The sequence below is a fragment of the Trachypithecus francoisi genome, unplaced genomic scaffold, assembly GCF_009764315.1.
Source record: "Trachypithecus francoisi isolate TF-2019V2 unplaced genomic scaffold, Tfra_2.0 Lachesis_group14, whole genome shotgun sequence".
In the NCBI taxonomy this organism is placed as follows: Eukaryota; Metazoa; Chordata; class Mammalia; order Primates; family Cercopithecidae; genus Trachypithecus; species Trachypithecus francoisi.
In genome coordinates, this window is record NW_022681459.1 from 39324292 (window position 1) to 39434369 (window position 110078).

The 110078-nt window shown below is 53.1% G+C and overlaps 5 protein-coding genes across 13 annotated transcripts; 2 read left to right on the plus strand and 3 right to left on the minus strand.

Moving 5' to 3' along the window:
* The first annotated feature begins 1561 nt into the window (after nt 1-1561).
* Nucleotides 1562-35270, plus strand: YPEL1 (yippee like 1). Of its 4 annotated transcripts, XM_033234097.1 has the most exons (6): nt 4201-4219; nt 19976-20256; nt 29003-29046; nt 29396-29504; nt 31304-31463; nt 31602-31958. In XM_033234097.1, the coding sequence occupies exons 2-5, from the start codon at nt 20140-20142 to the stop codon at nt 31412-31414; spliced, it is 381 nt and encodes a 126-aa protein (XP_033089988.1). In that variant the 5' UTR covers nt 4201-4219; nt 19976-20139; the 3' UTR covers nt 31415-31463; nt 31602-31958. The 4 variants fall into 4 exon arrangements, with proteins under 4 accessions (XP_033089991.1, XP_033089988.1, XP_033089990.1 ...); XM_033234100.1 differs by lacking the exons at nt 4201-4219; nt 31304-31463 and adding an exon at nt 1562-1776 and having other exon boundaries at nt 31602-35270; XM_033234099.1 differs by lacking the exons at nt 31304-31463; nt 31602-31958 and adding an exon at nt 30849-30905.
* On the minus strand, nt 34911-66218 carry PPIL2 (peptidylprolyl isomerase like 2). The gene is made up of 21 exons (XM_033234108.1): nt 66071-66218; nt 62549-62598; nt 61585-61630; nt 61135-61197; nt 59619-59670; nt 56546-56597; nt 52038-52129; nt 50904-50993; nt 49844-49919; nt 48455-48615; nt 46819-46894; nt 46385-46495; nt 45651-45739; nt 45277-45310; nt 44535-44652; nt 39459-39515; nt 38674-38746; nt 38522-38584; nt 38270-38403; nt 37846-37948; nt 34911-36027 (listed from the first exon to the last, which is right to left on the minus strand). The coding sequence occupies exons 1-20, from the start codon at nt 66100-66102 to the stop codon at nt 37852-37854; spliced, it is 1566 nt and encodes a 521-aa protein (XP_033089999.1). The 5' UTR covers nt 66103-66218; the 3' UTR covers nt 34911-36027; nt 37846-37851.
* Nucleotides 66219-90901: 24683 nt separating this feature from the next.
* SDF2L1 (stromal cell derived factor 2 like 1) lies at nt 90902-92931 on the minus strand. The gene is made up of 3 exons (XM_033234095.1): nt 92666-92931; nt 92122-92318; nt 90902-91306 (listed from the first exon to the last, which is right to left on the minus strand). Exons 1-3 carry the CDS (start codon nt 92850-92852, stop codon nt 91025-91027), a joined length of 666 nt encoding a protein of 221 aa, XP_033089986.1. The 5' UTR covers nt 92853-92931; the 3' UTR covers nt 90902-91024.
* Nucleotides 92932-98343: 5412 nt separating this feature from the next.
* CCDC116 (coiled-coil domain containing 116) lies at nt 98344-104678 on the minus strand. Its single transcript, XM_033234050.1, has 5 exons — nt 103190-104678; nt 102764-102906; nt 101125-101679; nt 100426-101010; nt 98344-99260 (listed from the first exon to the last, which is right to left on the minus strand). The coding sequence occupies exons 2-5, from the start codon at nt 102833-102835 to the stop codon at nt 98526-98528; spliced, it is 1947 nt and encodes a 648-aa protein (XP_033089941.1). The 5' UTR covers nt 102836-102906; nt 103190-104678; the 3' UTR covers nt 98344-98525.
* A 964-nt stretch (nt 104679-105642) lies between these two features.
* Nucleotides 105643-107637, plus strand: YDJC (YdjC chitooligosaccharide deacetylase homolog). 6 transcript variants are annotated; one of them, XM_033234083.1, is made up of 5 exons: nt 105643-105865; nt 105955-106114; nt 106309-106408; nt 106530-106707; nt 106939-107637. In XM_033234083.1, exons 1-5 carry the CDS (start codon nt 105702-105704, stop codon nt 107306-107308), a joined length of 972 nt encoding a protein of 323 aa, XP_033089974.1. In that variant the 5' UTR covers nt 105643-105701; the 3' UTR covers nt 107309-107637. The 6 variants fall into 6 exon arrangements, with proteins under 6 accessions (XP_033089974.1, XP_033089973.1, XP_033089975.1 ...); XM_033234082.1 differs by having other exon boundaries at nt 106008-106173; XM_033234084.1 differs by having other exon boundaries at nt 106008-106114; nt 106513-106707.
* The last annotated feature ends 2441 nt before the right edge of the window (nt 107638-110078 follow it).

Sequence of the window (110078 nt, forward strand, 5' to 3'; positions counted from 1 at the left end):
GTGGCTCAAGCCTTTAATCCTAGCACTTTGGGAGGCCGAGAGGGGCGGATCACTAGGTCAGGAAATCGAGACCATCCTGGCTAACACGGTGAAACCCTGTCTCTACTAAAAAATACAAAAAAAAAAAAAAAATAACTGGGCGAGGTGGCGGGCGCCTGTAGTCCCGGCTACTCGGGAGGCTGAGGCAGGAGAATGGCGTAAACCCGGGAGGCGGAGCTTGCAGTGAGCTGAGATCCGGCCACTGCACTCCAGCCTGGGTGACAGAGCGAGACTGTGTCTCAAAAAAAAAAAAAAAAAGGAAGAGTCTCGCTCTGTCGCCCAGTCTGGAGTGCAGCAGCGCGATCACGGCTCACTGAAGCCTCGACCTCCTGGGCTCAAGTGATCCTCCGGCCTCAGCCTCCCAGGTATCTGGGACTACAAGCATGCACCACCATGCCTAATTTCTTGATTTTTTTTTTTCTTTTTTTTGTACAGACAGGGTCTCACTATGTTGCCCAGGCTGGTCTTGAACTCCTGGGCTCAAATGATCCTCCTGCCTCGGCCTCCCAAAGTGCTGGGATTACAGGCGTGAGCCACTGCATCCAGCCTTCAAGTATATATATAGATATATATATTTTTCAAATAATATACAGATATATATATTTTTTCAAATAATATACAGATACATATATTTTTTTTTTTAAAGAGGGGATACGGAACCAAGAAAACAGTGATATTAGAGGCATGGGGGTGGCGCGGGCTGCCAGGTCGACGGGAGCACTACCCAGAGTTAGGGGCTTTCTGTCGGGTCTGACGCGGCAGTCCGAGAGCAGAGCGAGGGGCCAGACGCAGACCCGTGGGGTCCTCCGTGGCGAGGGGGTCCTGGGGGGTTCGGTCCTTGGGTTCAGAGAGGGTGGTGGGGACGGGAAGCACGGACGACTGCACTCCTGGGACCCGGCCGCGGAGGGGTACGGCCAAGGCGGGCCCAGGACCGACGCACACGAGCTCGCCTCGGCCTCCACGTCCGCCCCGCACACCGCCTTCCGCCGCCAACCCCCGAACGCGGCCGACCGCGCGGACGGGCGGGACGTGCACGGCGCTGGCCGAGGAGGCTGCGCGCAAGCTCGCCTCAGCACCCGGAGGTGCGGGCCCCGCACGCCCTTGGCCCATCCCCGCGAGCCGGAGGATCGGGTGACCGGTGTTACTCCCAGTGCGCGCGTGCACAACAGCCGGCCCCGCAGCCCGAGCGTCCCTGCCCGGCCAGCCTGCGCCCGCGCGCGGCGCTCCTCGCGGAATCCGTGCACGCTTTCGGCCCGCCCCCGCGGCCCCGCCCCCCGCGGCCCGCGGCCCTTACAGGCTGGCCCCGAGGCCGCGCCTGGCGGGCCAGCCAATGGAAGTGCGGCGCGCCCCGCGGCACGTGCGCTCCTGCCGCTCCCGGCCGGGTGCGAGCTGGCGGAGCTCCTTGGCCTGGAGCGCGCGGGGCGGGGACGCGCGGGGCAGGCGGGACGCGGGGCGGAACGGAGGCAGGATGGGGGCGGAGCGCTGGCGACAAGGCGCGCTGATTGGCCGATGCCGCGCTCCAAGGCCGTTAACGGCGTCTGGGCCGGGCCACGGCTCCAAAACAAAGGGCAGGCGGCCCGCGGGGCGGCGGCGGGAGGATGCCTCGCGCCCTGCCTAGGCGCTAACGGCCTCAGCGCGTCCCGGGCCGCGCCGGGAACGCCTGAGAGCCGAGCCCGCGCTGACCGGGGCCCGGGCCGGATGGGCGCTGCGGGCCGGGGCGCGGACCGCGGAGCGGCCGTGAGTACGGGCGGGCCTGGCTGCAGCTGCACGGGCGGTTACTTTGTGGCCACCCAAGGATACTGTGGCTTCGGGCGGGCCCGGGAAGCACCTGTTGGGCGTCCGGGCGGGCGGGGGTGCGAGCAAGGCGGGCTTGTGACTTTTTTGTTACATTTTGGATTTTGATTTGTTGATATTGGGCTCACTCCGTTTTGGCACAGACAACAACGCCTAATCTTTGATTCCCCCGCCGTTTCTTCTCTCCACCTTCCCCGCTGCCCCTCTTCTCCCGCCCCACCGTGAAAAGATATAGGGAAAATGGACAAGATCCCAGATTATTGGTTTTTCCTTCCTTAAAAAATACAGCCTCAACGGGGCAAGGAAATGAGGGCAAAAGAGGTCTCCTAGGAATGTTTATCAGAAAGGCGGAAAAGGTTTTCAAGTTGCCACATAAAGATCATGACTAAAATGGAGCGTCCTCGGTGTTTACCACTTGTGGCATAGGTTTCATTAACAGAGATTGCAAAAGCCTGAGCTTCAGAGAGCTAAACAGGGTCTGCCTCCCCCATGCTTGCCTCTGATTGACATCTTTGATGTCCAAATTATGTACTGAGTTATAAGGATGGGAAAAAGACTGAGATTCTATTTTTGGCAGATAATGAACATGGAAGACATCAATTTCCCCGCCCCACGCTTTTTCTGTTCTGTTGCATTTCTTCTTCCTCTAAAACATACCCACCTTAACCTGATGTTTCCTTTGCTAAGAATGTTATTCTTCCCACCCACCAGCCCTTGACACTCGTGAATCCCTAGCCAGCTCCCAAGGCTAGGTTTGCCACCCCTGGGGAGCCTTTCCAGACACCTCACTTGAGCAAGGTATAGATGTGACATGTTTGCTGAGCATCTCCCAGGTGCCAGGAGCTGTGCTTCATCCTGGTGTCATTGAGTCTTATAATCATGCACTGATCCCCCTCAGTTGTGGGCTCTTGGGAGGCAGTGGTAGTGGCATGTTTGAGGAATAAGGATCTCCAAGACCTTCATGGTCCCTCCTCTTGGGCCCTACAGGGTAGAATGTCATCCTACTTGTGGGAACCCCTAAGGGCTGGGCCCGTATTGAGCACTTATATAATAACTGAGCACTCTTAATTACCAATCCGAGCAATAGTCTTCTTCTTTTTTTTTTTTTTGAGACGGAGTCTCGCTCTGTCTCCCGGGCTGGAGTGCAGTGGCCTGATCTCAGCTCACTGCAAGCTCCGCCTCCCGAGTTTACGCCATTCTCCTGCCTCAGCCTCCCGAGTAGCTGGGACTACCGGCGCCTGCCACCTCGCCCGGCTAGTTTTTTGTATTTTTTTAGTAGAGACGGGGTTTCACCATGTTAGCCAGGATGGTCTCGATCTTCTGACCTCGTGATCCGCCCGTCTCGGCCTCCCAAAGTGCTGGGATTACAGGCTTGAGCCACCGCGCCCGGCCTAGTCTTCTTTTAAAATAACTTCTTATTTTGGAAAAACTGTAAATTTACATAAAGGTTGCAGAGCTAGTACAGACAATCCCAATGTACCCTACACCCAGGGCTCCCCATCATTACCATCCTGCACTGCTGTGCTGAAAAACTGACCTGGGTGTATTCTTCTCACTAAACTCTGGGTATTAAGCCTTTTCACTTTTGAATCACTAATTTATAAAGCCATTTCTCTTTTTGTGTGTTTGTTTGTTTAAGACAGGGTCTCTTGCTCAGGATGGAGTACAGTGGCACAAACACGGCTCACTGCAACCTCCACATCCTGAGCCCAAGTGATCCTCTTGCCTGAGCCTCCCATGTAGCTAGGACTACAGGTGCACACCATCATGACTAGTTAACTTTAAAATTGTTTATAGAGATCGGGATCTCACTTAATGTTTCCCAGGCTGGTCTTGAACTCCTGGGCTCAAGTGATCCACTTGCCTCAGCCTCCTAAAGTGTTGGGATTACAGGCTTGAGCTGCTATACCTCACCATAAAGCTATTTTCTTTAGATTGAGAGTAGTATTCCTCTAACATCTGTTCTTGATTCTTGCCTGTCTTCACTAAGTACCACCAGCACCTGTGTCAAGGGGCAGGGATGCAGGAAAAGGGAAAGAAGCTACCCTATAGGTTTTTTCTTTTTTCTTTTCTTTTTTTTTTTTTTTTGGTTTGTTTATTTCAACAAACAAATTGGTTTTTTTGAGACAAGGTCTCATTCTGTCCCCCAGGCTGGAGTATAATGGCACAGTCTCCACTCACTGCTCACTGCAGCCTCAACCTCCTAGGTTCAAGCCATCCACCCGCCTTCTGAGTAGCTGTAACCACAGGCATACACCACCATACCCAGCTAATTTTTAAATTTTTTTGTAGAGACAAGATCTCACTCTGTTGCCCAGGCTGGTCTCAAACTCCTGGCCTCAAGTGATCCTCCCGTCTCAGCCTCCCAATGTGCTGGGATTTATAGGTGTGAGCCCAGCCTACCCTGTAGTTTTTTTGTTGTTGTTGTTCGTGTGGTTGTTTGTTTTTGTTTTGTTTTGTTTTCAGACAGAGTCTCACTCTGTCGCCAGGCTGGAGTGCAGTGGCGTGATCTTGTCTCAGTGCAGCCTCCGTGTCCCGGGTTCAAGCGATTCTCCTGTCTCAGCCTCCTGAGTAGATGGTACTACAGGCATGGGCCACCACGCCCAGCTAATTTTTGTATTTTTAAAAGAGACAGGGTTTCACCAGGTTGGCCAGATGATCTCAATCTCTCAACCTCAAGTGATTGGCCCACCTCGGCCTCCCAAAGTGCTGGAATTACAGGTGTGAGCCACCACGCCTGACCAACCCTGTAGTTTTAATGTATTTGTCTCCATGGAAGACTAATAAAATTGTTTTGAATATGAAGAAGCAATAGAAGCCCCCCTGCTTTCAAACTGTTCTCTGATGCTCTTCATTAGAGTTAAATGAAGTTGCGTAAAAGGTTTTAAGTAGTTAGATCTAATAATCAGTGAAACCTCTAGGGAGTGGGAATTTTGACAAGGGATTTGAGCGGAGGTTGAAGAAAGTTCTCAACAGCCAAGACATAGAGGGCTAAGGGTTTTTGGAGCAAGTAGTGCGAGATAGATTCAGGAAAGAAGTCAAGAGGATGAAATTGATTCCGCCAGCAAATGCCAGGACATTACACCTGCTATACAGGTGCTGAGTACTAAAAACCTGTTGGCGGGTGAGAGTAAAATGGAAATCCTGGAGCCAGCCGCTGTTGCCCACACCCTAGGAAGGGGTTAGGAGCCGTTATTCATCCCATTGCTCAGCAGGCCCTCTGGCACCTGCAGGGCCTTGGGCCAGGGCCAGGATTCCTGGTGGGGCTTGTGAGGGGCTTGCTGAGCCCCTGCCGTACTGTAACAGTGACACATGCTCCTGCCCTGAGACCCTGGTCAGACACCTAAACTGTACCCAAGGATCATACCCCTTAACATCTCATGTAGTCTGACTGCCCTGTAAATTGCATATGACCCCACTTTACAAAGAAGGTAGCAGAATTTGGCTTCAGGTCCCAGAGCCAACAAACACGTGGCACATTTTCCATCAAACCCTGGGAAGCCTCTCAAAGCAAGTCAAACCCTCTTTCATCTTTGTCCTGGGGGTGATGATATCCCTGTTGCCAAACCTCACCTACTCCCTCCCTCCTGGTGCCACCTGCCTTCTCAGCAGCATTGGCATACACCCCCGCCACCCAAACGCTTCCCCCTCACCTGGTTCCTCTTTGTGTATCTGGTTTTTTTTTTCTTCTTCTTCTGCCCCAAGACGGGAGGCTTGAATGATGAGACTTTATTTAGCATGAGGGTAAAGAAAATAGTTTTTAAGATTCTCAACCTCTTTTTGTCTGTCTCAATCCAGTCTTCTGGGTCTGGTGTCCACTCTTTCAACCTAACAACGCTAGTGTTGCACATAGTTCCTACACCTCCCTTTTCTCCTTTTTTTTTTTTTTTTTTTTGAGACGGAGTCTCGTTCTGTCGCCAGGCTGGAGTGCAGTGGCGCAATCTCTACCTCCCAAAGTGCTGGGATTACAGGCGTGAGCTACCGCGCCCGGCCCCCTTTTCTTGTCTTGTCTTTTTTCTTTCTTTCCCTCCCTCCCCCCCATGCCCCCCATCCCCCCACCTCTTTCTTTCTCTTTCTTTTGACACAGGGTCTGTCTCTGTCATCCAGGCTGGAGTGCAGTGGCGATCACCTCAGCCTCCCGAGTTGCTGGGACTACAGGCACGTGCCACCACACCTGGTTAATTTTTAAATTTTTTTGTAGAGACGGGTTTTCGCCATGTTGCCCAGGCTGGTCTCGAACTCCTGACCTCAGGTGATCCTCCCACCTTGGCCTCTTAAAGTGCTGGGATTACAGGCATGAGTCACCACTCACAGCCCCGTCTTCTTGTTGTTAGCAAGAAAGCACCTCTACTAGGATGTGTCCGAGGACCTTGGTTATAGGCAACTTTGTTACTAATGGTAGAAAAAAAAAAAAAAGGAATGTAGTACAGGTTCTTTGAAAAGAAACGCTCAGTACAAACACATTATCAGTAGTCTCAGGAGAGGTGGTAGAGATAGTACTTGAGCACAGGTGGGAGGAGACAGCCTGGAGGGCTGAGGCACCCGGGGCCACTGGGCAATGGAGGAGCTAGGCCCTTGAGTTCCCCAGAGAGCAGGGGCTGGTGGGGAGTCTAGAGCGCCATGGAGCTTTATCTCAGGGCAGCCATACAGGTGGTTTGATGCTGTCTGTGGGCCCCATTGTGCACCTAGGCTGCAGTTCCTGAAATGTGGAGGGGAGCTTTTCCTCCTGTAATTCAAGTAGGGAGGAAGTGGACGTGTGTAGAGGGAAGCTAGAATTGCCACAGGCAAATTGTACCCACACTGTTGCCCTTTGTTGTAAATTTTTCCAGACCAGACCCTTCCACACCTGTGACTTCATGTACTATGTGTAAGTTTGAATAGTCAGAGTGGGCCGGACGCCGTGGCTCACACCTGTAATCCCAACACTTTGGGAGGCCAAGGAGGGTGGATCACTTGCAGTCAGGAGTTCAAGGCCAGCCTGGCCAACATGGTGAAACCCCATCTCTACTAAAAATACAAAACTTAGCCAGGCATGGTGGCAGGTGCCTGTAGTCCCAGCTATTTGGGAGGCTGAGGCACAAGAATTGCTTGAATCCAGGAGGCAGAGGCTGCAGTGAGCCAAGATCATGCAACTGCACTCCAGCCTGGGAGACAGAGCGAGACTCCAGAAACCCCATGATGGAAATGTCTCTGATGCATGTTTATCAGTGCATTTGGCCAGTCTCTTTTGGTTAAACTTTGTTGTTGTTGTTTTTGTTGAGAAGGAGTCTCGCTGTGTTGCCCAGGCTGGAATGCAGTGGCAGCAATCTCGGCTCACTGCAACCTCTGCCTCCCGGGTTCAAGCAATTCTCCTGCCTCAGTCTCCCTGGTAGCTGGGATTACCGGCGCCCACCACCACACCCAGCTAATTTTTGTATTTTTAGTAGAGACAAAGTTTCACCATGTTGGTTGGCCAGTCTGGTCTCAAACACCAGACCTCAGGTGATCTGCCCATCTCGGCCTCCCAAAGTGCTGGGATTACAGGTGTGAGCCACCGTGCCTGGCCCCTACTGGTTAAACTTGAGGTGGCTTGTAAGCTTTTGTTATTACAGGCAGTATTACAGGATGACATTTTGCTATTTCAGGTAATAGCTACTTTTATCCAGTTATTTTGCACATGTGCACCAGTCAAAGGTGAGCTCCCCAGATGAACCCCCAGTCCAGGGCTGTGCTCCTAGAAATGTTGTGGGTGTTGCCAAATGGCTGGATCACAGAGCACCTTCACCAGTGGTGTTATCAACTTATAACATTTTTAAATTTAATTTATTATTTGTAGAGACTGTCTCGCTCTGTCTCCCACCCTAGAGTGCAGTGGCGTGATCATGGCTAACAACAACCTTGACCTCCTGGCCTCAAGTGATCCTCCCATCCCAGCCTCCCAAGTAGCTAGGACTACAGGTGCACACCTAGCTCATTCTTTTTTTTTTTTTTTTTTTTTTTTTTTAGAGATGGGGATCTTGCTCTGTTGGCCAGGCTGATCTTGAACTCCTGGCCTCAAATAATCTTCCCATCTTGGCCTCCCAAAACACTGGGATTACAGGCATGGGCCACCCCTGACCTTATCAACTTTTTTTTTTTTTTGAGATAAGGTTGTACTCTATCACCAGTGCTGGAGTGTGGTGGTGTGATCTTGGCTCACTGCAACCTCTGCCTCCTGGGCCTAAGTGATTCTCCTGCCTTAGCCTTCCAAGTAGCTGGCACCACAGTCATGCCCGGCTAATTTTTTTTTTTTTCTTCAGGACAGAGTTTTGCTCTTGTTGCCCAGGCTGGACTGCAATGGTGCAATCTCAGCTTACTGCAATCTCTGCCTCCCAGGTTCAAGTGATTCTCCTGCCTCAGCCTCCCAAGTAGGTGGGATTATAGGCGTGCACCACCATGCCCGGCTAATTTTTGTATTTTTAGTAGAGATGGGGTTTCACCATGCTGGCCAGGCTGGTCTAGAACTCCTTACCTCAGGTGATCCACCCACCTCGCCCTCCCAAAGTGCTGGGATTACAGGTGTGAGCCACTGTGCTTGGGCTTTTGTATTTTTTGTAGAGACGGGGTTTTACCATGTTGCCCAAGCTGGTCTCAAACTCCTGAACTCAAGCGATGCACCCACCTCGGGTTCCCAAAGTGCTGGGATCGCAGGCATGAGCCACCACGCCTGGCCTAACTTTAAAAAAAAATCATTGCCAGGCCGGGCGCGGTGGCTCAAGCCTGTAATCCTAGCACTTTGGGAGGCCGAGATGGGCGGATCACGAGGTCAGGAGATCGAGACCATCCTCGCTAACACGGTGAAACCCCGTCTCTACTAAAAAATACAAAAAAACTAGCCGGGCGAGGTGGTGGGCGCCTGTAGTCCCAGCTACTCGGGAGGCGGAGGCAGGAGAATGGCGTGAACCCGGGAGGCAGAGCTTGCAGTGAGCTGAGATCCGGCCACTGCACTCCAGCCTGGGCGACAGAGCAAGTCTCCATCACAAAAAAAAAAAAAAAAAAATCATTGCCAACCTGCTAAGTGTTAGACAGTATGAGTGTGCTTTCAGAGTTGAACATCTACTTTCATGTTCCACCTTGGACAACATGGTCCATGGTGGGGAGACTGGCTTTGAATTGAGCTTCACAGGTCATTGGCTGTGCAACATTGGGCCACTCGGGTAACCTTTTTGGACTTCGGTTTCTCCATGTGCATGGTGGGGCTAATAAGAACATGCATCTCTTAGGACTGCTGTTGATCGCACGATTCTTATACAGTGAGCAGCTTAGGACAGGGCTGGTGTTGGCTTGCCAGCCTCTGGGAGCCGCTCCATGTCCTTTTCCGGGAGCTGGTGGTTTTATCTGTCGTCCATTCCTTCTGTGATGACCGGTGGCCTTTTCATCTTTCTAATCCCAAGGATAGTGCCTTGCCAGTGAGGGGTGGGAGAGGCACAGCCAAAAACAGGGAAGCCTCCTCCATGAAGAGGAGGGGAAGGAAGGGGCGGCCGAGTGGGAACGGAGGTGGAGAAGCTGTGGGGACGGCTGCCCGGGCAAGTGACACCACTGCCTGTCACCCCTCATCCCTCTCCTCCCTAGGGAGGTGGACCATGATGTCCTGATTCCTCTTTCTTTATGAACCCTGGCTGAACATGGCAGGGCCACATGAGCTGAGCACTGTTCCTTCCCCACTCTCCCTGGCACTCTGTCCACCTGGCATGCCAGCCCCTTCATCGCTACGCCCAGCAGACACCCCAGTTCTTCTCCAGCTTTGCAGCCTCTGACCCGGACGCGCTGGCTTCCATATCTCCCTGGGACCCCCTTTCCATCTCACCACACCCTGGAGATCTCCCCGGGGAGGTAGTGGGGATGGGACCCGTGCTCACCTGCCAGGTGGTGGCAGTGCCGGGGGTAGGTGGATCAGCCTGGGGATAGAGGGGAACAGGCTGTCCTCTACACAGGTGCCCCGGAGGTGGAGTGAGGACCTGGTGGGGTGGTTGGAAAAGAGAAAGGGGCACCCCAGTCCGCACTCCATCCCATTGAGTGTCAGAAGCTGCTTGGTTTTGTTTGCTTCCTCAGTGTGTTTGTCTTGAGAAGTGTGCTGTCGGCACCATATGGACATGGGCCTGATTCACGTTCTCTTAAAATAACTTTACAGGCTTATTTTAGGAGAGAAATTTCTGGATTCCAGAAAATTGTTTTTGCTCTAAAAACATACCCCACATTAATGTCTATTTGGGGGGATGGAGGGCAGCTGCCCTCCAAACTTGGGAACACACAGTGTCCGAGAGTGGAGATGATTTGCCTGGTGAATTGCCCAGCATTTTCCTTTCAGTTACTTACTTCAGGGCGGTTCCTAATTTGCCGATAGATCTTGTAAAAGCCCATTTACGTTGGTTGTTTCCAAACTTGGTCATGGTTTTCCCAGTGCAACAGTGGATCTGTCATGTAAAGCCAAGTTAAAACTTAACATGACATGCCTCTCAGTGACCACAAATCCAGCTCTGGCCACTACTGCCAGGACCCCTTTGAGGGCTAGTGACAAGGGTCGCCATCAGGACTGAGACCACATGAAGTGCATGGGAGGCATCTGTGCAGTGACCAGACTCAAGGCAGGAGACAGGACGGGGACCTGGGAGAGGGCTGGGGCCCAGGGCAGCAGGCTCTTCAGGTGAGGATGCCTTGGGGGCGGGGCTGTATCATGAAGGTCTCCAAATAAGGCCCATGCGAAGTGTGCTTGGGAAACAGCAAGCCTGTTTTGGTTGGAAACAAGGCTTTTTGTAATTAGTGGGGGCCTTCAGTGTTTACTCTGCAGAGCCCTAGGCACTCTGGTCCAGGAAGAGTTAGTAGTGTGCTCTGCATCCCACTGGGGATGTGTGACACTCAGAGAAACCACCGGGCAGAGGCGAGAGCTGAGATCTGAGCTTGTCGCTGCATCTATCTGCCTCACAGCTGAGAGGCTTAGCCAGTGGCACTTGCTGTAGGGACAGCTCAGGTGCAGGAAGAGGCCAGCAAGGGAGGGTAGCAGGCTGGGCTACGGCTACCAGGGTTGGTGTCTCCACTGAGAGCTACAGGCCTTGAGCAAATAGAGAACACTGACAGCATGGAGGACCCTGGGGCAACACAGGACCCTGATGGGGACACACCGCTTCCTCCTGCTTGGAACACTGGTGGTCAGAGGGTCCCCTCCCTCCTGAGGACTGGCCTGTCCTCCCCTGATGCTCCTCCCTCTCAAGCCAGGCGGGACCAAGTAGAGGAGAGCACCTGTGCTGTGGAGTGAGCACCCACCTGTGGGACCACGGTGGCCACTAGTGGGCAGGGATGCCTGTTTCTCAGGATGTTGTGAGAATTCAATGGCCTGAGAATTTGCAGACCCTAAGGTGCAAGTGCATGATGTAAAGGGCAAGCGCCTATCTTTGGCAAGATTCTTGTCACTCTGGGGACCTCAGACTCAAGGACCTTGTGCCTGAATAGATGAGACTCCTTCTTGGAACCTTCTGGGACCAGCTTGGGGCCACAGCAGGCTGCGGCTGGTCTTTCCTGGACAGCACTGGCAGGGCCCTGGCTTGTGCACTGCTCTTTTTTTCTTTTTTTTTTTTTTGAGACGGAGTCTCGCTCTCTCGCCCAGGCTGGAGTGCAGTGGCGGCGTGATCTCAGCTCACTGCAAGCTCCGCCTCCCGGGTTTACGCCATTCTCCTGCCTCAGCCTCCCGAGTAGCTGGGACTACAGGCGCCCGCCACCTCGCCCGGCTAATTTTTTTGTATTTTTTAGTAGAGACGGGGTTTCACTGTGTTAGCCAGGATGGTCTCGATCTCCTGACCTCGTGATCCGCCCGTCTCAGCCTCCCAAAGTGCTGGGATTACAGGCTTGAGCCACCGCGCCCGGCCGTGCACTGCTCTTTGGGGACCCTGGTCCTAGACCCTGGGGACATGTGGGTCTGAGTGGGGTGAATCTGCAGCTGCCCCCCACATGGCCCCTGCCCGCAGAGGCTCCTTGGTGCCCATGGGTCCATGGTTTTTGTTTTGTTTTGCTTTGGTTTTTTTGAGACAGAGTCTCACTCCGTCGCCCTGGCTGGAGTGCAATGACGCGATCTGGGCTCACTGCAAGCTCTGCCTCCCGGGGTCATGCCATTCTCCTGCCTCAGCCTCCCGAGTAGCTGGGACTACAGGCGCCCACCACCACACCCGGCTAAGTTTTTGTATTTTTAGTAGAGACGGGGTTTCACCGTGTTAGCCAGGATGGTCTCGATCTCCTGACCTTGTGATCCGCCCCCCTTGGCCTCCCAAATGCTGGGATTACAGGCGTGAGCCACCGCGCCCGGCTGGGTCCATGTTTTTAACAAGCTTACCAATGTTTAGTGGCCACTTCTCATATAAAGTACTGATGTTTATTTTTTGGATAGGGTCTTGCTCTGTTGCCCAGGCTGGAGTGCAGGGGCACCATCACAGCTCACTGAAGCCTCGACCTCCCCGGCTTAAGCAATCCTCCGTTTTCAGCCTCTGGAAGAGCTGGGACCACAGGCATGTGCCACCATGTCTGGCTTTTTTTTTTTTTTTTTTTTCGTTTTTTTTAAGTTTTTTTGGTAGAGACAGGGTCTCGCTGTCTTGCCTGGGCTGGTCTCGAACTCTGGGCTCAAGTGATCCTCCTGCCCTGGCCTCCAAAAGTGTTGGGATGACAGGCGTGAGCTGCTGCCCCCAGTTGCAGTAGTGATGTTTCAACCCCCATTTACTTTTGCTGTCTCCATATGAGGATACACCTGATAAGTGTTCATTCCCCAGAAATGTAAGTGCCTTTCATGGGCCAGGACACTAGTCAGTGATTTTTTTTCTACCATCTAGGTTTAATAAAACCACCTAAGTGACTTTAAAATTTTATCATTTTCGGCTGGGCGTGGTGGCTCATGCCTGTAATCCCAGCACTTTGGGAGGCCGAGGCGGGCAGATCATGAGGTCAGGAGATCAAGACCATCCTGGCTAACACATGGTGAAACCCCGTGTCTACTAAAAATACAAAAAATTAGCTGGATGTGGTGGCGAGTGCCTGTAGACCCAGCTACTCAGGAGCTTAGGCAGGAGAATCACTTGAACCCGGGAGGCGGAGTTTGCAGTGAGCCAAAATCCCGCCACTGCACTCCAGCCTTGGGGGGACAGAATGAGACTCTGCCTCAAAAAAAATTAAAATTAATTAAATTAAATTCCAGCCAGGCACAGTGGCTCGCACCTGTAATCCTAGCACTTTGGGAGGTTGAGGCGGGCAAATCACCTGAGGTCAGGAGTTTGAGACCAGCCTGGCTAACATGGCAAAACCCTGTCTCTCCTAAAAATGCAAAAATTAGCTGAATGTGGTGGCCTGCACCTGTAATCCCAGCTATTCAGGAAGCTGAGGTGGAAGAATGGCTTGAACCCAGCAGGCGGAGGCTGAGGCTGCAGTGAACCGAGATCATGCGGCTGCACTCCAGCCTGGACGACAGAGTGAGACTCTGTCTCAAAAAAAAAAATTAAATAAAATCCCCTGCCAAGTGCAGCACGCACTGCTGTAGTCCCAGCAACTTGGGAGGCTGAGATAGGGGGATCGCTTGAACCCAGGAGTTCTGGGCTGTAGTGCACTATGCCCATCTGTTGTCCACACTAAGTTAGGCATCAATATGGTGACCTCCCAGGAGCAGGGGACCACCAGGTTGCCTAAAGAGAGGTGAGCAGGCCTAGGCTGAAAATGCCTGTAAATAGCCACTGCACTCCAGCCTGGGCAGCATATCTAAAACAAAACTAATTTTAAAAAACCCCCCTAGATGTCATTGCCACCCCCTTCTGCCCAGGGTCCTCACTTCCTCTGCCCTGTTACTCCCAACACAGGTGTCCCTTGTGGAAGGACAAGCGATGTGCACTAGTGCTGGCCCCAGGGGTTACTGACTGTGGGGTGAGGGCTGTGGCTTTTCAAAAAGATGATCTGCAGTTAGGCATTCATGGCATTTAGAAATTCAAAACAAAACCCTTGGCAAATGACCCCCACCCCCCTTTTTTTGGGACGGAGTCTCACTCTGTTGCCCAGGCTGGAGTGCAGTGGTGTGATGTTGGTTCACTGCAACCTCCGTCTTCCAGGTTCGAGCGATTCTCCTGGCTCTGCCCCCTCAAGTAGCTGGGATTACAGGCACCCACCACCAGGTCTGGCTGATTCTTGTATTTGCAATAGAGACAGGGTTTCACCATGTTGCTGGTCTCGAGCTCCTGACCTCAAGTGATCCTCCCACCTCAGCCTCCCAAAGTGTTGGGATTACAGGCGTGAGTCACCACACTCGGCCGATATTACTTATTTTTAAATGATGAACAAAATGAAGGGCCATTTCTGTAGCTCTCTACTCAAGTCACTTGGAGCAGGGATTCTGAACGCTGGAGACCTGAATATGCAGTTTGGGAATAAGTTTCCTGTCTCTCTCAGCTGCTTCACTTCGTATTCTTAGTATCTTTGTTAAACGGAAGTCCAAGGAAAGGAGAAGAGACAAAAGTTTATTAATTTAAGTCTCATTTTAGTAAAAAGATAGAAACTTAAGTGAAAATGTCACAAAGATTCAACATGAGTTAAATAAGAAGTGAAGTCAGAACACTTCTTCCATTAATTGGTGGAACGTGTAGATTTGAATAAGGTACTGACAAGTTGTCACATGACGTCCTCGTGCACCATGTGGGACATGTGGACAGGAGAGCAGAGGTGGAGATGGTGCTGGGCTCCTGGAGGGTGGTGACCAAACTGATACCTGTCCCCATGACCTCCCCAGGGCATGTCAGCAAGTTTCATGGAAGAGATGCCAGATGGAAGAGATGGCAGGGTTCAGATTCATGAAGGGCCCAGTAGTTCAGGGCAACAGATAAGATCTAATAAAATGTACTGTGTTAACGTTAAATGTGAGGTCTTCTCCTTGATTCTAAGAAACCCAAGGGAAGATTTCAGGATTAGCACAAGATGACTTAATAACAGCTAGTAAGAAAGAGTTTTGGCCGGGCGCGGTGGCTCAAGCCTGTAATCCCAGCACTTTGGGAGGCCGAGACAGGCGGATCACGAGGTCAGGAGATTGAGACCATCCTGGCTAACACGGTGAAAACCCGTCTCTACTAAAAAAATACAAAAAATTAGCCGGGCGAGATGGCAGGCGCCTGTAGTCCCAGCTACTCGGGAGGCTGAGGCGAGAGAATGGTGTAAACCCGGGAGGCGGAGCTTGCAGTGAACTGAGATCCGGCCACTGCACTCCAGCCTGGGCGACAGAGCGAGACTCCGTCTCAAAAAAAAAAAAAAAAAAATTTAAGGTTTGGGAAATCACCCATCAGGAGTGTCCAATGTAGGCAGACTTTTAGACTTTTTCAGAAATTCTTTAACATAATATTGGAGAAAGAAATGGAGTTCATTTAGAAGATGGTGTGTGTGTGTGTGTTTACATGTGTATACCTTTGTACAGACATTTCCTCCACAAAATTCCTGCTCGATGGTCATCTCTGTTGAGAAATGTGATGAACTGGTGATTTTGTTTATGGGATGGGATCCAGCTTGGTTTCTCTTCTCCTGCAGATGCACAGTGGCCCAGCAGTATTCCCCTGGAAAACTGTTCTCCGGGCGCTGCAGTTCCCCTCTGTGCTGTCTGTGGCCACCTGTGGTCTGTTTCCGGGCTCACTTTCATGTCGCATTGGCCTGTTTTTGTATCTTGTGCCAGTCCAACCCTCTTTTTTCTTTGATTGATTGATTGATTGACCGAGTCTCGCTCTGTTGCCCAGGCTGGAGTGCAGTGGCACGATCTCAGCTCACTGTAAGCTCCACCTCCCGGGTTCACGCCATTCTCCTGCCTCAGCCTCCCGAGTAGCTGGGACCACAGGCACCCACCGACATGCCCAGCTAATTTTTTGCATTTTTAGTAGAGACAGGGTTTAATCGTGTTAGCCAGGATAGTCTCCATCTCCTGACCTCATGATCTGCCTGCCTCAGCCTCCCAAAGTGCTGGGTTTACAGGCGTGAGCTACCATGCCTGGCCTCTCCTTTTCTTTTTTCTTTTCTTTTCTTTTCTTTTCTCTTTTCTTTTCTTTTCTTTTCTCTTTTCTTTTCTTTTCTTTTCTTCTTTGAGACAGGGTCTCACTCATTACCCAGGCTAAGTGCGGTGGCACAGTCTCTGCTCATTGCAGCCTCGACCCCCTGGACTCAAGCAATCCTCCCACCTCAGCCTCCCTAGTAGCTGGGATCACAGACATGTGACACCACACTTGGCTAATTGAAAAAAACTTTTTTTTAAAAATAGAGACAGGGTCTCACTGTTCCCCAGGCTGGTCTCAAACTCCTGGGCTCAAGCAATCCTTCTGCTTTGGCCTCCCGAAGTGCCGGGATGACAGGTATGAGCCACTGCTCTGGAGTGCAGTGGCCGGATCTCAGCTTACTGCAAGCTCCGCCTCCCGGGTTTACCCCATTCTCCTGCCTCAGCCTCCCGAGTAGCTGGGACTACAGACGCCCGCCTCGTCGCCCGGCTAGTTTTTTGTATTTTTTAGTAGAGACGGGGTTTCACCATATTAGCCAGGATGGTCTCAATCTCCTGACCTCGTCATCCACCCGTCTCGGCCTCCCAAAGTGCTGGGATTACAGGCTTGAGCCACCGCACCCGGCCTACACTTTTTATTTTAGAGAACTTGAAACCCATTAATGCACATGTACATACATAATCCACACATATGTGTGTGTGTGTGTATGTATGTATGGCATATCCATTTTATCTATCCGTAGACTATATGTATATCCATTATACTATAGTTTCCTGACGTTTCCATCACAGGCACAGTCATGGCCTGCTGGTCCTTTCCTTATTGATTTGTAGAAGTGATAGATTCTGAAAACCAAAGCATGCATTAAGCCATATGGGTCGTGGAATTATAAGCATTACTGGAATGTAGCCATGACGGAGTCTCGCTGTGTCTCCCAGGCTGGAGTGCAGTGGCCAGATCTCAGCTCACTGCAAGCTCCGCCTCCCGGGTTCATGCCATTCTCCTGCCTCAGCCTCCCAAGTAGCTGGGACTACAGGCGCCCGCCACCACGCCCGGCTAGATTTTTGTATTTTTAGTAGAGACGGGGTTTCACCGTGTTAGCCAGGATGGTCTCGATCTCCTGACCTCGTGATCCGCCTGTCTCGGCCTCCCAAAGTGCTGGGATTACAGGCTTGAGCCACCGTGCCCGGCCAGGAGTCCCTTCTTTTTAAAGGCTGGATACCAATTCCATTGTACGCAGACGCCGCGTGTTGATTTTGAGGATGCCCGTGTGTGGAGGGACACTGCTGCTCCCCCCGGTGGCTGTTGTAGATAGTGCTGCTGTGAGCGTGGGTGTGCAGATGGCGCTTTGAGACCCTGTTTTCAGTTGTTGTGGATTTATACCCAGCAGTGGAATTGCTGGAGCCCATGGTAATTCTGTGTTTCATTTTTTGAGGAATTACCATACTGTTTCCCATAGTGCCTCCAGCATTTTACATTTTTACCCGCAATGCAGGAGGTTCCGATTCCTCCACATCCTCACCAACGCTTATCTTCCGTGTGTGTTGATAGTAGCTGTCCTAGAGGGTGTGCGGTGATGTCTCAGCGTGTCCTCATCTGCCTCCCTCAGGATCAGTGACATGGAGCATCTTTTTTTTTTTTTTACTTTGAGACGGAGTCTCGCTCTGTCGCCCAGGCTGGAGTGCAGTGGCGCGATCTCCACTCACTGCAAGCTCCGCCTCCCGGGTTCACGCCATTCATGGAGCATCTTTTCACGTGCTTGTAGGCCATTTGTATATCTTCGGAGAAATGTTTACATAAGTCCTTTGTCCGTTTTTAATCAGATTGGGGTTGTTTTGTTGAGTTGTAGGAGTTTCTTAAATACATTCTAATAACTGTAGAATATAGATAATAGGTCCTTTGTCCATTTTTAAATCAGATTGTTTCTTTTTGCTGAGTTGTTTTTTAACATATTCTAATAACTAGAATATATAGAGAATATAGATACATACATCCTTTTTTTTTTTTTTTTTTTTTTTTTTTTTGAGATGGAGTCTCACTCTGTCGCCCAGGGTGAAGTGCAGTGATGTGATAGCTCACTGCAACCTCGGCCTCCTGGGTTCAGGCGATTCTCCTGCCTCAGCCTCCCAAGTAGCTGGGATTACAGGCTCCTGCCACCACTCCCAGTTAATTTTTGTATTTTTAGCAGAGATGGGGTTTTGCCATGTTGACCAGGGTGGTCTCCAACTCCTGACTTCAGGTGATCCACCTGCCTCAGCCTCCCAAAGTGCTGGGATTACAGGTATGAGCCACGATGCCCGGCCCTGTTTCTTTTTTTTTTTTTTTTTTGAGACAGAGTCTCGCTCTGTCGCCCGGGCTGGAGTGCAATAGTGCGATCTCGGCTCACTGCAAGCTCTACCTCCCTCAGGTTCACGCCATTCTCCTGCCTCAGCCTCCCGAGTAGCTGGGACTACAGGCATCTGCCACCATGCCTGGCTAATTTTTTGTATTTTTAGTAGAGACAGGGTTTCACCGTGTTAGCCAGGATGGTCTCGATCTCCTGACCTTGTGATCCACCCGCCTTGGCCTCCCAAAGTGCTGGGATTACAGGCGTGAGCCACCGTGCCCAGCCCACGCCTGGCCCTTTATCCATTTTTTTAACCAGTTTATTTGTTTTGCTGAGTTCTAGGAGTTTTTTTGTTTTTTGTTTTTTGACATATTCCAATAACTAGGATAGAGAATATGTATAGAGAAAAAATAGAATATATGTGTTCTAGATACTAATACCTTATCAGGTATATGATTTTAAAATATTTTCCCTCATTCTCTGGGTTGCCTCTGTTGATAGTATCCTTTGAAGCACAAAAGTTTATTTATTTGTTTAGAGACAGGGTTTCGCTCTGTCGCTCAGGCTGGAGTGCAGTTGGACGATCTCAACTCATTTCAGCCTCAACTTCCCAGGCTCAAGCCATCCTCCCACCTCAGCTGTCCCAAGTAGCTGGGACCACAGGCACAGGGACCACACCCAGCTAATTTTGTGTATTTTTAGTTGAGATGAGGTATTTATTTGTTACCCAGGCTGGTTTTGAGCTCCTGGGCTCAAGTGGTCCACCCACCTCAGCCTCCCAAAGTGCTGGGACCACAGGTGTGAGCACTGCATCGAGTCAAAAGTTGTACATTTTCACGAAGTCTAATGTGTCTATTTTTCTTTTGCTGCCCCTGCTTTTGGTATCGCATCCAAGAGATCATTGCCAAATCCAGTGTCATGAAGCTTTTCCCCTGTGTTTCCTTCTAAGAGTTTTATAGTCTTAGCTCTCACATTTAGGTGTTGTATTTTGAGTTAATTTGTATACGGTGTTAGGTAGGAGTCCAGCTTTATATTTTTGCAGGCGGACATCCAGTTGTTGTGACACCATTTGTTGAAAGACTGTCCTTTCCCCATTGAAGGGTCTTGACACCCTTGTTGAAGATCATTTGACCATACATGAGGGTTTATTTCAGGACTGGAATTTCTTAAAGATTAAATAATACTGGACCCATCCCTCACATTCCTCAGTGTCCTAGTGCCCTGCATGGTGAGTTCCCGGGTTCGGGGTGGGGTGCATCCAGCCCTGCCACTGGGCCCGCTCACTAGAAGTCTTGGTTCCGCCTCTTCTTTCATGTCTCCCAAAGCCAAACCTGGTGTAAGAAGAATTTGAATCAATGTTTTTCTCAAATTATTTGCATGTAAAAGGAGTTCACTTTTTCACTTCCAACTAAATGTAAAGTGGTTAAGCAGTGGCATGGACTCAGTGCTCATTTTGTCTACAATTGGTACTAAAGAGTTGGATCTTGGTAGACGCAGTGGCGCTTGTAATCCCAGCACTTTGGGAGGCCGGGCGTGGTGGCGTATTCCTGTAATCCCAGCTACTCAGAGGCTGAGGCGGGAGAATCGCTTGAACCCAGGAGGAGGAGGTTGCAGTGACCTGAGATTGCGCCACTGCACTCCAGCCTGCGCAGTAGAGCGAACCTCCATCTCAAAAAAAAAAAAAAAAGATCTTTAACTTCCAGTCCTGCCGCCCCCGCTCCCTGCGTGTTTGCTTCACAATATATGAATCCCATACATGCCTCCTTCACACGCGTGTTCTGTCTGTAACCCACCGCTTTGTCTGATTGGTTGACAGGTTACGTTTTTCTCTCGTCCCAGCTGTGTGGACAGTGCCACACGCCCTCCTGGACAACGACGGCTCTTGCGTGCATTTTCCAGTGTTTCTTTTGTCAGAGAGGCCAGCAGAGCCGCGGTTCTTTCAGAACCAGCCCTGAGCTGAGTGAGGAGTGCCCAGGAGAGATGGTGAAAATGACAAAGTCCAAAACTTTCCAAGCGTATCTGCCGAATTGTCACCGAACGTACAGCTGCATCCACTGCAGAGCACACCTGGCCAATCATGATGAGCTCATCTCCAAGGCAAGTGGCTTATGCCAAAAAATTGATAGCACAATGATTATTTGTCGTTGTGGTACCTACTTAGTGGAAGAATATTTAAGCATCACATGACTTCCTGAGTGTGCTGTGTCCTGAACGTCTAGAGCCTTCTAGGCAGTGTTGGTGAGCATTTTGTGCATGCTTAACTGTGGCTATGCCACGATCTCAGATGTGATCCTGGCACGGTGGGTGGGTTTCCAGGGCCAGGCAGCTGGGACTGCCAGAATCACGAGCGGCAAGGTGAATCACTTGTTTCTCAGAGCAGAAAACCAGAGAGGACTGAATGAGCAAAAGAAGTCTAGAAAAATCTGTGGAAATAGTTTAATAATGAGAATATTAAGAAATTTTTAAAACTCAGTATGGTTAAGAAGGAAAGGGGTTGCTCAGGAAAATGCCCCAGAGGATGTGGCTGCATTTGCAGGGTCTGTAGGAGCCCTGGGTGAAGCTCTGGCTGGTCTCTGTGCACAGGACCCGTGAGCAGCCTTGAAGATGTAAATAAGATCCCCCGGCCCCTCCTTACTGTGCTGAGCTCCTTATTAGCAGTGCGTGGCATTTATCATCAACCAGTTGTGAACGTTTAAACAGGCCACACATCACGGAAGAGCTGATGCTCACTCAGGGAATGACAGTGTTCTCCCCACATCCTCAGGTCATGACCTCCCCCCAGCCTCACAGGTCGTGACCTCCCCCCATCCTCAGGTCATGACATCTCCCCATCTTCACAGGTCATGACCACTTTGGAAACAAAGTTTGTCAGGAAGTTGTGCCTTTCAGGAATCTTTTCTTCTTTAATAGGTATTTTATTTATTTATTTATTTATTTATTTATTTTGTAGAGACAGGGTTTTACCATGTTGCCCAGGCTGGTCTTGTACTCCTGGCCCCAAGTGATCCTCCTGCCTTGGCCTCCCAAAGTGCTGGGATCATCGGTGTGAGCCACCACGCCCAGCCAGGAATCTCTTAGGTTTCCTGTTTAACTCAATGAGAAGAACATTTACGTGCTTGTATTTTCACTAGGTAATAGTGAGAGGCTCCTCATTTCATCATCTGAGATAGAAACTGTTGAATGAGGCAGAGTTTCTGCTCTCTCATTGCCTCTGGGGCTCCTGTGTGCACTGGGAAGTGTGAGGTGAGAAGTGGAAGGAACCAGGCACCCCATTTCCTCAGTGTTTTCCGAGGTAGGCTCAGTGTGTAAAATGACATGAGGTAACAAGAGGTGGAGCTGCTCTGGGCCCCCAGGTAAGGGGCAGTGAAGCTTGTGGCCTTGTGGAGCCCGGTGATGCCTGTGTGTTGGCCATGACCTAAGCAGGTGACCTGAGCACTGAGCAAGTGGTCAGTGTCCAGCCCCAAGCATGGTTTTGTTTTGGAAGCATGCCAGGTGTGTTCATTGCTACATGGTCAAAAGGAATTTGAGATACTTCTGCTGAAGAGCCTGGAGGTCATCACTGAGCTGTTTTAAAAATTGTATCAGCTGGGTACAGTGGCTCACGCCTGTAATCCCAGCACTTTGGGAGACCTAGGTGGGCGGATCACCTGAGGTCAGGAGTTGGAGACCAGACCAGCCTGACCAACATGGAGAAACCCCGTCTCTACTGGAAAATATATATATATATATATATATATGACCAGGCACAGTGGCTCACGCCTGTAATCCCAGCACTTTGGGAGGCCGAGGCAGGCAGATCACGAGGTCAGGAGATCCATACCATCCTGGCTAACACAGTGAAACCCCATCTCCACTAAAAATACAAAAAATTAGCCGGGCGTGGTAGTGGGTGCCTGTAGTCTCAGCTACTTGGGAGGCTGAGGCAGGAGAATGGCGTGAACCCGGGAGGCAGAGGTTGCAGCGAGCCAAGATTAGTGCCACTGCACTCCATCCAGCCTGAGCGACAGAGTGAGACTCCATCTCAAAAATAAAAAAAAAATACAAAATTAGCTGGGTATAGTGGCACATGCCTGTAATCCCAGCTACTTGGGAGGCTGAGGCAGGAGAATCATTTGAACCCGGGAGGCGGACTTTGTGGTGAGCCGAGATTGCACCAATGCACTCCAGCCTGGGCAACAAGAGTGAAACTCTGTCTAAAAAAGAAAAAAAAAAAAATTGTATCAAGAGCAGAAGGCTGGCTGGGCACGGTGGCTTACACCTGTAATCCCAGCACTTTGGAAGGCCAAGGTGGGTGGATCACTTGAGGTCAGGAGTTTAAGACCAGCATGGCTAACATGGTGAAACACCGTCTCTATTAAAAATACAAACAAATTAGCTGGGCATGGTGGCACACACCTGTAATCCCAGCTATTCAGGAGACTGAGACATGAGAATTGCTTGAACGCGGGAGGCAGAGGTTGCAGTGAGCTGAGATCACACCAGTACACTCCAGCCTGGGTGACTGAGAGTGAGACTCTGTCTCAAAAAAAAAAAAAAAAAAAAAAAAGCAGAAGCCTGCTCAGAAGTCATTCGGTGCCAAATGAGCATTTCAGGATGAAAAAAGTGCCAAGAACTAAGCTCCCTGAGCACACAGACTGCCAGAAAGGATCGGACCTCGTGCCTCCGTGGGTGATGGGCAGGGTGAGGTGGCAGATGGGCCGGGCGAGGTGGCAAGATGACGACAAGAGTGAGCTCTTCTCCCTTCCGTGGTGATTCTGATGAGGATTTACTGAGACCACAGAGAACACCTGCCCCACAGAACAGGCTCCAGCACCTGCGAGGCGAGAGGCACTGTCTCCACAGCCTCTAAGTTTGTGTTTGTCACTAACAAGGGATCCCCTGGCTCCAGGGAGCCTGTTGCTGCTGTAGGCAGCTCTAGTTACTAGAAAGCTCCATCTAGTTAGCAAACTCTGATCTGTGGTCCAAATCTGCCATACCACCTGCTTATGCAAGGTTTTCATAGATCACAGCTGTGCTCATCTGTTTACAGAGTAATTAGAACAAGGACCATATGTCCCCCAAAGCCTAAACTACTTCTCTCCTGGCTCTAATTTACAGAAGGAGTTTGCTGGCCCCAACTCTGATAAGACAGCTCTGAGTCTGAATCACAGAGCTGCTCTTGTCTCTGAGCCAAACCCTATTTAAAAGTAAGGACTTTCAGAGTAGGTGAGAATTAGGAAATTCAGTCCAGAAAATTGAAGACTGATGAGGATGTGGGAAGAGTCTATAAGATGATTATTAAACTGAACATAGGCCGGGCGCGGTGGCTCATGCCTGTAATCCCAGCACTTTGGGAGGCCGAGGTGCACGGATCGCGAGGTCAGGAGATCGAGACCATCCTGGCTAACACAGTGAAACCGCGTCTCTACTAAAAATACAAAAAATTAGCCGAGCGTGGTGTCGGGCGCCTGTAGTCCCAGCTACTCAGTAGGCTGAGGCAGGAGAATGGCGTGAACCAGGGAGGCAGAGCTTGCAGTGAACTGAGATTGCACCACTGCACTCCAGCCTGGGCGACAGAGCAAGACTCCGTCTCAAAAAAAAAAATGAAAAATAAACTGAACATAAAGCAATGTTCCTAATCCTAGAACGCCACTTAAGGGAATACTCATTTTTAAGCCTGAATGCTGAGGAAAAAGAGCCTCCCCAGATCTCAGCAGCTTAAAACACAGGTTTATTTCATGCTCAGGTAGGATGTCTACCAGGGACAGCTGGGGTCTCTGCTTTGTTGTTGTTGTTTGAGACGGAGCCTTGCTTTGTCGCCCAGGCTGGAGTGCAGTGGCGCCATCTCCACTCACTGCAACCTCTGTCTCCCAGGTTCAAGCGAGTCTCCTGCCTCAGCCTCCCAAGTAGCTCAGATTACAGGTGTCTGCCACCACACCCAGCTAATTTTTTGTATTTTTAGTAGAGATGGGGTTTCACCATGTTGTCCAGGCTGGTCTCGAACTCCTGGCCTCAAGTGATCCTCCCACCTCGGCCTCCCAAAGTGCTGGGATTACAGGCATGAGGCATCGTGCCAGGCCCTTTTCATTTTTTTTTTTTTTTTTTTTGAGACGGAGTCTGGCTCTGTCGCCCAGGCTGGAGTGCGGTGGCCGGATCTCAGCTCACTGCAAGCTCCGCCTCCCGGGTTCACGCCATTCTCCTGCCTCAGCCTCCCGAGTAGCTGGGACTACAGGCGCCCGCCACCTCGCCAGGCTAGTTTTTGTATTTTTAGTAGAGACAGGGTTTCACCATATTAGCCAGGATGGTCTCGATCTCCTGACCTTGTGATCCGCCCGTCTCGGCCTCCCAAAGTGCTGGGATTACAGGCTTGAGCCACCGCGCCCGGCCTTCATTTTTTTAAAATTATATAATATTGCTCATAATCACATTAAAATAATGTGTATGTGTAAACAAGGAGACTTGCTTCATCCTCCTGCCTTGTCCTGCTCCATTCCTTGGAGATGTCACTGTTAGTAGTTTGGCATCTGTTGTCTTTATTTTGTTTTAATGGAAACATATTTTTCACTTTATTATTATTATTAATTTTTTTTTTTTTTTTTTTTTTTTGAGATAGAGTCTTGCTGTGTCACCCAGGCTGGAATGGTGGCACAATCTTGGATCACTGCAAGCTCTGCCTCCCAGGTTCAGGCCATTCTCCTGCCTCAGCCTCCCGAGTAGCTGGGACTACAGGTGCCCGCCACCACGCCCGGCTAATTTTTTGTATTTTTAGTAGAGACGGGGTTTCACTGTGTTAGCCAGGATGGTCTCGATCTCCTGACCTCGTGATCCAATTTCACTTTAAATAAAGGGCTCGGCCAGGCACGGTGGCTCAAGCCTGTAATCCCAGCACTTTGGGAGGCCGAGATGGGCGGATCACGAGGTCAGGAGATCAAGACCATCCTGGCTAATACGGTGAAACCCCGTCTCTACTAAAAAAATACAAAAAACTAGCCAGGCGAGGTGGCGGGCGCCTGTAGTCCCAGCTACTTTGGAGACTGAGGCAGGAGAATGGTGTAAGCCCAGGGGGCGGAGCTTGCAGTGAGCTGAGATCCGGCCACTGCACTCCAGCCTGGGCGACACAGCGAGACTCCGTCTCAAAAAATAAATAAATAAATAAATAATAAATAAATAAAGGGCTCAAGTGACACTCACTTTACAGCTAAACTTTTCCTCACTTAATATTTTATGACTATTTTTTTCTTTCTTTCTTTTTTTTTTTTTTTGACAGGGCTTCTCCTGTCACCCACGCTGGAGTGCAGTGGCAAAATCTCAGCTCACTGCAACCTCCACATCCCATGCTCAAGTGATTTTCCTGCCTCAGCCTCCCAGGTAGCTGGGACTTCAGGCTCACAGACAGCATGCCCTGCTAATTTTTGTACTTTTTGTAGGGACAGGGTTTTGCCGTGTTGCCTGGGCTGGTCTTGAACTCCTGACCTCAGGTGATCTACCTGCCCTGGGCTCTCAAAGTGCTGGAATTACAGCCATAGTGCCTAGCCTATGACTGTTTTTCCATATCTGCTCCTACCTTCCCATCCCCTGCATGAGGCCCATATGTGGATGCAGTTGCTTACTCACTTATGGATGAGTACCTGACTTCCTGGTTAAGGCTTGTTTTGTTTTGTTTTGTTTTGTTTTTGTGAGACGGAGCCTCGCTCTGTAGCCCAGTCTGGAGTATAGTGGTGCGATCTCAGCTCACTGCAACATCCACCTCCTGGGTCCTGGTTCAAGCAATTCTCCTGCCTCAGCCTCCCGAGTAGCTGGGATTACACGCATGCACCACCATGCCCAGCTACTTTTTTTTTTTTTTTTTTTTTGAGACGGAGTCTTGCTCTATCACCCAGGCTGGAGTGCAGTGGCCGGATCTCAGCTCACTGCAAGCTCTGCCTCCCAGGTTTACACCATTCTCCTGCCTCAGCCTCCCGAGTAGCTGGGACTACAGGCGCCCGCCACCACGCCTAGCTAGTTTTTTGTATTTTTTAGTAGAGACGGGGTTTCACCGTGTTAGCTAGGATGGTCTCGATCTCCTGACCTCGTGATCTGCCCGTCTCGGCCTCCCAAAGTGCTAGGATTACAGACTTGAGCCACTGCGCCCGGCCCCAGCTAATTTTTGTATTTTTAGTAGAGACGGGGTTTCACCATGTTGGCCAGGCTGGTCTTGAACTCCTGAACTTGTGATTCGCCTGCCTCAGCCTTGCAAAGTGCTGGGATTACACAGGCATGAACCACCGTGCCCAGCCTTTTTTAAAAATTTTTTTGAGGCAGAGTTTCACTCTTGTCGCCTGGGCTGGAGCGCAATGGCACGATCTCAGCTCACTGCAACCTCCACCTCCCAGGTTCAAGTGATTCTCCTGCCTCAGCCTCCTGAGTGGCTGGGAATACAAGCACCCTCCACCATGCCCAGCTAATTTTTGTATTTTTATTAGAGACAGGGTTTCTCCATGTTGGCCAGGCTGGTCTTGAAATCCTGACCTCAGGTGATCCACCCACCTTGGCTTCCCAAAGTGCTGGAATTACAGGCATGCACCACCACGCCCGGCCCATTTATATATATATATATTTTTTTTTTTTTTTTGAGACGGAGTCTCGCTCTGTCACCCGGGCTGAAGTGCAGTGGCCGGATCTCAGCTCACTGCAAGCTCCGCCTCCCGGGTTCACGCCATTCTCCTGCCTCAGCCTCCCGAGTAGCTGGGACTACAGGCGCCGCCACCTCGCCCGGCTAGTTTTTTTTTGTATTTTTAGTAGAGACGGGGTTTCACCGTGTTAGCCAGGATGGTCTCGATCTCCTGACCTTGTGATCCGCCCGTCTCGGCCTCCCAAAGTCCTGGGATTACAGGCTTGAGCCACCGCGCCCGGCCCCATTTATATTTTTAGAGGCAGTTTCTTGCTCTGTCCCCCAGGCTGGAGTGCAGTGGTGAAATCATGGCTCTCTGAACTCCTGAGCTCAAGCAGCCCTCCTGCCTCAGCCCGTTTTTGTTGTTGTTATTTGTTTTCCTAATTATGAACACTATAACCTGTGACCATTCTTGTTGCATTTCCTTATATACTCAAGCTGGTTTGTTATTTACAGCAAATTCTTAGAAGTGGGACTGCTGGCTCCTGTACTATGTGCCTTTTCCAGTTCAGTATTGTCAAATCGTGTTTCAGTCACATTCCTCATAGCCTTTTGCCTTTGTTAGACCAAAAACCCCCAAAAAGGGCTGGGCACGGTGGTTCACGCCTGCCAATACAAAACCATCTTTGTTTTATACAGAAATGTTGCTTTCTTGTTTTCTTTCCAGTGAAATTTAGATATGAAAATCTGACAATGTACATCATGTATGACATATGCAGTTTCCCTGTGGGAGTGGTATTGAGTGAGCATCTCTTACCAGCTGACCTAAGACATTTCTAAATGACAGCCTCCATTATAAACTGTAATATAAGCCAGGCACGTTGGCTCACACCTGCAATCTCAACACTTTAGGAGGCCGAAGTGGGTGGATTACTTCAGGCCAGGAGTTCAAGACCAGCCTGGCCAACATGGCGAAACCCTCTCTCTAAAATATCCTATCTCTAAAAATACAAAAATTGGCTGGGCCTAGTGGTGTGTGCCTGTAGTCCTAGCTACTGGAGAGGCTCAGGCAGGAGAATTGCTTGAACCCTGGAGGCAGAGGCTACAGTGAGTCCAGGTGGTGTCACTGCACTCCAGCCTGAGTGACAAAGTGAGACTCCATCTCAAAAAAACCCCAACTTCCCCCAAAATTTTTGATGTGGTTTGCATTTCTTTGATTATGTTTGAGGTCGATCGAGACTTGAGGCTGGCACTGGAGCAGGCGTTCCCACTTGTCCCGTGAGGTCAAAGGTCGTGGAGAGTGACCGAGTGCATTGGGGGGTGCAGATGCCCTATTCTGACGTTTTCACGCTCGGCCATCTTAGAATACGTGAATGTACCGTGAGCGGTTTCTCAGCGCGTGGTGTTTTCCTGGTGAGATAGATGTCACTGGAAGAGCCTTTCTCCAAGTGAGAGGCCATCTTGTGCTGTGACTTTTTTTTTTTTTTGAGACAGAGTTTCACTCTTGTTGCCCAGGCTGGAGTGCAGTGGCGCAATCTTGGCTCACTGCAGCCTACACCTCCCAGGTCCAAGTGATTCTCCTGTCTTAGCCACCCAAGTAGCTGGGGTTACTGGCGCCCGCCACCACGCTCAGTTAACTTTTGTATTTTTAGTAGAGGTGGGATTTCACCATGTTGGCCAGGCTGGTCTCAAACTCCTGACCTCAGGTGATCCGCCCGCCTCAGCCTTCCAAAGTGCTGGCGTTACAGGCATGAGCCACCGTACTCAGTCATGCTGTGACTTTTAAAACGTTTCAGTGGGAAAGTATGGACACTTCCCCCTGTGCCTAATATCTGACAGCGCATCTGAACTACTGCAGAAGAGGCGGCAAGGAGAGCATTTTGAGGATCTGTGGGTTTTCAGGTAGAGAAAATCATTCGTGATCCCCTCTCAGAACTCTTCTAATCAGGTAGAGTTGTCCAGACATATGAAGCTCACCATTTAAAAACTGATTTTGCCATGATTTCCAATAATAGTCACTTACAGAATGTTGATGCAGCAGAATCAGCCACTTCCTGACCGTCTACACTGAAAAACAGCTTGCAGCTCCGTTAAGTGGCTGTTGTTAGTAGAAGTGGAGTTCTGGAGGGGGGACGCCAGTGTCTGCTCCCGGTGACCCGTCCGGGTGCAGCTAACAGAACTTGGGCCGCGGGGCTGGGCTCCCCTGGCTCTGGGCAGCACCGCTTTGTTCCAGAAAGTACTCACAGCCAATCTCACGGGACCTTCTTCTTTCAGTCCTTTCAGGGGAGCCAGGGACGCGCCTACCTCTTCAATTCCGTGTGAGTACCCTGGTTCAGCCTGGGGGCGGCGTGGGCCCCGGGATGGCCTGGATGGTACCTACACAGCGCCCTGTGTAGAATCACCTGGTTAGGGGTCCTGAAAGAACCCACCATCCCCCGCCTGGGAGTTTCTGAAACGCACTAAGGATCTTGGCCCTAGCCTGTCCCATCACTGATCTTCCCCACTGATGGTGGGGGCAGGCAGGGAGTGGGGAGAGGCAGGATGCTGCTCCTGGGAGGTTCCCTGTTTTGGGGGAACTCTTAGGGGAATGGGGCAGGGCCCGCGGAGGGGCAGGGCCTGGTCGGGGTGGGCCAGGCCTGCAGCACGGTGGCCCCTCTTTCCCCTCAGGGTGAACGTGGGCTGCGGCCCCGCAGAGGAGAGGGTCCTTCTCACCGGGCTGCATGCGGTCGCCGACATCTACTGCGAGAACTGCAAGACCACACTCGGGTGGAAATACGTGAGTGCCGCCGGTTTCTAAGGGATGCTCGTGCCACAAGGGGATGTGCCACTAAGTTGCCACTGACCCACACCTCCCCCTGCAGTGTGGCCCCTGGTACCGGTCACAGCGCTTTCAGAAACCCCAGCTCCTCAGCTGAGGCGGGCAGTCCAGGCTCCAGTGAGGCATGACCTCACCACTGCCCTCCAGCCTGGGTGACAGTGAGGCCCCGACCCAAAACAAAAAACAAAAACTCATGTTCAGGCCCATTTCTTCCTAAGCCAGGCTGTCTGCACCCAGCCTGCCCTCCGCCCCTGAGCAGAGCCTGGGTGTGGGAGGTGGCTGAGAGGGCTGCGGGGAACTTCGGGAGGCTGTGCCCACCGTCAGGGACAAGCCTGGAAAACCCCTCAGCGCCAGACCTGCTGGAGTGAGAGTCAGAGAGCTACCCAGATCCCTCTTGCCCGGAGACCTTGATTTGAAGGTCGCAGTCCCCACCTCCTCTCCAGCCTTCACTCTTCTCTCTCTACCACGTGGCTGATCTGGCCTCCAAAGCCAACAAACCTGGGGCCCTCAGGCCCTGCACCCTCTTGCCCCGCTTCCCTCCTCCACACTGCCCTGAGCTCTCTTCCAGGCTCCACTCTCTCTGGCCGACCTTTGTGGCCGAGTCCTCCTCTCCCCCAGGCCACCTCAGATTCCATGGTTTTGACTCCCTGGCCATCTGCCATCTGGTGGGTGCTCCCATGCCTTCCCTGGCTTGTTTTTGTTTTTGAGATGGTCTTAAACTCCTGACCTCAAGTGATCCATCCATCTCAGCCTCCCAAAGTGCTGGGATTACAGGCCTGAGCCACCGCACCCGGCCTGCCTGCCTTTTTTGAAGAAGGCTTTCCCATTCAGGCTCTGGTGTTCGCCGGGTCCAGGCCACCTGCTCTCCCTCTTTCCTGAATTCCTGATTATCTCTGGTCTCCCAGATTCCTTGTGAGCTTTGGAAGGCCACAGTTCACACGGTGGAAAAGGGCTCCACAAGACTGGCACACATCCCCAGCCCTTCCTCCTGGTCAGTCAGCCCCTTACTCATCTGTGGGCCCCACTTCCAGAAACCCCTGCCTTCCCTGCATGGCCACCACACTGCATTCCCCTCTACAGCTGCACTCGCTGCTTCCTGCTGGCACAGTCCTTCCTGTGTCTGCGACACCTGGGGCTGCCGCTTGGGTAGGCAGGATCCCACCTTGGTCTTCTGTGTCCCTAGCACCAGGCCACACACTCAGCAAAACAAAATGATGAGGATATGTCTGTGGGAGAGATGTTAACTCCTCCCCATGCAGGGCCTTCTCCAGATATCCTGTTTTTTTGTTGTTTTGTTTTTAGACAGGGTCTTGGTCGATCTCAGCTCACTGCAGCTTCGACCTTCTGGGTTGAAGCGGTCCTCCCACCTCAACCTCCCAAGTAGCTGGGACTATAGGCACACCACACCCAGCTAAGTTTTTGTTGCGTAGGCTTGTCTCGAACTCCTGGACTCAAGTCATCCTCCTGCCTTGGCCTCCCAAGTGCTGGGATTACAGATGTGCACCACTGTGCCAGCCTCCGCCACTCTCCCTGTATTTGCCTTCACTCTAGTTATGCACAGAATTCCTGGAGTGTAGTCTTTTGCATCTCTTCAAGCCTCTTAAATCGCCCCACACATAGTAAATTTTCAATAAACAGATCTGCATTCACACTGTCCCACAAGTAATCCCAGCACTTTGGGAGCCTGAGGTGGAAGGATCACTTGAGCCTTGGAGGTCAAGGCTGCAGGGAGCTATGACCACACCACTACATTCCAGCCTGGGCGACAGAGTGAGACCCTATCTCAAAACAAGCAAATGAAAAACCTTTTAGTGTATGTGCTGCTGAAGCGAGCACATGAAAAACTTTCAACAACAAATGTAAAGTAAACCTGCACTGCCTCAGTGGACTCACCTGGAACAGACCCCTCAGCGCTGGGTGAGTGCACAGCTCAGGGAACACCTGGGTATAGTTAATAGTATAGACTTGGTGGGGAGGGGGGTTGCCAAAAGAGTGATGAAATTGAAAAGTGAAACCTTCTGTCCTGAAACCTTCATCTCCCTTTTCTTTTTCAAGGAGCATGCGTTTGAGAGCAGTCAGAAATATAAGGAAGGAAAATTCATCATTGAACTTGCTCACATGATCAAAGACAATGGCTGGGAGTAAAGTGCGAACTTTCCCTTCTCCTTCGAATGCTGTTTTGTGAAAGAAACTGAATGTAATGGAAACGTAGGAGCAGCCGGTGGGAGCCCTTCTTGCCCTCTGACCTCAAAGGCTAGCTGCGCATAGCTCTTGACACTCTCGGCCATCTCTGTGGGTAAGGTGTCCCCTTGGATCTGTCCTGTTCATGTACACGGTTGTTTCTGAAAATCTTCAATGCGCTTTTTCTAACTTCTCAAGTTCTAGAGAAAGAATTAACCAACTGATGACTTACCCGCCTAGTTAATACCTTCCTTTCACCTGTCTTCAATATAGTTGGGCTCTGCTTTTTTAAGGTTCAGTTGAAAACCAAACTGAGGCCGGGCGCGGTGGCTCACGCCTGTAATCCCAGCACTTTGGGAGGCCGAGGCGGGTGGATCACCTGAGGTCAGGGGTTCTAGACCAGCCTGGCCAACATGGGGAAACCCCGTCTCTACTAAAAATACAAAAATTAGCCGGGCATGGTGGTGGCTGCCTGTAATCTTAGCTACTCAGGAGGCTGAGGCAGGAGAATCACTTGAACCTGGGAGGCGGAGGTTGCGGTGAGCTAAGATCGCGCCATCGCACTCCAGCCTGGGGCACAAGAGCGAGACTTCGTCTCAAAAAAAAAAAAAAAAAATTAGCTGGGCATGGTGGCGCATGCCTGTAGTCCCAGCTACTCAGGAGGCTGATGCAGGAGAATCACTTGAACCCAGCAGGCGGAGGTTGCAGTGAGCCGAGATCGTGCCACTGCACTCCAGCCTGGCGACAGAGCAGGACTCCGTCTCAAAAAAAAAGAGAACCAGACTAAGTCTCTGAAGACCATAGGGACAGGGTCTCTTTAGATAGCAAGTCTCACCATTCCCCTTTTTAGAGAAAAGGTATCGTAGCCCATCCTCCACCCTACTCTTTTTCTTAAAATTCGCAAAACTTCAAATTGGCTATTCCTCTTTCAAATGAACCACTGAAGTACAGTGTTCATTTAAGAATCTTACAGAGGCAGTCAACAGACTTATACACTAAGGGTATTTTTGGTTTTTAGCCTGTTCAGAAACAGAGGCCAGCACTGATGACATTTTAGATACACTCTAAATTGAGAAATGTGTCTAGTGGAACATGTTGTTTATTTAAGCCAGTAGATTCCTTATCTAGAAAGCAGGTGAGCTGGCCCTTAGAGAAGGCTGTCCCAGGGGTCTGCAGAGGTGCCGTTACTGAGGCGACAGCCTCACAGGGTCTGGTACCAGGGGTTGTGCCCTCAGCGGTGACAGCAGCTTAGGTGTCAGGCAGTTGCTGAGGGGCCGGTCCATGTCGTTATATAGAGTAACACACTGGACCGAGTAAAAGTCGGATTTCATTTTCTACCCTGGATGTACTTGAAGAAAAAGAATTATTTTTGCATATGAAAGAGGCCGGAACCCACAGGAAAAACTTCAAAACTTGACTTTTGCCAGAATGTTGAAAATTTGTTCAGAAAAGGTTAAAGCAACAAGACAGGTTTAGTCTTTGTGCATAAGCCTGCTAGATGCATCGCCCGTCCCTGCGTGGTGCTGTCCCATGTCACTTGAACTGATAGAAGGGCCTGTGCAATCTCCTAAGGCCTGTGTTTCTGCCACATATTTTTTTATGAATTACAATCCATCCATCCACCTGCCCTCCACCAGGAGTGGGCACCCCATAAGGGTTTAGGCCACTTTGCAGAGGATGGAGGTCAAAAACCATTCCCAGATAAGTTTGGTTTCAACATTTAGTAACATGTCTCAGGGCACAGAGGGCAGGCAGGAGACTGGGGGAGGCCAAGGGGCAGCAGATAGGAGAGCACTGAGCCTGGATAGTTCTCAGCCTGGCAAGTGGCTCTGAAGCTGCCTTCAGACAAGGCTACTCTAGGGGCAAGAGTGCGAGCTGGCAGACAGTAAGAACGTGGTCACCTGTCCAGCTTCACACCTCCCCTGACTTAAGCCCTTCCTAAACCCAGACCTACGGTCCATGCAGGCACTGGGCTGTGCCTACTCGAGCTCACTGCCCACGTAGAGCATGCCTTTGGGTGCCATCTCTTGGCCCAAGCCTTGGTATGTGGGACATGCCGCTGCCCTGGTGGGCATGGCACTGAGATGCATCAATTCAGCAGGAGTGACAAAGGCAGAAGTTCCTTTAAAGCACATCTTCCACTTAGGAAAGGAAGGAAATTTTTGTACTGTCTCGTAAGCCTCCACATCCAGCTATGGCCCTGCAAGCTGCCTTATCCCTACGCTAGTCTCCCTCACGGGTTCAGGCTGGCCCAGCACATCCCGACCTCCTGAGCTTGCGTGCCGCCATCCAGAGCACAGGGGTCACCGCACGCTGCAGGGCTCTTGCTGCCTTGTCTCAAGCCTGGAGAGGCTCTGCCCACGAGCTGGCACATGAAGTTAGCAACGCCTGTGGCTTCAGTCAATTGAGACTCTGAAGAGGCCGAGACACCTTCCCGACTGGAAGAAATTGTTCACTGAAAACTTACTTTAAACTGACCCTTCCCTTCGAGTCTTCATTCCTCTCCCATGTGGGACCCCAGCCTTGGATGCCCTGGGGACTAGGGGAAACAGTTGGGGGTTTGTGCCGCCCCCAGCCTGCTATGGGTGTGAGGACAGCCAGGTCCTGAGTGACTCAAGATGTTTCACTTACATTGAAGAATCTTCTAAAACTCTTCCGAGTGGTTTTACACACTCAAGTTCTATTTAAGAGCTGTTCTGTGTGTTGGGCGAGTTTGCTGCTCCCTCTATTTGGGCACTTTGGTTTTTGTCTTTCCTGACGGCATCGATTGAACATTTTTTACTAGTCTTATGAATTTTCTTATGACTTATTTTGTATTTTTTTTTTGTAACTTATACCAACAAAACTTTTATCACTTTTTTGTTGTTGTTGGGCTTCTGCAAAATGCAAGCTCATTTTTAAACCAAATGAATAGACCATGAGCTGGCGACAGGGGACGTGCTATTCACAAGACCATGTCTACCACCCTCTAAAATTCCTGAACAATATCATCTGGGACTTCTATTTATTTAAAACAAATCTTTCTTCCTTGAGAGCCTTGGGAGGTGATGTCAGGGTTATAAAAGGCACAGTGCATTTGCTGTAGGAATGGGATTTGGCATTGTTTTATACACACACAGTATTTTTATACCTTAATGCTTATTCTTGATGGCATCTGTCAGATATTAGAATCAGAAATAAGACTCTTCCCAAAATCCTTTAATTTACCTGATGCCCTCATCAGGTTGTTAAAAATTCAAGTGGTTTTAATAGCTAAAAACCTGCAAATTAAGCTCTAAAACAAACTACAGAAATGTAAACCTTCACTTGCCAAAGGTCCTTGGTGGCCTGTCCCCTGCCCCAGGGGCAGATGGCCCTGAAGCCCTTCCCTCACTGTGCAGGCCACTGGGTGAGGCTGGACGGTCACCCACGGCGGCTTCACTACAAGGAGCAGGACTGCCAAGCTCAAGCACGGGGCCTTCAACTTCCCCTGTCCTCTGGCCACGCTGCCAGCCCTTGGTCCTTATCTGTGTGAGGTTTACGAATAAAGCTTCTGATGTCAAATGTTTGTTTAAATTGTGCTCTCAGTGGACGAGGCCATGTCCTGATGCGGAAGGCTGAGCCCAGGCTCGCCCTGGCACCCCTGAGAGCAGAGGGCTGTCTTAGGTTCTTCAAGCTCTGGAGCCAAGCGCGGTCTGGTCCTACTTCTCTGCCCCCACCATTGCGGGGATTTGAATGTGGCCAGAGAATACAGTCAGGGCCAGCCAGGGTGGCCACAGGGTCCTCTCCAAACCTGCTTCTCCCTGGTCAGTTTTCACCCACCACCCACACCTGTACCCTGGACACTGGCTCAGAGGCCTACGGGTGGGTAGACACCTGGGCAGTCACTGTGTCCTACTGCGCTCCTCCTGTGCAGGCCCAGCTTGGTGTCTGAGCCTCTTACAAGTAAGCCCCTGCCAGGGCTAGACCATACCTCGCTGAAGACAGTGCCTGGTGCGAGGCATTGAGGGCATCAAAAGTCACTCCAGGGGCCTGATCAAGTCACAGATGGGGTGACAGGCTGCAGAGGGATAGGCTGGAGAAGAGGCGGAGTCAGCCGTGGTGCAGTTCTTGTTCTTAGCATGATGAAGGACCAGAGGCTGGTGTGCAGCAGGGTGACAAGGGGCAGACATGCCTCTAGCGATCATCAGGCAGCCTGTGGCAGTGGATGGGGTGAGGCAGTGATGCAGATGAGGCACCACGTGGCATCCAGGGAGACAAAGGGCTCGGGCCTGCGGCTTCAACATCAGGAGAAAAGGAAGGGCAGAGGTACAGCCTGGAACTGACAGGTTCAAGATTTGGGGCAACAAAAATGAGACAACCAAGAACAAGACCTAAGTTAGGGCTTAGTGTGAAGAACTAGAAGTGGGGGGCCTGAGGGCAACAGGGAGCCCAAGAGGCGAAGGATGGAAGGAGGGTCCATGACATGAGAACACTGACCACTGGCCCGGGCTGAAAACAGAAGAAAAAGCGAGCCAGGGCACACTTAATAGAAAAATGGGGTCGAGGGCCGGGCACGGTGGCTCAAGCCTGTAATCCCAGCACTTTGGGAGGCCGAGATGGGCGGATCACGAGGTCAGGAGATCGAGACCATCCTGGCTAATACGGTGAAACCCCGTCTCTACTAAAAAATACAAAACCTAGCCGGGCGAGGTGGCGGGCGCCTGTAGTCCCAGCTACTCGGGAGGCTGAGGCAGGAGATTGGCGTAAACCCGGGGGGCGGAGCTTGCAGTGAGCTGAGATCCGGCCACTGCACTCCAGCCTGGGCAACAGAGCGAGACTCCGTCTCAAATAAAAAGAAAAAAAGAAAAATGGGGTCGAGGGAGGGTCTTTACGTTAGGAGATGCTGATGCAACAGGCCCAAGGCCATCAGAGTCAGTGACAGGAGCAGTGTCTTGGAGCCCAATGGCTGGGCCTGAAAGCAGCAAGGCCACGTTCTCAGCAGGAGGGTGGGGAGACGGACTGCTTGTTCTCCTCACAGCCAGAGACACTGGCCTCAACCAGGTGTGGGTCCCCTCAAGATTCTGATAGGGGCAGAGAGAAGCCACGCAGGCTTGAGATGAAGCCCGGGTAGTACATGGCCAGAGCAGGCAAGTGAGGCCCCGAGAGCCCAGGCAGGGTACGGCAGGAAAGTCAATGCTGCAGTCCAGCACCGGCCATCAGAAGCCCCTAAAGTCCACCTGCAGAGGCTCATGCTCAGTAGGTCTGGGGTCTGAAAACTTGCCCCAGGTGATGGCGTTGGTCAGGGGACCACACTGGTTGTATAAATAGGCTGTCCCTGAGAAGATGACAGAAGAAGGGGTAAGAAAACCAGACTTATACAGCTGGGCGTGGTGGTGCACGCCTGTAGTCCCAGCTACTTGGGAGGCTGAGGCAGGAGGACTGCTTGAGCCCAGGAGGCTGAGGCTGCAGTGAGCCATGATCACACCACTGCACTGGAGCCTGGGCAACAGAGCAAGACCCTGTCTTAAAAAAGAAACCAGGGCCGGGCGCGGTGGCTCAAGCCTGTAATCCCAGCACTTTGGGAGGCCGAGACAGGCGGATCACGAGGTCAGGAGATCGAGACCATCCTGGCTAACACCGTGAAACCCCGTCTCTACTAAAAATACAAAAAACTAGCCGGGCGAGGTGGCGGGCGCCTATAGTCCCAGCTACTCGGGAGGCTGAGGCAGGAGAATGGCATGAACCCGGGAGGCGGAGCTTGCAGTGAGCTGAGATCCGGCCACTGCACTCCAGCCTGGGCGGCAGAGCGAGACTCCATCTCAAAAAAAAAGAAACCAGAATGTGGAGACACAGTCCTTCCTCACTAACCTGGCCTTACTGGAGGCCTGGGGTGCCGGCCTGGGTAGGGCAGACCTTATGCTCTGAGGTCCCAGCAGTGGGCTCTGGCTGGGCCAGGTCCTGGAAACAGGGCCAAGGCCCCTGGCAACAGGTTAAGGGGTGGGGAGGCTGTGGGCTCCCAGGGGCCAGGAAAGGGGATGCAGGCAGCAGGTAAGCCATTTATTGGATGGCAGCAGAGGACAGGCTAGGAAGACTGGAAATGGAGATGTGGACACAGGCCCCCAGCCCTGCAACCTCACCAAGGTCCACAGTGGCCAACCTGCTGCTACCAGGAGCTGAAGTCCCCAAAACCCCGACTGGGCTTCTTCTTGGGCATGGGGACAGTGGTGCTGGTTGAGGGCTCTTCCTCTGCCGCTCGCTTCCTGGGAAGAGAAGAAGCCGCTGGGAGTCCACGCCCTCCCTCGGCCCCTCCTGACTTGTCTGTATCTCTATACGGCCCTCCCGGTATAGGCCCAACCCCTCCCACCTGCTGCTCCCACGTCCCCCTGAATTCGATGGCTTCTGCCCACAGAGACCCCGGCCAGGCCTTCAGAGGCAGTCCCTCGGCTGCAGAGGCCACAGCACAAGCCCACGCCCAGGACCAGTGCCCGTGGCTTTCTTGCCCCTCTGGATCTGACCCTCAGACCTCAGTCAGCCCCAGGAAACACCATGGGAAACAGGGAGGCCAGCCGCGCGGCACTCACGTGGCTGCTGGGTTGATGTACTTGCCCACGCCCTGGCGGAAGGTCTGGGGGCCCTGGCTCCCTGCCTCGGGCTGGCTGCTCTTCACTTTGGTCTCCGGGGCTGCCTCGAGCTGTGTCTTCCGCTCCTGGGCGATCTGTGGCACGAGAGGGTGGAGGCTGACTAGCAGCACCTTGGGCAGGACAGATGCTAGGCTTGGGGTGGGAAGGTGCGCTGGCCCAGACCTCCTAGGTGGTGGCATCGTGCCCCCTCACCTGGGCATCAGCCTCCTCATAGGGGTCCACGAACACCGTAGTGGCATCGATGCGGATCTCCTCCTAGCAGCAGAGGGGGCTCAGTGCACGGCAGGTCCTCCCCTTGCCTGCCTGGCCCCCAGCCGCCACGTCCCACCTCCCTGGGCACAGACCTTAGGGCGATCAGTTTTGGGGTCACTCTCCACATTCTCCATGGCTGTCAGTACGTCAAAGCCCCCAACAACCCTGCAGCAGGGAGACAGAGGCGGGTCTGCATGCGCTCAAGGAGGGCACCCTCACGGCCGAGCCCCAAGGCATGAGGGAAGAGGGGCTGAGAGCCCCAAGGCTGGCCTGGTGGTCCTCGGGCAGCAGCCAGGAAGGCGATGAGAGGGAGTGGCAAGGGCGGGGTCAGCAGACCACAGCCCTGGGCATATCCAGCTGGGTTTTTTTTCTGGTTTTCTTTTGGTTCCCCCACCCACAGGAAAAACAGGAGTCACAAATGTGGCTTGTGCTGTCCCCACTGGTTTGGTAATAGAGTTTCACTTGGCCAGGACCACATCACCTGCATCCACCTTGTTTCGTGCTGCTTCCACACAGTTGGGTGGGTGTCAAGAGACCACGCGGCCCACAATGCTGGAAAGACCCCTGGACTAGAGGGTGAAGGGAGCTGGGCGTGGCCAGGCTTGTGAGTGTCACGCCATCAGGTCTGAGACAGGGCAGTGGCCAGGCCACACGGGCGAGTTTCCTCCTCTCCTGAGCCCGGTGGGTCTGGAGAGCCAGACTTCCCTGGCACAGGGAGCACCCTCCGTCCCAGCTCTGCATAGCCTCAACCCCCAGCAGTGACGGCCAGCACGGCACATGGCTCAGGTCCACAGAGAAGGCAGCGAGGAGGCCTCAGGTGGGGAAGGAACCCACCTAGCCCACTGACCCCCAGGCTCCACACAGCCGCTTCCCTTACCGTCCAAAGATGGTGTGCTTCTTGTCCAGGTAGGCACAGGAGCGAAACGTGATGAAGCTGGGGAGGAGGGTTGGACGGTTAGGGAGAGCGTGGCACCTGCTGCATCTGGCCTGCCTGAGAGCACACCAGGAGCTGCCCACCCTCTACAGTCGGCTCTGGGAACCTGCGGCTTCCGCAGACGCATGTGTGCATGTGGCTCCCTGCTGCTGCCCACCAGGGCAGGTCATCAGCCCCCAAAGCTGCCCAGGGAACCCCGGACCTCCAGCTGTCCCGAGGTCCTCCTGCTGCCCCGGCTGCTGCCCAATGCCTGTCAGGGAATCCCTGTGCCCAGAGCCAGCCTGGCCATGCAGCTCTGTGGGAGGTGGCTGGGACAAGGCGACACCTGGAAAACCAGAGCCAGCCCTGTGCCATCAAGGGACCTGTCGAAGGACTGAGGAGAAAGGAGGCAACAAAGCCAGAACAGGAATCAAGGGATTAAGAAATGTGAGTAACATAAACATGGACAAAGAAAATGCTCAGGTCGTCCAGGCACAGTGGCTCACGCCTGTAATCCCAGCACTTTGGCAGGCCGAGGCAGGAAGACTGCTTGAGTCCAGGAGTTGAAGAACAGCTGGGGCAATGGCGTGAACCTGGGAGGCGGAGCTTGCAGTGAGCTGAGATCGCACCACTGCACTCCAGCCTGGGTGACAGAGCGAGTCTCCGTCTTAAAAAAAAAAAAATTTCCAGGAGGAGCTTGCCTTGGGATGGTTCTTTTACTTTCCTCGTATCTGAGTTTACTTCTGCTTCTAGTTTCCTTCACTGTGTTAGAAATCAGCAGAGAGAACCGCTTGCAGGTCAGAGCTGAGGTCTGCCCCACTGTAGACGTGACATCTGCGGACACTTGTCTGGTGGCCTTAGGGGTGGTCAGCCTCGGTGGGCTCAGGAGCATGTCCCTGCATGGCTGGGGGGGTGCATGTTCAATGCAGCAGGGGTTAAGTCCTGTGTCTCTCACCAGCAGGGTGTGTGGGCTGTGCCTGCCTGCACCACCCTGGGGTGCTCCATGCCGCCAGTGCTGGGACCCACCCAGTATCTTCCACTGTTTTCCTTTCAGCCTCTCTGGCTCTGCCCTCTGAGGGCTTTTTGAACACTCACAGCTGGGGTCTGTCGCGTTCTCATTCATCCTGAAAGTCTTTTTTTTTTTTTCCCTTCGAGACAGAGTCTCGCTGTCACCCAGGTTGCAGTGCAGTGGCGCGATCTTGGCTCACTGCAACGTCTGCCTCCCGGGTTCAAGCGATTCTCCTGCCTCAGCCTCCCGAGTAGCTGGAATTACAGGTGCCCACCACCACGCCTGGCTAATTTTTGTATTTTTAGTAGAGACATGGTTTCACCATGTTGGCCAGGCTGGTCTTAAACTCCTGGCCTCAGGTGATCCACCACCCGCCTTGGCCTCCCAAAGTGCTGGGATTGATCCTGACAGTTTTTTTTCTTTTTTTGAGACGGAGTCTCGCTCTGTCGCCTGGGCTGGAGTGCAGTGGCGCAATCTCGGCTCACTGCAAGCTCTGCCTCCTGGGTTCACACCCCCCCTCCTGCCTCAGCCTCCCAAGTAGCTGGGACTACAGGTGCTCGCCACCACGCCCGGCTAATTTTTTGTATTTTTAGTAGAGACGGGGTTTCACCATGTTAGCCAGGATGGCGTTGATCTCCTGACCTGATGCGACTGCCTCAGCCTCCAAAAGTGCTGGGATTACAGGTGCGAGCCACCGCGCCCAGCCTCCTCCTGGAAAATCTTTAATTACAAGAATCATGAAAGGAAAAACAAAGCTGTAACTAATTAAAGTCTAATTATCTTTGAATACAGTAAAACAGGCAAACCTTTGGCAACAGTTGTCCAAGAAAGCACAAAATACTACTAGAAATAAGAAGAGGCCGGGCACGGTGGCTCACGCCTGTAATCCCAGCACTTTGGGAGGCTGAGGCAAGAGGATCACCTGAGGTCAGGAGTTCGAGACCAGCCTGGCCAACATGGTGAAACCCCGTCTCTACTAAAAATACAAAAATTAGCCGGGTGTGGTGGCAGGCGCCTGTAATCCTAGCTACTCAGGAGGCTGAGGCAGGAGAATCGCTTGAACCCAGGAGCCAGAGGTTGCGGTGAGCCAAGATTGTGCCATTGCACTCCAGCCTGGGGGACCAGAGAGACCCCATCTCAAAAAAAAAAAGAAATAAGAGAAGGCTGAGCATGGTAGCTCATGCCTGTAATCTCAGCACTTTGGGAGGCTGAGACGGGTGGATCACCTGAGGTCAGGAGTTGGAGACCAGCCTGGCCAACATGGTGAAACCCAGTCTCTACTAAAAATACAAAAAATTAGCTGGGCATTGTGGTGGGCGTCTGTCATCCCAGGAGAACTGCTTGAACTGGGAGGCGGAGGTTGCAGTGAGCCGAGATCTCACCGTTGCACTCCAGCCTGGGCGACAAGAGTGACACTCCATCTCAAAAAAAAAAAAAAGAAGAAGAAGAGAAGGTGGCAACTGATCTGTCAGCAGTTTCACAGGCTGGTTAAGCCAAAGAGAAATAAAAAATAATAAAATGATTCCCCATCCTGGCCCCTGCCAAACAACAAGAACCAACCATGCACCCAACCTACTTGAAAATAACCAACAGTCCTAGGCAATCCTTGGCTGAGAGGAAACTGAAAAGGAAGCTACCAACCGCCAGCAAGCAGTGAAGAGGGAATGTGCACCCTCAAAATGACAGATGCGGCTACCAGAAGCAGACATGGATTAAAGTGAAGGAGGAGGAAAAGCACCATGAAGAAGCAGACAGTGAGTGAAAACAATTCCATAGAAAGTGAAAACAGACAGACCCTTCAAAGACCATTAAGGGATGTAGGAACAGAAAGTGTGATTAGGAAGGAGAAAAAAAAAAAAGGTGAGCACAGAGAGGCCAAGAGAACATCAGCTTCATGGGAACAAGTGCCGTTAACCCTGAAATGAAAGCCCCAAGGAAGTGGCACGAACGGCTGCCAGCTGCCTTTGGCCGGCTGTTCACCACAGCTGATGCCAGTGCGATTTTTTTTTTTTTTTTTTTTCCAGACAGGGTTTCACTGCTGCCCAGGATAGAGTGCAGTGGTGCAATCCCAGCTCACTGCAGCTTTGACTTCCCGGGCTCAGAGGATCCCCCACCTCACCCTCCCAAGTAGCTGGGACTACAGGCACACACCACCATGCCCCACTAATTTTTTAAATTTTTTGTAGAGGCCGGGCACAGTGGCTTAAGCCTGTAATCCCAGCACTTTGGGAGGCCAAGGTGGGCGGATCACGAGGTCAGGAGACCGAGACCATCCCGGCTAACCCGGTGAAACTCCGTCTCTACTAAAAAAATACAAAAACTAGCCGGGCGAGGTGGCGGGTGCCTGTAGTCCCAGCTACTCGGGAGGCTGAGGCAGGAGAATGGCGTGAACCCAGGAGGCGGAGCTTGCAGTCTGCACTCCAGCCCGAGCGACAGACTCTCAAAAAAAAAAAAAAAAAAAAAAAAATTTTTTGTAGAGATGGGCTTTTCCCATGTTGCCCAGGCTCATCTCAAATTCCTGGGCTCAGGCAATCCACCTACCTCAGCCTCCCCAAGTGCTGGGATTACAGGTGTGAGCCACCGCGCCCGGCCACCCCTGTGATTTTAACCATTCCAGGCTACAAAGCCACAGCCAGCTCTGCTCACAACATGCAGGGGCCACACCTGTCACAGCAAAACCTGCTGGAGCCAGTCCACACAACTGAGACCACGTGTGACAAGACAGTGAGCCGGTAGAAGGCCACAGCAAAGCCACAAGAGGCCAGGGTTCACCCCAGAATGCCACGGAGACACCCGTGCACTCTGGCCTTGTAGTGGCCACATCCACAAATCTCTGGAGGACCAGAAAAGCACAGAATCATCGTAACAGATGCTAAGAAAAAAACCTCTAGAAACTCAGCCACCCTCCTAAAAAACAGCCCAACAACAAATGTTCTGAGAAGGCAAAACAGCGATTCCTGTGGAGCACAGCAAGACGCCCACTTCCTCCTCCTCATCAGGCCCACAGTGACATGACGGTGACAGGACTGATGAGCACACCAGGGTGGCAGAGAGGAGGCCAGCTTTTGATGATAAGCATGACTATCTAGAAAACCCAAAAAACTCTTAAACCCTTTTTTAATTATAAGAGAATGTGATAAAGTGGCTAAATATGGGATCACGAGGTCAGGAGATCGAGACCATCCTGGCTAACATGGTGAAACCCCATCTCTACTAAAAAATCCAAAAAACTAGCCGGGCGAGGCGGCGGGCGCCTGTAGTCCCAGCTACTCGGGAGGCTGAGGCAGGAGAATAGCGTGAACCCGGGAGGCGGAGCTTGCAGTGAGCTGAGATCTGGCCACTGCACTCCAGCCTGGGCGACAGAGCAAGACTCCGTCTCAAAAAAAAAAAAAAAAAAAAAAAAAAAAAAGAAGTTGCTTTATCCAGAAAGTCACAGGACCCATGTGAAGAAAATGATTGAAAGACTAAAACGTAAAGTCAGGCCACTGTCTGGGGTGGCAGATGGATGGAAAGGGCACCTCTATTCTTCCACAATACAGGCATCTGGCCCCCACGGCCCTGCTGGCCCCCTATCCCCTGCTGCTTGCCACCAGCCTGCACACTGCTCCCCACATGCACCAGGGCCACACATTCCCCAGACCTCCTGTGTCTCTCCAGGCGCCTCTCCCTGTCCAGTCCATGCCCTGCACAATCCCTCCCACATGCTGCTCCAGCACGCTGACCTCCCCAGCACTGCCTGGCCACAGGTACCCACACGAACGCCTGGTCCCTATCAAGAGGCCCTTCTGGACCTCCAGTAATTCATGACTTCTGGTCTCTCGAGGACAAACCGGGCGCGGGCAGCTCTTCCTGCTGACTCACTCTGGGGGCCCCCCTTTTGAACACAGGTGCACATGCTTGGCCTAGGTGTGCCGTACACTGTCTGGGTTTGATTCAGAACCAGCACACCCTTCAGGGAGGGCCAAGAGGGAGAACCTGCAGGGAGTGCTGGCTTACCTCCCAGGCCACCCCAGCCAGCCCGGCTGACTCACAATTGAGATTTGTTGCTGTTGGGCCCTGAGTTGGCCATGCTGAGGATGCCGCGGCCCGTGTGAGAGAGGTTGGGCCGGAACTCATCTTTGAAGGGCTTCCCCCAGTACGACTCCCCACCTAGAAGAGAAAGGCCCACAGAAGCAGGAAAGCTTGGGCCCCAGCCGAGGCAGAACCAGAAACCTCAGAGTGCCAAGGGGCATCAGGGCCTTGCTGAGCCCAGCCTGGGGCAGGGGCACTTGATAGGGTGGCCTCCGGCCCTACGTCACCAACTCCTGGGTCCTTTGGAGCCCCCACGCCTCCACACAGGCAGGCTACTGCCCACTCACCCCAGCCCTGCCTGGGGCCTGCCCCAGGACAGGAATTAAAGAGTCAAGACCGCCATCATTATCACTCAAGCTATGGGAATACGGAGTGGGGGGGCCTGGACCCAAGCAGCTGTCAGGCTGAGGGACTTGGAGAGGCTGCAGGAGGGAGGGCTGGCCGTGGTCTGAGGCGGACCCCAGGGGCCCAGGGAAGAGACCACACACTCCTGCCTCCTCTACCATACAGGCCTCAGAGCCACCTGGAAATGAGAAAGCCGAGGGCCAGGCCTGAGCGGGCACAGCACTGATGGCTGCCAGTCGTTCCACCCTGGTCTAATAGATTCCATGTCTGAGCTCTGCACAGCCCCTGCCCAGCTACCCCCTCATGCCCCACGGAGCAGCCAAGGTGCCCAGAGAGGGGCCCAGTACCAGTACCTACCCATGCCTGTGCCTGTGGGGTCGCCCCCTTGGATCTGTGAAAACAAAAGCCAGTGAGCAAGTTACACTCTGAGACCCGAGGCCCACTGCCTGCCTGACTGAAGAAGACCCCTCCTGCTACATGGCTCCATACGGGGGATGGGCTCTTGGTGATGATGAGGGGCCCTCCCAGCCACCTCCCCGTGTGAACCCAGTGCTGGATGGGCTGGCGCCTCAAGGGTCAGCCTATGGGTTCCCCAACAGAAGATCACTGACCGGACTCATCCTGGCCACCGGGGCATGGGCCAGGGCCCTGGAACGGGGCAGGGACAAGCCCACCCAGCCCCTGATGTCCCACCAAGCTCATCTGTGCAGCCAGTGACTTGCATCACTCACCACAAAGTTCCGGATGGATCTGTGGAAGATGGTGCCATCGTAATAATGCTTTTTGCAAAGCCTGATGAAGTTTTCGCAGGTTTTGGTGTCTGCAACATAACCCCGATACTTGTATGAGGCAGAGAGCTGCCAAAGGCAGCTCACCACAGCCACAGGAAGCCTTTTTTTTTTTTTTTTTTTTTTTTGAGATGCAGTCTTGCTGTCGCCCAGGCTGGAGTGCTGTGGCACGATCTCGGCTCACTGCAACCTCCACCTCCTAGGTTCAAGACATTCTCCTGCCTCAGCCTCCCAAGTAGCCAGGACTACAGGCATGCGCCACCACACCTGGCTAATTTTTGTAGTTTTAGTAGAGACGGGGTTTCCCCATGTTGGCCAGGCTGGTCTTTAACATGTAGCCGAGTCAGCTGCCCGGCCACACTGGGCAAGGATGGACCCACAACAGAACCAACAGGCCCCGTGCAGCCGCATGGCCCAGAGCAGAGCTCACGGGAGAAGTGTGGGCAGAGCAGCAGGTGCGGCCTGGCCCCTTCTCTGAAACACTGGCACCTGTGCGCAGGCCATGCTGCCAACATGGCCCCCTAGGAAGGACACAGGGCACTGCTGCCGGTCCCGCCTAGTGACAGGCTGAATTTCCTACAACAAGCACATACCAGTGGCAGCCCTATATTTAAGACATGGCTATCAAATGACCCCAGAAATGACCTTGGGACATGGGGAGGGGCCGGCCTTCACACCCACCACGTCGCAGTGCAGCTCCAGGTTGAGGTCTCCCTTGTTGGTGTGCAGTCGCACGTAGCCCTTCTTCTTCACAAACTGGTAGCGGAGCACATCCTCATCGATGGCAGCTGTAAGCAGAGGTCCCAGCTCGGCCCTTGTCCTTACCCTGGGGCAGCCCCACTGTGCCAGGCAGCACCGGCCTCAGACACACAGGCAGGGACTAGGCTCCAGCTCTGGGGAGAGCAGGGGAGCTGGAGGCCGAGGGTCTGCTCAGGCCATGCACCAGCCTCATGGGGCTGGCAGGGGTTCAGCAGCTAAGAGGGGGAGGACTAGGGGCTCAGGTGACAGTGGGAGCCCCTGACAGGCCAAGAAAGTGGGAGTCGGGGAGCACACCCACCCCCTGCCACTTTCAGGTCACATGGCAGGTGACTACAGAGGCAAAGGTGGCTACCTGCTTCATGTGTCGTCTCCGGGACCATCGCAGTGGAAGTGAAGGAAGCGCTGACCTTCCCTGTGGAATAGTGGGCCTGCCAAGGAAACCAGGATGGCACCTCAGCAGTGCCATGGGAAGCAGGTGGGCGGGGATGTGTCACTTGCCTAGAAGCCAACCACGTACCACCCCTGCCCCCAGGGCCCGCTTGCTGCCTCTCCTCCAGGAGGGCCTCCCGACCACCAGGAGGAAGACGCCAAGGCCAGGCCGAGCCAGGGCCCCTGGCCTCAACTGGGTCCCGACTCTTACGGTATCAGCTGAAACCCTGGAGATAAAATACCACACAGGACTGGCCACCTCAGGATTAGGAGTATATGGCTGACTTCTCATTTTTTTTTATTTTAATTTTTTTTATCAGACAAGGTCTTGCTCTGTACCCAGGCTGGAGTGCGGTGGTGCGATCCTGGTGCACTGCAGCCTCTAACTCCTGGGCTCCTGTGATCCCCCAACCTCAGTCTCCTAAGCAGCTGGGACGACAGGCGCCTGCCACCACGCCTGGCTGAATTTTTGTAGAGATAAGGTCTCACTATGTTGTCCAACCTAGTCTTGAACTTCTGGCCTCAAGCAATCCTCCTGCCTCAGCCTCCCAAAATGCTGGGATTACAGGTGTGAGCCACCACGCCTGGCCTCATTTCCTTTTTTTAAAGTTTCAAATTTTCTACACTAAACACATTACATATTTAATCAGGGGTCAGGGGAAAGCCCCAATAAATGTTATTTTTTATCATAGAGGAAGAAAAGGGGTTTCTCCCATCTGAAGAAAATACAAGCCAGGCACAGTGGCTCACACCTGTTAATCCAGCACTTTCGGAGGCCACGGCAGGAGGATCTCACTTGAAGCCAGGAATTCAAGACCAACTTAGACAACACAGCAAGATCCTGTCTCAAAAAAAAAACAAAAGAGTATACCAAAGTGCTAAGGGCAGCGTGTCAGCATGTCAGAGGGGTGACCATGGACAACAAACTTGCTTTTTAAAATTTTCCAGAATTTGAATACTTCTTTAAGGAGAACTTCAGCAATACCTGCCCATGTCTCTGCACTCCCCCTAGCTCCAGATCCCCACACTCTGCCTGAACAGGAGGAAGAAGCAAACACAGCAGCCCCAGACAGGCAGCTCTGTGCGGTCCCAGGCACGCCATCCACCTCAGCACCGCAGCAGACTCTGAAATGCCCCAACTCCCCCTGGCATGGCTTTGGGCCGCAGTGCACATCGGGCCCTGCCCTCCCAGCCACCACAGAACCACACATGCCCACTCCACGTGTGCCCTGGCCACTGAGCTCAGGCTGGGACCACAGCACAAGGCAGACCTTCTGTGGAGGGGTCTCCTCCCCTGTGTGCCCCCACACAGCCCGTGGTTCTTCAACGACCAGTGTGGACATCAGCCCCTCCCCTTCCGCCTTCTCAGATTCTGTCTACCTCAGGGCAGCCCCAGGGCTGTGTGCTCAGAGCCATCGGGCACCACAGCTCTGAGGGATCCTGGCTGCCTCCCTGCCATGTACCCCCAGGCCCCCATGAACCCCTTTCCCAGGACCACTCCAAGAGGCCATGAGATGGGCAGGGAGACGGGGCTCGGCCGAGTGCCCTCCGCCACTCACAGCGTTCAGCTTGTCCACTTTCTTCTTCTCTGGGGCCTTCATGGTGGCTGCCAGAATCTCATCCCCTTTGAACTCCTTGTAGAGCTCCTGTAGGGTCTCTCGGGTCTCGGCATTTGTATTTTTCAGATAATAAGACGGGTCCTGTTTCGCCTTCTCTTCATCTACAAACCAGTAGCATGGCCCTAAGCAGCCGAGCCCCCAGTATCCTCCCCACACACACGTGCTGGGAAAACAGATCTAGAATAGGCCAGGGCTGTCCAGCCATGGCACGGGCCCCGAGCCACTGCCAGCCACAGAATGCCACAGTGCCCAGCTACAGGCCTGAAGGTCTCCCCAGGCAGTTCACAAGCGTCTGAGGATGGACTTCAGGTTGTAGTTTCCTGCATATTCTAATCTTTTTACTGTATACACTTTGCTTTTTTTTTTTTTTTTTTTTTTTGAGACAGGGTCTAGCTGTGTCACCCCGGCTGGAAAGCAGTTGCAAGATCTCAGCTCACTGGAGCCTCCACCTCCTGGGCTCAATCGATTCTCCTGCCTAAACCCCGACTAGCTGGGGCTACAGGTGTGCGCCAATCACACCCAGCTAATTTTTCTATTTTTTGTGGAGACAGGGTGCCCCCATGTTGCCCAGGCTGGTCTTGAACTCTTGAGCTCAAGCGATCCGCCTGCCTTTGCCTCCCAAAGTGCTGGGATTACAGGTGTAAGCCACTGCGCCCAGCTGCTTTGCTTCCATAATTTTAAAGGTTATTTTTACTTAAAATAATAGAAATGTGTGAGGGTCTTTTCGGATGTGAAATCCCCCATTCTTGCCAACTCAGGAGGGCGCCTGCTGCCTAGTGGTCCTTGGACAGCAGTCCACTCTGTGGAGAGGGACGGGCATCCCCGTGCAGAGAGCACAGACACAGCCCAGCCCCAACCCTGGCCTCCGGCTCTCCTGACTCAAATCTCCCCTAGTCATGTGCTCAGCCTCCCTAAAACCCAGTTTATACAATGCTCACAAAGTGCCCAGGCCACTGCTCTGCAGCACGAGGCTGAGTGACCTCTGAGCATGAGTCCTGCTGGCTCCTCCAAGGCTGTAGGACAGCCACCAGCGGCCAGGAAAACAGGAGGACTCCATCACCCCACCACCTGCCCACTGACAGCACCGGCCAGTCTGCAGGGAGCAGGGGAACCTGAGCAGGTGTCCTGGCAGGGCAGCAAGTCCATCCCGCCCGTTGTTTCTGAGGCTGCAGCTGGCTCGGATTCTCTGAACACTGGTTCAGAAAATGCAGGGCCTGTCTAGGCTGGGACCCCCTGACCTCCAGGAAAGGGGGTATTTTACCCAGGGAGCACTGTCCCCATTTCACCCAAATGCCCCCTCACCTAGCCCCAGCCCCTAGTTGTACATACCTGGGTCTATTATTTTCATGTTATTCTTCACATGATAGAAGTTAGAGACATTGAACTTGTCCAAATTGGTGGGGTCCTGTAGCAAAAAGAGAATGCCCGGCAGAGAGAACCCAGCCTGCGGCCAAATGGCAGCCACATGCAGCAAAGGTCGGCCAGCTGTCAGAGGTGGGGAAGAGGCCAGGGCTACACTGAGGTGGGGGGAGTCAAGCAGGGCATGGCAGAGGAGGTGGTCTGCCCCAGGCAGGGCAGCAAGCAGGGACAGGGACACGGCCTCGCTAGCTGCTGGCCAAGCTGCGACCTTCCTCCAGGCACATGATTAACGAGCATTCGTCGCTGTTAGGGAGCTATCAGATAGGAACATGGACAGCCATGGGCCAGCCTCTGGTTAGTTAGAATGGGACAAGCCACAGAGGTGATTGACTCAGCAGGCCATGCTCCAGCAGCACCGCTTGTCTAAGTCAGTGTTTTTCTTTTTTTTTTTTTGAGGCGGAGTCCGCTCTGTCGCCCGGGCTGGAGTGCAGTGGGCCGGATCTAGCTCACTGCAAGCTCCGCCTCCCGGGTTTTACGCCATTCCCTGCTCAGCCTCCGAGTAGCTGGGACTACAGGAGCCCGCCACATCGCCCCGGCTAGTTTTTTGTATTTTTAGTAGAGACGGGGTTTCACGTGTTAGCAGGATGGTCTCCATTCCTGACCTTGGATCGCCCGTCTCGGCCTCCAAAGTGCTGGGATTACAGGCTTGAGCCACCGCGCCCGGCCTAAGTCAGTGTTTTTCATTAATTCACTTGGAGTTCTCTGACACCTGCAGGGAGCCCTGTGCCAGATCCCGAGGCCCAGAGCTCACAACAGCTCCTGCCGTCGAGGCGCTGAAGCAGAGCCAGGCCTGCAGAGTGGCCATTCAGATGCCTCAGGTGGCTTTGAGGACAGATATGAGGGACCCTGACATGGGGGTGGGGGATCGGGGAGGAGATATAAGAGCTAGACTGAGGCGGCGGCCCCATAGAGGACTGGGCTGGCTGCAGGGGCTGAAGGCAGCTGGGGCAGGCGGGCAGGGGACACTCACCTGGAGGGTGATAATGTCCTGCCGGGAGAAGGGCTCATCGGTCAGCAGGTCCCGGAAGTTCTTGGCCTTGATATTTAGCTGTTCCACTGCCTATAGCCAGGAGGAAGTGGTTTTACGATGCCTGCCCCAAGCCTTGGCACAGGGGACCGCAAGCAGGGAGGCCTGGAGCTGGCCCCGACCGTAGCACGATTTGAAAGGCGTGAGGAATGAGAGAGATAGCAGTGTACACCCCACTGGCTGAAAGCAGAGGCTCCCACAAAGGCGGAGCTGGCTGAGTCTCAGATGATGAGCCAGTTCAGCCTCGCAGCAACCTTCCTGCAGGAAGCTCCTGTCTGCACACTGATCAGCAAAAAGGCTCAGCGAGCCACCCACCCACTCACTACAGGCTTCACCGAGCTCCTTCTGTGCACAGGCACAGCGCCAGGCCCCCGTGGGCAGGGGCTGTGCACACGAGATGTCTGCACTCCTGGGGTACGTTCTAGCAGAGTCCTTGCTCCACTAACGAGGACTGACCATGCCAGTTTGTGCAGGCTTCTGGCAAGAAGTGGCCCCCAAGGCCCCTGGAGCAGCGCTGGCCACCTACACCCCACAAACATCCAGGTGCAGGATTGAAAACGGCACAAAGGTCAGCTTTCCTGCCATGTGGGGCCTGCCCCGCCTCGCCCGAGAGAAGGACCCATGTGTGAACATGGCTGCCTCCTCTCTCCCTACACCCACTCCTAGCCAGAACTCCTCCAGGAGACAGCTCCCTCCAGGGGACAAGTGGCTCCATCCAGAGCCAGGGCCAGCACTCCCCTCGCAGCCCTAAAGGCCTGTCCTCAGAACACAGGTGCCTTCCCAGCACCTGAGCTTTGCTGAAGACGCAGGAGGACCCCCTGGGGTTTAAGGGGCCCTGCTGGGCAGCCAGGACTGCCTGGATTCCAAAGGATGCACCTCCCCCAACCCTTTTTTTGACCTGCCTGAAAATGGGGAGGCTGCACTGCCAGAGCTTTGGCAGATGACCATGCCTGTGGTTGTGACTAAACCCCACAAGGACAGGCCATGCCCATAGCACACAGCCCAGCCAGTGTATCCTGGGAACACACAGCAGAGATCTCCCCACCGCTGCCTCCAGGCCCCGGAGCGAGGACACACCTCATAGGCGTAGACGTTGCCAGTCGTCCTCACAGCCACGATGTGGGTGTTGTTGGTGAACACGGTAAATAGCACTGGGCAGTGGTACTTCCCTAGAGAGAAGGCACACACAGGAAGGCCAGTCACCTCTGTGGGCTGTGAACATCCCAATGAGGACCGCGGGGGGCCAGGGCAGGGCAGAACTCAGCCAAAGTCAGCAATGGGAGGCGGTGGAACCCCCTATCAGCTGCCAGAGCAGGGAACCGTGGGGACAGCTGCTCACCCCCTCAAACCCCTCCGTACCATTAGGAAACTCCTATTCATCCTGCAAGACCCAACCCCTGCATCTTCCTCAGATCCTCCAGCCCACCCCTGGGTGACCACCATGCTAGCCTCCCGAGCAGCTGGGACTATAGGCGCACATGCGTCACCATGTACAGCTAATTTTTGTATTTTTAGTAGAGACAGGGTTTCACCATGTTGGCCAGGCTGGTCTCGAACTCCTGACCTCAACCTCTCAAAAAGTGCTGGCATTGCAGGCATAAGCCATTGTACCTGGCCTTGGTTACTGTCTCTCTGCCTGTAAGTCCCCACCCAGTGGCCAGGGGCCCGGTCAAAGAAGTACCCACTTCTGGGGGAAAAAAGTGCGGTGGGGGGCTCAGAGACATCAACCACATGTATTTGTGGGGACTTTTTCTTAAATGAAATCCTGATTTGAGGCCAAGTTAGGGCCTCAAATTAGTCAGAGTCTCAAGTTAAAGGTGGCTCACACCTCTAGTCCCAGTGCTTTGGGAGGCCGAGGTAGGAGAATTGCTTGAGGTCAGGAGTTTGAGACCAGCCCAGGTGACAGGCCGAGACCCTGTCTTTTCTTTTTTCCTTTTTTTGAGACAGTGTCTAGCTCTATCACCCAGGCTGGAGTGCAGTGGTGCAATCACAGCTCAGTACAGTCTCAACCTCCCAAGCTCCAATAATCCTCCCACCTCAGCCTCCCAAGTAGCGGGGACTGCAGGTACGCTCAACCACACTGGCTAATTTTTAGGTTTCATTTTGTAGAGACAAGGTTTCATTATGTTGCCCAGGATGGTCTCAAACTCCTGGGCTCAAGCAATCCTCCCACCTTGGCCTCCCACAGTGCTGAGATTGCAGGCATGAGCCATGGTGCCCAGTTGTTTTTTTTGGTGGGGGAATGCTGAGGAGGGAGGATCACTTGAGTCCAGGACTTCAAGACTAGCCTGGGTGACATACGGAGACCGCATCTTTACAAAATAAAAATTAAAAAATTAGCTGGGGCTGGGCGCAGTGGCTCACGCCTGCAATCCCAGCACTTTCAAGGCAGAGGCGGGTGGATCATCTGAGGTCGGAGTTTGAAACCACCCTGACCAACATGGAGAAACCCCATCTCTACTAAAAATACAAAATTAGCCAGGCATGGTGGCACATGCCTGTAATCCCAGCTACTCGGGAGGCTCGGCCAGGAGAATCGCTTGAACCCAGGAAGCAGAGGTTGCAGTAAGCCAAGATCACACCACTGTACTCCAACCTGGGCAACAAGAGCGAAACTCCGTCTCAAAAAAAAAAAAAAAAAAATTGGGTGAGCATCGTGGTACATGCCTGTGGTCCCATCTACTTGGGAGACTGAGGTGGAAGGAGCACTTGATCCCGGGAGGTCGAAGCAACAGTGCACGGTGATCATGCCACTACACTTCAGCCTGGGCAACAGGGCAAGACCATGTCTCAAAAACAAACAAAAAAAATCCTTCTGATGTGAAAACTATTTTTTTAATTGGGGCTTCAGGATCATGCAAGGGGGTAGTGGTGTGAGCAAAGAGAGAACTTCACAGGTGGGAGGCGCAGGGGCTGGAGTTGGTGATGGGCACAGGGGAAGCACATCACACCTACTCTCTCCACTTTCACACACAGGGAATTCCAATTAACAAAGAGGCCGGGCGCAGCGGCTCACACCTGTAATCCCAGCACTTTGAGAGGCCAAGGCTGGCAGATCACAAGATCAGGAGATCAAGACCATCTTGGCCAACATGGTGAAACCCCGTCTCTACTAAAATACAAAAAAGGAACTGGGTGTGGTGGCGTGTGCCTGTAGTCCCAGCTACTTGGGAGGCTGAGGTAGGGAAATTCCTTGAACCTGGGAGGCAGAGGTTGAGGTGAGCTGAGATCGCACCATTGCACTCCAGCCTGGGCGACAGAGCAAGACTCTGTCTCAAAAAGAAAAAAAAAAAAAAAAAAAACAAAGAAACAAAGCAGGCTGGCCTGTAATCCCAGCACTTTGGGGAAGCTGAGGCAGGTGGATCACTTGAGCCCAGGAGTTTGAGACCAGCCTGCCCAACATGGTGAAACCCATCTCTACAAAAACCACAAAAATTAGCTGCATGCGGTGGTGGCGCCTGTAGTCCCAGCTACTTGGGAGGCTGAGGTGGGAGGATCTCTTAAGCCCAGGAGGCAGAGGTTGCAGTGAGCTGAGACTGTGCCACTACATTCCAGCCTAGGTGACAGAGTGAGACCCCGTTTCAAAAGAAAAAAGGAAACAAAACAAAAGAAGCTGACTGCCAGGTCAAAGTTTAAAAAAAAAAAAAAAAAAAAAAGGCCAGACCTCATCCCTTCCTCAGTGGCTCCCACCTTGGAGCGGAAGCCCAAGTCCTCCCATGGCTCCCAGGCCCCACAGGACTGCTCTGCACCCCGTCCCCACCCCTGACCTCTGTCACCACATCTGCTGCTTCTACCGCTAGCACATGCTGTTCCAGCCACACTGGACTCCTGGCTGGGCACAGACACCTTCAAGTACGTGCCCACCTCAGGGTCTTCGCACTGGCTGTGCCGTCGGCCTGGCCCTGCACTCCCCCGATCCCCACATGGCTCTCCCTCCCTGCAGCGGGTCAGGGCGGCCCTCTCCCCTCGTCTTGCTGTGCTCTCCACACAGAAGCAGCCTCTGGCCCACCCTGCTGAGCTGCTCTCTGGTATTCTCCCCCACCAGAATGCACACTCCTCTCATTCCGGAGAGACGCAGTCTGTTGTGCTGTTTGCACATGGCAGGCACTCAATAAACACTTGCTGAATGAGAGACACACACTGCTGATCACAGAAGCAGCAGCCTGCCCTCAGCCACCAGGGTGGAGCGCCCTGTCCTCCACCGATGTCAAAGACGTGCTGAGGTTCACCCATACATTCACCTGCGAATGCGGCACCCACTGCGGACCGGGCTCTGGGCTCAGACAAGCAGGGCAGAAGGGCCTTGGCCTCACATGCTACAGCATCTCCCTGGAATGCACACACCCAGTGAACATGGACAACCCCTAAACCATGGCATCTCCATGGGCAAAAGACCTGGGCTAGAACCTAGCACAAGATCACCGCCTGGGCAGGGGTGGGCTGCAGAACTCATTCAGGCCTCTGGCCACAAGAACAGTGGAGGGTGTGTAACAAGCATGAAGCAGGAGCTACAGCACTGGGCTGGGCTCTATGAGCCGTGGTAAAGAAAAGCCCAGCCCAAAAGCTACTGGACAAATCCCTCCAGATCACCCCCATCCCCCACCCAGCCGCCACCCTGGTTCTCAGCATGAGCAATTTTTGCCTCCAACAACAAACGGACCACAGCCTCAGCCAGAGGGGGTCCATGCCCTGCAGATCCAACCATGCCCACGAAGGTCACTAGCAGCTCACAATGGCCCGATCGCCTCTGTGGGAAGTTCCCAACACCTGAGATTCTGCCCCCACCCTCCCCAAGCTTAAAACTTACCCAGACCTTTGAGAAGAAATCCTGTGACACCCTTTTTTTTTTTTTTTTGAGACAGTCTCACTCTGTTGCCAGGCTAGAGTGCAGTGGTGCCATCTCGGCTCACTGCAACCTCTGCCACCTGGGTTCAAGTGATTCTCCTGCCTCAGCCTCCTGAGTAACTGGGACTACAGGCACCTGCCACACCCGGCTAATTTTTGTATTTTTAATAGAGATGGGGTTTCGCCATGTTGGCCAGGATGGTCTTGATCTCTTGACCTCGTGATCCACCCACCTCGGCCTCCCAAACCGCTGGGATTACAGGCGTGAGCCACCGTGCCTGGCCCTATGACACTTTTGGCAGAATTAAAAGCAGGTGTTCAGGCCGGGTGCAGTGGCTCATGCCTGTAATCCCAGCACTTTGGGAGGCCAAGGCGGGTGGATCATGAGGTCAGGCGATCAAGACCATCCTGGCTAACACAGTGAAACCCCATCTCTACTAAAAATACAAAAAATTAGCTGGGTGTGGTGGCGGGTGCCTATAGTCCCAGCTACTTGGGAGGCTGAGGCAGAAGAATGGCGTGAACTGGGAGGCGGAGCTTGCAGTGAGCTGAGATGGCACCACTGCACTCCAGCCCAGGCGACAGAGCGAGACTCTGTCTCTAAATAAATAAATAAATAAATAAAAGCAGGTGTCCAGCTTGGTCAGAAAGCAATGACTGATTCCGTATGAAACCTGGTGAGAGCTGGGACCTTGGGTCAGGAGGCCAAGCCCAGAGGTGGCTGTGATAGTTTCACTCACCCTCACTGTTCTTGGCAAAGTTCAGCTTGATCAGGGACCTCCCGTCCAGCTTCTGGAAGAAGCACAGTCAATAATTAATGAATAAGTAACTGATGCACAGAGATGCTGGGGTCAGACAAAGATGGCTGGAAAAGTCTCTGACTAGCCAATCCTGTGCAGCTCTGGACAAAAGGGAAGGCCTCGGCCGGGCGCGATCGCTAACACCTGTAATTCCAGCACTTTGGGAGGCAGAGGCAGATGGATCACGAGGTCAGGAGATCGAGACCATCCTGGCTAACACAGTGAAACCCCATCTCTAATACAAAAAAAAAAAAATTAGCCAGTTGAGGTGGCGGGCGCCTGTAGTCCCAGCTACTCGGGAGGCTGAGGCAGGAGGATGGCGTGAACCCAGGAGGCAGAGCTTGCAGTAAGCTGAGATCGCAGCACTGCACCCTAGCCTAGGCGACAGAGCCAGACTCTGTCTCAAAAAAAAAAAAAAAAAAAAAAGGGAAGGCTCCAAGACCCTGCAAGGACGTCACAGGGGCCGTAGGATGGTGTCGGGCAGTTGTGTTTATGTGGCATCCCCACCATGCTCTGAGAAGAGCCATCACAGGTGACCCCGAGCAGAGGACCAGGCCACAGGGTAGTGTGTGTTATACTTCTGCGGGGTTTGAACATCTTTACGGTGAGCACCGATTACTTCTAAAATTAAAAAGTGAACATATTTCTTCAGCTAGAGTGGGGGGGACACATGGTTCCACCTTATTATTCTGTTATATCAATTTTTTTTTTTTGAGACGGAGTCTCTGTCACCAGGCTGGAGTACAGTGGCACGATCTCAGCTCACCGCAACCTCTGACTCCCTGGTTCAAGTGATTCTCCTGCCTCAGCCTCCCGAGTAGCTAGGACTACAGGCACCCGCCACCACACCAGGCTAGTCTCCTGACCTCATGATCTGCCTGCCTCAGCCTCCCAAAGTGCTCGGTCATATGAATATTTAAGAAAAACAAAACACTGAAAGTGGGGAGAAAGTAAGAAATACACCCTAATGCTAAGAATGGTTGTGCTGGGAAGGTGGGACTCTCTATTTTTCTGTTTCTGGATGTTTTTTCTTTTTTCTTATTGCCCCTATCCCAGGTGGCGGGTACTGTTCTCAGTTTCTGTGGTGTGTCTGCAGTGCAGCTCTTCCACAGGAAACTTCCCCATAAAACAAAGTCTGGGCAACCAGAGGCGGGAACTGCTGGGGGCGGGGCTGTGCGGAGACCCTGGAAGGGAGGCAGAGCTATGTGCCACTGGGGAGCACCTCACTCAGGGTCACAACCTAGCAGCTGCTGCCACCTGGTGTGGGCTGAGACCAACTATGCTTACCCAGGCGCAGGGGAGATGTAGGGGGAGCCTCCTGGGGCTGGGCTGTAAGCTAGCAGCAGGCCCTTGTGCTGCCCTCCCCGCCCTGCCTGCTGCTGGCCAGCCCAACTGACCACATCTGCTCCTCCAACCACCTTTGTTCCTTCCTTTGTCATTCAACTACCCCCACCTCCCTACATCACTACAGGTGTGGAGGAGACCACCGGTGGGCCAGCAGGGTCCCTATTCAGACACAGGACCTGAGCAGAGAGACTCCCCCACACAACAGGCTCCTCCCGAGGCCCCAAAAGTCACATGGGCCAGACAGCTCTTGGCCCAGGAACTCTCTTCGGAGGTTTGGCTAGCAAGGCTCTGCTGACACCCATAGGTCTGGCCAAGCAAGCCCAAAGCAAGGTCCCTTCCAGAGCAGGCCAAGGGAGAGGCGCAAGCACAGGATAAAGATGTGTGTGGCGCTCCTGCAGACTCACCCCAACATGATGCAACAAAGAAACGGCGGCACCTCCCTGATGTAAGCCCTAACAGCGTGGCTAACTGCCAGATCAGACTTTGTGGGTGCAGGGGCCAGCACAATCGACAAGTTTGGGAACCCCAAAGAGTACCTATGAAGCAAAACACCCGAAGTAGCAAAACGTACCCCAGCTGCAACCAAATGACAGCATCCACTGGGACAGCAGAGGCCATGAGGGCAGCCACGGACAGGAAAACCCCACCTACCCCTACCTCGCCACGAGGCTGCTCCGTGAGGCAGACACCCAGCCACACAGGGCACAGGTAGGCAGCAGGGACCCCTGCTGAGAAGAGCAACAGAGGATGACTTCCCAGACTGAGGCACAGACCTTGGGGGAGGACCCTGGGATCCAATGTGGCTCCCAGCAGCAGACATCACAGAAACACAGTCTTTAAGTGACACAGACGAAAGAAGAAGAGTGCCCTCCCTAAAGAGGCAAGGCCACAAGCCCCCTACCCAAGCATCTGAAAGAGACAAGCCACAGGCTTTAGCAGCTGGTCCAAGAACACTCAAAACCAGCCCCCTGGCCAAGTTCCCCTTGTATTCGAGAGCAGGGAAGCCTTGGAGGAGCGCCAACTCCGTTTAGAAAGAGTCCCCAGAACCCTGCAGCCCGCAGAACATCACAAGGGCCGGAAGAGCTGAGACAACACAGATGGGCTGACAGCTTCTCTTGCTGGCCCAGTAGGAAGGGTCATATTGTCCAGGGAGCTCCCTTCCAACGGCTCCAGCACAGGGAGCCCGCTTGAGTCCTGACCCTCCTTCTCGCTTGCAGTTTGAGCTCTTGCCCCAGGCCACAGGAAAGAGGTGGAGGAATACATGCAAGTGTCCAACAGGAAAGGCGCAGTCACTGGTAAAACACACTAGATCTCCCTCAGAACCAGGCTGCATGATGTCCCCCCAAAACTGACACTCACTGGGAACCTGTGAATGTGGCCTGCCTTGGATATAATCAAGGGTTTATATAAGGTCTTTGCAGATAGAATCAAGTTCAGATGAGGTCATACTGGATCACAGCTATGGCCCGAGAAAAGACATGCACAGGCAGGAAGCATTTCCAGAAAGGAATGGGTGTGGGCAGAGGAGGGGAAGACTGTCCCTCCTCACTGGGTCCCATGAACGGTTCTCTCCCATGTTCCCGTGTTCATGAAAACCACCAGAACAAAAGCAGAGTGAGAGGACAGCGCGCACCAGCGTCACTGAAACTCCTGCACAGCCACCTACCTCTCCATTGCTGGGGTTGGTCCCGTACTTCTTAAGCCACGGAACAATGTTCCTGAAGGGAAGAGAGAACAGAAAGCATCGCCAGGGTGCTCAGGTGCCACCTGGTAACAACACCGTGGTCTTGCAAGGCTGCTTCCAGGTTAGAGGCCTGTGAAGGAGTCTTGCTTCACTTTAGGACAGGAAGAGCTCCTCACCTTGTCTCAGGAAGTTGGGGGTATTTGTGGATACACAGGTTTCAAAATATGTTCAGAGTTATTATTGCAGTTATGTATAAACAACAAAAACTACAGGTGAAAATGAGTAAGTAAATGGTTTGGGGTTTTTTCTTTGAGACAAGGTTTCGCCTCATCGCGCAGGCTGGAGCGCAGTGTTTCAATCATGGCTCACTGCAGCCTCTAACCCCTGGGACTCAAGCGATTCTCCCACCTCAGCCTTCCAAGTAGCTGGGACTACAGGTGCACACCACCATGGCTGGCTAATTCTTGTACTTTTTTGTAGACACAGGTTCTCACCATGTTGCCCAGGCTGGTCTCAAACTCCTGGGTTCAAGAGATCTTCCTGCCTCAGCCTCCCAAAGTGCTGGGACTACAGACATAAGCCACCACTCCCTGTCGTAAATGTTGATACATCTGTACAATTAAATACTAAGCTAGCATCAAAAACTATACTTTCAAGCCAGGCACAGTGGTGTGTGCCTGAAATCTCAGCTACTCAGGAGGCTGAGGTGGAAGGGTTCCTTCAGCACAGGCATTCAAGAGTGCTGGGATTACAGGCGTCAGCCACCACCTCTACTACAAATTTTAAAACTTAGGCCAGGAGTGGTGGCTCACACCTGTAATCCCAGCACTTTGGGAGGCCAACGTGGGCGGATCACAAGGTCAAGAGATCGAGACCATCCTGGCCAACATGGTGAAATCCCATCTCTATAAAAATACAAAAATTATCCAGGCGTGGTGGCACGCACCTGTAGTCCCAGCTACTCAGGAGGCTGAGGCAGGAGAATTGCTTGAACCCGGGAGGCGGAGGTTGCAGTGAACCAAGACCGTGCCATTGCACTCCAGCCTGGCCTGGGTGACACAGTGAGACTCCATCTTAAAAAAAAAAAAAAAAAAAGACTGAAACATGAAAAAAATGACAGAAGCATATGCTGGAACGCAAAACTGGGCATAATGCTTCCAAATACTGCACACAAAAGGTACGTGCCATAATTACGGCTCGCTTTCATAAAGTAAAAAATATGCAGTTCATTACCATTCTAAAACAGATCACTGTGTCCAATTAGAACACTAGGACCCCCACATGGAGGGGTGTGGGGTGGTCTACCCCATTCCAGGCAGTGACAGCAGCACCTGACAACTAGAGCTGCCTGCCTAGGGGTCACAGCAGCACTGCTGCCATGTCCCCAAGGCCCTAGCTGTTACTTCTGTGTCCCCAAGAGCCCTATCCAAGGGTCCCCTTCCTTAATGGGTGTTGAGAATCTCACATTTGTTAGATCAAAATTCAAGGAAAAACTCACAGCAAGTCAAAGACGACGCCATCTGGAGTGCAGACTGGGTAGACAAAGGGCTGCAGAGAGAGACTGAAAAAGGACAGAGTCATTACTGGTGAGTTGCCAGGCACCCTGGTCAGGATGTGGGCTGGCTGAGCCTGGCATGGTGACCTCCTGAGATGCTGTCCCAGGGAGCCCTCTCTGGGCAGCCTGGCCACCTCCCTCTCTCACTAACCTTCTCCTCCAACTACAATAGTGGTTGTGCCACCCCTGGTGAAGGACCAGAGCAGGATCCAACACCAAGGTAAGCTCCTACCATCATGACGAGGACTTCCCATCTTCTCCCAACGTGAACTGAGGGGCCACATCTTCAAAGCACACTTTTACAAATAACCCCACATCCACAAGGGACACATTCACTATCAGACAGCATCAGAGAACAATTCCAAGGGAAAGGTAAACTTGCAAAACTCTTACCTGCAGTGGTCAAAAGGTAAACGACGAAAATTTGTTTGTGGGAGATCTGTTTAAAATGAAACAAAAAACAGAAATCTTACTCTGTGAAGTATTTCATCTACGTGCTCTACTAGCAATTCAGTTACAGCTTATGAAAAAGTTCATGGCCGGGCGCGGTGGCTCAAGCCTGTAATCCCAGCACTTTGGGAGGCCGAGATGGGCGGATCACGAGGTCAGGAGATCGAGACCATCCTGGCTAACACGGTGAAACCCCGTCTCTACTAAAAATACAAAAAAACAGCCGGGCATGGTGGCAGGCGCCTGTAGTCCCAGCTACTCGGGAGGCTGAGGCAGGAGAATGGCGTGAACCGGGGAGGCAGAGCTTGCAGTGAGCCAAGATTGCGCCACTGCACTCCAGCCTGGATGACATAGCGATACTCTGTCTCAAAAAAAAAAAAAAAAAAAAAAGGAAAAAAAAAGGAAAAAGTTTGTGCGTTTCAGTACAGCAATTGCTGTGGATTAAAAACCTTTTAATAGATATAACCAAAACACTTGGGGTACATCGAAAAGAACTTAAGGGAAAAGTGCGTACTTTTTTAGTCCCATTAAAATTATGACAGTGCTCGTTATTGTAGTCTTGATAGTTTTGACAGCTGAAAATATTATCATTATTTTTATTCCTTATAAACTTAATAGAGAAAAAACATTTAAATGTACATATAATTTTGTATTTTATTTACTTATTTTTTACTTAGCTCCCAGTATCGGGGAATATTTTAATCTACATTTTACAAAAACCACCACTAAGAAGCAGCATGTTCTTCTTTCTTGAGTATATTTCTCTTTCGTGAACTGTGTCCTCGGCCCATTTGTCTACCACAGTTTCCGTGTTCTTGCTGTCTGTTTTTACAGCTCACTGTATCCTGAAGACACTGTTCCTTAATACCACTCCCTCAACAGGGAACAGAAAGACTGCAAGCCTTACCTGGCTTCTTGCCACCATAAAAGTGAGTATATTCGGCACAAGTAATGTACCTGAAGAAGAGAGGAAGATAATGCTATGACCACCACCTTTATACAGAGAACAAAGTCTTTCAAAGTGAGTAATCTTTGCTTATTCACCATATGTTTATTAAACACCTACTATGGGACGGGCATGGTGGTTAATGCCTGTAATCCCAACACTTTGGGAGCCCGAGGTGGGTGAATCACTAGAGGTCAGGAGTTTGGGATAAGCCTGGCCAACAAGGTGAAACCGCGTCTCTACAAAAATTACAAAAATTAGCTGGGCGTGGTGGTGGGTGCCTATAATCCCAGCTACTCCGGAGGCTGAGGCGGAGAATTGCTTGAACCTGGGAGGCGGAGGTGACCTGAGATCGCACCACTGTACTCTCACTCTGTCCTGGGCGACCGAGTGAGACTGTCCCAAAAAAAAAAAAAAAAAAAAAACAGGCCGAGAGTAGTGGTTCACGCCTGTAATCCCAGCACTTTGGGAGGCGGAAGCGGGCAGATCACGAGGTCAGGAGATCGAGACCATCCTGGCTAAAACGGTGAAACCCCGTCTCTACTAAAAATACAAAAAATTAGCTGGGTGTGGCGGTGGGCACCTGTAGTCCCAGCTACTCGGGAGGCTGAGGCAGGAGAATGGCGCGAACCCGGGAGGCAGAGCTCGCAGTGAGCCAAGATCACACCACTGCACTCCAGTCTGGGCAACAGAACGAGACTCTGTCTCAAAAAAAAAAAGAAAAATTGCTTATCTGAACGCCAGTGCTTGTTTAGCTGCTAGAGAAATAAAAAAACCCTGTGGCAGTTAGGATATAGTTTATTCTTTAGGCGTAGGGATGGGTAACTTAACCAGGGAAGTTGTCTGGCATGACTGTAGGTTCTATTTATAATTTGGTATCTTATTGCCACAGAGAGTCTGTTTCGTCAATCTTATTTCTATTTCTTTATTTTTATTAAACATTAGCCACCACGCCCAGCTAATTTTTTTTTTTTTTTTTGTATTTTTAGTAGAGACGGGGTTTCACTGTGTTAGCCAGGATGCTCTCATCTCCTGACCTCATGATCCACCCACCTCAGCCTCCCAAAGTGCTGGGATTACAGGTGCGAGCCACCGCGCCGGGCCCCTAATGATCTCTAGTTCAACGTTAATGCTGGTCAGTTGTTGTGTCTAGGCCACAAAAGGGAGGGGGATATAACAAAGTACAGCTGACCTGCATCTCATTATGGCCAGGAATTCAGTTTTAAGGTTTTCCTGAGGTTCTCTTAGCCACAAGGGTGTCTGCTCAGCCAGGAGGGGGATTTAGGATTTTATTTTTAGCTTACAGGGAGGAGCAGGCTCAGGAGCTGAAAATCAAGAGTTCTGTTTAAGGCATATTAAATTTGAGGGTGCGGTGGCTCACGCCTGTAATCCCTGCACTTTGGGAGGCAGAGGCGGGTGGATCACCCGAGGTCAGGAGTTCGATACCAGCCTGGCCAACATGGTGAAAACCTGTCTCTACTAAAAATATAAAAATTAGCCGGGCATGGTGGCAGGCGCCTGTAATCCCAGCTACTGGGGAGGCGGAGCTGGGAGAATCACTTGAATCTGGGAAGTAAAGGTTGCAGAGAGCCAAGATGGCACCATTGCACTCCAGCCTGGGCAACACAGCAAGACTCCATCTCAAAAAAAAAAAAAATTGAGATGTTTATCAGTCCTCCAGTAGAGATATCAAGTAAGCCACTAACTACACAAGACTGGGGAAAGCAGCTTACAGATGACTGGGAAATTGTATCACTCACAGAGAATGTTTATGGAAAAGAAACCTATGAGATCTGAAAAAAGGGAGGAGGGTCCAGAAAGGAGGCTGGGAAAAGAGAAGTCGCTGAAGTCGATAGAAAACAAAGAGCACAGGAAATCCCAGATACCAAAGGAGGGCTTCGGAAGGAGGGAGTGGTTAACAGTGTGACATACCGTTGAGAAGCCCAACAAGATGAGGACTGAGGCTGCCCTGGCGCGGTGGCTCACGCCTGTAATCCCAGTACTCTGGGAGGCCGAGGCGGGCGGATCACCTGAGGTCGGGAGTTCGAGACCAGCCTGACCAACATGGAGAAACCCCTTCTCTACTAAAAACACAAAATCAGCGGGGCCTGGGGGCACATGCCTGTAATCCCAGCTACTCGGGAGGCTGAAGCAGGAGAATTGCTTGAACCTGGGAAGCGGGGGTTGCGGTGAGCCGAGACTGCATCACTGCACTCCCCAGCCTGGGTAACAAGAGCGAAACTCCGTTTCAAAAAAAAAAAAAAAAAAACCGAGGACTGAGGATTGAATACTAGAGTTAGCAACAAGAAGTCGCTGGGAACCTGACAAGGGGCAGTTCTGGGATCGAAATTCTGGCTTGAGTGGTTTCAAGAGACTCAGAAAACAGCATGAAACCACGGGTCTCTAACTTGTTCTTAAATCACAGCGGCAGCGGGAGGGGAACACGGGGCATGGGTGGATTTTTTTGTTTTATTTTATTTATTATTTTTGAGACAGAGTCTTTTTCTTTTTTTTTTTTTTTTGAGACGGAGTCTTGCTCTTTCGCCCAGGCTGGAGTGCAGTGGCCGGATCTCAGCTCACTGCAAGCCCCGCCTCCCGGGTTTTACGCCATTCTCCTGCCTCAGCCTCCGGAGTAGCTGGGACTACAGGCGCCCGCCACCTCGCCCGGCTAGTTTTTTTTTTGTATTTTTAGTAGAGACGGGGTTTCACCGTGTTAGCCAGGATGGTCTCGATCTCCTGACCTCGTGATCCGCCCGTCTCGGCCTCCCAAAGTGCTGGGATTACAGGCTTGAGCCACCGCGCCCGGCCGAGACAGAGTCTTGCTCTGTCGCCCAGGCTGGAGTGCAGTGACATGATCTCGGCTCAACGGCAATCTCCGCCTCCCAGGTTCAAGCGATTCTCCTGATTCGGCCTCCCGAGTAGCTGGGATTACAGGCGCCTGCCACCACGCCCCGCTAATTTTTGTGTTTTGGGTAGAGACGGGGTTTCACCATGTTGGCCAGGCTGGTCTTGAACTCCTGACCTCAGGTGATCCGCCCGCCTCAGCCTCCCAAAGTGCTGGGATTACAGGTGAGCCACTGCGCCCGGCCTAGTTTGCTTTAAATAGGAAGGCTCTGCAGCACGTGTGCAGGCTGATAGGCATGAACCAGAACACAGCGAGACGCGAAGTACGGAAGAGGAAAAGACTACAGAGGCAAAGCTCGCGAGCAGACGGGGGACGGTCCGGGCAGAACTAGAGTAAAGGAAGACCGGGCTGCGCTCAAGCCCGCAGCTGACGTCTTCGGAGCCGCGGCCCCCCGGGAGAGCGCGGCGGCCAGAGGGTCATTACCCTGACTGGAGAGAGGGCGGCAGCTTCCGGGAGGAAGTGACCTTTGGGCTGGGCTCTGGGGACCAGCCGAGAGGGAAGGCAGGCGGCGAGCAGGGCGGGACAGGCGGTTTACTGAGGCAGAGCGGAGCGCCGCTCCCGACTGCGGCTCAACTTACATTTTGTCCTTCTGGTGCTGTCGCTTCCCCATGGCGGCGCGGCGACAGCGACTACCGAGCACAAAAAAGCAACCGCTGACCACTCAGACCATGGAGCCACGGCCGAGTTCCGTGACTACTTCCGGGTTCCGTGGCTCGCCCCGGAAACAGGCGCTTGGCGTGCTGGGAATTGTGGTTCGCTAGCGCTAGGTGCGCATGCTCGGAAGGATCGCCTGCCCAGTATGCGGTCCTAGCTAGGCGTGTTGTGTCTGGCTGGCGCCTTCTCGGGGCAGAGCTCCCTCAGCCTCGCCCATCTTCTCGAAGGGTCTCTGTCTCTCGACCGCCTCGTCTACCCCCTCAGCCACGGCTCAGGGCCATTACCATACTTTCTCAGGTCTTATTTTATTTTCGAGACAGGATCTCGCTCTGTCGCCCAGGTTGGAGTGCAGTGGCGCAATCACAGCTCACTACAGCGTCGACCTCCCAGGCTCAAGCAGTTCTCCCACCTAAGCCTCCCGAGTAGCTACAGGCACGCGCCACCACACCCGGCTAATGTGTTAATTTTTTGTAGAGACAAGCTCTTACTATTTTGCCCAGGCTGGTCTGGAGCTCTTGAGCTCAAGCAGTCCTCCCGCCTTGGCCTCCCAACGTGCTGGGATTACAGGCCTGAGCCTCCGCGTCTGGCCAGCACTCAGGTCTTTTTCAATGTCCTCCTAGAGCTTCAAGTCTCATGAGCCTCCACCCCAACCATTCCCGCCTCCGTGGCCGACTCCTTCAAAGCCATATACCACGCTCATTCTACTCGCTCACTTCTCATTCTCTCTGCATATTCCGTCAGCACTGCCTCCAGGCCCCTTGGAGGCCCAGCAGCAGGTGGCCATCAAGTCTAGAAGTCCAAAACCCTGCCTGATCCCTTCCTTCTCTTCTGCCAGACTCTTGCCTTGGGTCAGAACAGTACCTTGGGCCCCTAACTACACTCAGGCCCGGGGTAATCTTGCCTAGGCTCCTAATTTTAAACGCCACTTATATCCCATGACTCCCAGTACTAAGTCACGAGCACTCCAGGTTCCTGATCTCCACTTGGGTAGCCGGTGATCTCAAATTTAACATGTCTGGACGGGCGTGGTGGCTCACACCTGTAATCCCGGCACTTTGAGAGGCTGAGGCAAGCGGATCACTTGAGGTCAGGAGTTCAAGACTAGCCTGGCCAACATGGCGAAACCCTGTCTCTACTAAAAATACAAAAATTAGCCGGGTGTGGTGGCGGGTGCCTGTAGTTCCAGCTACTCAGGAGGCTGAGGCAGTGGGAATTACTTGAACCCAGGAGGCAGAGGTTGCAGTGAGCCAAGATTGTGCCATTGTACTCCAGCCTGGGGTGACACAGCAAGACTCTGTCTCAAAAAAAACCAAAAAAACAAAAAAACTGGAAACATGTCTATGAGAGCACAGCTAAACGACCCCTGGTACAGCCATGCAGTGGACTATTTTGCAACTGCTTAAAGGAATGAAGTAGATATCCCAAGAAGTAAAGACATCCCAGTGGTTTATTTATGGAAAAAAGCAAGTTGCTGAGAAGAAAGTGCAATGTGACTTACTCGGGTTAAAATTTTAATGTGTGTGTGTGTGTGTGTGTGTGTGTGTGTGTGCAGAGACAAAACATTTGGAAGGGTACATATGAAACTCATAGCAGCAGTGGACTCGTATTTTATGTATTCACTTTTGTATTGTGAACTTTTTTCCATGGAACATGGTCTGCATTTGTAGGAGTTTAAAAACCAATTAAGGCCGGACGCAGTGGCTCATGCCTGTAATTCCAGCACTTTGGGAGGCTGAGGCAGGTGGATCACCTGAGGACAGGAGTTGAAGACCAGTCTGGCCAACATGGTGAAACCCCATCTCTACTAAAAATACAAAAATTAGCTGGGCATGGTGGCATGTGCCTGTGATCCCAGCTCCTTAGGAGGCTGAGGCATGGTAATCGCTTGAACCCAGGAGGCAGAGGTTGCAGTGAACCGAGATTGCGCCACTGCACTCCAGCCTAGGCAACAGAGCAAAACTCCGTCTCTAAATAAGTGAGCAAACAAATAAATACAAACCAATTAAAAATAACCCATTTGTGGTGATGCACCATGATGACTCAGTCAGAAAACACAATGCACCAATAACCTAAAAATTAACCCCATTGGAGAAATATTTCAACAAGCAAGAACAGTTGAGGCCGGGCGTGGTCACTCACGCCTGTAATCCCAGAGTCTTGGGAGGCTGAGGCGGGTGGATCACGAGGTCAGGAGATGGAGACCATCCTGGCTAACATTGTGAAACTTTGTCTCTACTAGAAATACAAAAAATTATCCGGGCGTGGTGGCGGGCGCCTGTAGTTCCAACTACTCGGGAGGCTGAGGCAGGAGAAAGGCGTGAACCTGGGAGGCAGAGCTTGCAGTGAACGGAGACACGTCAGTGCACTCCAGCCTGGGCAACAGAGTGAGACCCCATCTCAAAAAAAAAAAGAAAAAACAGTTGAGTAAATGATGTTCCACCCATTTGATGGAGTATTTTGCATCTGTTATTATTGGTGAAATTAAAGATTCATGATTATTTTTGAGACGGAGATCAAGACTATCCTGGCTAACATGATGAAACCCCATCTTTACTTAAAAAAAAAAGAAAAAAAACATTAGCCAGGCGTGATGGTGGGCGCCTGTAATCCCAGATACTCGAGAGGCTGAGGCAAGAGAATCACCTGAACTTGGGAGGGGGAGGTTGCAGTGAGCCAAGATGGCGCCATTGCACTCCAGCCTGGGCAACAGGAGCGAAACTGTCTCAAAAACAACCAAAAAAGCCAATTTGGTAAGATTTCCATAGCTAAAATGAATATCTTCCTACAGCCTTGAAAGTACAGGATTTTCGGCTGGGCACGGTGGGTCACGCCTGTAATCCCACCACTTTGGGAGGCCGAGGCGGGTGGATCATGAGGTCAGGAGATGGAGACTATCCTGGCTAACACGGTGAAACCCCGTCTCTACTAAAAATACAAAAAATTAGCTGGGTGTGGTGGCAGACACCTGCAGTCCCAGCTACTGGGGAGGCTGAGGCAGCAGAATGGCGTGAACCCGGGAGGCGGAGCTGGCAGTGAGCTGAGATCAGGCCACTGCACTCCAGCATAGGCGACAGAGCAAGACTCCCTCTCAAAAAAAAAAAAGAAAGAAAGAAAAGAAAAAAAGAAAATACAGGATTTTCATTAATTTGGGGTTTTTTTGTTTTTTGTTTTTTTGAGACAGGGTCTCATTCTGTTGCCCAGGCTGGAGTGCAGTGGCGTGATCATAGATCACTGCAGCCTCAACCTCCTGGGCTCAAATAATCCCCCAACCTCAGCCTCCCAAGTAGTTGGGACTACAGGCACATGCCACTACACTCGGCTAATGTTTAAAAATTTTTTGTAGAGATAAGGTCTCACTAAGTTTCCCAGGCTGGTCTCGAACCCCGGGGCTCAAGCGATCCTTCTGCCTCAGCCTCCCACGTAAACTGTGACTACAGGCATACGCCACCACATCTGGCCAACTTTGGGCTTTTTGATAGGTATATAACACTCATCCTAGCAATCTTAACATGTACATATTTCATTACTAAGAGAGTCAAAAACACTTTTTAATGCTTTGCTTACTCCTTGGATGTCCTCTTGGGTAAACTTTCTCTCACCTAGATTTTTTTTTTTTTTTTTTTTTTTTTGAGATGGAGTCTCACTCTGTTACCAGGCTGGAGTGCAGTGGCGTGATCTCAGCTCACTGCAACCTCCGCCACCTGGGTTCAAGCAATTCTCCTACCTCAGCCTCCCAAGTAGCTGGGATTACAGGTGTGCACCACCATGCCCAGCTAATTTTTGTATTTTTAGTAGAGACAGGGTTTCACCATGTTGGCCAGGATGGTCTCAATCTCTTGATCTCATGATCCACCCACCACGGCCTGTGAAAGTGCTGGGATAGGCCCGGCGTGGTGGCTCACGCCTGTAATCCCAGCACTTTGGGAGGCCGAGACGGGCGGATCACGAGGTCAGGAGATCGAGACCATCCTAACTAACACAGTGAAACCCTGTCTCTACTAAAAATACAAAAATTAGCCGGGCGTGGTGGTGGGTGCCTGTAGTCCCAGCTACACGGGAGGCTGAAGCAGGAGAATGGCGTGAACCCAGGAGGCGGAGCTTGCAGGGAGTGGAGATCGTGCCACCGCACTCCAGCCTGGGCGACGGAGCAAGACTCCGTCTCAAAAAAAAAAAAAAAAAGAAAGTGCTGGGGATTACAGGCATGAGCCACTGCACCTGGCCCCTAGATTTTTTTTTTTTTTAATTAAAAAAGTTTTTGAGACAGGGTCTCACTCTGTCCTCCAAGCTGGAGTGCAGTGGGGTGATCACAGGTCACTGCAGCCTCCACCCCCTGGGCTCAAGCGATTCTCCCACTCACGCCTTCCAAGTAGCTGGAACTACAAGGTGTGCACCACCATGCCTGGCTAATTTGAACACCTGAGCTCAGGTGATCCCCCATCTCACTCCTCCCAAATTGCTGGGATTATGGGATTACAGTAGTGTGCCACCATGCCTGGCCAGAAATCTGAATTGTCTTTTTTTAATTGAGATGGAGTCTCGCTCTGTCACCCAGGCTGGAGTGCAGTGGTGCAATCTCGGCTCACTGCGAGCTCTGCCTCCCGGGTTCACGCCATTCTCCTGCCTCAGCCTCCCGAGTAGCTGGGACTACAGGTGCCCACCATGACACCCGGCTAATTTTTTTTTTTTTTTTTTGAGGCGGAGTCTCGCTCTGTCGCCCAGGTTGGAGTGCAGTGGCCGGATCTCGGCTCACTGCAAACTCCGCCTCCCGGGTTCACGCCATTCTCCTGCCTCAGCCTCCCGAGTAGCTGGGACTACAGGCGCCCGCCACCTCGTCCGGCTAGTTTTTTGTATTTTTTAGTAGAGACGGGGTTTCACTGTGTTAGCCAGGATGGTCTCGATCTGCTGACCTCGTGATCCGCCCGTCTCGGCCTCCCAAAGTGCTGGGATTACAGGCTTGAGCCACCGCACCCGGCCAATTTTTTTGTATTTTTAGTAGAGACGGGGTTTCACCATGTTAGCCAGGATGGTCTCGATCTCTTGACCTCGTGATCCACCCGCCTCGGCCTCCCAAAGTGCTGGAATTACAGGCATCAGCCACTGTGCCCAGCCAAGTCCTCTGAATTCTTATTCATTGCTGAATACAAAATGGTACAGTCATTTTGGAAGATAGTTTGGTTATCGTACCCTATGATTCAGCAAGCATGCTCCTTGGTATTTACCCAAATAAGTTGAACAGTTATGTCCACTCTAAAACCTCCACACAGATGTTTATAGCTGCTGTATTCATAATTGCCAAAACTTGGAAGCAACCAGGATATCCTTCACTGGGTGAATGATAAAATGTGGCATATCCAGGAAATGGAATATTATTCAATGCTAAAAAAGATGAACGGCCAGGTGTGGTGGCCTAACTGCCTGCACCTCTTGATTCCCCACTTAGCCTGTGTGACTCATTCAGGTCTGGCCTCCACCTCCAGGCAGTCCTCCATCCCCCAGGCTGGGTTAAGACCTCCTTAGTTCCCAGTGCCCCCGATCCCATCTTCTGTACCCCTAACCAAGCTCAAGGTGGGCACAAGAGATGGTCCCAATGTATCTGCCGAGTGAATGAAAGCCACATCATTCTTATGGCTCTTCTATAAGGTACTTTTCTTTAACTGAGGCCAACAAACTTGTCCTGAGATTTCCTTTCTATCCTCCAAGTGAAGAATTTGGACATTTCAAGATCTGAAGTGAAATTAAACTGGAATGGCCTGTCATGAAACGCAAAGAGTTCAAAGGGGTTTACTCTGGGCTTGAGGGAAATGAAAAAGGAGCATTTTGGGGAGTGTCCCATGTGCCAGGCTCAGTTACCATTTCTTCACAATCTGTTAGTTAATCCTCACAATCATCCTGAGTGCTTATTCTCATTTTACAGGGGAGGGGTCTGGGCTCAGAGGTCGACTGTGTGGCCAGTACCTGTGCCCATGCTGTAGAACTGCACATGAGGTGTGGAGGGGCTGGGGCTGATGTCCCCTCTCTGCCCTGTCTTGCAGCCACATGGTTGATCTGATTCCCTTGGTTCTCAACCCTGGAGGCTTCCATTTCTCAAATGTGGCTGGAAACAGCATGCCCAAGCTCCATTGCCCTGGCTTCCCCTGGTAAGCATGCCTCTGCACCTCCCTGGAGCCAGACACCATCCTGGCTCTAACCCAGTACACTGCAGGCAGAGGATAGCATGGGGAGACATGCCCACAGGGAGAGGCAGGACTGGTGCTGGAGATGTGGGAGGGGCCCTCTGGTTTTCCACCTGTCCTTTGGGAGCCCCAGGATCCTGTCTGGTGCACCTGGGGCTGCCTTGCTTGCCTAAAGTCAAGAAGGTGGAGCCCCTTGGTGCCTTCAACCTCACCCAATGCCTTAACCAGAGCAAACACCGTTTATCTGCTTTATCCATCAAGACCCTGTCTGCAAAGAGGGGTCTGCTGCTTAAAAGCAGAGGGCTGAGAGCCACAGCTACAGGCCCAGGAGAGCCCCTGGGATTGTTCTGAGCAGGGGGCACCCAGGACTGCCTGGAGTGGGGGAGGTTCCCACTGACCGACTTGCAGGGCAGTGAAGGGAAGGGACCAAAGACCCTAGGCATAGTGTAGACAGGGGGTGACGGGGTCACCACGGAGACCATGGTGGTGGCAGTGGCAGAGGTGGCAGCGGGGTCGGTGGCAGGCATGGGGAGGTCGACCGGTCCCGTAAGAGGATGGGTTCTGGTTTCTTCTGTTTTGGCTTCCTTCTCCTCTTCTTGGTGTCTGCAACAAAAGGTGCCAGTGAGTGCCTACCTTGCAGCCAGAGTAGAGTGGGAGCCAAACACAGTGGTGTGAGGTCTTCATGCAGTCCCTCCAACAAGAAAGGGAGGGAGGCCCCAAAGGGCACCATGAACCCCAAATAGCACCCAGAGCCACTGCTGACAGGCACCAACATGCCCCATCTCACCAACCTCACCTTGGGGGGCTACAGGTGCTGCTGGTCCAACAATCAGTGGAGGGCTCACTCTCAGCCCCCCAGAAAGTGGGACCCCCAGGCAAACTGGGCCTCCCCATGTGACATAGAAGTGAGTAGCCCCACACTAGTGTAGGTACCCGCGAACACAAATATACCGAAGGAACTGAGCCTGAATCCAATCGAGCTTTAGAGCAACTGTCCAAGAAATGCAGGCAGAGGAGGAAGCAAGCCAGCAGCAGACCGTAACAGACGCAAACCCGGGAAGTGGGATTGCCAGAGGACAACACCAGACGGGCTATCCCTCCTCAAAGAGGACTTCAACAGAAGTGGCCAAGGACCCAGGGCGATCCCAATGTACATTTCCTGCCCGTGTGGCCACATATGTGGCCCCCTTTCATTTCATTCTCACAAGGGTCCCAATTTAGACACTAATTATACAATCACCCTAGTTAAAAGGAACCTAAGAGGCCTAACAGCCAAACATAATGAATGTGTGAGTCTCACTGGGTCTTTCTAGAAAGACTTTTGTGGCCCATCTAGGAGAGGTGACTATGACCAGCTTATGTCAGAGAACTGTTGTTAATTATGTAAACTGTAACAATGACATTGTGATTATGTCCGCAAATGTTTGTTTTTGTAGTTGTCACTTTATAGAGACAGGGTCTCACTCTGTATTGCCCAGGCTGGAGCACACTGGTGTGATCATGGCTCACCATAACCTCAAACTCCTGGGCTCCAGCTATCCTCCTGCCTCAGCCTCCCAAGTAGCCAGGACTACAGGCATGTGCCATCACACCAGGCTATTTTTAAAAAGTTTTCGGAGAGATGGGGTCTTGCTATGTTGCCCAGGCTGGTCTCCAACTCCTAGGCTCAAGAGATTCTCTTACCTCAGCTTCCCAAAGTGCTGGGATTACAGGCATGAGCTACTGTGTCCAGCCAAATGCCTTTTTTTTTTTTTTTTTTTTTGAAATGGAGTTTCTCTCTTGTTGCCCAGGCTGGAGTGCAGTAGTGCGATCTCGGCTCACTGCAACCTCTGCCTCCTGGATTCAAGCGATTCTTCTGCCTTAGCCTCCCGAAGTAGCTGGGATTACAGGCACGCCCAGCTAATTTTTCTGTATTTTTAGTTGAGACGGGGTTTCACCAATTTGGCCAGGCTGGTCTTGAACTCCTGACCTCAGGTGATCCACCCGCCTCGGCCTCCCAAAGTGCTGGGATTACAGGTGTGAACCACAATGCCCGGCCTTTTTTTTTTTTTTTTTTTAACTAAGATGCATTCTAAAGTAGTCAGAGATACAATGATGTTGAGATTTCCCTTCAAATACTTCAGAAAAAGGCCTAGGGTTATGGAGAGTGAAACACATTTGGCAAGATGGGGACAGTTGCTGAGGCTGATGACAGGTTCTTGGGGGTGTTCCCTGTCATCTCCAGTTTTGTATATGTTTACTTTAATAATAAAAAGTGCTTTTTTTAAGTGCCAAACACAGGGCCAGAGACAAGCCACAGGGCCACAAGAAGGACATGGTTGGTCAGTGCCAGGACTCTCTCAACTTTCTTTTTTTTTCTTTTTTGAGACAGAGTCTCACTCTGTTGCCCAGGCTGGAGTGCAGTGGCACTATCTCAGCTCACTGCAACCTCCGCCTCCTGGGTTCAAGCAATTCTCCTGCCTCAGCCTCCTGAGTAGCTGGGCTTACAGGCGCCAGCCACCGCGCCCCACTAATTTTTGTATTTTTAGTAGAGACGGCGGTTTCACCATGTTGGTCAGGCTGGTCTCGAACTCCTAACCTTGTGATCTGCCCGCCTCGGCCTTGTCCCAAAGGGCTGGGATTACAGGCGTGAGCCACCGCACCCGGCTTTTTTTTTTTTAATTGAGTCAGGTTTGCTGGGTTGCTTGAGCCAGGCCCTACCTGCAGGTCTTCATCCACCACTCCAAAACATTCACCAAGATGAGCAATGAGGGCTCTCTCTCGGGAAGGCAGCCCAGCCTGCTCAGGATCACACAGCTAGGAAGTAGCAAAGCAGAAGTCAGTCTCCTAACTAAAGAATCTAGCTAGGGGCCGGGCGCAGTGGCTCATGCCTATAATCTCAGCACTTTGGGAGGCCAAGGCGGGCGGATCACAAGGTCAGGAGATTGAGACCATCCTGGCCAACATGGTGAAACCCCGTCTCTACTAAAAATACAAAAATTAGCTGGGCGAGGTGGCAGGCGCCTGTAATCCCAGCTACTCAGGAGGCTGAGGCAGGAGAATCCTCTGAACCCAGGAGGCGGAGGTTGCAGTGAGCTGAGATCAGTGCCATTGCACTCCAGCCTGGGTCACAAGGCAAGACTCCGTCTCAAAAAAAAAGAAAAAAAGAATCTAGCTAAGGGCAGCGCCTCTCCTTCTCCCAGGTCCGGATTGCCCAGGCCCCTTCCTGCTCTGGATAAAACTTGGTCCAAGGAGGGCAAATCCAACCGAAAGAGTGGAGGTGGTCATCTAGCCCTCGGCCTGGCTGCATTAGGCTCAGACCCCCGCAGGGCCCAGCACGGGCAGAGGTTGATCCTCACCCCGGGAGTAGAGGTGCACGCGGTGTATGCTCTGCTTCAGCTGCTTCACCCGCTCGTGCATCTCCAGGACGCCCGTGCTGTTGCAATGGTTCAGCTCCTCCTGCACAACACTTCGCCTGCACCAAGAGTGGGAGAGGCAGGGCAGGGGGAGGTCCGGGGCGTGAGATGCCTGCCCGCTCCACTCCCCAGGCTGTGCAGCCTCGGTTTTCTGATAGATCCTACCCTGCGGCCCCAGCTACGCCGATTGCTACCTCTCCACCCCACCCCCAAAGCTCCAATTGTCGGAGGTCTGCCCTAGGGGACGGCGGACCCGGGTAGTGACAGTTTCCACCCAGTCGGTCCCAGGCCCCGCGGCCGCACCCGGAGAAAAGAGAGGAGCCCACGCTGTTCCAATTGCACCACCCTGTCCGCCAGCACGGGTTGCGGTCGAGGCGGTGGAAGAGGCGGCGCAGCGCGCGCTCAAGTGTGGTGTCCGCCTGCCTCTCCAAGTCTTCCTCGGAGATTTGCTGGCAGAAGGTTTCGCTCTGCGGGACCTCGCTGTCGAACTCGTCCAGGATCTCCATGGCGAACACTGCTGGAGAGCCCGGGCGGCCTGGGAGCGGAGCAGGCGTCTGGACGGGGCTCCCGAGGGTCTCGGCGCGCCGACCGCCACCTGCTCCGAGGCCGGAGCGCAGGGTCACCAGGGGCAGCGGGGCCCGTCTTGTCGGACCGCAGGGACTAATCCTCTCACTTCGGCCGCGGCGCTAGTGCGGACTCTCTAGCCTACTGCAACTGCCCCGCCCCGGCCCGCCCCAGCCAATCCCCGCGGAAGTCGGGGGCGGAGCCAACCCCCTGGCGCCGGCCGTACGTGACAATGCCAGTTGCTCTGGGCACGCGCGCTCACGACCTCGAGGGGGCGAACGCGGCTGCGCGGGTCCTGGCCCAGTTCTGTAGGGGCCATAGGGCCTTTGACCTGGGCCCGGCTCTTGGCCGCGCCGAGGACGTGGTTGGTCAGCAACTTCTTTAAGGCCCCACCTCTCGGCAGGCCTCCAGTCCCCTCCGACGGGGGCCCCTCCTCGCTGTCTGTACCCTCCCGGGCCTCAAGCCGCGCTTCCCCCTCATGCAGGCAACGCCTCGAGAACTTCGCTCCGCCCCTAACCCCTCTAGTTCCGACTTCTCCCCCTCCTCTCTCCCCCTCACTCTCCAGCGGCCTCCCCAGCTTCTGTCCTCTCCTCCCCTTTGCAGCCACTTGTTTGCTCAGTACTTGCTGTCGCTTCTTTTTTTTTTTTTTTTTTTTTTTTTTTTTTTTTTTTTTGAGGCGGAGTCTCGCTCTGTCGCCCGGACTGGAGTGCAGTGGCTGGATCTCAGCTCACTGCAAGCTCCGTCTCCCAGGTTTACGCCATTCTCCTGCCTCAGCCTCCTGAGTAGCTGGGACTACAGGCGCCCGCCACCTCGCCCGGCTAGTTTTTGTATTTTTAGTAGAGACGGGGTTTCACCGTGTTAGCCAGGATGGTCTCGATCTCCTGACCTCGTGATCCGCCCGTCTCGGCCTCCCAAAGTGCTGGGATTACAGGCTTGAGCCACCGCGCCCGGCCTGCTGTCGCTTCTTTACCAGCATCTCCGGCCCCTCCTCAGTGTCCTGTTCCTCCTGTTCCACCTCACTGTCCTTTTCCTCTTGCCCCTCGAATGCATTTCTGAAGGTCCTTGCTTCACCGTCTCATCTGGGACGATCTTACACACTTCTTGGTCCTGATTAGAACCCATAACTGACTGAAAAACCCACCTACTGTGTCTCACCCTTCAGCTCCAGACTCACATCCAAATGACCACTGGGGACGATTCTTGGACATCGCATGCTGAACATATCCACATTCACACACAGGTTCTTACCCCTGAAAGCTACTTTTCTTACCCCTCCCCACTCCTGCTTGGTCAGCCACTGACCCCAGCCACTAACAAGGGGGTGCACCCTGGACTGCGTCCTCCCTTGTCCCCTCCTTGTCCCCCATCAGCCCTGAGACCCATGGAGTGTGCCTGAGACGTCTAATCAGATTTTTCTTCTCCTACTGCTAAACCACCAGCCCTCAGCTCTCCCAACATAGGAAGTGGCATTTGTTTCCTCCTGCTTGGGGACAACCAAAGAATGAGGCCTGTCCTGAGCATCTTGTCTAGGAGTGCAGGCAGGGAGACTCGGTCAGGTACACCTGGACTCAAATCTCTATTCTGCTTCCTGCCCGGTGTGACTTAAAAAATGAGTTTTTTTTTTTTTGAGATGGAGTCTCACTCTGTCGCCCAGGCTGGAGTGCAGTGGCGCTATCTCGGATCACTGCAAGCCCCGCCTCCCAGGTTCAAGCCATTCTCCTGCCTCAGCCTCCCGAGTAGCTGGGACTACAGGCGCCGGCCACCACACCCCACCAATTTATTTTTGTATTTTTAGTAGAGAAGGGGTTTCACCGTGTTAGCCAGGATGGTTTCGATCTCCTGACCTCGTGATCCGCCTGCCTCAGCCTCCCAAAGTACTGGGATTACAGGCGTGAGCCGCCACGCCGAGCCAACAAAATGAAACTTTAAAATCTATAGTATGTGCCTTTCTTTTCTTTTCTTCTCTTTTCTTTCTTTCTCTCTTTTTTTTTTTTTTGTCTCTCTTTCTTTCTTGTCGGAGTCCCACTGTGTCGCCAGGCTGGAGTGCAATGGCACAATCTCGGCTTACTGTAACCTCTGCCTCCCGGGTTAAAGAGATTATCTTGTGTGAGCCTCCAGAGTAGCTGGGACTACAGGTGTACACCACCACACCCAGCTAATTTTTGTATTTTTAGTAGAGGCGAGATTTCTCCATATTGGCCAGGCTGGTCTCGAACTCCAGACCTCAGGTGATCCACCCACCTCGGCCTCCCAAAGAGCTGGGATTACAGACATGAGCCACCGTGCCTGGCCAGTATGTGCCTTTTTTCTTTTTTTTTCTTTCTTTTTTTTTTTTAAAGACAGAGTCTTGCTCTCTTGCCCAGGCTGGAGTGCAGTGGCATGATTTCCGCTAACTACAAGCTCCGCCTCCCGGGTTCACACCATTCTCCTGCCTCAGCCTCCCGAGTAGCTGGGACTACAGGCGCCTGCCACCACGCCTGGCTAATTTTTTGTGTTTTTAGTAGAGACGGGGGTTTCACTGTGTTAGCCAGGATGGTCTCAATCTCCTGACCTCGTGATCCACCCGCCTTGGCCTCCCAAAGTGCTGGGATTACAGGCGTGAGCCACTGCGCCCGGCCCATGTCTTTTTTCATACAGGACAAGCACCCCCTTGAGGGTCGAGCAGATCCCTAATCACCCTCCCATCATGTCATTCTAATAACCCATGCTTCACACTTTATACCTTTATTTGTATTTTTTTTTTTTTTTTTTTTTGAGACGGAGTCTTGCTCTGTCGCCCGAGCTGGAGTGCAGTGGCCGGATCTCAGCTCACTGCAAGCTCCGCCTCCCGGGTTTACGCCATTCTCCTGCCTCAGCCTCCCGAGTAGCTGGGACTACAGGCGCCCGCCACCTCGCCCGGCTAGTTTTTTGTATTTTTAGTAGAGACGGGGTTTCACCGTGTTCGCCAGGATGGTCTCGATCTCCTGACCTCATGATCTGCCCGTCTCGGCCTCCCAAAGTGCTGGGATTACAGGCTTGAGCCACCGCGCCCGGCCTCTTTATTTGTATTTTTAAAAAGTGTAGGCTGGCACAGTGGCTCACGGCTCCTAGCACTTTGAGAGGCCGAGGCAGGTGGATCACCTGAGGTCAGGAATTCGAGACTAGCCTGGCAAACATGGCCAAACCCCATCTCTACTAAAAATACAAAAAATTAGCCTGGTGTGGTGGCACATTCCTGTAATCCCAGCTACTCGGGAGGCTGAGGCAGGAGAATCGCTTGAACCCAGGAGGTGGAGGTTGTGATTAGCCGAGATCGTGCCATTGCACTCCAGCCTGGACAACAAGAGCGAAACTCCGTCTCAAAAAAAAAAGGAAAGGTATTGGGCCCCTGCTAATTGTTCAGGCACTGCCAAGAGATTTTTTTTTTTTTTTTTTTAGAGGGAGTTTCCCTCTTCCTGTCCAGGCTGGAGTGCAATGGTGCAATCTCAGCTCCCCGGCCCATGTCTTTTAGTAGCTGGGATTACAGGCATGTGCCACCACACCAGGCTAATTTTTTGTATTTTTAGTAGACACGGGGTTTGGCCATGTTTGCCAGGCTGGTCTAGAATTCCTGACCTTAGGTAATCCACCCGCCTTGGCCTCCCAAAGTGCTGGGATTACAGGCATGAGCCACTGCACCTGGCCAGAGAGATATTTTAAATGACAGTTGTCTCTGTCCTCGGGCTCCCAGTCTAATGGACACTTCTGCCACAGGGAGAAAATTTTGATTTAGGCCAGGTGCGGTGGCTCACACCTGTAATCCCAGCACTTTGGGAGGCCCAGAAAGGCAGATCATGAGGTCAAGAATTCAAGACCAGCCTAGCCAACATGGTGAAACCCTGTTTCTACTAAAAATACAAAAATTAGCTGGGCGTGGTGGCACGCACCTGTAGTCCCAGCTACTTGGGAAGCTGTGGCAGAAGAATAGCTTGAACCTGGGAGGCAGAGGTTGCAGTGAGCCGAGATTGTGCCACTGCACTCCAGCCTGGGTGACAGAGCAAGACTTCATCTAAAAAAAAAAAAAAAAAAAAAAAATGGATTTAACAGGCTGTGCTGCAGGAACATTCAATGCTGTGGAGCCCAGGAAAGGCTTCCACAGGGAAGGAGCCCATGAGCAGAGGCCTGAGTTCAGTCCCCCCCAGCAAGAGCAGGAGATAGTTGCATGGGGGTCTCCAGCCAGTGGGTACAGAATCTGTACAGGACTGATGGGTAGCCACCAGCCATGGCCCCTGGTGCCTAGAGGAAGGGAGGATGGATCTAAGTCAAATGACCCTGGGATCAAGGAACCCCAAGGGATCAGGACTAGGAAGGCAAGGAACATGTGTCATTGCCCCTGTTCCGTCCACGGGTGCCAGGGCTTCTCTCCCCAGGATAGGGGTAAAGCAGTTTCCCAATGTGCCCAGCTAGGGGTGAGGGGAACTCCCAAAAGCCCATCTGGAAACCTAGTCCTCTAAAGATTTGAGGCCAGGCATGGTGGCTCATGCCTGTAATCCCAATACTTTGGGAGGCCAAGGAGGGAGGACCACGAGGTCAGGAGACTGAGACCATCATGGCCAACACAGTGAAACCCCATCTCTACTAAAAATACAAAAAAGTAGCCAGGCATGATGGCACATGCCTGTAATCCCAGATACTTGGGAGGCTGAGGCAGGAGAATCGCTTGAACCCAGGAGGTGGGGGTTGCAGTGAGCCAAGATTGTGCCGCTGCACTCTAGCCTGGGTGACAGAGTGAGACTCCATCTCAAAAAAAAAAAAAAAAAAAGATTTGAATGACCGTCACTGGGCACATAGAAACCTTTTGCACTGTGTCAGGTCTGATGGTAGAGGTGGTCATCCAAGCATGCCTGGGGTCAGGCTCCTTGGAAGTTCAGCTCCAACCCCTCATTCCAGCCAGGATGGTTGGCATACTAGACACTTCTCAGTCCCTCCTGAAGGTTCAGGGCACACCTCTCTGTAAGAGAACAAACTGGCATGGTTGGTAGGCATCATTTGCAGGCTTTGTATCCCAAGTCGACCCATCCATCTCACATAGTACCACTCCAGCCGAGTCCAGATATGACTGATGCCCTGGGGTGAAGGCTGCCTCCTGGAAGGCCTGCCTTACCCCCACCTCCCCAACTGCTACCCAGAAGAACATTCTCTCCAGAGCCTGTGCCTGTTCAAGCTCCCGGCAAGGACTGGGTCCAAGCCAGGCCCAGAATGATCTTCCATGTAAAGGAGTGGGCCTGTATTTCCCCTAAGACGCTGACCAGGCCTGGAGTCCCAGTCTTACCCCAGGGACCCAATGTGGAAAGACCTTCAAACAAGAGCTTTTCAGAAGCTGGGGGGGTCTGCTCCTGCACCTGTCCAGCCATGACCAGGATGGAGAGTTTAGGGATGATCCTCCAGCTCTGCACCCACCTGATCCTCTGATGGAGGGTCCAGTCCAGCTTCATATCTGTGCCTAACCAGTGGAAACACTTACCCTCTGGGCACCTCAACGTTCTCAACTGAAAAGTGGAGTGAGGCAGCAAGCTCCGTTTCCCCTTCCCAGGGTAGCAGGCTGGACCTGACCGATGCCCTTTCATCATTGCACTGCTTCCCAGTGGCCCACAGTAGTGCAACAGGGAAAGAGTGTCGGGCAGGCCTGCCAGTGCCTCCCACAGGGTGGTCTGTAGGGATCTGAGACCTGGAATGTAGGCTGGCTGGGGCGGGGCCTCTGCCTGGGGGAAGGGTGCCCTCTGACCCCAGAGGCCCAGGCCTGGCTAGAATCTCAAGTTTCCATGCAGAAGGGAGCGAATTGGGCAGGGGGGGAGGGGAGGGCCTGCAAGCCCAAGAGGCCCTGCCTGGGGAGTGGGAGGTGAGGGTTGTAGGGAGGGAGATCCCCAAGGCTGGTCCCAGATGCTTTGACAATATCATTGCACTGCTTCTCAGAGCACAGTAGTGCAACCTCGTCAGAGCACCTGCGGTCAGCAGGGGGGACCCCCACCACCCTCAATACATGCAGGGCGGGAAGCTCAACCATGGATGGGTGGGTGGGGCCAGAGCCCCTGTCCAGTCCATCTGGGCAGGGAAGGAGGCCGCAGCGGGGTGCGTCCTTGGGGTCTTCAGAACCTTCAGAACCACCCAGGCCTTTCCCAGAACGCTCCGGATTGAGGTGAAGAAGAAACCCTAGACTAGGGGGTAGTTCCAATCCCGGAGCAGGAGCTGATGGGCCACGCAGGGGAGGGGGCGCACACACAAAGATGGACCCGCGTTCAGCCGCAGTCCAAAGCCGGCTAGCGCCCGGAGCGGGGTGGGTACAGCCCGACGACCCTGCGCCCTGACTCAGCCCGCGGCTCCAGGAGAAAAAGGGCGGCCCCACCCCGGGACGACGCGCCCTTTCTAGCTGACGACCCCATCCCTTCCCTGGCCCCTTACCCTGCACTACATAGGCTCCGGGTTCTGTTCTAACATATTCTTCTGCCTGGAGGCCCAGAGCGGAGCAGAGGATGGGGGTCCGCACCCTTCTAGAGTTCCCTGTTCCAAAGAGGGCGCCCGGGATCCCGGCCGCGCCCCTCCGCCGGACCCGCCGGGTAGGGCCGCGCAGCCCAACCCAGGATCCCCTCCTCAGACCCAGCTACTCACGCAGACATCCCTTCCGCCCAGGCCCGGGTCAGGACGCGGAGGGTTAGATGGAGGAGGATCCCGGCCATCGTCTGCCCCCAGGTCCCCAACCAGACGACCCTGCACCTCGTGGCGGCCCCTCGCCTGCCGGCTCCATCTTTAACCGGCTGACAGTCGGAGGGGCCGGGCCCCCGACTCCTTAGCATAGCGCTGCGCTCATTGGCCGGCGCTGGCGCGGGGATTCGCCTTCTGCACGCCTATTGGCTGAGACGGGAGCGATTTCAAAATAGCCTCCGGGCTCCCATTGGCCCGGCGCCGGCCGAGTCTCGGGCTCCGTGGTTTTAACAATGAGTTTTACAAACACTTTTTCCCCATTCATAACTTATCAAAAGGAACTTTGCCCGCCTTTTCTCAGCTCCAATCTCTGCAAGTTTTCTAGCGACACCGACAAGAGCGCTAGGAAGCCCGGTGAGGGACGCCAGGCGAGAGCCCGCCGTGGGGGAGGCCGAGACCCTCTGGAAATTCCCGAACCCCCAGCCAAGCCTGCTGTGAACGCGGCCGCGAGCTTTGTTGTGCGTGCTGAGGTTGCTGTCTGGGATATTCGGACGTGGTGGGCTTCCGAACTGGGGTAGCCTCCCTCCCAACTCAGCCACCCCGGATCGCCCGGCAGGACGCGAGTGGGGCTTTCATGAAAACCCCCGGGTATGACTGGGCTATGGAGACCCGGTCCTGGGCGCCGTGGTCTCTTGGATCTGTGGGAAATACGGGGAACGGAGTGTAAGGTTTGCTTTCTTCGTGATTGTGATCCACTTTGCGGGTAAGCATTCATTAAGCGCCTACCCTCCGCTGATGACTAGGAAGTATACTGGTCACCGGGCTCTTGAACGGCTCCTAGGGGGAAGGGGGAAACTGCTTAGACAACTGTGCCCCTGTAACCCCTCCTGCTTTATTAACAGTCCAATGGCTGAGAGCAAATGTTTTTGAGGCAGGCAGAGGTGGTTTTGAATCTTTATGAACCCCTGTTGCCTTCTTGAAAACTGAGATGGCAATCAAACCTGCTCCATAGGGCTGGCTGTTGCCAGGAGCAAATGAGATGCCATGTAAATTGTTGGCCCAGCACCTGGCATTTAGTAAGTTTTCACTAAAAGTGAGTTCTGCTGCCACTGCAGTTTTTATTTTTAGTCTCGTCCTGCATTCTGCCTGGAACAATCTTATCTGCTCCCACAGCTTGGGCTTTGGTTGCCCAGGGATTCCCACTTGTGCACTGTTGGGTTCGTTTTAGTCAACGCTCCTCACCTCACTGCTTACCCATGTGTGGTGGTGGGGGTGGGGGAATAGACAGAGAGGGAGGAGTGGGCTTTGACAGCCCACAGGAGCTGGGGTTGGACCACAAGAGTGCCCCCTTGGATTTGCAGGGTGATATGTTTTGGCCCTGTGTCCCCAGCCTAATCTCATCTAGAATTGTAATCCCCAAGTGTCAAAAGAGGGAGCTGGTGGGAGGTGATTGGATCATGGGGGCACTTTCCCCCATGCTGTTCTCATGCTGATAGTGAAGGAGTTCTCACAAGATCTGATGGTTTTAAAAGTGGCAGTTTCCCAGCCTGGCCAACATGGTGAAACCCTGTCTCTACTATAAATACAAAAATTAGCCAGGTGTGGTGGTATACGCCTGTAGTTCCAGCTACTCAGGAGACTGAGGCAGGAGAATCGCTTGAACCTGGGAGGCAGAGGTTGCAGTGAGCTGATATCACACCACTGCACTCCAGCTTGGGCGACAAAACAAGACTCCATCTCAAAAATAAATAAAAGTGGCAGTTTCCCCTGAGCACTCTCTCTCTCTCCTGTCACTGTGCCAGACATGACTTGTTTGCCCTTTGCCTTCCGCCATGACTGTAAGTTTCCTGAGGCCTCTCCAGCCATGCAGAACTGTGAGTCAATTAAATCTCTTCTTTATAAGTTACCCAGTCTCAAGTAGTATCTTTTTTTTTTTTTTTTTTTTTAAACTGAGACAGTTTCGCTCTCATCACTCAGGCTGGAGTGCAATGGCACAACATTGGCTCACTGCAGCCTCTGCCTCCCAGGTTCAAGCAATTCTGCCTCAGCCTCCTAAGCAGCTGGGATTACAGGTGCCCACCACTACTCCCAGCTAATTTTTGTTTTTGTTTTGAGACAGAGCTTTGCTCCTGTCACCTAGGCTGGAATGCAATGGTGTGATCTTGGCTCACTGCGACTTCCGCCTCCCAGGTTCAAGTGATTCTCCTGCCTCAGCCTCTGGAGTAGCTGGGATTACAGGTGCCCGCCACCACGCCCAGCTAATTTTTTTTTTTTTTTTTTTTTTTTTGAGATGGAGTCTTGCTCTGTCCCCCAGGCTGGAGTGCAGTGGAGCGATCTCGGCTTACTGCAAGCTCCACCTCCTGGGTTCACGCCATTCTCCTGACTCAGCCTCCCGAGTAGCTGGGACTACAGGCGCCCGCCACAGCACCCAGCTAATTTTTTGTATTTTTAGTAGAGACAGGGTTTCACTGTGGCCTCAATCTCCTGACCTTGTGATCCACCCGCCTCGGCCTCCCAAAGTGCTGGGATTACAGGCGTGAGCCACCGCGCCTGGCTAATTTTTTGTATTTTTAGTAGAGATGGGGTTTCACCATGTTAGGCAGGCTGGTCTCAAATGCCTGATCTCAGGTGATCCACCCGCCTCGGCCTCCCAAAGTGGTGGGATTACAGGCATGAGCCACCGTATCCGGCCACTCCCAGCTAATTTTTGTATTTTTAGTAGAGACAAGGTTTCACCATGTTGGCCAGGCTGGTCTCGAACTCCTGCCCTCAGGTGATCCGCCTGCCTCAGCCTCCCAAAGGCATGAGCCACCGTGCCCAGCCTCAGGTAGTATCTTTATAACAGTGTGAGAGGCCGGGCGCGGTGGCTCAAGCCTGTAATCCCAGCACTTTGGGAGGCCGAGACAGGCGGATCACGAGGTCAGGAGATCGAGACCATCCTGGCTAACCCGGTGAAACCCCGTCTCTACTAAAAAATACAAAAAAACTAGCTGGGCGAGGTGGCGGGCGCCTGTAGTCCCAGCTACTGGGGAGGCTGAGGCAGGAGAATGGCGTTAACCCGGGAGACGGAGCTTGCAGTGAGCCAAGATCCGGCCACTGCACTCCAGCCTGGGCGACAGAGCGAGATTCCGTCTCAAAAAAAAAAACAGTGTGAGAACGGATGAATACATAGAATGTAGTCCACCCTGTTGGTGCCCCACGCACATTCCCTTGGCACTCACCTCTACAGAAAGGATGCTCATGGCCACCACCTGAGGCTCACCCTGGGGTCCTTATTCTGGTTTCAGGAGTCCCTTAGCCAATGTACAAGGCCAGTGCAAAGTGCTACAGAGTGGCTCCTGCCACGCACTCAGCAGACCCAGCCTGTGAGGGAAACTACTTTGGGAGGTAAGTACCTCACTTCCTTGCCCCTTGGGTGGAATAGCTTTTATTGATTGATTGATTGATTGATTGAGATAGACTCTCACTCTGTCGCCCAGGCTGGAGTGCCTCAGCTACCCAAGTAGCTGGGATTACAGGCATGCACCACCGTGCCCAATTAGTTTTTGTATTTTTTTTTTTTAATAGAGCTGGGGTTTCGCCTTGTTGACCAGACTGATCTAGAACTCCTAACTTCAAATGATCCACCCACCTTGGTCTCCCAATGTGCTGGGATTACAAGTGAGAACCCCTGCACCCTGCTGGGTAGGATAACTTTGATGCACATTCTGCACTGGGTCCCAGAGATCCCCAATGGGATTGAGCTCCAGTTGCCCACGGAGGTAATTTGCTCAATAATGTACCTTTCACTGGCTTCTTTCCCGTCCCCTCTCACAGCCCCATTCCTCTATGCCAGCAATACTTCCATTCAAATCCTCTCAGGTCAGATGAGTGATGGGAGAGGTGGATAGACTTGTAGATGATCCTCAAGAAGTTTAACAATGAAGACGGGTGCAGTGGCTCACGGTCATAATTCCAGCACTTTCAGAAGCCAAGGCGGGGGCCAGGCGCAGTGGCTCACGCCTGCAATCCCAGCACTTTGGGAGGCTGAGGCAGGCACATCACCTGAGGTCAGGAGTTCAAGACCAGCCTGGTCAACATGGCAAAAGCCCATCTCTACTAAAAAATACAAAAATCAGACAGGTGTAGTGGCACATGCCTGTAATTCCAGCTATTCAGGAGGCTAGGCAGGAGAATTGCTGGAATCCGGGAGGCAGAGGTTGCATTAAGTCACTGCACTGCCTGGGCGACAGAGTGAGACTCCACCTCAAAAAAAAAGAAAAAAAAAAGAAACCAAGGTGGGAGGATCACTTGAGCCCAGGAGTTTGAGACCAGCCTGGGCAACATAGCAAAACCCTATCTCGACATAAAATTCAACTATTAGCCAGGTGTGGTATGGTATGCCTGTGGTCCCAGCTACTCAGGAGGCTGAGGTGGGACGACCTCTTAAGCCCAGGAGGTAGAGGTTGCAGTGAGCTGTGATTGAGCCACTATACTCCAGCCTGGGTGACAGACCAAGATCCTATCTCCCCAAAAAAATAAAAAAGAAAAAGCCAGGTGCTGTGGCTTACGCCTACAATTCCAACACTTTGGAGGCTGAGATGGGAGAATTGCTTAAGCCCAGGAGTTCAAATTCATAATTGGCTAGAGTTTTTCTCCTGTCCCCTCACCCCACCCCGAGCCTTTTTTTTTTTTTTTTTTTTTTTTTTTTTTTTTCTGAGACGGAGTCTCGTTCTGTCCCCCAGGCTGGAGTGCAGTGGCTGGATCTCAGCTCACTGCAAGCTCTGCCTCCCGGGTTCATGCCATTCTCCTGCCTCATCCTCCCAAGTAGTTGGGACTACAGGCACCCACCACCTTGCCCAGCTAGTTTTTTTTGTATTTTTAGTAGAGACGGGGTTTCACTGTGTTAGCCAGAATGGTCTCGATCTCCTGACCTCGTGATCCGCCCGTCTCAGCCTCCCAAAGTGCTGGGATTACAGGCTTGAGACACTACGCCCGGCCTTTTTTTTTTTTTTTTTTTTGAGATGGAATCTCGCTCTGTTGTCCAGACTGGAGTGTAGTGGCAGGATCTTGGCTCACTGTAAGCTCCACCTCCCAGGTTCACTCCATTCTCCTGCCTCAGCCTCCCCAGTAGCTGGGACTACAGGTGCTTGCCACCATGCCCAGCTAATTTTTTTGTATTTTTAGTAGGGACAGAGTTTCACCATGTTAGCCAGGATGGTCTCGATCTCCTGACCTTGTGATCTGCCTGCCTCAGCCTCCCAAAGTGCTGAGATTACAGGCGTGAGCCACTGCGCCCGGCTTTTTTTTTTTTTTTTTTTTTTTTTTAAAGAGACAGAGTCTCTCTATTGCCCAGCTGGAATGCAGTAGCACCATCATAGCTCACCAACTCTTGGTCTCCAACTCTTGGGCTCAAGCAGTCCTTCCACTTCAGCTTCCCAAAGCGCTGAGATTACAGGCGTGTGCCACCATGTCCAGAGGCTCCATCCTTTAATAAGGTCAACTGAGGCCAGGCATGGTGGTGCACGCCTGTAATCCCAGCACTTTGGCAGGCTGAGGTGAGCAGATCACTTGAGTCCAGGAGTTCGAGACCAGCGTGGGCAACATGGCAAAACCCTGTCTCTAGAAAAAAATACTACAATTAGCTGGGCGTGGTGGTGCATGCCTATAGTCCCAGCTACTCCGGAGGCTGAGGTGGGAAGATCATTTAAACCTGCGAGGTGGAGGTTGCAGTGAACCGAGATCACACCACTTCACTCTAGCCTGGGCAACAGAGACATTGCCTCAAAAACAAAAACAAACCAAAAAAAACCATGAAAGGTCAATTGATTTCTCCAATACAGGGTGCTCTGTCCACACTACTCCGAGCCTCTTCCAGTCAGTTGCCACCCCTAGCCTCTCTCCTTGGGCTCTTTTGTTCTGCTTCAGGGAAGCAAACCATTATACTGAGTAGCTCCCCGTGTCCTAGGCCAACCCACAGCAGCCCAGCTGAGTTACCAAGTCCAGGAAGCCTGTAATCTCTGCCGTTACCGCTAGAGGCCACCCACACACCAGCAAAGCTAACAGTTATCCTCCCTTATTAGGGCTCTCCTATTTCGTCTGTTCCTGCCTTAAAGGTACCATACTCTGGCCTGCCCAAATTATGCTTACTCTTCCAGGAAGTCTTCTCAGATATCTGCAGGTAGCAGTTTTACGTGGATGCCTTCCCTTGCAGTATCTTCTGTAGTTCTGTTATCTCACTGATACTTTCAAAGGTCATGGTGGTGGCCTGAGATGCCATGTGCCTAGGCAGGCTAGGGTGGCTGGGGTGCCATTTGCACCGAGTGAGGGAAACTGTGATGCTACTTTCCAGTGGATGGGCAGAATCCTCATCTGTCTCTTGGTCAAATACAGGTGTCAAGACTGCCACAACTGACAGGAGAGTGAGCTCTTCACATCTAGGGATGAGGGAGCTGGAGAGCTTGTGCCTCATCCCAGCTGACAGGGAGTGGGGCTCCTATCCATCCTGCTCTGAGGTCTGGCCTTGGCCCTTAACAGGAAGGTTCATAAAGCTAAGGGGCTGGGGAACTGGGGTCACTTGCCATCAGACCGCCTGAGGGTGGACAGGGGGATGCCCAGGGCAGCACTGGAGTACATGGAAGACCACTGAAAAGATTTAGATTGCACAGTGACACTCGCCTGTAATCCCAGCCACTTGAGAGACTGAGGCAGGAGGAGGCTTGAGCCATGCAGTTCGAGTCCGGCCAGGGCAAAATAGTAAGACCCTGTCTCAAAATCAAAGTAATACAACTGGAATCCCAGCACTTGATGAGAGCAAAGGTGGAAGGATCATTTGAGCTCAGGAATTTGAGAACAGCCAGAGCAATACAGTGAGACCTTGTCTCTACTAAAACAATTTTAAAAATTAGCCAGGGGGAGTGGACACAGTGGTTCACGCCTATAATCCCAGCACTTTGGGAGGCCAAGGTGGGCGGATCACTTGAGGTTGGGAGTTCAAGACCAGCCTGGCCAATGTGGTGAAATCCCATCTCTACTAAAAATGCAAACATTAGCTGGGTGTGGTGGCGCATGCCTGTAATCCCAGTTACTCAGGAGGCTGAGGCAGGAGAATCACTTGAACCCAGTGAGCGGAGTTCTGCCACTGCATTCCAGCCTGGGGACAGAGCAAGACGTTGTCTCAAAAAAATGAAATAAAAAAATTAGCCAAGCATGGTGGCACATGCCTGTAGTCCCAGCTACTTGGGAGGCTGAGGTAGGAAAATCACTTGAGCCCAGGATGCAGTGAGCTATAATCACTGCCACTGTACTCCAGCCTGGATGACAGAGCAAGACTCTGTCTCATCAGAAATAATAATTAGCTGGGCATGGTGGTATGTGCCTGTAGTCCCAGCTACTCAGGAGGCTGAAGTGGAAAGATCACTTGAGCCCAGAAGTTCAAGTTTACAGTGAGCCATGATCATGCCACTGCACTCCAGACTGGGCAACAGAGTGAGACCATCTCTAAAAAAGCAAAACCCAGGCCGGGCGTGGTGGTTCATGTCTGTAATCCCAGCACTTTGGGAGGCTGAGCTGGGCAGATCACCTGAGGTAGGAAGTTCGAGACCAGCCTGGCCAACATGGTGAAACACCATCTCTACTTAAAAAAAAAAACAAAAAACAAAAATTAACCGGGTGTGGTGACAGATGCCTGTAATCCCAGCTACTCAGGAGGCTGAGGCAGGAGAATCACTTGAACCCGGGAGACGGAGGTTGCAGTGAGTTAAGATTGCACCATTGCGCTCCAGCCTGGTGGACAAGAGCGAGAGTTCGTCTCAAAAAAAAAAAAGCAAAACCCCCCGAAAAACCAATAATAATAATAATAATAAAGGGTTTGGACAGGTTCAGCAGTCATGCTGGGATGGAGACAGGTTTTGCACTGAGGAACAGATGATCAGCTGGGCCTGGGCTGGCAGCTCCTGGTCATCCTCAGGTTCACAGTGAAACACAATCATAAACCAACATTCTTTAATCACAAAGGCACTTGAGGACCCCTACAAACCCAAAGTCTCTGCCAAGAGTGGCCCTGCAGACACCCCACCTGCCACCATCCACCCATCCATCCATCCCACACTCAGAGTTCATCGTGACCTGCAGAGGGCTCCACACTAGGCTTGATGAAGATGCCTTCCATGGCCTTCCACGTATTGTGCGTGTTGGCACTGGGCATGCCGTGGACCTCATGCTGCCCACGGATGGGGCTTCCATACTGCTCACCCGTGACTGACAGGAACACAGAGGTGCCCACGTGCTGGAAGCGCACAGCAGCCTCACGCTCCCAGTGCTGTCCAGAGCAGCGCACTGTCCATAGGTCCAGGTCGTCACCCTCGCCATCTTCCCCAAAGGCACTCACCTCCTATAGGTGCAGAGGGTGAGGGGACAGTGGTCACCACAGAAGGCGGCATTCGTACCTACACTGAGCCTAGGATCCTTCCCTGCCCTTCCCAGAGACTCAGCTCCCACAGCTGCAAAAGGTGACACCGTGACCCGCCCGTGCAACCTCTGGCACCCCCTCCCCAGCATGGGCTCTTCAGACACATGCACACACCATTGCATCTGTCTGTGCAGAGACCACTGGTCCCCACAGAGCTAAGGCCTCCTCCTCCACATTCTCCCAGTCCTAACCCCTCTGACCTACCTTCAGCCCCTCAGGCTAACAGTCAAGCTGTCTATCTATCGTATACATTTTCTTCCACCAACCCTCCAAGGGCACCTACTGTTCCATCCCAATCCCCTGAATTCCACTGACCTCCATGCATTGGCGCAATCTCTTCTGCTGGCCTGGGAAGTCCCTCTTTTCCCTTTATGGCTTGGAGGACTCCTAATCATCCTTTCAGATCCAGCCTGAGTTCCTCCTCCCCAGTGGAGTTTCCTATTCCCCACCCTCAAGGCTGTGTGGATTCTCCTCCTGGGTCCCACTTGCCCCTAGAGGAAGAGCTATCCAGGAGGATCTCTTCGGATCTCTCTCCCATAGGTCTCCCTGCTGGGCCGGGAGCACCTGGGGGCAGGATCCTGGCGGAGTTACTCTGTGTCCCCGGAGGGGGTGCGCAGTAACCATCTCTGAAGTGAAATTTCCATTTCACGAAGAAGCTGAGGCTCAGATTGGAACCCAGAATCTCTGGCCCCTCACACAGGCCAGGAATCTCTCTAGGGGCTCCGGGAGGGGCTCACCTGGTTGTTGGACAGCGGCGAAGGGAAGTGGTGCGTGTGTAGGTTCTTGCCCGTAAGCACATGCGTGAGCCGCACCGCCTGCCCGCAGCGCACCGGGGACCCACGCGGGCACCCGCCTTCCGAACTGCCGCGGATCCGCCAGTAGCTATTGGCGTCGTCCGACGCCTCTACGCCGGTCACCGATTGCTGGCCGCTGCCTGAGGAGTGACACCCCACCCACCCAGGGCCTCCGTCAATCGCAGAACCCCGGACCCTCGCCCTGGGACCGTAATATTTCCCAGGGGACCCCAAGGGGCTCACCCCCAGCCCCGGCCCCCGCCTGACACCCCCCTCAGTCTTTGAGCCTGCAGTTCCCCGACGACCGTCCCCACCCTCAATATCCTCGACACCCTCAAAGCCTTGCGCCCCTTGACCCCTCAACGACTCTAGAGCCTCCGCCGCCCGGCTTCGAGACGGCCCACAGACCCCCACGACCACCCTGTCTCCACACTCCCAACCCCAAGCCCCCGATCCCCGCGATCTCCCAGTCGCAGATCACACGCACCGGATCCGTATTTGATGTCGTGCGAGTGCAGCCGCACCCGGTGGTGCGTATTGAGCAGCTTCAGCACCGACCCGCAGGTCACGAGCCCCGCGCCAGTCTTGGCGGCACCACCGCTCGGCACTAAGAGCGCCAGCAGCAGCACCAACAGCACCGGCGCGGCAGACCCGCCGCAGCCCGCGCTCCACATCGCCCCGGCCCGGCTCCAGCCGCTCGGGCTCTTGCGCCGCTTCCGTCCTCGCCGCGGTCCAATCCGATTCTGACAGCGCCCTCTCGCGGTAGCCAATGGTCGGCCCGCGCGGCACTCCGCTTGCACTGCCATTGGGTCATTGAGGAGAGGGCCCGCCCCCGGCTCTCTAGAGCAGTAGCTGGGCGGGGACTGGAGACACGAGGAGGGTTTTGATTGGTACACGCTTCCGAAGACTTCCCAATGAGTGTCCAGGGAAGGGCGGCTGAGTCGCGAAGCGGCGGAGAATGAGCGGGAGCATTTGGTGAGGACGCCGAGTCCGAGCCCCGCAGCCGCTGAGTGCCTGGATACCGGCTCAGGATCCTAGGACCCTGCAGGCACGTGTTCACGACGCCCCTTGATCCTGGACTCCTGGGCACTCAGTAATTAGTCTCTCCCCGGCCGGGCGCGGTGGCTCAAGCCTGTAATCCCAGCACTTTGGGAGGCCGAGACGGGTGGATCACGCGGTCAGGAGATCGAGACCATTCTGGCTAACATGGTGAAACCCCGTCTCTACTAAAAAAAATACAAAAAACTAGCCGGGCGAGGTGGCGGGCGCCTGTAGTCCCAGCTACTCGGGAGGCTGAGGCAGGAGAATGGCGTGAACCTGGGAGGCGGAGCTTGCAGTGAGGTGAGATCCGGCCACTGCACTCCAGCCTGGGTGACAGAGCGCGACTCCGTCTCAAAAAGAAAGAAAGAAAAAAAAATTAGTCTCTCCCCTGGGACCACAACTGCAGGGTCTTGAGGCTGTTGGATCACTAGATTTTGTGGTCACAAAGTCGACAGATCCCAGAATCACTGAATCGTCTGGTCCTTCAGTCCCTGGACCCCGAGATTAATGAAACCCCCAGTCATTCGGCCCTAGCCACCTCTCTGACACTGGGTCACCACAGTCCCTAGACCCTGGGGTTTCTGAATTCCCTTGGCCACTTATACATTTGACTCCTTTCGTGGCTAAATCTCGTGGTCACTGGGTCATCGGGCAGGAGAGGGCAGCAGGGAGCTGTGGCGTCGAGAATAATGGCAGCTTCCCACCAGAAAGCCCCAGAGCTGTCTTAGAAAACCAGAGTCCAAGGAGACCAAGGGGCTGTGGGAACCAAGCCTGGGTGACTGTGTCCCAGTCTCCTGGCCATGAGTAGGTCTTTGCCGCCTTCTCAGAGTGTTGTCAGCTCAACCTTCAAGGGAGGAAAACTTACACCACTGTTTATTTATTCATTCATGGGACATTGTTATGGCGGCTTCACTCCAGATCCTGTGGGGGCACAGAGGAAATAGCTCTGGGCTCAAGAGGCTGACTAAGGTGTAGCTGAAGCACAGGCAAAGCAGAGACAAAAGTTCATATTTAATTAAATTGTACAGAATTTTGCATTCAGAAAATCCAGAGTAAAGCGATTTTCATTACAGCAACATGTTATTTTGGGGGTTTCGTGTTTCATATTGTTTTTATTTGGAGTTACATGTAGTATAAGGCACCTTGATCTTTTCAGCATTTAGGTGTCCAAACAGTTAAAGGTCAGTCTGCCCTGGATTTGGTAGTCCCTGCACTTGAGGGGTTTCCAGTCTCGGGTGGAAGAGCTGAAGTACTATCTGAGAGGCAATGGGTATACACTCTTGGACATGTCAGCCATCACCTCAAAATCAACACATGCAAAGCAGAATTCCTGGTCTCTGCCCTCAAACTGCCCCGCCCCCAGGCTTCTGAGTCTCAGTAAATGGCACCTCCATTCAGCAGATGCTCAGGCCCAAAACTTGGGATTCTTCTTTCATTCGTCCCTTTACCTTGTTGCTCCTCACATCTCATTCAATAAGTCTTTTTTTTTTTTCTTTTGAGATGGAGTTTCGTTCTTGTTACCCATGCTGGAGTGTAATGGCGCGATCTCGGCTCACTGCAACCTTCGCCTCATGGGTTCAAGTGATTTTCCTGCCTCAGCCTCCTGAGTATCTGCGATTACAGTCATGCATCACCATGCCTGGCTAATTCTTTTGTATTTTTAGTAGAGACAGAGTTTCCCCATGTTGACCAGGCTGGTCTCGAACTTCTGACCTCAGGTGATCCACCTGCCTCATCCTCCCAAAGTGCTGCGATTACAGGCGTGAGCCACCACCATCACTCCCAGCCTTTACTTATTTATTTTGTTTTTTAACTTTTGAGTCTCCACATGTGCCTCATTCAACAAGTCTTTTTTTTTTTTTTTTTGAGACAGAGTCTTGCTCTGTCACTCAGGCTGGAGCGCAGTGGTGCGATCTCAGCTCACTGCTGCAACCTCTGCCTCCCGGGTTCAAGCGATTATCCTGCCTCAGTCCCCTGAGTAGCTGGGATTACAGGCATGTACCACCACACCCGGCTAATTTTTGTGTTTTTAGTAGAGACGGGTTTTCACCATGTTGGCCTGGCTGGTCTTGAACTCCTGACCTCAGGTTATCCACCCGCCTTGGCCTTCCAAAGTGTTAACATTACAGGCATAGGCCGGGCCCGGTGGCTCACGCCTGCAATCCCAGCACTTTGGGAGGCCGAGGTGGGCAGATCACCTGAGGTCAGGAATTCAAGACCAGCCCAGCCAACATGGAGAAATCCTATCTCTGCTAAATCAGAGCCATAAAGATACGTTGAGTGGGCTGGGCATGGTGGTGCATGTCTATAATCCCAGCTACTTGGGAGGCTAAGGTAGGAGAATCGCTTGAACCTAGGAGGTGGAGGTTGTGGTGAGCCAAGATCATGCCATTGTGCTCCAGCCTAGGCGACAAGAGTGAAACTACGTCTCAGAAAAAAAAAAAAAAAAAAGATTACAGGCGTGAGCCACCATGCCCAGCCCACTCAACGTGTCTTTATGGCTCTGATTCCAAATCACATTTCAAGGCATCTCTCCTGAGTCCCCATCACAGTTCTAATGCAAGCCCCTCCATCTCCCATTCAGATATTGACCACTGCCTCCTAACAGGTCTAGCTGCTTCCATTATGATGCTGGCCCCTCCAAAGCATTCCTTCTACACAGGAAAGTGGTTAAAGCAGCTGGGCACGGTGACTCCCCAGCACTTTGGGAGGATGAGGCAGGCAGATCACCTGAGGTCAGGACTTCAAGACCAGCCTGACCAACATGGCGAAACCCTGTCTCTGCTAAAAATGCAAAAATTAGCCAGGTGTGGTCTCATGTGCCTGTAATCCCAGCTGCTCAGAAGGTTGAGGTAGGAGAATTGCTTGAACCCAGGAGGCAGAGGTTGCAGTGAGCCAAGATCACACCACTGTCCTCCATCCTGGGCAATAAAGTAAGACTTCGTCTCAAAAGAAAGTGGTAAAAGCATAGATCAAAAGATCATGCCAGTTCCCTGCTAGAAGCTGCCAGCCATTTCCCAGTTGCATTTAGGACCATAGGAGGGGGATGACACAGCAGGCAATCTTCCTGACAAGCAAGACAGAATTCTAAATAGGCTGAGATATCAGACCTAGAGTGAGGAAGCCAATGTAGCACTCCCTTGACTCTCACGGGGAGCCTCATGGCCTCTCTTTGCTGTTCCCTTCTCCAGCCTCCTGCTGCAGACCACCATCCCCCGCTCACCCTATGGGCAGCTCCTCAGGGCTGATTATGGCATCTCCAGTGCCCTCCACCTACCAACCATAATTTATCTTAAGGTTCAGGTTCTCAGGAGAGAATCTGATTGGCTCAACTTGGGCCCAAGGGCTGCTCAAGGTACAATCAGCTGTGGAGAGGAGGAAGGGTGGTAACTAGTCTCCAAATACTAACAATTCCTCCCATTCCCGTAAGCCAAAGATATGTAGTTCATTTCCTCTTTCCTTGAATCTGGGTAGGTAGCGCAACTTGTTTTGACCAATCGAATGCTGAAGAAGTGCTGTTTGGGGACTTCTGAGCACCGGCCATAAGAACTCTGGCAGGTCTGGCTTCATCCTAGGAAGCTAGACAATGCGCCTTGCGGTAATGAAGCGCCAGATTGCTGCGTGGTAAAAAGCCACATAGAGAGGGACCCTGGAATGTTCCAGCCTCAGTTCAGTGAGCAGCTGAAAGCAGTCACATAAGCATCTCCAGTGTACACCACTGCCCCACTGAGCCTCCAAACTCCAGTGTTGGGCAGGGCACGGTGGCTCATGCCGGTAATCCCAGTGCTTTGGCAGGCCGAGGCGGGAGGATCACTTGAGCCCAGGAGTTGGAGACCAGCCTGGCCAATAATAGTGAAACCCTGTCTCTACTAAAAATTCAAAATTGGCCGGGCACAGTGGCTCATGCCTGTAATCCCAGCACTTCGGGAGGCTGAGGCAGGTGGATTACAAGGTCAGGAGATCGAGACCATCCTGGCTAACATGGTGAAACCCCATCTCTACTAAAAATACAAAAAAAATTAGCTGGGCATGGTGGCGGGCGCCTGTAGTCCCAGCCACTCGGGAGGCTGAGGCAGGAGAATGCCATGAACCCAGGAGGTGGAGCTTGCACTGAGCAGAGATCGCACCACTGCACTCCAACCTGGGCGACAGAGCAAGACTCCGTCTCAAAAAGAAAAAAAAAAAATTTTAGCCCGGCATGGTGGTGCACGCCTGTAGTCCCAGCTACTCAGGAGGCTGAGGCAGGAGAATCCCTTGAACCCGGGAGGTGGAGGTTGTGGTGAGCCAGGATCGCACCAAGGCACTCCAGCCTGGGCAACAGAGTGAGACTCCATCTCAAAAAATAAAAATAAAAATAAAAGCCGGGTGCGGTAGTTCACGCGTGTAATGCCAGCACTTTGGGAGGCTGAAGCAGGCAGACCAACTGAGGTCAGGAGTTCAAGACCAGCCTGTCCAACATAGTGAAATCCCATCTCTACTAAAAATAAATAAAAAAATAGTGGCCAGGCATGGTGGCTCATGCCTGTAATCCCTGCACTTTGGAATGCAGAGGTTGGTGGATCACTTGAGGTCAGGAATTCGAGACCACCCTGGCCAACATGGTGAAATCCCGTCTCTACTAAAAATACAAAAATTAGCTGGGCATGGTGGCGGGCGCCTGTAGTCCCAGCAACTCAGGAGGCTGAGGGGACAGAATTGTTTAAAGCCAGGAAGTGGAGGTTGCCATGAGCTAAGATCATGCCACTGCACTTCAGCCTGGGAGACACAACAAGACTTTTTTTTTTTTTTTTTTTTTGACACAGTTTCACTCTGTTGCCCAGAGTGCAGTGGTGCAATCTCAGCTCACTGCAACCTCTGCTTCCCCAGGTTAAAGCCATTCTCCCGCCTCAGCCTCCCAAGGAGCTGGGATTACAGGTACCTGCCACCACACCTGGCTAATTTTTGTATTTAGTAGAGACAGAGTTTCACCGTATTGGCCAGGCTGGTCTCCAACTCCTGGCCTCAAGTGATCTGTCCACATCAGCCTCTCAAAGTGTTGGGATTACAGGCATGAGCCCAGCCAAGACTTCATCTTAAATATAAGTCAATGAATAAGTAAATAAATAAAATGGCGGCTGAAATCTTAGGACAACAAACCTGTGTCCCAGCAACACAGGCTTTATTTCTATTTCTTTCGCTGGCTCCCCTGAGAGTCTCAGCAGAGCTCCTCGTGAGCATTCAGCCTGTGGTGACTCTGCTCATGGCAGGGGCTGGTGTGATGGTCAGCAACTCTGACACAGCAGGGAATCGAGTGGCTGGTGGGGATTTCATGGTGGGTCACTATGGCCCACGTCCACAGAGTGGCTGACCGAGGCCTCCTCTCCAGGTTCTGGCAGGCTCTGGACTCCATCCTCCTCCTTGTCCTCATCCTGGTTCTCATCCTTGTCCTCATCCTGGTCCTCATCCTTGTACTCATCCTCATCTTCATCTTCAACCTCGGCCTTATCATGGCCTTCACTGTCCGTGTCCTTGGACTTGGGGAGACTGGAACCCATGCCGGTGCGGGCAGACACTGAGAGCTTGGGCTCCAATGGGCTGAGCTGCCGGCTGGCTGGCAAGTTGGTGTAAAGGGAGTGGCAGGGCTCTGTGGCCTGGTCCTGGGCAGTGTGGGTGGCCGGTTCCTGCTGCACAGAGGGTGTCTCTGTGCTGCGGTGGGGGGTGCTGAGCCGGGAGGCCTGCCGGGCCCTTTTGGCCTCCTCCAGTTTACGCAGCAGGCAGCTCCGGTGGGTCTCCGAGGATAGGTGGATGCGGGAGCCTTTCACCTTCTTTAAGCCCAGGGAAAGGTCCCTGAGCACTTGGGTGACAGGAAAGGAGAAGAAGCCCAGCTGCTTATTGAGGTCCTTTTCAAACTCATACTTGCGGATGAGCAGGGAGGCTGCCTGCTGGGTCAGGAAGTCAGCGAGCTCCTCATAAAGGCGGTTGGAGAAGTGAGACATGCTGGACTTCGAGGAGATGGAGGGCAGCGGCTTCTTCTTTGTGAACCTGCCACTGCTGCGGGGGCTCTGCATAGCAGCCAGGGAGGGAAAGGAACACATGTCACACCTGCCAGCCCCATCCCTCTGTGACACCCCTTCCAGCCACTGTGCCCTCCTCAGAGCCCTGCCAGCCCTGCCCATCGCAAACATGAATGGGTACACTTAGTGTGACAAACACACTTGTCACACGAAGGGTACAGCTTTGCCACATCTGCTATGCTGACGCACTCAACTGTCCACTCTCATGCTCACCTCACCATCACACCTCCTACACCTGTTGGGCCTGGGGCAAGGGCAGGGAACTGTCACAGGGTGAGGTTCATCTAAGCTTTGACAACTGGGTTTGGGCAGGCTCCCGCCCAGGCCTGTGCCCAGAGAGATGCCTGCAGGAGCCTTGATGGCTGAGGAAAGGGTCGAGGGACCATGCTGGAGATCCACCAGTGTGAGGCCACCTACGTCTTGTACACATCCTGCCTGGTCAACTTTCCCTCGGCAAAGTCCAGAGACTGGAGAGTCCTGCTGGAGGCAGCTGGATTCAAAGGAACTAGATCTAGGAGGCAAGGCCCCGGCCAGGCTAGTGCTTCTGTCCGCAAGGGACGGGACCCTCCACTCCCACGTAGGAGCGTCTCTAGATTCACATAGAAACGTTATAAAAAATACCCAGCATAAATAAATAGGCTTTATTTATCTGTGACAACACCTGGTAGTAGCTAGGCCAGGATTCATGGGCCCCCATCAGCTTGACCCCTGCCCAGGAGGTTTCCACAGTGCAGGGCAAGAGACCTTGACCTTGAGCACCTGCCAGTGATAGTGGCTGCTAGGAGTGGTGGGTCAAGGAGCCTTTCTCCTGCAAACTCATGTCCAGTCCTACTTTCGAGGAGGTCACCTCTGGACACAGTGAGGCGGGAGATGAGGAAGCAACTGGGGAGAGCTCAGGGAGAAGGTAGCAGGAAGACCGGGGGTAGGGGCAGGCAAGTGGAGGTGTGACAACCCTGAGGTGGCCGTGGCCACAGGCCATCTCCACCACTATCCCGGGCGCAGGCAGGGTGAGGTGCAGGCCCCGCCAGGGCTGGGCCCTCTGTCTGGAGCTCAGGGAAACAGGTGGGTTTTGTAATTTGGGATCTGAGTCAGGCTCCTCCTCTCTGGAATGGAGTGAGGGGCTGGGGACATTGGGCTTCTCCATGGGTGTCACCTTGAGCTTGAATCTGGTGGCCACCTGGGCACTAGACATGGAGGGGAAGACTCCTCTGTCCTTCTGTTTTCTCTGAGGCGTCTTGGGGCTGGAGACTGGGGGGTGGGGCTGCCCGCTGTTGGTGGGTTTAGCCGGCTCAGAGCGCAGAGGCGGCAGATTGCATTGAACCTGCAGCTCTGAGGGGGACTCCAAGCTGGTGGGGAACAGAGGACGGCCATCGCGGCAGCGGGCGCCACGGAGCTTATCCACAGCCTGGTTGACCACGCTCTGCAGGGCAGGGAAGAGGCGGTGGTCAGCCAGGAAGTTCAGTGTGCGATGGGGCTCGCGGAGCGGACAGTAGCCAGGCAGGTCAAGGGACTCCAGCTGGCTCAGTAACGACTTGATCTCTTTATTGAACTCTCGTTTGCAGATCGGCTCCTGTTCTCCAGGCCTCGGCTCTGATGCTTCAGGCACACCAGAGCTTGAGCCCAGCAGCTCTGAGAACCAGGACAGGGGCTGCTCCTGGGTCCACTGAAAGCTGGTCTGGCTGCCCAGCAAATCCCACAGCACGGAGTCCCTCTGGGAGCAGGACTGACTGAGGCCTTTCTGCAGAAAGAGGGTGACTCTGAGAAGTGTTCAGAAGCAGCCAAGCCAGGGCTGACCCTTGCCCTGGGCTCTCCGTGGGAGTCCACCCCACCCAGCCATGGCCCCGGCTCTCACCCCTTTCCTCTCCAGCTGTAGCAGCCGCTTGAGATTCTTCTCCAGCAGGAGTTTGTCCCTCACAGGTGGCAATGAGCCTAAGCCTTGGGCACCTAGGTCACTGTCCCGGCTGTGGGAGCCCAGCCAGCCAGCCATGAGGCTGCTATGGGAGTCGGACATGGAGCTGGAGCTGGATGGGTAGTTGTTGGGGTGTCCAGTGCAGAGGGTCGGCCGTACACGGTGCCGGTGTACAGTGCTGAGGCTGGGCCGGGCATGTGCCCGCCGCCCACCACTTGGCACCTCCACTGGGTCCTGCACCTCCACAAGTGGCACCCCAGCCTCCGTCTTCATGGCAGCCATGAGCTCAGTTGCCTTCTCCACCACTGTCTCCAGGCTGTCCAGGACCTGGCCCTCAGTCAGGAAATCCAGAAAGTGGCTAAAGGGCTGAGGGTGCCTCTTGTTTCGGCGTTGGTTCTGGAGCGCTGAGCTGCCACATGTGGATGGTGGGTGTGGCACACGGCCCGGCTTGGAGGCTGGCCCCATTTCTGGAACCAGTGGCTTCTTGGGTAGCTGCACCTGAAGACAGGTATGTCACAGTGGGCATGGGTGCCCTACAGGTGAAGGGCTCCCTGGGGTCTTCCTAGGGTAACACTAGGACCTGGGTGAGAATAAATAGTGGAAGGAGCTGCATTTTGGAGTCTGGAAGCTCTGGATTTGGACCCTGGCTGTGCCACCTACAGCCTGATGACAGTGTGCAAGATGGCCCCTTTTGAGGTCCAATTTCCTTATCTGCAAAGTGGAGGTCTCTTCAGGGACACCCTGAAGCTTTCCTAACACCTATATTTCACACACACAAGTCCTGGCTAAGGGACTTAGCCTGCTTCTGCCCTGACACATGGCAGGATGAGCAATCATGAACCTCTCAGAGTCTCCCTCCAACTCCTCATCTGTCCATGCAGCAGGCCATCCCTGTGTCCATGGCAGGGCTGCAAACAACACCTGAGGTCTTTTTTTTTTTTTTTGAGACGGAGTCTTGCTCTGTCACCCAGGCTGGAGTGCAGTGGCCAGATCTCAGTTCACTGCAAGCTCCGCCTCCCGGGTTCACGCCATTCTCCTGCCTCAGCCTCCCGAGTAGCTGGGACTACAGGCGCCGCCACCTCGCCCGGCTAGTTTTTTGTATTTTTAGTAGAGACGGGGTTTCACCGTGTTAGACAGGATGGTCTCGATCTCCTGACCTCGTGATCCGCCCGTCTCGGCCTCCCAAAGTGCTGGGATTACAGGCTTGAGCCACCGCGCCCGGCCTACACCTGAGGTCTTGAGTGCAGACAATAGCTGAGGTCTTGAGCCCTGTGCTACCCAGGGCTGTTTCTCCAGCTTGAGCCCTAGGCACCTAGTCAACTCCATGTTCCCACTCTAGGGTCGCAGTCCACCCAAGCACCTTCCAGGTTGCTGGAAGTCAGAAGGAAACAAGGAATGAAATTGAGTGTGACAGGGGCAAGCAGGGGAGTCATAGGAGAAGTCAAGGCAATAAGGACTTCACTAAGAGGCCCAGAGAGGAGGTCAATAGACAATGAGAAATGGGGGCTGTGGTCTTGGGTGTCAGGGTTGGCGGGGAACATGTTGTGGCCTCAACGGTCGGGGCCCTGCTGGGCACACTTACCCGTGCACTGCACATGGAGTGGCTGGCCTCGTCGTCAGCCACGTAGCCCGAGTGGTGGCGGCACCTGGCCATGTGGTCACCTGGCAGGTGACCGGGCCTGCTGCCCACCTCTCTCTTCAGCTGCGCATTCCTCTCTGCGCGGGCTGGGGAGACAACGTGAGGGTCTCCAATAGGTCCACACATCTGTGGCCCTGGAGTCTGCGGGTCCCTTGCTCCCCGCACCCCGCGTCCTTCATGCATCCAGCCCTTCCTCTGCTCCATGGCCCCCATGCGTCTGCAGGCAGGCAGTTCCCAGAGTCATCAGGGTGGAATCGCCAAGGACCAACCTGTCTCCGATCGTCTTTAGATCTGCGTGTGCTTGACCCTCCCTACTCCCAAACCCTGGGCAACCTGGCTTTCGCCCCAGCCCGGAATCAACGGACTCACCAGAAACACCACCTTGCTCCGCGCAGGCTAGTACAGTCTGCGCCCTCACTGGGGCAGCTACACAGTGCGAGGAAGTCGACTGGCGGCCTCCACTTGCTTATTTGCATACCACATCCTCATTGGTTCTTACCGAGGAGCTCATCCACTACCCTCTCCGACACAATAGTTGGGGGCGGGGCCCACATTGGCCCAACCTCCAGTTCTCTGGACTCTGCCCTCCCACACTCGTCTGGGAGCCGCAGGCCGAAGATGCTGGTGCCTACGTCCCCGCTGCCGGGAGGACCCCCACCCACCACCGAAGCTGGGGCTAGGCTCTATGATCCGCTCCTGCCCCGAGGGGAGTCTAAAAGCCAAAGCCACGTCTTCCACCGGTGACACAAGCACCTTCCTCGTGTCCTCCCTGGTCTCTGCACAGCCCTGGGCCTCCTGCTCTTGTTCGTTTCCAGGGGCCTCTGCCCCTTCCGCGGTGTGCACAGCCCCAGGTTCTGCCTTGAGACCTCTCCCCTCTGCAGTGGAGAGAGTGCCGGCTCTCAGTCACAGACCTAGCTTCAGTTCCTGGCTCTGCTCTTTCCTGCCAATGTGACTCAGCCTCTCTTAGCATTGGTCCTACACTGTAAATGGGCTTGAGTGTTCTTCCAATATGGGAGTATGGGATTCAATACAATCTCCCTACAACACACCCCGTATCACAGTGGAGCCTTGTATATTCTTACCTCCTCTCCCTCCCTCCTTTTCTCTTTTGCTCGGTAATAATGGTGTCACTTCTTCCTAAAAGCTTTTACTGTGAATTCTGCCACCCCCTACACGATTCACAGTAAACCCCATTCCAGACTCCACCATACCATGTTGCTACTTATGTGTCTACCAGATGGTGCTCCTTTGGGGCCAGAACTGAGGCAAGTCACCCTGAATCTTTAATACTTTCAGTGTCTGGCACCAAGTAGGTGCTCAATAAATGTCAGTCTCCTCCTTCCCATCTGCGCACCCTTGGGACTTCTGACCTTTCCAAGATCAGCTTCCAGTGGAGAATGGTGGTTGGTTGAGGTCTGACATTCACCAGTCACTATAAACACATCAGTCGTTACGCCAAGAGCATGGTTGAAGGACTCTATGAGGCTTTCAGTCCTCACATACCTCATGAAATATTGTTACTCTCGAGTTCTGCTCTGTCCTCTCAGCTCTGGTTACCCACTAGGTCAGGGACAGAGAGGACATAGCAGGTCTGGGTGCAGGCCCTGAGCTGTGAGGTTCAGTCTTATCTCCACTACTCTTGGCAGGACCACACTTTCGCTCTCTGACCCCCCATTTCCTAATCTGTGAAACAGGAATGACATTACCAATTTCATAGTCTGGACACTAATACCATGGGAAAAATCAAGACCGCCACATTGCAGTGAAAACTGTGGCTGCCTACCATATACAGTCATGGGTAAGGAAAGCTTTTCTGGACCAAAGATAAAAACAGTGAAGTTATGAATGTAAAAGCTGTAGCCTGGCAGAGAGCTCAAGATGGAAACAGGAGATAATGTTTTCTCAAAAGAAGCCATTAGTGTATATGCTTTCTTTCATTTTCTTAGTCTAGAGCTCAAGAAAAAATAAAAAGTAAATCAAGAAAATGCCTGCTCTTATAAAAATCTGCAAAAGATCAATAGGCAATTTGAAAAAGAATAAGAATAGCTAATAATATGAAAATTTTCGTTCACACTGCTAAGAAACTACTAGAATGTGATAACATTGATGTAATCATCTTTATGTTCTCAAAACAACACACAAAAAAGTTGGGTTGGGGAGAAAGGGAGTTGGGTGTGTTTATTTGCTTAGAGAAAACACTGGAAGGACACAACCCAGAAAGTTTACAATGGCAATCTCTGGGAAGGGTAGGAAATTTTTTTTTTCTTTTTTGGTATTTTTCCTTTCTTTTTCTTTTTTTTTTCTTTCTTTCTTCCTTTTTTCTTTTTTTTTGTTTTGAGACAGAGTCTCGCTCTATCATCCATGCTAGAGTGCAGTCGTGTGATCTCGGCTCACCACAACCTCCGTCTTCCGGGTTCAAGCAATTCTCCTGCCTCAGCCTCCCGAGTAGCTGGAATTACAGGGCGCGTGCCACCACTCCCGGCAAATTTTTGTATTTTGAGTAGAGACGGGGTTTGCCCATGTTGGCCAGGTTGGTCTTGAACTGACCTCGTGATCCACCCGCCTCGGCCTCCCAAAGTGTTGGGATTACAGGCGTGAGCCACTGCGCCCGACTTCCTTTTGGTATTTTTCATATTAAATATCACTTTTGCAGTCAAGGAAAGTTCCCCGTTGCAATGAATCCAGCACTGGTCTGGTTAGCGCGGGAGCAGTTGCCGGGTCCTTGCAGGGACACGCCGGACCGCTAGGTGGCGAGAACAAAGGCGAAACGCAGCCGCACCTGGGCGTGTGCGTCGGGGCGGGGCCTGGGCAGCGAACGGGGGCGGGGCCTGGGCTGTCCAGCCCACTCCCCTGGGAGCGCAAGCGGTGGGCCCAGGCGGACATGTCCCGCCCTCGCGTGCGCCTGGTGGTCACCGCGGACGACTTTGGTTATTGCCCGCGACGCGATGAGGGCATCGTGGAGGCCTTTCTGGCCGGGGCCGTGACCAGCGTGTCCCTGCTGGTCAACGGTGCGGCCACGGAGAGCGCAGCGGAGCTGGCCCGCAGGTGAGGGGAGGGCCCCTAGCAGGGCGGCGATGGGCTTGGGGCGCGCTGCTCCGCAGCCGCCAGTGCTCCAGCTCGCGTTCCGCCCTCAGGCACAGCATCCCCACGGGCCTCCACGCCAACCTGTCCGAGGGCCGCCCCGTAGGTCCGGCCCGCCGTGGCGCCTCGTCGCTGCTCGGCCCCGAAGGCTTCTTCCTTGGCAAGATGGGATTCCGGGAGGCGGTGGCGGCCGGAGACGTGGATTTGCCTCAGGTGCGGAGCCGCAGCTGCAGAAGGATGCTCGCGAGGACCCCCAGAGCTCCGCCCGGAGGGTACTGTGAGGCCATTAGGAGATGGCGGTGGATGACTTCTTCATTCAAACATTGGAGCCGTCACACGGAAGCACGAGGAGAGTATCCTCGGCAGCTACTCCCGGTTGCTCAAGGTGTCTCTCGCTCGCCCTCTAGGTGCGGGAGGAGCTCGAGGCCCAACTAAGCTGCTTCCGGGAGCTGCTAGGCAGGGCCCCCACGCACGTGGACGGCCACCAGCACGTGCACGTGCTCCCAGGTGCGTGGTTGGTGATCCCAGTTTGGAGGGCGTTTACTCCCAGGTGGGGCCGGGGAAGTAGGGGAAGTTCGATGCCCCCAGGTGAAGGGACGTGCTCCTCCTAGACCCGCTCCGCCCGCAGGCGTGTGCCAGGTGTTCGCGGAGGCGCTGCAGGCCTATGGGGTGCGCTTTACGCGACTGCCGCTGGAGCGCGGTGTGGGTGGCTGCACTTGGCTGGAGGCCCCCGCGCGCGCCTTCGCCTGCGCCGTGGAGCGCGACGCTCGGGCCGCCGTGGGCGCCTTCTCCCGCCACGGCCTGCGGTGAGGCTTCCCGCCCTGTCTCCTACCATAGCTGCCCCAGTCCCTCCGCACTGACTATTCACCTGGCTAGCTGTGTCCCTTTCTCAGCCCAGAAGCGAGTCTGGCGTCGACCGCTGCCGCCACCCCAGTTCCCCCCTCCTGCCCCCCGTCCCGTCCCTACCCTACCCTACCCTACCCTAGCCCTGGCCATGGCCCGGTCTGGCCCCGCGGCTGATGCCCCGTCCACCACAGGTGGACAGACGCCTTCGTGGGCCTGAGCACTTGCGGCCGGCACATGTCCGCTCACCGCGTGTCCGGGGCCCTGGCGCGGGTCCTGGAAGGTACCCTAGCGGGCCACACCCTGACAGCCGAGCTGATGGCGCACCCCGGCTACCCCAGTGTGCCTCCCACCGGCGGCTGCGGTGAAGGCCCTGACGCTTTCTCTTGCTCTTGGGAGCGGCTGCATGAGCTGCGCGTCCTCACCGCGCCCACGCTGCGGACCCGGCTTGCCCAGGATGGCGTGCAGCTTTGCACCCTCGACGACCTCGACTCCAAGAGGCCAGGGGAGGAGGTCCCCTGTGAGGCCACTCTGGAACCCTTCCTGGAACCCTCCCTACTCTGACCCGCTACCGACAACCAAGCACTAATCCCCTTACTACCAAGCAAGGGGAGCCAGGATTTAGTCCTGGCCCAGCCCAGAACCGGTCCCTGGAGCAGGGTCTGTTGACTTCCCTGGGTAGGACACTGGCACGTCTGGGCCCAGGTCCTCATGGCTCCAAATGGCATCTAGAGTTTGAGCAGCCTTCTTGGCTGCAGGCGGGCCCATCCTGTGGCAGCGGGCTAGGGCCCGCGGAGCATTTGGTGCCCCTCCACGCTGCAGTGCAAACACCTTCACCACTGGGGCAGTGGGGAGAGATGGCTATATTAATAAAACAACGTGTGTCTTTCAAACTTGGGTGGTTTATTAGCTCTGCCCAGGAGACCCTCACAGAAACAAGCAGGGACAAAGAGCAGCTCCCTCTTGGCTCAAACCACTCCAGGAAATGGCCCATTCTCCATTCTGGTTTTGTTCATTTGTTCATGCTGTGGTTTTCTTTATTCCTTTTTAGGGGGTGGGAGTGGGAGAAGACTGTCCTCACCAGGCTGCTTTTGAAGAGGCATAATACTATAATCTCAGTATTGATTTTTAGAAGTCACCTATAGGCCGAGTGCAGTGGCTCACACCTGTAATCCCAGCACTTTGGGAGGCTGAGGCGAGCGGATCACCTGAGGTCAGGAGTTTGAGATCAGTCTGACCAACATGGAGAAACCCCATCTCTACTAAAAATACAAAATTAGCTGGGCGTTGGTGGTGCATCCCTATAATCCCAGCTACTCAGGAGGCTGAGGCAGGAGAATTGCTTGAACCCGGGAGGCGGAGGTTGTGGTGAGCCGAGATTGCGCCATTACACTCCAGCCTGGGCAACAAGAGTGAAATTCCATCTCAAAAAAAAGAAAAAAAGGGGCCGGGCGCGGTGGTTCAAGCCTGTAATCCCAGCACTTTGGGAGGCCAAGACGGGCGGATCACGAGGTCAGGAGATCGAGACCATCCTGGCTAACACGGTGAAATCCTGTCTCTACTAAAAAATACAAAAAACTAGCCGGGCGAGGTGGCGGGCGCCTGTAGTCCCAGCTACTCGGGAGGCTGAGGCAGGAGAATGGCGTGAACCCGGGAGGTGGAGCTTGCAGTGAGCTGAGAAAAAAAAAGAAAAAAGAAAAAAGTCATCTGTTCAGATGTAAGCCATTCTAGGGGATAGGCGTAAGGAGACCTTGCAACCCCGTGGGAATGCATTTAAATTTTTCTAGGAGGAGCAGTCTTCCCAGGAAATGGGATACCGAGGTTCCTAACTTGACCTGGCAATGTAGGGATGCCCTGTGGACTGGGACCCCATGTGGCTTAGGCGAAAGCTCCTGAGGTGCAGGAGCAGATGGGGAAGGCAGTGGGAGTCCTCTGGAGCACAGAGTCCTGCCCCACTCTGGAGGATGGAAAGGCAGATGGAATACCATGTGGTTCTTATTTCATGAAATAGCATCTATGAGGCAGGCACCGATCTCCCCATTTTACAGGGGTAGAGGCAGGAGTGGCAGAACAGGGCTTTGAAACTACTCATTCATTTATTTAATGTGCAACAGGCCCTAGCCTGGGCCAAACATGGAATCAGTGGTCAAGAGAGCTCTCACTCAGCCTAGGCAGCTTAGAGGGACGTGTGGCTTTCTGAAGGTTGAGTGTGGGATGTCTCTCCGCCTTCCTGCTTCTACCCACCCATGCCCCATCCCCTTGACTGCGGCTTCAGTCCCTTTTTCTGGCTCCACACTCGTCTTCCATCTTGACCTTCACTAGACTTGGACTCTCCCATCCACAGCCCTTTTCCTGCTTTCTTGCACCCATGCTTGTGAGCTGGAATCACTGTACGGTGGCTCCTCCTGCTGCCTAGCCTCCATCTCCTCGCCTCAGCCTAATGAGATCTGGCCACACTCCTGCAGGCTGCTGGCTGGGGCTGGGAGAGGGATGCCTGAAGTTAGCCGGAGGCACAGACGCAGCTCCCTTGAGGGGCTTCTATTATGGAAGTGTTCTGAGAGGAGCAGGCAGCTGGTTGTGCAGCTCTAGGCTCAGGAGAGAGGTGTGGGTGGGCAGGAGAGATCTGGGTGTCTGCACAGATGCTAGATGAGTGGCTACTGTCACCCAGGGAGGGAAGGAGGGATGATCAAAGAGCCGACAGCAGCCCTGGGGACCATGGACCTTTTTTTTAAAGACAGGATCTCACCCTGTCACCCAGGCTGGAGTACAGTGGAACAATCACTGCAGTCCTCAACCTCCCCAGGCTCAGGTGATCATCCCACCTTGGCCTCCCAAGGAGCTGGGAACACAGGCATGTCTGGTTCATTTTTTATTTTTTGTAGAGATGGGGTTTTGGCATGTTGCCCATGCTGGTCTCAAACTCCTGAGCTCAAGAGATCTGGTTGCCTTGGCCTTTCCTTAAGTGTTGGAATTATAGGCGTTAGCCACAGCGCCCTGCTGACCATGAGCATTTGAGTGAAGTGAAGCCAGGCACAGTGGCTCACACCTATCATCCCAGCGCTTTGGGAGGCTGAAGTGGGAGGATTACTTGAGCTCTGGAGTTCGAGACCAGCTTGGACAACACAGTAAGATCTCATTTATTTAAAAAAGAAAAAATAATGGCTGGGCATAATGGCTCACGCCTGTAATCCCAGCACTTTGGGAGGCTGAGTCAGGAGGAAGGCTTGAGGCTAGCAGATCGAGACCACACAGACTATGTAACATGCCAAAACCCTGTCTCTATAAAAACTACAAAAATTAGCCGGGTGTAGTGACACGAGCCTGTCGTTCTATG

Coding starts and splice junctions, on each gene's coding strand:
- YPEL1 (XM_033234097.1), top strand. CDS start 20,140: ATGGTGAAAATGACAAAGTCCAAAACTTTCCAAGCGTATCTGCCGAAT. Junction 29,047..29,395: donor GCCTACCTCTTCAATTCCGT/GTGAGTACCCTG, acceptor CTTTCCCCTCAG/GGTGAACGTGGGCTGCGGCC. Junction 29,505..31,303: donor CCACACTCGGGTGGAAATAC/GTGAGTGCCGCC, acceptor ACTACATTCCAG/CCTGGGCGACAGAGTGAGAC.
- PPIL2 (XM_033234108.1), bottom strand. CDS start 66,102: ATGGGGAAGCGACAGCACCAGAAGGACAAAAT. Junction 59,671..61,134: donor GGCGTCGTCTTTGACTTGCT/GTGAGTTTTTCC, acceptor TCTTCCCTTCAG/GAACATTGTTCCGTGGCTTA. Junction 38,585..38,673: donor CCAAAACTGATCGCCCTAAG/GTCTGTGCCCAG, acceptor CTCTGCTGCTAG/GAGGAGATCCGCATCGATGC.
- SDF2L1 (XM_033234095.1), bottom strand. CDS start 92,852: ATGTGGAGCGCGGGCTGCGGCGGGTCTGCCGCGCCGGTGCTGTTGGTG. Junction 92,319..92,665: donor CGACATCAAATACGGATCCG/GTGCGTGTGATC, acceptor GTCACTCCTCAG/GCAGCGGCCAGCAATCGGTG. Junction 91,307..92,121: donor CGCCGCTGTCCAACAACCAG/GTGAGCCCCTCC, acceptor CTGCACCTATAG/GAGGTGAGTGCCTTTGGGGA.
- CCDC116 (XM_033234050.1), bottom strand. CDS start 102,835: ATGGCCAGGTGCCGCCACCACTCGGGCTACGTGGCTGACGACGAGGCC. Junction 101,011..101,124: donor TACAGCTGGAGAGGAAAGGG/GTGAGAGCCGGG, acceptor CTCTTTCTGCAG/AAAGGCCTCAGTCAGTCCTG. Junction 99,261..100,425: donor CCACCAGATTCAAGCTCAAG/GTGACACCCATG, acceptor GCTGCTATGCAG/AGCCCCCGCAGCAGTGGCAG.
- YDJC (XM_033234082.1), top strand. CDS start 105,702: ATGTCCCGCCCTCGCGTGCGCCTGGTGGTCACCGCGGACGACTTTGGT. Junction 106,174..106,308: donor CCCAGAGCTCCGCCCGGAGG/GTACTGTGAGGC, acceptor CTCGCCCTCTAG/GTGCGGGAGGAGCTCGAGGC. Junction 106,708..106,938: donor TTCTCCCGCCACGGCCTGCG/GTGAGGCTTCCC, acceptor CGTCCACCACAG/GTGGACAGACGCCTTCGTGG.